The sequence below is a fragment of the Apteryx mantelli genome, chromosome 1 (assembly GCF_036417845.1).
Source record: "Apteryx mantelli isolate bAptMan1 chromosome 1, bAptMan1.hap1, whole genome shotgun sequence".
NCBI classification, from domain to species: Eukaryota; Metazoa; Chordata; class Aves; order Apterygiformes; family Apterygidae; genus Apteryx; species Apteryx mantelli.
Window position 1 is genome coordinate 31,490,342 of NC_089978.1, and position 114,167 is coordinate 31,604,508.

Here is a 114,167-nt window from a genome sequence, read left to right on the forward strand (position 1 = left end):
TGGTTAAAAAATGGTGTTGTGGGGGAAGATTATCATAGTTTTGTTCCTGTCAGCTTGAGAATAGCCTAAATGCCAACATTGTGTATTACACGTACTTGTGTGAAGGACTGAATTAACCCACGATGGTACACTTTGCAGCTTTCAACCACAACTAAAAGTGCAAGAAAAGAAAGCTAAACAAGCCCAGGATGGATTGCTACAAATGATATCTTACATCCAACAGATGGTTTGAGAGATAACTATTATCTCTGGCCCTACTCACAAGAAAAAAAAACATTTTTTTTCACTGGCATAAGCAAAGATCTCTGTTTTCATGGCTTGGGCTCAGTGGGGAGAAAGATGAGAAGTCTATAGCAGTATTTCCAGGGCACTGTGCTATTATCAGGAATCAAGTGGAATGCTGCTGCCTGCTGCTACCAACATCTCAAGGGACAGAAAATAACTTCAGAAGAAGCAAAAAAAAATGACAGGTGGAAAAAAAAAAACACCCTAGCTTTTATATGCTAGAGGGTGTTTTCTGTTCTCTTTGGGTCTCAACACTGCCAGCTGAGATACCCAAGAGACAGCATAAAATTGAAGGACTGGCATCAAGACAGGTTTTTGTTATTGACCAGGATCCTGCCTTGAGTGAAAGGAGCAATGTAACATGTCAAGGATACATAAGAACTGTAAATCAATTTAAACTCTCATAGGTACTACCTTAATACAACTGTAATTTTTAAGTGTTTGTTTTAAGCAGTTTTCTCCATGTTAAACTTAATATTTCCCCAGAGTACCAAACGGAAAAGGTCCTACTGTGTTAAACACTGTTAAATACATATGAAGACATCCCATTGCCTAGAAAAGCTTTCAGTCTAGGGCCAGTAATACTAAAGGAAAAGCATGTATCAAACATGCAGTTTAATTTGATTTTAATTACAAAAGCCTCCTCATCTTCCATTCAGGTGCCTTGCAACCTCTCCATCATTAATCGACTGACTTCCCTTAAGTGTCACAGCACAGATGGCCCTTGAAGAGGTTAGTTTTTCTTCTGAAAATAATTTTACCATGCAATTCTATCATAACTTCCTTGGGAAGATCTTACAGTATTTCACAAATATTCATGAACTTAGTCTCTCAGTACCCACATACAACCTAAATAGTTAGGAACCAAACTATATCAAAGCATCAAACTACTATAATCCCAGTTTCCTTGCAATTCCACATTAACTATATACTCCTGGATTTTTACATTGCTGTTCACTGTGGTTCCAACTATTGAGCCAGAACACAGCAAAGGATTTGGATGACTGAAGTGGTGGTGGGGAATACAAAAATCCTTAGGAAGCTTCAAAGGCTATCCTCTGGGTTTCCCAATCGAAGAATAATGAAAATGAGACTGGCTTTGAAGATGGGCCAAGAGAAGCCAGAATGCAACTTTTTTTTAGAGGTCATCGTTCTGCAAAGCAATGTTGTTTCACTGCGTTCTGGTGTTAGGAAAGTCAAAATACAGACTTCTAAAAGGTACTAGACAGTTTCAAAAGCAGGCAGCTGGCTCTGCAAGTTAAAAAAAAAAAAAACAGACATTTTCAAACAAGGTCCTAGAACATACATAAAAACTTGAGATCCAGTTATCTTAATGTCATCTCAGTTGTACCTCTGCTCAAAGCCTTCCTAATATTTTGAAACACTGAACGGGGGCGGGGGGGGGGGGGGGGAAGGGTTGTGTAACAATGTAGGAATTATGAAGAAAGAATTGCCATTGTTTTTGTTTTGTAGGTAGTAAGTTCCTATGATTTCCATTGACATTGAAAGAAAAAAAAAAACAACATTGTTTCCAACTCTGAAAATCAACCTGTGCTTTTCTAGAAAAATTTCTGGGTTTACATCTCAGCTTAATCCAGCCTTCTCAGTAATTACTCACTCTAGGCTGAATATTGTATGTTTTCCTAAGCTACCTTGAACTGTAAGGAGTCAGTTTCTCTTTGGTAATAATTTGGGGGGCAGGGGGAAGTAGGGTTAAAAACCACTGAACTGAAATCAGTGGAAAAACAAACAAAAACCCCAACAATATAAACTACCATGTATGCAATATAAATGGAAAATAACATTTTATTTATAAAGAAAGCAAATAAAGTGAATGCACAGAGCCTGGCTAAAGGAAGACTAAAAGGATTAGGATACATGTATTAAAAGAGTAAATTGAGACTCAGAGTGCTCTTCAAGGATATATACTTTGATGATGAGCAATAACAAAATTAAGCAATGGAAAATTTAAGACCTTTAAACGGGGAAAAAAAAGTCTTAGTAGCGACAATCTACTAGGCTATGGAATAGCTTTCTAAAGGAAGCTATGAGAAAATTTACTCTGTGTTGTTAAACTTGGGCTGACCAAGATCTTGAAATAAACTTCATGAAACAGTTCTGTATTGAGGAGTAGACAAGCCAAAAAAAAAAAAAAAATCAAAGTAATATTGCCAATTCTAGTTCCAAGATCCGCTTGAAGGTTTTTAACATAACATCTTCCATTCAAGCCTGTTATTTAGGACAAAATAATGCTGACAATATGTGATGATATAGAAAAAGATGATTAAACAAATATCATTTGGGAGAAGAAAAAGTTTAACTTTAAGAAAAAAAACAGTAATAGCAAATAATACCAAACTATTTTTGGTATCATTTTTTCAAATGATTGTTTTAATATACATTTTCAAATTCATATTTGAGTTTTGCTGTATGGACTTAGCATTCAAAGTTAAACCCAAATTTGCATTTTTAATACTGTCGTGGTCCTCAGTCGGACAATGGCCTCTCTGAAGATGAGAAAATGAGTATTCTTAGACATGCATGTGTTTCCGTAATCCCTCATGGATGTATGAAAAATAACAGAAACAAAATCCATGTATGAAACAAGCTGGAAAAGAAATATTTTCTACATCTTAAATCTAAACTGATAATCTTATGCATTATCACTACAGCAAAAGTATTCCTTCAGACAGAGCTGGCTGAGACCATTCATCTAGATTTAAGAGAAAACATAGAATTGTCTCATTTAGACTACACATGGGGTATAAATTTGCCCACCATGTAAAAAAGCTGAAACCACAGAAAGATGCATCTGTTTTGACAGGGATAGTCTCAAGCTCTTTCCCTGCTCAGCTGTGTCAGCTCTACCAGTAATGAGCATAAGCACTAATATCCCTGGGTTTTGTTCCTTCATAGCAAATTCCTTGTACAGATTTATAAATGCAACTCTGATGGCAGCACTAGCCATTAAGACTCTCACATCAAGAGGCCAATACACACTTTAAGACTTGGGTTGATTATCTTTTTTTAAAAGAATCTTTCTCAACATTAATCAAATTGGCCAGCTCCCAATAGAAAAGTACTAATGCCTACCACAGGCAATACAAAAGTAACCTTCATTCTGCCCTATAGGGGATCTAATACAGATCTAATATAACATGCACAGGAGCAGGAAGGACCGAATGTTCTAAATGGCTTCAAAGATAATAGCAAGAAAGTACGTATAGAATTCACAAAGTGTTCTTGCTTGTATAAATTCCATTGGAACCGCATATAAGTTTGGTGCATGAGATTATTTTATCAGTGGTAATCCCTGGGTCTGAGGGCACTAGGGACAGAGCAGACCCAGCTGCTTCAGTCCCACCTTCCTCTCATGTTGGTAAGAAAAAATTACAGCGTGCCTACAGCTTGCAATTTTCATGCTGATTCACAACTCATGCTGGGTTATGACTGATTCTACCACTAAGAGTTAATGTCTTTTCCCCTCTCTCTCTCTTAGTTTACTGGTAGTAAAAAGAAAAATCAAAAATTCCAAATGACCTACCAGGATTTATGCAAAGTCTGCATGTCTCAGGCTGCCTTTCACAATGATGTTTTCCTGGTGTGGCAGTGCTATAAAATGCCTTTGCCTTCCCCTCTCCCCCCCCCACTCCTTCGGAGAAGGCTACATTCCAGAAGTTTCCCATTTTTACAATGCTCCTCAAGAAGATGCATAATGCTTGGCACTGAAGAGTGACATTATTTTTATTTGGATGGTCAATGAAACATCAGTGACATACAAATAGAAGAAAAGGTAGCATGTCTGAAGAATGTGCCTATCTCAGAGATTTAAAGGGAAGCCAATTAGAGGCTGACAACACACACTTACTCAACATTACTCCCAAATGAAGCTACTAATCCCAAGGCACAATTCATTAAAGCAGCCTTTACTTAACAACTTGAATCCCACCACCTTTGGGAGATGATTACTGGTCTAGCAGCAGCCAGTCTTGTTGACCTTAAGAGCAGCATACCTGACTGAGAACCAGAAGATACATGCCACTTTCCGTGGAGGGCTGAGGGGAAGAAAGGTGCTCCAATAGAGATTTGCAGACAGAAAATGACCATGAACCACGTCTCTCTGATAGTCCAAATGTTTTCCTGCATAATGGGGCTTGACATGCAGCTGAATTCCAGGGCCACCCAGCAATCTGGCCTCAGCAGCACCTGCTGGTTTGCTTCTTCTGGCAGCGGGGATTCAGATTAACCAGTAGAACCTGGACCAGAACAGCCTTGCTGCCAGTCACAAGACACACCGCCACTGCTGGAACTCTAAAACTGCACTGCTGGAAAGATGCAAGCTGCTCAAGAGCCAGCAGGTACACAGAAGCTTGGTCACTCCTGTCACTGCCAGCAAGATCCACACTGAGAAATACTTGTAGCAAGAGATGTTACTTATTTGCCAATCCAGTTACCATATTTTGTCCGCACAGACTCCAAAGATCAAGACTCTCTTCCTGCTCCTGTGGAGCCCTTCGCACTGAAGGCTCCTTAGCAGCCTTGAATGGACAACTGAACTGAAAGGAAGCATCCCTCACTTCACCCCAATGCCTCAGGTCACAGATACAACCCCAACAGTAAAGCCAGAATAATCTGCTCATAAGCATAAGAATGCATACAAATCTATAATGGAAATATGATTCCTATCCCTCTCTCTTCAGCCTTCCTAGAAACTAAATGCTAATCTTTCATTAATCTTAAAAAAGCAAAACCAAAAAGTCAAAACCAGCTCTTGCCTAACAAGGCAGAAATCTTGTGGAAAAGCAAGCTGAATCAAACCAGAACACTGCTGATATTTTCATATTTTAAGGAGAAGGAAGGAGCACAGTGGTTTCATACCTGGTAGAGCAGTGGCTGGGAAAGCACATCAGCTCAAGCTGGGGAAAAATATCAAGTCAGATAGGAAGCAGAGCAATCTCCTGAACTGATTATGCTAAGAAATGGCTTCAGAGTTAGTGCTCCATGGCTAGGAGAGCATAAACAACAGACACAACTGCTGGGGAAAGAAAAACTCCAAAACAGCAACCAAGAACAGAGATCTTCATCGTTAATTGGTTGGAAATACTCCACAATTACATGATTGATAAGGAGGAAATTTGGAGTGCCCTACCATGGATCAAAGAAACATTAGTGTTAATCTCTGTCTGTATGCAGGGGAAAAGGTCACTGCTAGGGCTAGGCAACGTTTATTTATTTATTTTCTTACATCGAGTGAAAAGCCAGTCCAGGTCTCTGAGAATTTACCATTGAAATGGCCCTGAACAGTGTTTTCTGCACCCTAAACCCACTGGGTATGACGGCTTAGGGAAGCACTGCGTGCCAGAAGCCCAAGCACTAACTTCCCCGAGCAAGGAGCCCCCTCTCCCCCACCCCAGGCTCCAGGGCTGGCACGTTTCGGACCTCGGGTTTTCTGGCCTCCCCTAGGTAACAGCTGCGACACCTGAACAGTAGAGAGGACCCCGCCACAGACACAAACCCCCCTCAAACCTTGGAAGGAACCGTCCTTCACGCCTTACAGGGGTGACGGGGGAGCAAACAAACGCCCAAACGCAGGGCCAGGGGAAGCCGAGGCGGGGGCAGCGGCAGAAGGGTGCCGCGGTAAGAAACCCCCATGGCGCCGGGCCGGGGGGCTGCCCCCGCCCTCCGCCTCCCGGGGGAAAGGCCGGGGCAGGGGGCTGCCCGCGCCGCGCCGCCAGGCCCCCGCGAGACCTTCCCGCAGCCTCAAGGAGAGCCGCGGCGGCCGCCAGGAGCGCGGCGGTCGGCGCCGCCCCCTCCCCCGTGACTCACCCGCCCGCTCCCGGCCGAGACGAGCCGCCAGCGCAGGAGGCGCCGCCCCGCCCCGCCCGCCGCGGGGAGCCGCCGGCGACCCGCGCTCCCCCGGGCGCCCCCCCCGCCCCGCACCGCACCGCCCCGCCTCGGCGGCCGCCCCCAGCGCAGGGGCGGGCGACCGCCCGTTACTACCGCGGGCAACGGCCGCAGCGCCTCAGCGCCTCAGCGCCCGCCGAGTAGCCGAGCGGGGCGGCCTTCCCCCGTCCCTGCCGCCACCCCCCGGGTTCATTTCAGTCGCCCCCCTCGCCGCCCCGCCACGACCCTTTTCCGCGGAGCGGCGCCCCTCCCTGCACAGGGCTATGTCACCCTTCCGCCCCCCTCTCCTCCCGCCCCGCCGGGCATGGCAGCGCGCCTGCGCGGCGGCAGCGCCGAGGCGCGCGCTCCCCCGCCGCCTTCTCCCTCCGCGACTCCTCCCGCCCCCCGCCCCGCCTTCCCCCGGCGATTTGAATATTCTAATGAGGAGGCTGCCGGGAGCCCTATGGCGGGGCCGGGAGGCGGTCACGTGGCGCGGGGACGTGTCCTTCGGGGGCGGGCCCCGACCTGCCCAGGCTGCCTTAAAAGCGGGCGGCGAGCGAGGAAGCGCCTCAGTCAGAGAGAGAAAGTGCCGGGGTGGTGGGGTTGCTGCTGCTCCGCCTGAAACTTCTGAGTAACATCAACAGGGGGAGGGGAGGGCGGGCGGCGGTGGAGGAAGGTGGGAGCGGGGGGAAGGTTAGCAGCAGTGCAGCCCTATCCGCCTCTCCCTCATGAACCAGCCTGTGTTGGGCTGAGCAGGCCCCTCACACAAAGGAGGGCAGGGCAGGCAGGGTTGCCCCCCTTCCCCCCCTCCTCGGGCGAGGGGCAGCGGGGAGGCGCCCTTCCCCGTGCAGAGCACTCACAGCCACTTACTCCTCTCCTGTCCCCCCCGTCTTCTTCTTCTCTACCCCCCTTCCTCCCACCCCGCCCCGCGGTTCTCCCTTCAGCCCCCCGCCCTCCGTCCATGTAGCCGCCCGGCCGCCGGCCCCTCCGCACTATGCCCATCTTACTCTTCCTGATAGACACGTCCGCCTCCATGAACCAGCGCACCCATCTGGGCACCACCTATCTGGACATAGCCAAAGGCGCTGTAGAGACTTTCATGAAGGTACCGGCTCTGCCTTGCGAGAGGCGGCGAGAGAGAGCGAGAGTGACTGTGCGGGAGGGGAGGGCAGGGGAGGGGAGGGGGAGGACGGGCGCGGGGGGCCGCCGGGGCCGGGGGCGCGGGCGGCAGTGCGTGTGTGTGCGGGCACGGAGGGGAGGGCCGGGCAGGGAGGGCCGCGCCGGGCCGCGCCGGGGGCTCCAGCGCGGGGGCCGCCCGGCGCCGCCGCCCCCGTGCTCACCCTCTCGCTTTGTCCGCCACCCCCGCAGCTCCGCGCCCGCGACCCGGCCAGCAGGGGCGACAGGTACATGCTGGTCACTTTCGAGGAGCCTCCCTACGCTATCAAGGTAACCCCCGCTAACCGCGCCGCCCCCCGCGCCGCTCCGGGCCGCGCCGCGCCTCCCCGCCGCCCCCCGCGGGCGGCCGCCCGCCCGCCGCCCGCCGCGGCCCGCGCTGGGGCTGGGGCTCCGGCGGCGGCGGCGGCGGCGGCGCTGACATCAACATGGCCGACAGCCCCCCCCGCGCGGCGCGGCGCGGCGCGAGCAGCAATGAACTGTGGGGGATATTTATCCGAGTTGGGAGCAGTGACAGCGGCCCGCGGGGGCCGCCCGGGCGGGCGGGGGCCCGGCCTGCCGCCGAGCGCCGCCCGCCGGCGCGGAGCCCGGGGGCGCTGCCCGCAGGCGCCGGGCGCCGAGGACCGCGCCGCAGCGCGTCCCGTGCGGGGAGGGAGCGGCGGGGGGCGAAGGGTTTGGAGCCCGCGACGCCGAGTCCTGCTAACTCGCAGGGTGTTTCTGCAGCCTTTCGTGGCTCGCTGCGCGGAGAGGAGGGCGCCGCTCCGCACCCCGGGAGGAAGGCGTGCGTCACCCTGTGCGCAGCTCCCGTCCGAAGCATAAGTCTTCTCACGTTTCTCTTTTCAGGCCGGATGGAAGGAAAACCACGCAACGTTTATGAATGAACTCAAAAACCTTCAGGCTGAAGGACTGACGACTCTTGGCCAGTCCCTAAGGACAGCTTTTGATTTGTTAAATTTAAATAGATTAGTAACTGGCATAGACAACTATGGGCAGGTAGGTTGACTATTAATAGGGGGAAAAATCATAAAATACAAACTTCCCAGGGACGACAGCTAACTGGTTGTCCAAAATGGCATCTTCATGAAATGCTGAATATGGGGCTTCTTGAAAAGAAAAGCAGAGTTCAGGTAGTTTGAGGAAATGTGGTTGATTGTACAGCTGACTGTATTTTTTTAACCCAACTTTCCTTTTTTATTTCAGTTATTCTTCAATTTTTAAATGCTAACTTAGCCTTCAAGTTGACCTTTTCAGTTAAACTTTGTCATTTTTTTCATAACAAATCATATGCTTCAGAACCTTAGCTGATAAGCCTGGTGGGATTATGAAAAGTTTTCCCTGCATATACAGTGCTGCATAGTCAATTAAGTACACTCTGAGGAATGAGCTGCTTTTCTAAAGGTGCTGCATGTTTCAGAAATATTGAATAGAGCATGTCTTTTTCAAAATCTTTTCTTTCCAGTGAGTTACTTTCTCTGAACACCTGTGTTTTTATAAACCTGCCTGTTGTATCAGAGCCTTGAAGCTGTGCTTTTCTAGTGCCTGTGATGCAGCTGCCACTTTAAAGCAGGACATCTTTTGGAGTATTCCAACATTCTCTTGCTCAGTAGTATGAGTTGCGATAAGCCAGTAACTTTACATTAAACATATGCTTTAGGAAGCACACCCAGTTCTTTCTGGCACTGGATCAAACCTGGATTTATTCTGCATAATAATGGACATTATTAGTATCAGGCAAGTATATTGTGCATTTTTTGCAGAAGGCATACTAACTTGAATCTCTCCATTTCATTTGTTGCTCTCATGGAAAATATTGCTCTCCTGTCTGGCGATTAGTTATTCCTCTTGGTATTTAACATGGGTATGTGGTTGTGAAAATAAGTCGTCCCCCCCAGTCTGAGCACAGTCTCTGTGATAACATGCACTGTTTGTTTGGGAAGGAAATTCATCTCTCTCACGTTGCATTGTATGACTTTGCCACTAGGTGATCAAGCGAGCCTAAACATTTTTAAAATGCCAGTTTAGTGATGAAACTTTAAAAAAAAAAAAAAAGTGCTAGTTCCACACATGGCTTTTTTCTCTCTCTGTTCCCATCTGCTGTCCTCTTATATATCTGTGTGCTAATCTCTTCTGCTTTCCATTATTTTTGGTTCAGTTACATGAACTATACAAAACTTTTTTAACTTTACCATTCTAGGCACGCACATTAAATACTTGCCCTTTACCATTGCTATTGACGATGTTAAAATTCTAATTAAGCCCATGTCAAATAATTTGCTCTGAGAGAACCAGTTGTGCTCAACTACTCAGTCAAGTGGGCAGCTGAGTTCATGTCATGATTGTTTTGACTGGTTAGCGTTCATTACTGCAAATAGCTGCTCTTTTGTCTGTATAATAGTGTTTTTTTTCTTTGTCTGGTTTGTTTTGATTACCAGTCTCTCTCAGGGCTTGAACCCACCCCTGCTTATGTATTTTAGTTGCTCTGTTCCACATGTGGAACAGACTGTTGAAGAGATGCTCGAATGTGCAGTCAGGTGACTAGATGCTAACCTTTTTTAGTGCCTGCAATAATAGATGGATTTTATAGCAAGTGCCAGATCATCTGAAGTCTCTTGTTCCCATTCTGGCCCTACTAATCAAACTAGCAGGTTTTCATAAATCAGATTAAATTTAGGAGCACTTAACTGGTCCTTCAGCACTCATGGAATGAGTTTCAGTGCGGTTAACTTTCCTCAAGTTCACATTGGCCTTTGAGCAATATGCTTTGTTAACTCACCATTGTTGATGTTACTTACTTTTGCTTAAGATAAATGTGTATTTAAACATATATGCCATGAGAAACTTAAGAATTCAGGATAATAAAAGTGGTCAGAATACTCGGTTATATTTGAAATAGTTTCCACCCTGAACATAAAGTGCTCATTCACTTGTTTTGTTTCTGAAGAGTTGAAAAAAATAAACATCACAGAACATTTGAGTTGTTCACTTAACTAAAATACAGCAGTCAGAAGTGTTTGAAGAGTGATTATCTTAGAATGGGAGGAAAAGAATTCTACAAAAACACAATATTTAGATGATCTTAGGTGTGGTATTGTGTGAAGTAATAAATATACACATTTAATAAGCTTTTCTTTAAAAAAAAATTCTCTGGCTTAACATCTTTTCGCTAATGTTCTTATTTTTGATGGATTGACAGGCTTCTAAAATATTTGCTGAGATCCACTTTTGTTTCTCATATATGAATTGTAAATCAGATTTTTAGTATACGTACATATGACAAGATATGACACAAACTTGGTGAGATTGTCTGGTTATGCCATCCAACAGCGTGATGTCTTATCCCCTTGCTAACATTGAACTGTTTGTTTAAATGGCAGTGTGACTCACTACACTTGATTTCTTTTGAAGTAGACCAGAGTTCTCCATCAGCTGACTTCCTGAACAAGAGTGATGGCTGAATGGTCATTCTGAAATTGAGGAAAAGCTCCTGCTTCATATTTTCTTGCAACATTAATGTGCACATCTTTAATATGAGTATTTCTATTTATCATATTACTTTTTCAGTAAATAAGTACTGACTCAGTTGCTCATGATGATTGAGTTACCAAGTGTACAGCTGTATTAGCTGACCACAGTTTCTCACATTCAGATCTTAAAGGGACACTGTCAACACATTTAGGTTATCAAGAACCTGGAAGATTTTTTCATAAACTGCTTCTCGTTTTAATGCTATAGTCTTTATAAACCCTTTGTCTTATCAAGGGTTGTTTAGATCCACATTTTTGTGAAGATTTTTGTCAATAAGCAAGTACACAGGGAAGCAGTAAAACTAACTAGAGGAAAATATTTTGACATACTTAAGGTGAACTTGTTATGTTTTTAGAAAGGATATATATTTTTAAGGTGACTATCCCATTAATTTCTACAACACTTCCAGTCTGATAAATTCTGTATTATATTGCTTGAGTCCAATAATAGTTACAAATCTTTTCCATGTACTGTGCTTTGCGCTGATTACGATAGCAGAAGAATGAACCTTCAGCTAAGATGTCAGCTTTTTGTGTTAGCTAGAAATAGTGGTCCTCTTCACCTTCTGTATTTTTATAAAAAGCTTAACAGAAAAGCACACAGGAGTTAGATGTGTTTAGTAAGAGAGCAATTTAAGCACATTAATTTCACTAAGCTCAGTATTGTATCACACAAAACATTGCACTTCATTAGCCCAGTTTGCACTTAGTTAATTGTCTTTCTTGTTATGTTTTGCCCGAGTCAGCTTCTCCATTGCTTTGGGTACTCTGAAAAACCAAGCCTTTTACTAGCCCTTTACTTATCTTCCTGTAATACACTGGTGAATCTTGCAGCTATGGCTTGTTCGGCACATTTGTAGTCACAATTTGACTGAATATTTTTATGAATGAGGCAAACAAATGCAGCTTGTTATAACTGACTGAAGGGTTAATACCAATAAATGTGTTCCTGAAACTATTATTTCCACTGAAATAAAAAGCATGAAAAACATAGCTTTTATCTAATACAGCAAAAATGTAAATAAGTGGTTGAGTTGGGCCACCTATATACTGAACTTTTTGTAGTTTGTAGTAAAGTTTCTAAGGCTGAGCTATGAAGCTAAGGTAGGTTAAAATATGTATCACTGGTGTTTCAATACTCGTATGCAAAGGACCAGTACAGCTGTATCAAAACTTTAATCTGGTGGATGTTTGAAATAGCTAAAACTCTGATTCTCTTACTGTCAGTATGACATGAAATGAGGAGAAAATATACTTATTTGAATGGATTTTCAAAATAGTTGAGATATCAAGCTTTTTTATATTAACTAATAACTGTACCTTCAAATTTTATTCAGGATGAAATTTCCTTTTAGTATTGCGGGTAGAAACTGCTCTTGCCAAAAGCATAGGCTCTTTATCTCAGTGGAGTATCTTACACTTCTTCTTGACAATCGTGATTGTTGATATGGTAAAACTGGCTGAGAGATGAGTTTAATTTGATAAACAGATTTCATGTAACAAAAGCACATGCTAACTGAGTTGCTGTGAAACAAAAAAGAAAACTACAACACTGCCGTAATCCAAGTGTGTTTGGGATAGATGTTTTTCCTTCACAGTGATGAATAAGCTACTCTGAATTTAAGCTAATACAAGAAATACTGTTATGAGGACTTACAAGCCTGTGCTCAGTCTGGTGGAAGTTTTTTCCTACAATGCATGTCACATACATACAAAACCATGACTAAGACATTTTGAAACAAACTAAAGTCTAAATGGAATTCAGTAGAGTAAGGATATTTTGAGACATTTAAAAATATGCTAAGGGCTGGAAGGTTGTTTTCCTGACCTGGAAGTTGAAAGGCATCCTGCATATAATGGAATTTTTTTAAATGATGTACTTTATCCAGGGCTTTTATTGATATCATGTGTGGCTATCAAACAGTCTAATCTTAGGTTATCTGCTACATTATAGTTTTCTCTGAATGTATGATTAAACCCATTTGTAGCTACAGTAACAATATTGCTGATGTGTTCACACAATAAAACTTCACATTGGTCTGTAGAGATCAGTATGTTTTGATGTAATGGCAAAAATACTACCATATTTCAAGTACATATAAACAACATGCTTAGGAGATCAATTATAACTGTATTTGTAGGCACGCTTAAGCTTTGATTAAGAAAGAAAAAAGCACATATTTTAGACTGTAGATTTTAGACTCCTTCCTTATGTGCTCATTTATGCCAAAGGTCTGCTGAAGTTAAAAAATATATATATATATCTTTCCCTAACATTGTACACATTGTACTTCAGTAGTGACAAATTCTGTTTTCTTTAAGTAGTTGAGTAGTTTTGTTTTCTGGTTGATGTTTGAGGATTGTTACTGGAATTCCTTGCTTTCAAAAGTCAAAATTCCTCAAGTATGACTTTTGTCTTGGCATTTTAGGGTCATAAACACTGCGCTGGAATGGCCTGTGTGGAGTGTACATCCAAATTTGGAACCAAAGTTTAGATTAGCATTTCCTGCTTTGTCATGCTGGCACTGTTGCACAGGCAGTTTGCTTTTCGTGTTGGTAGATGCAGTTCTGCACTTTGTAGAGCAGCTGTTCTCCCGTTCTCTTCTTTCCCCTTCCCCACCAAAACCAAGTGGGAGAATTTCAGATGATAGAAAACAGTATAGCAAGCTTAAGCATGATAATGGTAATGATCACTTTAAAAAGCTTTAAATTCTGATACATATACAAAAGGACTTTTCATAGTCTCCTATTTTCTATGGAGTAGAAATGGTCTTAGTGTAAACCTATAAAGTTCCTGTTATGTCAAAGACCTGTATGTGAAGTGCTGGTGGAAGTCTGAATCTTTCTCACCTCTTTCATGATGAGATGAAATATTTTGCTTCTTGCTTCTTTTTTTTCTTTTTTTTCTTTTTTTTCTTTTTTTTCTTTTTTTTCTTTTTTTTCTTTTTTTTCTTTTTTTTCTTTTTTTTCTTTTTTTTCTTTTTTTTCTTTTTTCTTTTTTCTTTTTTCTTTTTTCTTTTTTCTTTTTTCTTTTTTCTTTTTTCTTTTTTCTTTTTTCTTTTTTCTTTTTTTCTTTTTTTCTTTTTTCTTTTTTCTTTTTTCTTTTTTCTTTTTTCTTTTTTCTTTTTTCTTTTTTCTTTTTTCTTTTTTTTTCTTTTTTCTTTTTTCTTTTTTCTTTTTTCTTTTTTTTCTTTTTTTCTTTTTTTCTTTTTTTCTTTTTTTCTTTTTTTCTTTTTTTCTTTTTTTCTTTTTTTCTTTTTTTCTTTTTTTCTTTTTTTCTTTTTTTCTTTTTTTCTTTTTTTTTGTGGCTGTAACCTTTAGGCATGCCATCTGGTCCATTCCTTCCTTGAAACATTTAATTTTTATGTAATTTTGTTTCATGGTATCCTTTAATGTGAGCCATTGCAAGCATTGTTGCCAGTGTCTTTTTCACATCGGGAGGTGGAACTGCATGCTTTTTGGTGAACCTTGTTGCTCTGGGAAAGCTGAAAGTCTTAAAAATAGCAATCACTTCAAACTTGCGTGTTCTTAAACTCATCTGGTTCTAATTCAGCATATTTTTAAAGAAGAATTAAAAAGTTAAAACAAGCTTGCACAAAATATTTTTTTCCTGGTCAACATGATCTCATCAGTCTGTTTCATTAACAGAAACAAGGGAGGAACTTCCTCATGTTTTGAAAATCAAAGGTGCTTTGGCCATTTTGGTTCTTTAAGTGCTTAGTATAAGCAATAAAAGTTGATTTGGAAGGGGTATTACCTTAATATGTTAGTTGTGACTTTGATTTTAAAGATGAGGTGAGGGCAGTCATGCTGCCAAAGCTTAAGCAGCTGATCTAGGTGTCTGTCTTTGGCTGGTATTCTTGGCCTTACTGAAGAGTGAGCAGAGAAGTCTGAGGGCAATTTGGAGTACCAAAATTATATCTCTTGCCCTGACTTTTTTGTCTGGAGAAGCTTATCTGCCTCGGTTCATTGACGACTCCTTAGATATACTAGCTTTCTTAGGTGCTTAAAGGTAGGTGGCCTGTAGTTGAAGTAGTCTTGACTTTGGACATCCATTTGCACTTCATCACAGCCAAATGTCAGGGAAGCAAAGCAAAAGCTTGTATTTATGTTATGATCATGGCAGGGAAGATTAAACCCTGTAGATACAGAGCCCAGAGATCGCTTATGTTGTGAAGCATGAGTTTTTATTTTTTTTCCCCTGGTGTCTGCATCATTATGTTTATTCTCTTTAAGCCTGTTTTCACTTACTGAATAGCTACAATTTCTAAGCCTTGGATTTCTGTTGTAAATGGTCCATATGGCTTGAAGGGAGAAGGGAAGAAATGTTATTCATGTATACCTCTGATTTTCCTTATTCAACTGAGGCTCAATTGAAACTGTAATTGTGTTGCATGAGTCCTGCTTGCTGTTACTTTTTTCTTCTTGTAATATATTGTGTACCTTTAACAACAAAATGAGTCTTTTAGTTCACAGAATATTCCCATATCTGCATCTCCCACTTAAAGAACATATTAATGTTTCTGTTTCATGCTGTGATTTTTAGCATTGTATCATGTGACCCTTTTTTCAAGTTGTTTTCAACTGCTCTTTATGCAACAGAGCAGAACTTCATATAATTTGTGATCCTGTTTTAGTATCTGGCTAATCCAGAACTCTATCAAGATGTGTGGTTTGCATTGCATGATTAGGGTGTTAGTTTTAATTGTTCGAAGTGTAGACCAGTCTTACTTCAGAAAAAGGTAGTACTTCAAATAGGAGATAATGGTCATTTGAGTATTTAGGATAAATCTTTGTTGTGTATCAAAAGAAGGTGGACTAGCCAGTGACCCAGCAGATATTTCTGATGACCCTGTAGTATATATCTGTGGTGTCTATAAAAGATACCAGATGATCATGAAGTGTTTCCTACTCATCAACATATTTTTACTGTCATAATTCTAAATGTTGATAGCAAATAGGATTTTAAGTTCTTTATTGTTCTCCGTATATCTTATTTTAAGTTAAGATGGAAAGGTGGTATTTAAGGGATCTAGTACTGTGAAACTGACCCCAATGGACGAGATGTTTCAAAAATGTAGTGTACAGGCAATTTCAGTTTTATAGTAATGAGAAATCAAGTATTTGTTATCTGGGCACCTGTTGTTCTCATTCTAGAGACAGTATCTCTGCCAAGTTAATTGACTTGCCCTAGCTTACATAAATCTCCAGTCCACTATAGATTTAAGCCTAAATTTTTCCAGTGGGAAATTGGGTTAGTGCCTACAGCTATATAAAGCAGGCAGGTAGGAAGTCACTAGCTGCAAGACATGATATTAACTTTAATTGGGAAACTTGAATGAGTATGTTTGGGAAACTGAATAGATAAGATTTCTGGTTGCATGAGAGGACAACAGATTTGTCAAAATCTGATCTGCTGTTTTGCTAAAAATGGGCAGTAAGTGTGGGTCTTGCAGCACTGCAGTGGTAGATAACTAGAGTAGTAGATAAATAAAGCGTTGATTATGTCTAATGTAGATCCATGGCTTTAACATTGAGGTCTTTTAAAAAAAGACTGATCTGGCAGGAACTGTGATACAGATTGTATGGTTTCTGACTATAACTGAAGGATATACATATTGAAAATTGTGCTTCATATGCCATTGTTGACTTGGCCAGGAAGCTTTTACCTGAGTAATCACATTTGGTGTCTACTCAGTGGAGCCACTCTCACTTTCCTTATCTTATGGGTTTTTCTATCTACATGTTACTGCTGCTGCTTGTGGAGAAAAGAGTGTTAATCTGATTTCATCCAATGTGGTAATGTTTGAGGATAAATGATCCGAATATGCTATGCATTTTGTCAATGTCTCCTTGAGTCAAAAAGCTACGTTTAACAAATCCAGCATATTTGTCACAGGAATTAATTTAAGACTGACATTTTTGCTTTTGTGTACAGTGTACAGAACATGAGCAAAAAGTGGCTATCTCTTTCCACCCAACACCCAGACCCCAGGGTCTTTGAATCCCACAATGTTGACTTGATTTTATCATTGCTATTTGTAAGACAGGTGAAGTGGTATCCATCTCCTAGCTGTCTGCTCTGCTCCACTCCTGAGCTTATGGCCCCCTCAAGAGGTCAAAGTTGTGCTAAACTTGAAGCAAGTTGTGACTGTGACGTGAAATTAAAGTGCTGATTGATTCAGATAGTTCAATATGCTGGACTGTGAAATGTGGTGGTTCAGAATCTGTTTTGTAGTAGTTAAGTCGCTCCGGCTGTAGTGGTGATGAACTCCAAGAGAGAATCATGGTGGAGTGTTGGGGCAGCTCTCCGATGTTCATGCATCAATATGCCACCTTCAGGCTGCCTATCAGTACTCTGGGTTAATACCCCCCTCCAAAAAAAGGGGAGAATTTTGTATGCAGCCCTCTCTTCAGCTTTTTCACCTTGGGTTTTTTTGGTGTTTCACTACTTTGTATGCTGGCAATAGTGAAACTTGCCTTTCTCCAGTATATGGAGAACACAGGCCTGGCTTAGCGTTATGAATTCCGCTGCCTGAGCCAGGACCAGCTATGTAAAGTCATGGCTGTGAAGCAGAAAGGCTGAGATAATTAGGGACTTGATCCAAAGCCTGACAAGGTCAATTATTTTTGGAAGAAAACATTTAGAAATATTTGTAGGAAATATGATCAAAATAATCTTGAAAGCCAGGTTCTTTGGGGCTGACTTTAAAGTTGTTATGTTTGGGTCTGGATTGGTTATTTTGGCATTTGTTTTTCTGAAGTTTATATAATCTGTTTTTTAGCAGCTTGCATTTGCTTAATTCAGCCACTTAGATTTCTAATAAGTTTGGAAACCTCCATGATTAGTCTGCTGATTTATCCAAATTCAGAGTGATTCTACCAGTGATTCATTACTAATCTAACTTGCTGATAACATGTATCCCTTTAAGTGACAACTTCCATTGCTTTAAAAATAAGTTCCAGATATGGTTACAGTTGTTTTGCTGTTTATATATTTCAATTAATTTTGTGCAAAAAAGTTAAACTTCTTTCATTTTCAGGATTATCATAAATCTGTCACTTCAGTGCTTACACATTTAAAATATTAGTAGGGTTTTTTTTGTTGTTCTTCAGTTCGTTGCTGTTCTTCACTGTTCAGTTATGTGCTGGAGTTCACTATATATGAAGTCCATTCTACATTTTTCTGAGGATGGCAAGTAGTGAACTATTGTCATAAATTGCAAAAGACTCAAGGACTGAATTGTTTTTGAAACTTATCAAGGATCTAGTCTAAACTGGAGCACTTAGAAGTTAATCAAGAAGTTATCACTTACATAATATGTTATTTAGAACTCAATTAAATTTGTTCTTAGATGAAAGAAACAGGACAAACTTTTATACTAAAGTGGCATTTTTGAAACTATATGATTTAGGAACATTAGTTTCATTGTTTTTCATTGAGTCTTGGGGTTTGAAGTCTGATATCTTAAATTTTACTGTGTGTTCATCATTCCTGTATTGTTCAGTATTAGCCTAGTCTATAAAAATGCTTCTTTGACATACATCCCTTCTGTTTTCACACATGCACAATTCAGTATGGAGATTTTGTATTCCAAAATGATTCTCTCTGCTTTTGGCTGCTTTGAGTTACTTTTACAGTGGTGTTTCTTGCTGTTAGTTTCATTTTTGTTCTTAGCACAAATGTTTGGAGTACAACTCTGAAATGACTGAAGTTGCACAACAGGTAGTTAAATAGTCTTTAAGCAATATATCCAGTGCCAGATTTGGGAACCTAGAACGTGTAAAGTTATGAGCTTCTAAAAAAATGATACTAAGCACAGATAACTCTTTGTGTTGCACATTTCAAGATGGATATGCACATTTCAAGATGGATATGCAATGAAGTAATTATAGAACTTAATTTGTAAGCTCAGGCAAAGCAAGAAGATTATATGCTTAAATATATTTCTATGATTTTTTTTGACCTAGGATTTGGGATTTATTTTCTTAGGCAATTCAGATGTTCTGTCTTCATAACCCTTTTACCTATAGTAGGTGATATTTGATTTGATCCTTGCTTTTGCTGTAGGGCTTCCAGAATAAGAAAAAACTGTAAGATGACGTGTTTGGAGCTTTAGTAGTTGACTGAAGCCATAAATCATTACATGTTGTAGGTCTAAGCATTGATATTAAATTATAAAATAGCTGCTGAAAAATGTATCCCTTTTAATTTTCAGTTTCATAACTTTATTTAGTTCTTCACCTCTCTGATCAGGAGGATGCAGTCTTTTTTGGGTCTTGCAAACCTTAGTATGTCATTCTGGCTCTCATTCTCTTAATAAAATGATTTGTGCTGAATGGAAGAATAGCAGTATAGACCTTTAAGGTGTTTGTTACAGTCATGAGATGTGGTCTGGTTGCTTTATCGTCTTTTGATGTTCTGAGTATGAGGAGCAAGTGACTTTTTCATCCCATTTCATCCATCCTAACAACCTGAAATCTCCTTTTCTTAAATGGAACTTACGTAGCCTGTGTTATGAACATAGCTACTGTTTCAAGGATGCTCCCTTTATTCATATTCTGTAACTGGTGTGCTGATGAGTTTAATATCTGATCTGGGTTTAAGAATAGTCTGCTGCTGCACTTGTGTTGTTTTGAAGAACCCTTTGCTAACTCTTGTTTCATATTACCACTTTTGTTTAAGCCTGCAACTCATTTATTCTGTCACCTGAAATACAAAAAACTTTAATCATACTACAGAGCAAAGATCGCTTAATCTGCTGTTAATCTGTAGTGTCACTAGGGGATGAAGTGACAACCATGTAACTATCTTCCATAATCTTCCATAGACATGCCAAATAAGAAACTGTGATTACTGCATGTCTTGGATGTTGGAGCAACTCTTAAGTATTTGTAATTTAGTTAACTAAAGAAGAATTGTCTAGGACATGAAAAATTACTTTGCCTGTAGTAATCTTGCTATAGCCTGTAGTGAAGGATAGTTGTACTCAAATGAATACAGGTTTTGGGATCTCTTTACCTCATGGAGGGAAGATCCTTTGTGGTAGTCACTGTTGCTGCAAAATCCTTTGGATCGATACCCCGACTTTCGGTGTGTGAATGAGTGGAGGAGAAATCAAGGCTGCTTAAACTGCATTCTCCATTTCTTTTGGAGAAAAGAAGATGAGTTAGTGGAAGTATTAGTTTAGACCTTGCTAAATTCTAAGAGAGTGTTTCTTAAAACTCCATTCTTTAAGAAGATAAAATAGTTCTTCCTATCTCTTAGCTTCAAAAACAAAAAAGGAAAGGGGGGGATACAGTTGAATGTTTGTGGCCAAGGCTTCCAAGTGATAGGGAAATAGAATAAGGGCAAAGGATCAAAAAAGGCAAAACTGGAATAACAGTATGTTCTTTTCTTCTTTTCAGAAACAGTGAACTATTGGATTAAACATAGAGGTAGATCAAGAGTGTAGAGTGCCATGACTGATTACTTTTAATTTGTGCTATTACAATCATTTCTTACAAACCTTTCTTTAGGTATGCACACTCATAGAAAAAAGTACTTATCTGTTTCTGTGTATTTTGAGACAGTATTGATACAGAACATGCCTCAGGTTTTTTAATCTCATTGTTATGTGATTAGCACATAAAAAGATATGTTTTATTAACTTGTGCCCCCTCTGCTGGCTAGTTTCACAATTACAAAGTAAAAATACAAATTTATGTTGATGAGAAACTCTGATACACAATTTTAGCCAAACATCAATTGTAAAAGTTTCTTTTATGGGATTAAAGCTATGATGAAAACCTTGTTAGCTCAATTTATGGGAATCGGTAGTGATGTTTGGAATTGGTGCTCTCACAAATCATCATGTTGCTCATAGTGTGCTGTTATCATTGTGGGCTATTCATTCAAGCTCAGTCAAGACTCATTCAGCATTCATCAAACCATTTTCTTTCCCTCATCCCTCAGTGGTAGAGGGATTTGTTTTTGCTACCCTGTGTTCAAATTCCTTATGGACTTGGTTAAATTGTTGCATATATAGAGGAGCCAGATCTTTATGGATCTTGGGACTATTGAGGGCTGCACTTCGAGCTCCTAGCAACCTGCTGCTATCATTTGTATTCCAGATAACAGTTGCTTTCACAAGAAGTGGTGAAACTCTCTTCTTTTGCTTAAAGTAAGTCTTTGTGGAGCTCTCTCAAGTTCTCCTTAGTAGGAGATTAATTTAACTGTGTTCTTCCTGAAACATGTCTTTAAGGGTGAGACAGTATTCCCACCTGCTGAGCTTGAAAGGATGGCAGGGCATGAGTCCTCCCATCTTGGATACTGCAAGGATAACAAAAAGGTTTCAGTGCTGTGATAATGTGGGTCTGTACCCCAGATGTTTATGGCCTGCAGACCTTGAAGAACTAGCGTTAATTGTAAATAGCCTCCCTCTGTTTTTTATAACTTTCAGAAAAATACTGGCCTTTTTCATGGTGGTACTGGAATTCCTGAATAGTATTTTGCTAGGTTATTTCATAAGGTTCCAGTCTCTCTTCTTTGCTATTGAAAAAGCCATCAAGAGAGATTTCTGTTTTATATTAAAATTTCTTCTATTACTTGGAGACTAACAGACTTCAAAACACTTGTATCCTGGGTAAGACTCAAAATGGTTAGTTTAGCTTTCATAAAACTTTCTTGTGAGGCTACTGAAAACGATCTTGAAATACATCCACAGTACAAATATTTGATATTCTAGTAGTAACTCAAAACTACTATCACTGCAAAGTTTTATTATCTTTTGAATTACCAACAGGGAATGTAACAAAATCTTAGAGGTAGCAAGACAAAGATGGTGGTTAGTAGCCTTCTTCATGCATGAAGCCTGACTTGTCAGAGAGATCTTCATCATGTGCAGAATTCCAGTATATTCTTCAGCTTTTAGTCACTCGGGCTTAAATCATTGGGGTCTGTCTGACACTTACACAGTGGTTCCCATTCATGGAATCAGTTTCAATTCCAAGACAGCCATAATGAAGAAAGTTAAATGCAGTTTCAAAGCTGTTTTTATCATGCAGCATCAGTCCCTTGGATAATACCGTGATGTAATTCCTAGGTACTTTGCTTTAGCAGGCTTGGCTTTCCTAGGCGGTCTGGCCACAGGATCACGGAGCTCCTGTGGCGTATCCGGTGAGAAGTTAGGGTCAGTAATGTTCTGGTAGACCCTGCTTGCTCTTCTTGCTCTTTTTCCCCCCAGCATATTCTTCATTGCGTTTTGGAAAGTCAGTGAGTATCGTAGTGTGTTTGTGCTAAATATTAGTTAGATGGTATGCAGCATAGCTTCCTCTGGGAAAGCTATTTAGAGCCGTTTTGCTTCTTATCAGGTAGTAGGAAAGAATTTACTACTCCACTGAACTAGAAAGCTTGTTCATCTCTGAGTACTTTATACTGTGTACGTATATATGCATAGTTATGGTGCATGTCTACATGCATTAAAAAAATCTTAAAGGCAAAGTAGTTTGTAGTAACGGTTGTATAGCCAATTATATATTCACTAAAATACTAATAAGATCCCAATGTATTCAGCTATGTTTGGAACTTGGGAAACCGTTACGTGAATGCCTAAAATAGAATTGAATCTACAGCTCTTCATGACTATATTGATTGGCTTTGCAGGGATAATGGGCAATAGTGAAAGCTGCTGAAAATGTAAGTGGAACAGATCAGTTGAACAAGGTGCTGCAGCTCTTATGTAGCTGACTATCAGAGCATGGAGCAGTTCTTACACACCTCTGTGTACTTGATTGACAATACTCTGCCTCGAGCAATTAAGGGAGAAGTCTCTAACAAATGAAATGTTAAATTAGCATTTTAAACATTTCATAATTTTGCTAAAGCATGACTGAAATTGCTGAGATATAAAAGGGAGTATCAGCATATTACTGTGGTAGACTTTGACCATTTGTTTTAGACTACTGAAATTCAAATTCGGTCTAATGGTATTTTTTAAACTGTTACCAGTTTAGAGTCCTAGTTATGGGTATAAATCCTCCAGCATCAACAATTCTGTTGTAATTCTGATATTTTTAGATTTCTTTTAAAACTATTATTTTTGAACAGTTGTTGCTCACAGATTCTCATGATCAATTATGAGAATCCTTACCTGTTAAATTTGGAAGAAAATGAATTGAAAAATCTAATAGTACACTTCTGTACTTCCTAGTCAGATAACTAAATTCACCTTACTGGCTATTAGGGCTGATACTTCCGAAAGTAAAAAGAGGCTATTGAGATAATTTGATGTATGATGGATGTGCAAGAGAACTTTTATTCTTCTTTTAAACGCCATGATGTAGTAAATGAAAGCATTCCTTTTAGACACCTCATCATGATCTTAAAATAAGTGCAAGGAAGCTTTTTGTGTAAACTTTTTCCCGGTGACTAGCAGTATGTTCAGTTAACAATGTGCACTTTTTTTCAGTTTACATTTAATTTCAACTTCGAGTCTTTGGATTTTCCTTATGTGTGAAACTTTTGCACTACTAAATACTTTTTTTCTATCATAAGTGCTTGTTGAATAGGTAATTTTTAGTCTCTTTGACTTGTTCTTTTTGTAAGTCATGTTTTTACCTCTGCTGTTTCTTAAGTTTTTGAACATGTCTGACTTTGAAAATAATATTTAACTGTGTGCATGAGATAACAGTAGTCTAAAATCAAATTTCTCTTATTGCATATTCCATGTTTGCACATCCAGAGACCACAATTGCTTTTTAATTGCTTTATCTGTACACCTTGAGGAAGGAAAAAAATATGTGGATGCATTCATCAATCATGCTGAAACTAGTTACTAAGCTTATTTGCCTATGAAAGCGAATGTGTAGTTTTGACAATTGTAACCAGACAATAATGTCACTCGATAATTTCATACCGTTCTGGCTCAATCTAAGGCTCCTTCTCAGGATGTCACGCAAACCTGAGTGGGCTAGGTGTGCCCCTTACTGTGACTAGAGAGCGCTATCTGTTGGCCAGGAGCTTTGTAATGTCCTTGGCTCTTGCTTCGTTTTGTATTATGTGACCACAGAGCTACTTCATCTGGAGACCGAAGAAATGGTGACTAATGAAACTGAATTGCTTTGTGACTTGGAACAAATAGTTAGGAAGCTATCAAATTGTTCTGAAGAACTCATGTTACTGAACAGTTGTGTTAGTTTTAGCGCTTTGGATCTCTTGCCCTGTTATTTACAATAATTTTAAATAGCTTTCTCCCAAAATGAAATGTATGGGGGTTTTGTCTCTTTGCGCATCTGTTCTTGAAAAGGCAGATTGTAGGTGAATGAAAAAACCCTCTCATACCACTTTCTAACACCTGGTGATTGAATAGAATGATCAAATATTATAATCTCAGGTGCTTCTTCCTTGGTATGTTTTTTCACCACTGCAAGAAGCCTTCAGAAGGAAGAACATATTATTCAAAGGAATTTGCAGTCGGATGACTGTAGCAGCTGTGTGGACTAAAATGAATACCAAATGAGCCAATTTGCCTGTATGACAGGTTTAACTGAAGTCCCTTTAGGAACTAGTTGCCACTGAATTTTCTGAAAGAAAAATAATGTTTAGCTTTTCCAAGATATTGTTTATAAGCAAATACAGCTTAAATAAGCAAATAAAGTCTAAAAGAATACTGGAAAATACCCTTCCTTTTATTGTAGCTTGAGCAGTAAATTGAGACTCAAACTGCCACAGTTTAAATGCAGCAGTTGAGTTTCTAGACTCTAAAATGTTTATTCACTGTCAATGATAGATAACATAGAAACAGAAGTATCTTTGCTTATGTGCTTGTTAGAATAAGCCTTTATAATGCTAGCATAAATTGCAAGCAAGGATCTTGTGTTTCCCAGGCATTGATACTGAGGCTGAGCTGATGTTTACCCTACTTAAAGAACTCAGCTTTTCATGTGCTTCACACTTTGAATCTTTCATTTTCCTCTTTAGGAATGTTAACTACTGTTAAAAATTTGGTGCTGGATTAATTTTGCTTTTGACATGAACTAAAGCTCATGGTGATTAGTTAGTTGTAAGAGTAAGTTGTAAGCAAACCTATTAATATTTATACCTCATCTCAAATTGTATACTGGACTGATTTCCAATACATTTCAGCATATCTGTAACTTGCCAAAGAATTGATAATTGTGCTCTGTCACTGTTTCACTGATTATAAGTAAAATAATTGAGCCATGTTGAATTGATTTCATATATATTCACAGTCAATGGTGTAGTTGTGTATTTTAAAGACTGTTATTTCTAAGATGTGTAAATTCAGTGTTTTATTATAATAGTATATTTCAAAAGAAAGGAAAATAGAAAATAACATGATTAGCTTGAAATGTGAAATAAAGGTCTAAAACAGTAATTGACAAAAGTGCTGCAGCTTATAAAAAGGTGATGTGCCTAAGTCTTTTGAAATTTCCTTTTGCCAAATCCTAAAACATTTCTAAATTCTGATAATTTATGTGAAAAAATATATATATATATTTTTTTAAACAAACACCTGACTTAATGCTGATTTTTATACTTTTCTATGGGTAAGGTGAGGAGAAGAGTCAAAAGAATCAGTGGTCTCCTTTAAAAATTAATGACTGAAATTTTTGGTGAAAAATAGGAAACTTCAATAATAGGCCTTTTAGCTTAAATTCTTCCTTCTTGATATATATTTTGATTGCTTCTGCTCCTTTAGGTGGAACACAGATATTCATTTCATGTTTCTGAATTGCATGCAGTTGTGAATTGAGTCCAGCTGATAAGTGAACTCAGCTCTGTTCGCTTGTCTTTAAATACTACTTTGACTTGATTTCATCGCTTCTTTTTAGAGAAGACAATGTTCACAGCTATACTGATGAACTGATGAACTAAAAATTACTGTATTTTCACATGTAATTAGTAAAGAAGAGATTTCCAAGGGAAACTTTCCCTTTTTACTTACTGTGGTATATAGTATTCAGTCACAGTGCATTGCTGGTATTTTTACAGTTAACCTGTCGATTATATATGTGAAAATATGACAGATCTTTTTGATCAGAGATTCTCAAATCAGTTGTTACTCTGGCTACAAATGAACATTGTTCTTGTTCTAGTGAGAATAGATTCTTGCTTTTGTAAATATGTTTTTATATTATTTGCATTCTTAACAGTATCTTGGACATCATCTCTTTTACAGTTAAAATGCTTGAGAAATTAGTCATAAGATAGTCTGAGACTGAAGCTGGTATTCAGCAAATCTCCCTCAGACTTTTTCTTGGAGCTGAAGCTTAGAATCTCTATTTCATTTGTTATAATTTCATAATCATTTTGAGCCCAAAGTGTTTAAATTTAAAGCTTAAATTTTAGATAAATAAAATGGTAAAGATTATAATTAGGGTACACAAAAACATTTAAGATAATAAGACTGAACTATAGGGGTTGTCAGAGTTGTAGTTGTCATTGAATTTTTAATATTCATACTTCAAATTATAAATTGCACCAGAATAAATTGCATTAGAAGAACATCTTCTATAATAGTCTAAATCTAAAATCACAAGTTTATTATCTTTTTGCTATCATTTAGTAGTGATAGAATCAACGTGTTTCTTTTATGTTCAGTGTTGAAGAGAACAATATCCTTTTCCTCAGGTTAGAAACCCCATTTTAAATATTATTCCAGTGCAACAGAATTAGCTTCCAGCTGATAATTTGCAGTTGGAATGAACTACTAGTTGGCAGAATAATGTACCATAACTGTTCTTGAGAGTTAAATAAGACTAAATATTCTTGAGAAACTATTTTAATTAAAATTAAGTTTGAGTGTCTTCAAATTATTCTGAGTAATTGTTTAAATTGGATTATAAACTAGCTTACTTTTTGTGGAAGAGATTGATCTTTACTGTTTAATTTCTATTTTTGTGTAGTTTTTTTCTTTAGTAATGATGTGCTATATTAAAAGAAATCTTATGATTTTCACAAAGTTTTGAGAAAACATTGAGCAAATAATCTTTTATGCTTCAATTTTTCTGTTGGCCTGTAGTAAATTATAAAGATGTTGCCACTTAAAACTAGACACCTCTTACCAAATGTATTTGAAATTCAGTACGGTGATACTTCCATTCTAAACACACAATGAGTAGGTGATCCTTCATATTAAATGGGTTTTAAAGAATGGATCTGAAAGGTCTTTTTATTAATACCTATTAATTCTATCTCCATGTTTTTGGAATGAATTAAAAGTATTCATGAAATAGTTTTTGTTTATGTCAATATATAGTTGTTTTTGATTATATGATTTTGTTTATATACTGATTATGGCAGCAAAGGTTAATGAAATAGGAACTTCAAGCATGTAGTAAGGGGTAGCCAGATTAATGGTGCAGTGCCTTTCCAGACATTAATATTAGACAAAACTGGCAAAAAAGAACATGCATTTTGGTAGGCTTTTGGTCTAGTTGTATTTTTACTCATTGTTTTCTGAAGAAGAAAAACAGGCCTCAAGCTTGGGGATGAAAAGAGACTAGAAGCCATTAAACAAAAGTTTGTGGTGGCCTTTATGCCTTTTCTGTCTTCAATCCTAGCTAGAGTGAAATGTGCTTACTCAGCTTGGATTTGATATGTCCATGGATTACTTTGAAATCCTTTTCTTTCAGGAGGCACTGAAGGCTCTTAGTGTACTGGTGGCAGAAATAGGAAGTGCCAAAAGCAAACCAGGTCTTTTTGTTACTGTTAAACAGGTTGAACAGCTTCGTCAGTGGTATCACAGAACGTCTTACCTTGTATATGCTTGTATCTTAAATGATTCATGTAGAAAGTTAATTTTTTAAATTATTTAAGTTGTTTCTGAAGTAAGTGTTGCATGCATGGTTGAACTGCTTGGGTCAGAACATAATGGGGGCTATTCAATTCAAAATTTTCCTTCATACACAAAGTGTTAGTTCTTAACCATAGGATCGTGATCTCAGGGTACTACAAAAATGCATTATATGCATTTATTGAATGCAAGTACCTAGCTTTATATGACCAAACTGTAATAAGGCTGAGAAACCCATAGCACTGTACTGTTGTACATGGGAATAAACGCTTTCCTAGGGCCTCATCCTTTTGTCAGTGGGTATCAATGACAGTTTAAGGACTGAACAGAAGCTTACAAATTTGTTACAGCATTTTTAATGAAATTACTTTTTTTTTCCTTTAGGGAAGAAACCCCTTTTTTCTGGAGCCAGCAATAATTATAACCGTTACTGATGGGAATAAATTAACTACTACCAGTGGGATACAGGAAGAGGTAAGATCTGACCTCTGTTTACAATGAACTATACCAAACACTGCATTAGAATGCTGTTACAGTAGGATCATGAATGACTCTTCAAAAGTATGCTTGTTAATTGCTTAAACTTGCATGATTTTTCCTTTAACTTGAGATAATTTTATGCAATAGTACTGCAAAAATCTGAATAGCTCTTTTTTCTTATCACATGAACTTCTGGCAGAAACATGTAGTACAACTTTTGTTCTGTTTAGCTGACTCATTGTCTCACTGTTTCTGTCAAATGAGGTCATGGCTTTTCAAATATGTTAGCAAAAAAAATTGATTTCTGCGAAGCGTGTATATCTTTAACTGATATAGATCTAAATTCTTTGCATATAGACCCAAATTAATGCAGTGATTTCCCAAAGGATGTGGCCACTAGGGAATAGTTGAAGCACATACCTCTTTCACAGGGGTCGCTTCAGTGACTGCTGATTGCAATGTCCTTATGATCTAAAAAGCTGAAGAATGTATCTCAAATTAAATTTATAGAACAGTTTAAAACACCAGATCTTAGTAAACTGAAGTACATGTTCAGACATCTAGCAAATGGAGCTGAGACACTGAACAATTTCAACAGCTGTGAAAGGTCTATGAAGTATAAGCTGTTGGCTGTACTGACTGTTGGACTCTTTCCTTGAAAAGATGGAGGTGTTCTCTCGGAATAGGGCTGGTCTGAGTGCCTCACACTGCCACTCCAGGCAGCGGGAAAAAAAATGAGGCTCTTTCCCTTTTCAGGGAAAAGGCTAATGTCCAAAGGACTGTTCTGAGACTTAAAGAAAAGGTTCAGGCTTTTCTATGTAGTAGACCACATTTGAATAAACAGATTAGCTTGCTGGGCATCACCATTCATTAGTTATTCAAACTTCTCCTGTTGTATTGCATTTTTATGGCGTTTACAGAAGTTCTTTGTATGGAAAGGTGGTATGTGAGTATTTTTGTAATGTGTCTGACTTGCAGGAAAAAGTTGAGTGACTGACTTTATTCAAAGCCAAGTTGAGTATATATTCTATAAGGAGTACTAACAAATAGCTGTAGTCAGTAACTGAAAGGGCATGCCTGGATCCAAGATATCAGATAGTTAGCTGTATAAAACCTCATTTTCACTGCTTTTTTTTTTTAATCCAAAAAGCTATTTTCAGCTAAGTCCAGTGATTGATTGGGTGTGGTCCAAAATACTGAGTAGAATAGCAGCATCATATCTGTCCTGATTCTCAGTGAGTTACTGTTGATTAAACAGAGGGCAGGTTGTCACTTTACACTCCTACACCATGTAGCACTGTTAGCAGCAGAATCCTGGTGATTTTTTTTGAACAGCCAGTTGGGTAAGCAGTGAGCTTCAAATGCTTAATGCTTTTTCAGCTTAGACTTTGCAAGAAGACTTTTTCTTCTGGTCAGGCAACCACTTGGTTACACATTCATGTTTTTAAATTGCTGTGAGTTATATTGAGACACGCATTTGATGTCTGCTTTTTAAATCTGCATTAGGCTTGGCTCTTCAGCAATGCTGACCGTTAGGTGTGTATATGCTAGTGTTTTACAGCCTCATGAGTAAGGTGCTTCATGACAAAATAATAAAAAGGCACTTCCAAGATCTGATGATTGCTAAACTACGTTCTACAGAGGCCGCATCTGCCCGACCAGTGATAGTGGATTAATGATTTCTTGGTAAATGAGCAGATTCAAAGGCATGTTGCCTTCTGGAGAAGCTGAAAGTGACCACTGTTCTTACTTTCTGCAAAACAAAATGCAAGATTCTTTGAGTGCTTTTCTATATGTGTTGACAGGATATGTATTTCATACCCAATGCTGGATGTGATTTTTTTTTTTTTTTTTTTTTGCTGCACCTGTTACCAGTAGGGACATCCCTAACACTATCAAAGAGCAGAGGAACAAAGCATCCAAGGGGGCTTGTCTTTCAGGGATGGTCTTTTTCTTCTGTCAACATATGTCCTATTGATCAGAATTTTTCTTAGTGTTGCTTGAGTGTCCTTTACAATCACCTCTCAGGTTGAACATGCAGACATGAAGCAGAATTTATACAGTGCCATTTTAGTTATTTTCAATCACCCAGTTGATACAGAAGTCTGTTGTTGCTATTCTGTTCAATAACAAAGGTTTTCAATCATTTCCAGATGTCTGTTCTATTTCTATGGGTTTGACTTTGGAGAGGCTGTTTAGAGGTGGTTTTAGAAGTGATCATATCCTGCTGAGTGACTATGGCAACAGGTGTTTTTACTTCCTGTGTAAAGTTTTTATGAACTAAGGCAGTATGATTTTAGTTCTTTTAAATCCTATGTACATGGTAACTGGCAGAACTTCGGTTTTTGAAAGTCTGTGAAGACAGTATGGGAACAGGAGGCAAGTTTTCTCAAAACTGTCATTCAGATGAACATTTGCATTCTTACCAATGAAATCAGCTTTATCACTGTGGGAACCTGAAAATTTTGTCATTTGCCCCAGTGTGAAGCAGTCAAGCACAAACTCTGTTTCAGAACTCCAGTCTAATTCTTAAGATTTCCTGTCCCTTTGTAGGATTTAGTATGGTTCTTGCAGATAATGAGCGTATCTACTTAGCACTACCTTGTTTCGGATGGATATGGTCCTCAGACTGAAGACAAAGAAATGATATGATCTATCCAGTTGTCATCTCCACCAGCACAAGTTAATAGGGTTTTCAGTCGTGTCCCTTCTGGCACTGACTTCTAATGCACCAGTACTGATGTACTGAGAGTGCCAGCATCAGTTGTATGGTCAGCATCGTGTGTTGACCTGGTTCTTTCCCGGATTTGCTTGTTCCCATTATAACTTGAGCAGATGGGCTCATACTGTTGGAATACCATCATTAATTATTGATCTCATGCTATAGATTCCTCTTGGTGGGGGGCTTTTCTTTCTGGTATGGTCCCTCAAATTTGTTCTTAGCCCTTCCCAGACTGAAACTGGGTTCTTGACCCATTGATATTTTCCGATGCATGATTATGCAAACGAAAGACATGAGCAATCCTTCTTGGCTTCTATATATTGCCATTCTTTTGATATTCCCATTAAAAGAGTCTTGGGAGAGACTCTGGATCCCTCATCCCGGAACTGGTTGCACTGTCACATTGATCTTTTCAAGGACTAATCATCTTGCTTCCCTACTGTAATAACTGTAACAAGTGGCAAGATCCTGCTTACTTTCAAGAGTGACCAGGAACTGTTTTTCCTAATGTTTTTAATAGTAATTCCTCTTCAGCTGAAACGCTGGTTTCTAATCATCTCAGCAAAAAAATGTGGCAGAGCCCTTTCACGGTATGTTCTTCCTCATCTGTGTTGAGGAATATGCAGATGGTAGTCCAACAAAGGACATTAAGATCCTCTTTCATCTGGTCCATTTGTTATGATGTGCTGTTTTTTCAAAGCTCCTGAAATTTAGTAGAGACAGGAATTGATAAACAAAGTCATACTCCTTAGTAGTTCTTTTTCACTTTGTATGACCCATTATTAACTAGATGTAAGCATTAATTATTGAATAAGCATTCAGAATATTTTTTGCTATTGACTCTAGGTAACTCTTGCTAGTCTTGGTTATATTCTGCTAGCATTGTGCAACTCTGATTCATTCTCCTCCTGAATGATACCCAGCAGTTCAATCTAAAATGAGTAATTTTGCTCCTTATCTTCCATCCCAGCTTCTACTGAATTTGTGGGCACCTTGTCACAGCATGTGACACTGAGCCCCAGTGTTCTTGATGTGTGAATACAGCATGACTGTCAATCCTGTGTACACTTGCTCATAGTTAATTCTAGTATCAGGATGGCAAAGTGCATCATGCCGTTGACATGGTGTGGCAGTTGGCCTGGTGTCTCTGTGATCTTGAGTTATCTCCTGTGGAAGAGCAAACTGTGGCATTCTATCTCTGTTTTACAACTGCAAGTGACTGGATGGAAAAAGACAGGAAAACCTAATTCTGTCATTTCCTAAGGATCTAAGTAGGGTTTCTTAGCCTGTTAGGGGCTTGTTTTCTCAGCTGGACTTGAACCTTATTCTCCATCCTTAGTCCTTCTGTCCTCTAAGGATGAAATGCTATATTTGTTTGGAATGTCAGGTATGCCTTGTCTTTTTATGGGTACAAGAAAAGCTTCTTCAGGAAGTCTACTTGCAGATAGATTTTTTTAGATACAAAAAGACAAAGAAGTTCACTATCTCAGTATGGATATTTTTATGGGGTACCTAATTGTGCAACAACCTTTTGTGAGACTTCCCAAGACATAACTGCCTGTAACTGCCAGGGTACGCTTCACTAAAGCTTTAGGCCTGCTGGTGCTGTCCCTTGGACTGTATGAGCCTCTCTTTGCAGTCATTACCAGAAGTGCCTTGCACTCTTTCACCAAATACTGTGCCACTGCAAAGTTCTCTAATGTAATGCTGATTTAGCTTTTATTCAACCTAGAGACTCTAGGATCCTCTGATGTTTTTTGAGGACTTCAGATTGTGCTTCTACTTAGGATAGCTTGAATGAAAGTATAGACAAGCGCTTAAAGACCTGCTCACCAGTAACAGGATTCTTTAAGATGTCTTCATGCAACAGGTTGTCCTCCAACCCCTCTCATTCATTTCTTGAATGTTTTAGTGAATTTAAAGGCTGAGAAAAAGAAGGGCATAAGGTACACACTGTTATCTTAAAATAGCGTTATGGCATTCTGGAGTGGTAGGGCTTATGTATGCTCTTACAAACAAGTGTTAAAACAAAACAAATCTGGTTTTCAGTACTAAACTGTGAGGATGCTTATGTGTGATTATAGATAGACTGAACAAGTGAAAGGGAGCAATGGTCTTCAACATGTTGTCTACGTTTTTCACAACAACCAATACGAAAGTCAAAGCAGAGTAAGAGGCATGCATGCTTTCATGTTGATATATGAATGGGCAAAGTGAAATAAGATGTAGGATGGACCTTTTTTATCCCATCTTATTTTCCGTCAGGTATTCAGTTGCTGTGGTAATACCAGTTAAAATAATAAAATGGAGATGAAAAGGCTAAGTTACTAAGCTCTGTGAAGAATGAGGCCTGGATTGTATGTATATCTTCTCTGATAACATGGATGTTAAATTTAATTTAAATTAAACTGTGGGGAAGGAAGCGAGGACATTCGACTTGATGCTGATAGTTTTTCATGTCTTCTTGCAGATTGAAGACATTTCTGATAATAATATGTATGTAATGCAGTGGCCTGCTCCTGAGAACTGTTTTTTGGATTCACTCAGTATCACTGGCTGAGCCAAGGTTTTATAGTTTGAGATAAACTGAACGGAGAATAGCATTTGTGCAGGATCCATGGGATCTTTGTATACAATTCTCCATATACCTCAACAGTCTGAACTATGTTGCCTGAAGAGGTAAAGAGGTTAGAGATCATTTAAGCAAACTTGACACCCACAAATCCATGGGCCCTGATGGGATGCACCCACGAGTGCTGAGGGAGCTGGCGGACATTATTGCTAAGCCACTCTCCATCATCTTTGAAAGGTCATGGAGAACAGGAGAGGTGCCCGAGGACTGGAAGAAAGCCAATGTCACCCCAGTCTTCAAAAAGGGCAAGAAGGAGGACCCAGGGAACTACAGGCCAGTCAGCCTCACCTGCATCCCTGGAAAGGTGATGGAGCAGCTCATCCTGGAAGCCATCTCCACGCATGTGGAGGAAAAGAAGGTGATCAGGAGTAGTCAGCATGGCTTCACCAAGGGGAAATCATGCCTAACCAATCTGATAGCCTTCTATGATGGAATGACTGGCTGGGTAGATGAGGGGAGAGCAGTGGATGTTGTCTACCTAGACTTCAGCAAGGCTTTTGACACTGTCTCCCATAGCATCCTCATAGACAAGCTCAGGAAGTGTGGGTTAGATGAGTGGACAGTGAGGTGGATTGAGAACTGGCTGAATGGCAGAGCTCAGAGAGTTGTGATCAGTGGCACAGAGTCTAGTTGGAGGCCTGTAGCTAGCGGTGTCCCCCAGGGGTCAGTCCTGGCTCCAGTCTTGTTCAACTTCTTCATCAATGACCTGGATGAAGGGACAGAGTGCACCCTCAGCAAGTTTGCTGACGATACAAAACTGGGAGGAGTGGCCGATACGCCAGAGGGCTGTGCTGCCATTCAAAGAGACTTGGACAGGCTGGAGAGGTGGGCAGAGAGGAACCTCATGAAATTCAACAAAGGGAAGTGCAGGGTCCTGCACCTGGGGAGGAATAACCCCATGCAGCAGTACAGGTTGGGGGTTGACCTGCTGGAAAGCAGCTCTGCTGAGAAGGACCTGGGAGTGCTGGTGGACACCAAGTTAAGTATGAGGCAGCAATGTGCCCTTGTGGCCAAGAAGGCCAATGGTATCCTGGGCTGCATCAGAAAGAGTGTTGCCAGCAGGTCGAGGGAGGTGATTCTCCCCCTCTACTCAGCCCTGGTGAGGCCACATCTAGAGTACTGCGTCCAGTTCTGGGCTCCCCAGTACAAGAGGGATGTGGCACTACTGGAGCAAGTCCAGCGAAGGGCCACAAAGATGATTAGGGGACTGGAGCATCTCTCTTATGAGGAAAGGCTGAGAGAGCTGGGCCTGTTTAGCTTGGAGAAGAGAAGGCTGAGAGGAGATCTTATCAATGTGTACAAGTATCTGAAGGGAGGGTGTCGAGAGGATGGGGCCAGACTCTTTTCAGTGGTGACGAGCGACAGGACGCGAGGCAATGGGCACAAACTGAAACACCGACACTTCCATCTTAACATGAGGAAAAACTTTTTCACTGTGAGGGTGACAGAGCACTGGAACAGGTTGCCCAGAGAGGTGGTGGAGTCTCCTTCTCTGGAGATATTCAAAAGCCTCCTGGACGCGATCCTGTGCAAGGTGCTCTAGGTGACCCTGCTTGAGCAGGGGGGTTGGACTAGATGATCTCCAGAGGTCCCTTCCAACCTCAGTGATTCTGTGATTCTGTGATTCTGTGAAAATGCTGTGTCTCCCAGAGGAAGTGTACTCTCTAGGGCTTGTAAATGCTACTCTTCTGTTGCTCAGAGCTTTGTAGAAAAGTTTGGTGAATGTCATTCCTTGATAAGAGTCTCAAGTGAGGACAGTGTAGTGCTTGCAACTGAACCCTCTTACAGTCAGGATTCTGGGCTGATTACTAGGAACGTGGCTATTTTTTAACTGAGTTTCCTTTGTCAGGCAGGCATTTCTGGCTGTTTGTATGAGAGGGAAAAAACATGCATATGAATCAGTAATAAGCCAGGTGCATAGCTGTGTGCTCTTTGACCAATTTCATGTGAAACATTTGGGGAAAATACTGCTCTTCTCGTGTTATCTGCTTGCATCAGCAAAAGCAGAAATTCAGGAGAGAAAGTATCAGGTAGGCTGAAAAGTCCAAATTGTTCTGATGCTCCCTCACATGTTACAAGAGTGGATTTGTCATGTTTGTTCCAGGCTTTGACATTGCATCAATAAATTGATTATTCTTCAAAAGGCATGTATTTTTTTCCAATGCAGGATGCTTACAGTTATGCAAATAAAAATAACAGCTTTCCAGTTTGGTAATTAGGTTTAATGCTTTCATGTTAATCTATTTAAAAAAGTAAATTTCTTCTTTTTCAGCAGTTTGTTGCAAACTCCTCAGCTAATCAGTATGAACTAAATGAAGGCAATTTGTCATGTTAGCTTGTGCAGATTTAAAAATTGGACACAATAAAATATTTTTTTATGGACATGCATCAAGATTTGAAACAGACTGATAGTCTCCTTTGCTAACATACAGATGAGATTTAGTATTGGATTTTTTTTTTTAAATGCTGTGCGAAAAGGAAAGTGTGAGATTCTATTTTGGCAGCTGTACCTGGGATTCTGGTTTTTTTGAGCTTAACCCTTGAATTTGGCATCAGTGTTGTTGGCCAAGTAATGGGACTGTTTGTACCACTCGAGTCTTTGTTCGGGGTTTCTTTTCCCCCGTGCTTATGGCTGCAGTGTTTTAGATGAAGCCAGGGTTCCACTTTTACTGAGAGTGAGATCAACAGCCAGGGATCTATCAGATTTTTCTGAAACTTGGAATTATTTGTTAAAAGCCTAGCTTAGCTATTCAGGGATGCTTTAGTTGAAGATTTTGGTCCGTTGTCTTGTTCCTGCTAAACTCTCTGTGTGAGGTATAAGGATACAAATAAGAGACTACAGTCTTCTGAATGCCTTGTGCTATCGCTTAGAAGCTGGAGCGCTTTTTTTTTCCCCTCTTGTTTCAGTTAACTAGTTATGAAACTACTGCTAACACTAGGAATTTTAGATGTTCTATCAGTCTTTCAATGGTAGTTATTGTTGCTGTTAGTGGTTAATAAATAATGTCCTGACCATTGCTGTACCTTTAGCTCAGTATGTTTGAAGTCAGAAACTTTTGAATCTTTTTACCAGTTCTGGGAATTAAAGCAAAAATGAAATATTCTCTTGTATTGTGCATTCCTGGATGGTATCTTCCATCTTTTAAATTAAACATTTTGTCTAGTTTGTCCCAAATAGAGGCAACACAACAGCCCATGGCAAGCAATTCTTTCTTACATAGATAGCTACAGCTATTGCATCTATTGCCTAAATGTGAGAACTCATTTTGCATTTCAATGTTGATTTTAATCACCCCTTTTCACTTAGAGCAGGGCATGAGTAGCCTTCTTGTTCCTGTAACGTAACCACACATTAGTCCGCTTATTGAAGCTGTTATTTGGCGTAGATGACCATGGCAGCTAGTTTTTTTGAGTAGCTATTGCAAAGATGTATTTCTTCTGCAGAGTTCTTAGATTAACATTACCTTTTCATTTAGTTGTACCTTTTATCTTGAAGAATCAAAAAAAGACTTTGAGCTGAGAATGGGTCTATTCTGCAAAAAATCATTTGAAAATTGAACAATGAGCACTGCAGTTGAGCTTTTCTTACTGCTGAAATCATAAAGAAAATATTCTATTGACTCTGAGGCTTTCTTTTTTTTTAGTTTAAAAGGTAGTGTTCCCTGTTGGCTTGTAGCTCTCAAGTTTGCACATCATGTTGCCATGAAATGTGCTTAAAGTGTTGATAAATGATGAGTGTCTAGCTTGGCATATACGGTACCTGCATTGAATTATAAATATCTGTGAAGCGATTATAAGTATGTTGGTATACTGTGAATTGCCATCAGTGTAACCTGAATCCTTTAATCTTTTTTTTTTTTTTTTTTTTGAAGTGATATATTCACAGATTTAAATTCCTTTTCAGCTCCATTTACCTCTCAATTCCCCTTTACCTGGAAGTGAGTTAACTAAGGAGCCCTTCCGATGGGATCAGAGGTTATTTGCTTTGGTTCTCCGTCTGCCTGGTATCACAGCGCCAGAGTCGGAGCAGATAGCAGGAGTGCCGGTGGATGATTCGGCAATCACACCGATGTGCGAAGTCACAGGAGGTGAGCGCCTTGCCTTTGCCTGACGAGTCCGTTCTTTGAAAAATGAAAATGAATCGACCTTAGCTTCATTAATCATCTGCCTGTAGCAGAAGAAGTGTTTTTGAATTCTTGTATTACTTGTAAAAACTCAGAACTCAGATATAATAAAACCAGAGGTGCTTTTGTGGAAAAGTTGCAGATAATTTAATCTAACCTGTCATGGAAGAATGTGGATCAGCTTTCTTTAGCAGCTTTTCAGAAGAGAAAATTTATTTTTTTTCCAGTGCATTTTGCTACAACAACTAGAAATTATAGGAATTGAGTCTGTTCCTGGTATACTCCCATCTAAGCAAGCCAAAAGTGAAGGAAATATGTTTTAGGATTTTCTTTTTTTTTCCTGAGAAGCTAAGTGCAGAATATTTCTGCAAAAGCAATATTTTTCTCTCCATCATTACCCGTGTTCTTAACCTATTAAAAATTAAATTTAAGCTCATAAACCCAGGCATTAATTTCATAATTTGTTTGTAAAAAGCTTTGATAACATCACATACTGAAAGTATTATGATTCCTTCGACACATTGACAGGGATGTGGTAAAAAGCAAGAGAAGGGATTTAAAAAGCATTCCAAAATTATTTGGTTCCTCTGTGTTCTGACTGTAATGCAGACTACACTATGGCTGCTTTGACTGAAATTCATGGGCAATTTAAGTGTTGATCTCTGTCACAAGGGGGAGCCCATTTTCCATGAATGAACAGAGATTTTGAGGTAAAGTCATTAAGTGGTGAAAAACAAGTATTTCTGATGAGATGCATGTAACACGGTCTCACCTTTGCTGTGCTACCTTGCTGCTTAAACAAAGGAAAATAACTTTTTCTGGGGTTTTTTTGCTTCTAGCAAATAGATCAGCAAAAATAATCAGGAAGTTGGAATAGGGTGACATACGAGGAAAGGTTAGAGGTGAAAATGAATAGCATGGCTACTGGATGACCGAGAGGACGTAATTCTAAAATTATATGATAAGCATTAAACCAAATTGGAATTAGCAATAATTGAATAATGTAAGTGATATAACAAAGAATAAAAAAGTGCAGTTATGAAGGAAAAACTTTGTCAGTTCCCTTAATCAATGAAAGATTCCCAAGACAGGTGGCTGAAACTTCATCCTAAAAATAGGTGAACCTAAAGACTTCACTGTAAGAAAAAGCTTGCACTCGTTGTGGAGAGAATTACCTAATGGGTTTGCTTACACAGCTTTGTGTAAAGCTAATTTCAAATGTGAATTGTGTCTGTGAGTATATCGTATTCTTTATATCAGATTTTCTAGAAGCCACTGAGATTTGTGAAAATAGTACTTGGTTATAACAGTGATACTATTAGAATATTGTGATACCATTAGAATATAACTGCATTTTATGACATACCACATTGCAGTAAATAACATTACTGTAATTGTCACGGCTGTATGCATTAGGATATGTTTGCATTTGTATTCCAGATTTGAGAATACAATGTAAGAACAGCATACATTCTTGTTTAAAAAAGGTAAAGTGTTTGGTAGGTGCTTTAAGTCAGTGATCCATAAATAATCAGTGTGTGTGTCAGGAGAACAACTTTGAATGATCCAAGTTAAAATAAGGACATGAACACAAAGCAACCTGAACCTTGACTCTTTCCTTCTAGGTCGATCGTACTGTGTATGCTCTCCAAGAATGCTGAATCAGTGTCTTGAGTCATTGGTGCAAAAAGTGCAGAGTGGAGTAGTAATAAATTTTGAAAAAGCTGGACCAGATCCCTCACCAATTGAAGGTACTTGAAAATTTTTGCGCGTATATTGGTATCGAACCAGTGTGGTGACTGTCAGTATAATTTAGCTTAATGTAATAGTTGCCAAAAAAGTTGTTAGGATTTGAAAGACATTGCTACAAAAAGGACCTGCCTTGTCTAAAATTCTGTTATACTTTCTTTCAGAATACTGACTTATAACTGTTATACACTGTATAAAATCTCTACATTTGGTCATATTACTCAGGTAGTCTTACCTGCGGTTATTCTCTTCTAGCATTGTAAAATGGGTTCAAGGTTTTTAAGCAGTAGTTTTCAACCAGCTAGAAATGTAAATAGTTTGATACAGAAACGCTATGGATTTAGACACTTACTCTTTTTGCTTAATGTGGTAAAGTGGCTGTGTTAAGAATTAAAATAACAAATGTGACTGTGTAGCCTTAACTTTTCATTCTAAATGGCTTAGCCAGGTCTTTCTCAAGATGTTACTGGAAAGCGTTTGTGGGATTTGATAATCCTGCTTTGCTGCAGTAAAAAGTTAGTTATTAGTGTGTCTTAGTTGTCTGTATCACATATTTTCTTCATGCATGGAAATCTGAAGTTTTTCTGGTAGTTAGGATGGGAGGAGAAAGAACCCTCGTTGTTTTGAAGGGCTCCAGATAATTGGCTTTCTCAACTCTGATACGGTAAACGTTCAGTGCTCATTCAGTTTCTCAAATTTTCTGGCTTTTTGCAGAAATGCTTATTGACAGCTATCTGCTATTCTTAGAAGTATAATATTAGCTGGTGAATGGTTCTTGAACTCTTCACAAAAATTGTTTAATACAGTTTTTGGTTAGTGCAATACTATTTTGACAGATAGTTATAATGCCTTTTTCTTCCATAGATGGACAGGTGGATATATCTAGACCCTTTGGACCCCAACCTTGGCACAGCTGTCACAAACTTATTTATGTCAGACCAAACCCTAAAACTGGGGTGCCCATAGGTCATTGGCCTGTACCTGAATCCTTTTGGCCAGATCAAAATTCTCCAACACTGGTAAGTACTGAAGTTAGATAAAAGCAAAGGGGGGTGGGGGGAATGTTCCAGGGTTTCCTGTTTACTGATTTTTAAGTCTCGAGGTATGTGCTTCATTGTAACCACCATAAAGGCTTTGTGAGCCAAGGAGAAATGCCACATGTAAACTTGTGTTCCAGTTGTCCTGGATAAATTACCAATGAAAAAATAATACTGTGGTGTTCATTTTTTAGTAACTTTGAGGCATTAAGAAACTACCCCTTACAGTTTTACTTGTTGAGCTAGGACATGAGCATAAAATTGATACTGAAATGTTTGCTTGAACTCTGTTCAAAAGTCAAGCCAGGGTCTTGCCACCTATGACTCAATTTAGAAGTGTGAAGGTTCTAAAAATAAGATGGCACTTTGTCTGATTATATACTACTAAATATAGACTACCTAAGAGATGCTATTATTGGAAGATAGTGTGATCTTCCCAACTTTGAATCGTAATGATAGTTCTGTCTTCACTCTAGCAGGTGAATGTAGATTTGTCTGCTGTTGTGCAGTATAGCTGTAGTTTTAATTTATCCCAAATAGAGGAACTCGCCTTATTTTCTTAATATTTATTACCTACAGAATTATTTTTATTTGTTCTTTGTTCATAAAGAATGCATGCCACTGCATTTTGTTTTGCATGAGAACTAATTGTTAGTATGGTATAGTGCATTTTTGTATTTCTGCTTTATCTTTGAAAATCATTAAAGTGGAACTGATAGTCCTACTTTTAGTGATGATTTTTATTAATTTTTGTGCCTTTTTGACCTGAGACTAGTGTACTGACTAGCAAACTCATTACATTTTCATGAAGCTTATCTCCTTGGTTAGAAAAACACAAAGTCCTTTGAAGTACAGTTTGTTGAGGAGTAATACACATGTGAAATTTTATTCGCAAGTAGAAGCTTGGAGTATTGGAGTCCATTGCTGGCCTCTGTGGCCACATTCAGTGAAAGACATGGATGTCCTCCTGAACTACAAAGCAGGTTAACATTTGGGAATAAATTGTCTGTAATAGTCATTTAAAAAGCAAAAAAGCCATTGCTCACTGGATACTGAAAAGCTGCTCTGTAGGAAAACTCCTATATATTCCCTGTAATCACTGTCAATGGTGTGTCTGCCTCCTTTCATTCACCCTAGAGAGCCTTTAGTTTGTCTGCTATTGCAGATCTTGATTGAAATTACTAAATTAGATCTTGCCAAGTGAAGAGTTGTAGTTCTAAATCCTCTAAAAGCGCATAAGGTCGGCTTACCCAATTTGCTGGAAGATAAGAAAAAATTCTTATCTCATTTGTAGCATATATAGCCCTCATAACTGCATAAAGCACTGGATTATTGGATATGCAGCTAAATTCCTGTTGACTTCAATTGGAATTCCACAGGTGAATTGAGTCCAAATTGAACCTTCCTTATGCAATGTGGGTGAGTTAAGTTTGCTGATAGTATTTTCAAGACTTGTATTTCCTGACTGTTCTGAGAATATAGTGTTAAAACTTAGCATATGTTGTAACTCTTGTCTTTTTAAGAGTCTATAGTTGGATATTTTTCTTTTTCTCCCTGTCACCTGATTCCCAGTGGAGTAGTCTCAAACTGTCCTACCCAGCCAGCATTTCATATAGTGTAAATAACACTGTCAAGGCTTTCTTAAATGTTTGTGAAAGTCTGCTAATGTTCCTATTGGTAGATAAACATGTGAATGGCTGCTCCCACTGCTCTGGGGTAAAAATAGCTTCTGCTGTCCACCCAAAAGTTTTTAGACTTCTCAAGTCTTAGCATTCAACTTCTTTTGCAGCCTTTTTATTCCTAGTATAACTGCTTCATGGCTTGGTCAGAAACTCCATCACAAGTATTTATTGGAGGCATCTTCTTTGAAGAGACTTGCAGTTCCTTCAGTTGGTTGGGGCTCCTGTTTTGTGTGCACTTGGACAGTACACCTTCCTCAGAGTGGAGACACTCAAGGCAAGACTAGCTCTGCGGGCAGATAACATTTGGGTGGCTCATCCTGAAAGGAAGGGACTAGAGTTAACAGACTTTTAGAAAAAATAATTTCAAAGTGAAGTGATAGGAAGGTCCAAGAAACTCTGTGTTTCCCAGCTCATCTCATGTGTTTATTAGTTACCTTCTTGTAAAGAAACTAATTGGAGGGAGACTTCCCAGTTGAGCTCTTCCCCAGATGCTAGTGGTCTTGGAGGTCAAGGGTAAGTAGAAGAGCTTAAGTTCCCCTCCTGAAAACCGTTCATTGGAAGGCTTAGGGCTCCAATTTTCATCATTAAAAAAAAAAAAAAAATCAGCTCTTTCTGTTTCAGCAAAAGAAGTTTCAATATATTATCAACTTATACTTGAAAGTTGAGGCAAAAAGGCCTTTTCTTCATGTTAATAAAAAGATGAAAATTCAAACACTTAAATTGCCTGAAATGGAAGAGTTTTTCATGAGCTTATTTAAAATGTGAGTTCTTGTAAAGCTGATGTTTTCTGGAATCATGCTGTTCTTGATCATTGTAATTCAGTTTGAATTTTGTAACTGATGTTAAATTTGTCAAGAGGGAAATCTGTTGTTAAATAGAGGAGGTCAGCAAATATGAAAATAGGATGTCTGCTTCTGTGGGGAATAGAAATGTGCATGTCCCAAAGTAGCACTGAAGTTTTTGGGGTTTTTTTACTCCACATTAAATTTACTTCTATTTACAGAATTTTTGTGTATGTGCACGTAACTTTATTTGCATAATGTGTTACCTATAGTAGGGAAAATAAACAGTGTTCATTTTGAAAATAAACTTTCTTTAGATTTTAAGACTGTGCTTCTTCATAAATTAATTGTTTAGGACTTATTAACAATAAATATGAATCCTGCATTGAATAGGCTCCCTAAATAAGGCTGTTTCCAAAGAACCTGTATTACTTCAGTTGTCGTAGCCCGCTTAAATTTTAATCATTGTGCAAACTCCTTAACTCTGGAATGTTTGTGTTTAGCCACCCCGCACATCTCATCCTGTGGTGAAGTTCTCCTGCACTGACTGTGAACCGATGGTCATTGACAAACTGCCTTTTGACAAATACGAGTTAGAACCTTCACCACTGACCCAGTTTATCCTGGAAAGAAAATCCCCACAGACCTGCTGGCAGGCAAGTAGCGTGCGTACCGACTTGAAGTTATTTAGAGACTGCTGTTTTTCAGATATTTCACTCTGTAATCAAGAATAGGATGTGAAATTCTAAGATACAATATTTTGTATTTGCGTACAATGTGATGTGTTCTGTTGCAGGTATATGTGAGCAATAGTGCAAAATACAGTGAACTTGGCCATCCTTTTGGTTACTTGAAAGCTAGTACAGCGCTGAATTGTGTGAACTTATTTGTGATGCCTTACAATTATCCAGTCCTCCTTCCGCTGCTAGGTAAATACCACTTTCTAAAAATTTTACTAAGTGGTAGGCAGTTGAAAAATCAATCTGATCTAAATAGATTACTATGAAATTAGTGCTGTTGGTGTTAATCACATACCTGTAGAACGCTAGAATGTTGAGAATGTATTTATCATATCAGTATTCCTGTTTCATTTGTCACCAATTGACTGGCCTTTTTGAATCTGACCCAACCTGTAAGAATGATCTGCTTAATCATCATTCTTTCAGATATATTGTGGTCCCACTTCTTTTGCTATTTCATGAGCCATTTTTTCTGATCTGTTGTCTCAGATTATCAATTCAATTTTGTAAATAATTTATTCAGTTCCACCATTCGGGTGCAGCATTAATCTCGTGTGTATTTATGATTATTTGTATGTGTGTTAAACTGTATAATTTAAGCCCTGATGAATTATCATTTTCTTGGAAGATTCCCCTGTTGGGGGGGGGGGGGAAGGATACACTTGTCTGGAGCTATAGCTTTCATTTTCTCTCTTTTTTTTATAACTGTCAGATGACTTGTTTAAAGTACACAAGGCAAAGCCAACGTTAAAATGGCGGCAGTCATTTGAAAGCTATTTGAAGACAATGCCTCCTTATTATCTTGGGGTAAGATGACTTACTGTGTTTAAATTCTTTTTTATTATGTAACTATAATTATCTTTCCACTATGGATATATTCTTCCTTATTTCAAGTGGAATGTGTGTTAATCTAGGAGTGAACTGCTAAACTTTCATATGTAATGATACTTCTTGTTTATACTGGGATCCTGTGGAAAGCTTGAGACCTGAATGTTATGAAAATTTAATCAGCTGTAAATAGTATATAAATGGTATCTCTGTTACTAGTTATCTCAGTATGAATAAAATAATGCTTAAAAACAACAAAAACAAGAACTTAGCCCCAAAGCCTTTTTTCTTCTTCTTTCCTATATTTAAGGACTTCAGATTCTGTTTGAAACAGATACCTTAGTTAAAGTATGTATATAATACTTGTAAAGTTAAATATGACTATGACTATACAATATATTCCATGTTTCAGCCTTTGAAGAAAGCTGTGAGAATGATGGGAGCACCAAACCTTATAGCTGACAATGTGGAATATGGACTTAGTTACAGTGTCATTTCATATCTCAAAAAGTTGAGTCAGCAGGTAATGTTGAAGCAAAAGAGCAGTAAAAACTTATTCTAATATCAGGATAATCTTAAAATACCCAAGCCCAATGGTTTTGAAGGAAAAGGAGCAGAAAGATCAAGTTAGTACATTCCTATAAGTGATTAGCAAGAAAGCATTTTTGTTTTCTGAACTGAAGAAAAACTTGGCATTTAAATATAGACTTTTGTAGCCTGGTCTATAAAGATATGTATGGAGGTACAAATTAAGATTTCTTGTATTTAAGGGGCGTTTTTACATGTATGGTCAGTAACATACTTTTGTCCAAAAGAAAACATGTTGTCTTATTGTAGATCCTAAAGATGTTGTAGCATTTCTCAGAAGAGAGGGATTTGTACTTTTGTGCATCTGAACCAGAAAGTGTTCTTTCTTTGGCTTGTGAAATTAAATGGAAAGTGTTTGGTAAATATAAAGCAAATTTACATAAATCAGAGTCTTAAATGAAGATACAGACATAGAAATAGCAAGTAACTTTTTGAAAGTTATGCAAATTGTTGACCATGTTCAGAATAATGCCCGTATCTCTGACTAGTCTCCTGCACCAGCTAAGACATTTCTGCCCTGCTACCTCCACTCTAGTTTTATTTTGTTGAACTGTGCATGTTAAGCTTGTTCAAGATATTAAAAGAATGCAGTAGGCTTGAAACTTCAGGAGATAGCAAAGCAAATACTTATATCTTAGCTAACAAGTTCTTATGGACTAGCTTTTTCTTAAAACTTTAATATAAATTGTTATTTGAGGGAAGGAACAAACCTTTTAAAGTCTACAGTACATTATGTCAAATCATGAGGTCACATTGTTCAGTATATTGCTAAATGAACTAATCTCTCGAATTAAACTTTTTAGACTCTTAAAACATAATGACATATACTGCAACAGCATCTAAAATGGTTATACTTAAAGCTTTTCAATTTTTGGAAGACTCTACCAATTGACTCTCAGTATACTTAAAATAAGGATATATTCAAATTTTGAGTAGTCTGTGAACTTATGTGAAACTACAAAACAAACATTGGCAGGTGTGTTACCAAATTACTTTTGGCTCTTTTTTCAGCTGTATTCTGCCAAAAAGTTGGCATTATGAACATGTTTAATTTTGGTACAAATCTGACAGATAAAAAGTTGGGAGTTAGCACTGTCTTATCAGACAGAATCACGTATTATCATGTATTTCCAATTTCTTTAATCTCGTAGCTATCTGTATTGAGCTTTTAAAAAGTTGATATCATTATGTTAACTGATCACAGCTATAGTTGTGGGAGAATCAGTCCTTTGAGAATTCTCATAGTATGTAGCTGTTACCACAGAAAACAGTTTATGTGAGTACAGATAGATTTGCAGAGAATTGCTAGTCAAATTATGGCATTTTTATGAAAATAAAAGCATTGCATGCATATTGGTGCTTAGATACCATAATGGGCAGCAGAGGAGAAATATGCAGAAGACCTAGGCACAAACTGTTCACTTTATTTAAAATTGTAGTAAACATTAAGCAGTTATGTATTAAGCACTCCTTAAGCGCTCATCCAGGTTATAGTCTTCATAGTGTATTAGCACATTGTTGAATCTTCTAGGTAGGAATTTAAAATGAATAAGTCTGACTAATCCTTTTAAGAGCATATTGTCAATTTTATTTATTTATTTATTTCAAATTAAGGCCAAAATAGAGTCCGATAGAGTCATTGGCTCTGTAGGCAAAAAGGTAGCGCAAGAGACTGGAATTAAGGTCAGAAGCAGATCACACAACCTGTCTATGGCACATAGGAACGATTTTCAACATCTGCTACAGGGGATTACTGGGGAAATTCCTCATAGACCTCTAGACCTCAATATGAAGGAGTATGCTGGGTTCCAAATAGCTTTGCTGAATAAGGTAAGCACCACTGTGTGTAATGTTGTTATTTTCAATATACTTCCATTGAAATGCTAGATATTACTTAATATATGATATTAATTGAAGCTTTATTTACTGAAACCATAGGATTTGAAACCTCAGACTTTTAGAAATGCTTATGACATACCCAGAAGAAATCTTTTGGATCAGTTAACACGAATGAGATCTAATTTACTGAAGAGTACTCGCAAATTCCTCAAAGGACAAGACGAAGGTTAGATAACCATTTATTTTTTGCCTGCGGTGATGTGGATAGTACTACCGCTTGGTTGCTGCACTGAAGGAAAAGATGAAGACTTTAACAAATGGCTTAGTTCTTAAAAATTTAGTGGATGTCTGATAGTGTGGTTCAACTTCATGGTTTTTTAGATTTTTTTTCTCTACATAATTTTATTGCAAGAAAAACAGGTGAGGGTAGAGAAGATGCAGACTCACTGCTTTGTCCTTTAGTCCGTCTGAGAAGTCTTGGGCTTTTAATTAGGGTTCTTTGTTCCACTGCTTTTTCCCAACTTTCGTGATATACCTAAGCAGAAAAATCACAGGGCAGTTCTGAACATTAAGACCTCTGTCCACGTAATAAGTTTATTGGGGCAGTGGCAAAGTAACCTTGGTCTCTGTGTGCTGCCAATGTGATTATTTTGGCCTTCAGGCCAAGAGTGAATAGTTCAGTTGCCATGCTAATTTATTCCTTTCCCTTTCTGCTGTGGCTCTGGCACTACATTATGGCATCTAACAAGTAGAAGATGATGAAGTAAGTGAAGAAAATGGGGAAGGGCAATACAGGAGAAAGTGTATTTTTACATTATTGATTGATCACAGATGTTAATCTGACTTAAGTAGTGGCAGAACTATTGTCATTTGAAATGTACAGAAGTGGATATTTGGGGAGGGGGTTATATTACACCAAAAAATATATATTATTTTTTCTTATACTCAGCGTATGTTCAGCTTGATCAAAGCACCGGCGACTTTAACATCTTAAGTCCATAAAATGTTCAGTATCAGGTCCTATGGATTTTAAGAATTTGTCAATTCTAGCAGTCCAAAATCACTATTGCTTTAGGAAAGTGCTAATCTTTTAAATACTAGAAGTTTTGGGTAGCTAAGAGTAGGTAGCCTTGTATCGAAGCTGCATGCAACACGGATTTACTACTTTGCATTAATGTTGCAGCTTTTGCATTTAGTAAAGGTTTTAGATATAATTCATTCCCTGTCTCAGGTTTTTTTTACCCATATGTCCTGTAGAAAAGCTGTGGGACATATTGGAAAACTAAAATCCATGCATAAAAGAACTATTGCGTATTTCCATGTCAGGATGATACACAAGATGTACTGATTCATTTAAGCAAGTTTTCTGTACTACAGATGTATTATAAATACCAGTTAGTCAAGAAAAAGTGGGTTTTGCACATCTGTTTTATTAATGCATTTGATGAAAGTCAAGACTGAAAACTGGAGCTGTGAGGTGGATGTAAACTAAATTCCCATAAGCTGAGCAGTATCATAAATTAATAAACCCTTTTTGTTATGATAGATCAAGTTCACAGTGTACCTATAGCACAAATGGGAAACTACCAGGAATATCTAAAACAAATACCATCTCCCCTCCGAGAACTTGATCCTGATCAACCCCGAAGGCTCCATACATTTGGCAATCCATTCAAATTGGACAAAAAGGTGACTTTTCTATAAAGTTTTTTTTTTTTAAATGCTGTTGTGTGTTTTTGCTGAGAATTAGGCCATGCAAAGGACAATATGTAGGAGAAACATTTCCAAGTATTTGGAAAGTTACTGTTCACAAGAAAATTCCTCAGATGTTTTTAAATCAGTATTATCACAGGGAGGCAGGCTTTATTGGAAACCTCTCTGAATTATGCCTCTCTGAATTGTTTTATAAGTGAAATACATTTGTCACTTGGTAGAGTTAATATCTAATAATTTTCTCTTTACCAAACTTTCCTTGTAAAAAGCTTGTCTTAACTTTGAGTGTATGATGTAACTAATATATGGACTCCCCCTTTCTTCCAAATCTTTGTCTTGAACTTGACTGAATTATCAATATCATTTAAAGCTGTTGTTTAAAATGTTTGAGTCATGCTGCAATTTATTTAAAAGGAAGTTTGACAGTCACACTCAGCTGTCTTACTTGAAAGACTGTTGGAGAATGGCCTTAAGCGCATTACTTCAGGAAGGATTAGATAGTTTTCCAATGTTACTTTGAAATTTGAGAGGTCAGTACATGATGGTGTGCTGTACCTAATTGCCTTATATATGGTAAACATCATAACCTCAAAACATTGACTGTATTTTATATGGCATGTTTTTGGTATAAAACTCAAGTATTGTCCCCATGAAATTTGTTACAGGGAATGATGATAGATGAAGCAGATGAATTTGTATCAGGACCTCAAAATAAACATAAAAGACCTGGAGAACCAAATATGCAAGGGATTCCGAAAAGACGTCGGTGTATGTCCCCGCTGCTCAGAGGCCGACCACAAACTCCTCCAGTTGTGAATAATCATATTGGAGGAAAAGGGCCACCCACACCAATCACACAAGCACAGCCAGACCTTGTTAAACCTATTCCAATTCACAAAAGTAAGTGAATCTTCTTTAGAGACATCAGTTTTTATTTTGTACAAACAAAAAATGTTTATGTACAAATACTTGTGAAGAAACCTAGGCATAGGCTAACTTCCCAAATATGGCAATTTTATCCCTTCCTTCTGAAAATGAGTATTTAATTGTGCATCTTGGGCAAACTGCAGGATAGTCAAAGTGACTGATATATACGTAGCCTTTCAAACAGAAATCTCTCTCGTGTGAGAGGATATCAATTGTTCATCAAGGATAAACAATTATTTCCTGTATTAAATGAGGAGACAGTGTAAACAGTCAACTAGTGTTCTTCCTTTGCATGTGAATCCAGATACTCAAGAAGTAACATAACACAAATTTAATTTGAATTTCACTGTACTGCAGTGAATTAAATTCCATTTTTTGTGGAGTTGTGGGTGTGGGGTAACAGTCTTTTTGGCTGTTTGGTACTAAAATGTACTTTTGTTAGTCCACTTTAATGGGGAAAGACAAATGTCATAAAAACATTTTACAGGTGTTTTCTTTTGTTCATAGTCTGTGTAGCCATTTCCCTTTTCATATAAAGAGCGTACTTGTGATTTTTTAAAGCCATTAATTACCAGCAGATGTATCAGTAAGATCTGTGTTACAGCCCACAAACATGCTTTCCTTCGCCTGGCATGTATAGTAGACTATCCAAGCTGGATCATAGTTTTGCAAGAATTTAATCAATACTGAACTGGCTTAATGACCTCTATCAGCTGTCAAAATGTGAAACTTGCATGTGTAATCTTTGTTTTTCAGCATCAGAAACTAATAATGAGATTGCAATGGATGATGTGATTGAGAATCATGTTACAGACCCACTTTCATCAGATGTTTTCCCAAATACTGTGGATTCAGAGTTTTCAATGTCCTCTTCTCCATTCAATTCATTGGATCAACCAGCAGCTCATATGGAGGATGTAGGTCACGAACATTTAGGGAATAACTTGAATGTTGATGGGTTTTTGGAAAATCATGAGGAATCAGGTAGTAAAGAACAAAGTACCGAAGAGAACTTGCAGATGTCTTCACTCAGCAAAGGGAAAAAAGCAGTGCATTGCAGAAGTTCCAGAGAGATTAATGTAGAGCTAAAAGCACAAATTATGAAAGAGATCCGAAAACCAGGAAGGAGTAAGTATACCAAATCACTTTTTTCAGATGACTGGCATGGGAGCTAGGCAAAGAATTCAGAATAGGTTGCTATTTTAGAAAAATACTAAACGATGAGACTGAAGTAAAATAAATAAATCTAAAGCTGAAAAGCGATGTTATAAAACCTCTTTTAAAAACTTCTTGGATGAGCAATTATAACATTACTGCCTCTATCAATGTTGATGAAAGTCATGTTTTTATATTGTGGGTATTAGAATTAATAGATTAGGTGTTCCAGTAATATCCTAAACTCCAGTATCGTGGGTTTGGGTTTTTTTTTTTGTTATTGTTGTTTTTAACATTAATATTGATAAAACATTATGTGGTTGTTACAGGCCTGGTTGATAAGTGATATGTCAAAAGCTTACGAAAGCTCAATGAAAGCTGTTGTATTTCACTCGGATAAAAAAGTGTTACAACAGGTATCTGCATAGGCACCTCTTAAATAACCGTGTTTTTGCTCTTATCTGTTTAAGAGTATGAAAGAATTTTCTTTTTACTGAAGCACGTGCAAGGAAGTTTACAAACCCGACTGATATTTTTACAAAATGTTATTAAAGAAGCTACAAGGTGAGTGGCTGAATTGTGTTGATCTTAAAAAAACAGCACCATGTACTTCTATACGTAACTGCTAGACAGCCATGCAACTCTTTGTTTGAATTTTCTCACACTATGCTTTGCATTGCAAATAAATAATTTGCTAGAAAAAAAAGAGAAGTACGTAAACTTCCTGATGTATATTGTTTGCACAAGCTCACCCTTTTGCCTCTTGTTTTGAATATATTGTCTTTAAAATGTTAGCAGCTGTGACTGCCAAATCAACATAAATGTAGGTAGACAGTGGTATATAAAGAGAAGGTCAACTCATTAGAAAGTCACTCAACTTCTGAAATTCAAATCTGAGTGTACTGCTAATTTGAAAAACTAAAGACACTGGATGTTACTAAGAATTAGGTCTTCAGAAACTGTTGAAATTCATTGTTTTGTATCAACTCAAAATCTCATCCTAAATAGTTTTGAGATCCAGCTATGCTTCATGAGGACATGTCTCTGCTTTTCAGATTTATTTCCTTCAGAAATATTGTAGTCCTATTTCCATAGCCTCAGGCAGGAGGTGGTTTAGATCGCTGAAGAAGAGAGGCTTGCTGGGGATTTAAAAGTAGTGGTGTTAATCTAGATAGAAACTTGTCCTTACAGCATCCTTGTAGACTGACCATACTTGCTTAATCTACTGCATGTTCACTCAGAAGAAAGGAAGGAAAAACATGTCATTATGCTTGGAACCAAGAGTGTTTAAGGTACAATGAAAAATTAATAATTTTAACGTCTTGACAGTAAGTATAACTTTAACTATGGTCGAGGGTTGTTTCAGTGAATAGTTGATTTTTTGCTCCCATCCATTTTTTGTAGTAGTTAACTTCTTTTTTCTATGGTATTATTAATCAAATTGAAAGATCAAATAAAAATCAAAATAACTTTTGGACAAAATCATGCTGAGAGTTTGTAAGGTATATTGAACATGGGATGTTCGTACAGCTCCTCTAGCCTTCATGTTCCACTGTGCTGGCAGTAGTACATATATGTGGATCATGCTCTTCCTGTAGCTACAGTTTCTTACTGTGCTTTTCCTTGATCTGTCTTTATTGTCATGTCACTGTCAGAGCTGTGCTGTAACCTGGAGAATATACATGCTTCCTCACCATCTCAGTGCACCAAAACCACACTTAATTATGTTGCTCTTGGAGTTTGTGGCAGCTCTTAGTGGGGTTGGGAATATTGTGCCTCTAAAATCAGGCTGTTTAGATCTTTTGTAATTCTCATTTCTGTTGCACAGCCTCTCTGTTCATTCACTCAAGCTGATGACTCTTCCCCTACAAAACTTGGCAGCAGTTGAGTGTTGCTATTGGATGCATCAGAATTAAATCCTGCCTCAAGCACCAGCCAACAGTTTTCTGCATCTATTGGTAGAAAAAGTTGGCAATTCTGTTTCTCGTGACTGTTGTTTAACTTCAATTTTTATTGGTTTGCATGCAGGAACATCTTAATCTCTTTCTTCCTCCTCTGCTCTCCTGAATAAGATTTTTGTAGTGCGATCATTTTATCCACCTGGATAATATTGCCTACAATCCTCATGTGCTTTTCTGCTTCTGTCCTTGCCCAGGCAAACTATGAGATTTAACTGAAGTCTTGGCAGAAAGCATCCACGGGCTCTTCAGAGGTCAAGATAGTTTTTTTATGTTAACTGGTAGCTGACCCTTACAGTGCCATGGAATGTGATCCAAATTGGGGGTGCTTGGCCTCTTCACTGCTCCAGGGAGCTGTGACTGCCAATATAGACTTAAAGCTCTTGAGCGTTTCAGCAGGAAAGCCTGTGTATAAAAACACTCTTCACTCAATTCTGGAGGTTAATTCTCAAAAGAGTTGTGGAGGGAGAGGAAGATTTCTGAAAGAATCCGAAATGTTCAGCTTTCTCTAGGAACTGACTGCCCTATAGCTCCCCTTTCTTCTGCTATACAGTGAAAGACTCTTAGGGTTACATCTTTTAAAAGAGACTGCAGAGACTTGTGGCAAAAGAAAGGAATCACCTTTGAAAGGCAGAAACCAGGATGGGATAAATAATGAAATTTGTTTACAATTGATGCTGAAAATATTAAGAATGAGGAGATACCATGTCACAATTTCAAATCCTCAGCTATTTCTATTCTGACAAAGATTTTTCTTACGCTTAGTGATACAGCCTAAGTGAGTCTTATTAGCGATTATAATGAGTCCTTGTTGCACACAGAAGCCATGAATTCCCAGTAGATGGCTATAAGTTTGGATACACAAGATGAAGAGTTATTTAAGAAAGGGTGAAAAGGAATTACACTATGCAGTGGAGAGGTCTTCAGTTTTTCTGTCATCAGTGTAGTAATCCATTCGTGGCCCTAGCCCTAAGAATAAGTGTTTTTATACTCTGTAAAATAGTCTAGAGCAAAAGCTAACAAGAAAAAACTGATCAAAATTCTCAGGATGAGAAATTCAATTCCCTTTTATCTAAAAGGGAATTTTATCCATTTTATCTAAAAGTTATCAAACTAAGAGCTTTAAGCTATTAATATACATAGCAAAGCCTAAACTGTATACCTAGACAACATCCTAGGCAGTGTCTATTTGTGATAAAAGTACTGGAAAAAAATACTGCAGACAATTTCAAAATAAAAATGTTGTGCTCAATACCTAGAAGTTTTACAAAAAGGAGTAGTAGTTTTCCTAGTGGAGTGAACAGTTCAATTACTAGGAGTCAGTGCTTAATTCTGTTAATTACCTATTAATGCTAATTAATTAGTTGCTAGAGTAAATTGTCTCTACAGGCTAGGAGTCTTACTACTACATATTTGGTTTCTTAAGCTTCTCAAACTGTAGCTACAAAAATTTCAGAGGTGAATCCATTACCTGGTACTGTGTTAACTTTAACATAATTTACAGATTGATTCTGAATATTTCTGTGGGAAATAGGTACAAAATTGTTGAATAGATTCAAATTTGTTAAAAGTGAGACCAGTATTCACTAAGTTTCTTGCATGCATCAGATAAGTTTTGTAGTGCTGGGAAAATTTGCAAGACAGAGTCTCGGTGCATGTCCTTTTAGTTTGCTTTGATACTTCTATTTTTGTTTGAACATATGACCAGAGTCCATCAAGTTCAGCAAGCTTTCTTTACCAATGCCAGTTTCTTTAAAAAGAACATAAGTAGCTGTGTTGCTCATTGAGGTGGTGAGATAGTATCTGCCTCCAAGCAGCTGATATAAAACTGGAGATTAAGTGGCTCTATAACTACAAAATCTAACTGAATTGCAGGTAAACCTTCTTTGTGATAGAAATTAAGAGTAACTGCTACATTTCAGTAATCTTAAGTGAAAGAGGATTGTGAGAATTAGTCTTCCTTCTAGTTCTTTGCTAGTCCAGATGAGACTTGCTAGCTAAGGAATTGTTACTGATAGCCTGTGACAAAGGCTTCGTTTCCTGAAGCTAAATGAAGACCTCACTTGAAAAACAATGTTCAGTTACCTATCTTGGGTGACATTTGGCTTCTGATGTTTTGATATTGAGAAGAATGTTGATGAGGAGACATGATTTACTGATCTGGTCGTCCTTGTTTTCTGTTACAAAAAAAAAATTTGCTTGTGGAAAATATTATAAGAAGCAAGGTCTCAAAGTTCTGTGTATCGCCTAGTACAGTGGTCCCTGATCTTTATATACTACTGTCATCTTTCAAGTCTTGTTTATTATGACTGTATTATTTTTTCTAGAATGGTTGAATGGATGTGAGCTAACATCAACAATAGATATGAACTATAATGTTGTTTAATAAAATAAACATTTGGTGTTACTGTAGATTTTCCCCCAAATCCTAGGAGTAATTAGAATAACAGGTCACACACTCTGGGCTGCCCTATTCACGGTCATCTTCAAAAGTCAAGCTGGGAGATGAAAGAATGAGATTCCTAGTCGGGAGAAAAATGGTTCCTGTGGCTTTGAGGTCGAGAACATAAACAGAACTTTTAACAGAAAGAAAAATTGTTTCTGTGTCATAATGTTCTGCTAAATGATGCTTCTTTGAAAGATAATGGCAATAAATGACCATTCCTAAATATTGAAAGATACTTTCCAAGAATACTGAGCATGCCTGTACCTTGTTGGTCTCATCTGGAGCACTGTGTCTGGTTCTGGACTCCCCAGTATGAGGAGGACATGGACACACTGGAATGAGTCCAGTGAAGGCCTTGAAGATGATTAAGGGATTGGAGCATCTGGCTTACAAGGAGAAGCTAAGAGAGCTGGGACTGTTCAGACTGGAGAAGAGAAGGCTCCAGGGGGATCTTACCAACATGTACAAATACCTGATGGGGGAGGGACTAAAGCAGATGGAGCCAGACTCTTCTCTTCTCTTAGTGATATCCAGTGACAGGGTGAGAGGCAGTGGGCACAAATTGAAATATATGAAATTCTGTTTGAACATAAGACAAAACTTGCTTGCTGTGAAGGGAGGTTGTGGAGTCTCCATCCTTGGAGCTACTCAGAACCCAACTGGGCATCACCCTGAGCAACTTCCTTAATTGACCCCGCTTTGAGCAGGAGGTTGGGCTAAGTGACCTCCAGAGGTCCCTTCCAACCTCAACTCTTTTGTGTTTCTGTGATTTCCCTCCCCCGAGAGTTAGATCTCAAAGTGAAGATACTAAAATTCACATAGATTAGTATGTTCACATGTAGAAAAATTGCAGAAATTTCCTAGGACATCTGTACAGAAAAGTGATTTTCATTGGAAAATGCATGCAGTAAGTGATCTGTGCTCTGGGAAGGCCATCTTTGTAAGTGTGCTGCTGGGCTGCTTGTTACATAGTTGCTTTTATTGTAAAAGGACACTAGGTATAAATTTTTGAAACTGTGCTTACTCTTCACAGTATTTGCATGATTCATGCAGTCTCTGTTAGTAACAACTAAGGGGAGAAACTATGCAACAGAATGAGAAATACTTAATTGGTAACATTTTTTGTTTCTTTCAGCCTATTCTGGAATATGATTTAAGGTCTTTGTCGGGGAAAGCTTACATGTGTGACTCCCAAAGATAGTTTTAGTAACCTGTTGCCTGGGAAAAATTGGTTGCTGCAGGGCTCAGCATTTGGAAGAGAATTTTCAGTGGTACGTGCAGAAGGGCAGGATGATGTCCTCAATCTGTGCGCTGTAAATCTGAATCCTCGTGGCAGCAGTACCGTGAGAATAATTAGGGGTGTGTCATTCCCACCTTTCGGCAGGATTTAAGTTTCTAGGAAATGTGTCCTGTTAAGTTGTACAGCTGATTCAAAGGGTCTCGACAGTATTCTGAAAGGTAACATTGCCCAGTCACTTGCATAGGCTATGAACGTGTTAAATTTCCAGTAGAATAAATTGTAATAAAGCACTTCACTATTAAGTCATTTGGCTTTTACTAGAGGGAATGAGAAGGAATAACTATCTATTTCACAGGTTATCCTGCTTTGTGACAAGCAGGAAGTAGTTATGAAAACAAGAAGGAATGGGAGGGCAGCAGCACTGGGCGTGTGGGTTTCTTTGGGATTATTGAGAAGAGGAGAACTGTGATGAGAAGGATGGATGAGAGCCCAGAGTGTGGGTATTTAATAAGATAGTAAGTGGTTGGGTATGGGAGCCTGTTTCCCCATAGTCAAGCTGGGATTTGGGGGAAATCTGCAGTCTGGGAATTAGGGCAAATGTTTATGTGAGCCAGGAGGCCTGGCTGAGACTTGAGGCTTTTGTCAGGGTTTAATAAGGTCACAAGCCTGGACTCGCTGTACAGTTCAGAATAGTACTGAATTGAGAAAGTGTGTGATCTTGTCGTTGCTTCTTGTCTTTGAGTATGCATACAGCAGCCAAAGCACCGGTCGGAAGTTGTTTCCCAGATGCAGCAACGTTGCAAGGTGAGGGAGGGTTAGCTGGAAACAGCAAGGAACTGTATGCTGCAAGGCAGGGATGTAAGCAAAGGAAACAGACTGGTCTAATGTTCAAATTTCTGTAATCAGTATGGAATAGAACTGCAGAGACTCCAGGTGTGAATTACATTTATATTTTCTTTGATTTGTCTCTCAAATTTTCTTTGGTCAGGAAACCTACTCTCCCTATGTAATGGCTATCCCTCCACCAGCACCAGCTTCGCCTAACTTCTGTGACTGCACCATGAAGGCATGCAAATAATCCCTAAAAGCTGTTGCCACCTTTAGGGATACAGTTCTTTCAGCATATACCTTAATTCTCTGCTTCAGAGCTTTACTTCTGAAAACCACAAACAGCTAATTCTATTTTCCCTGGCTTTCCAAGGGTTAGGTGATGTTCAGCACTGTGCTAGAAGAGACCCTAGTTTTGTATTCTCTCACTGAATGGAAAAGCAAGTTAGTAGCTTACCAGAACTTTAGGAGACAACAGTGTATATTCATTATGCACTGGATCTGGAATAATAACTGAAGTTTCCAGGGTTCAGTAAAAGCTTTTTAAGTAATGTTTCTTGTATTATAGTGTGCATTCATTATTATACTTTCTTTTAAATACAGGTTTAAAAAACGAATGCTGATAGAACAGCTTGAGAGTTTTCTGGAAGAAATCCATCGCAGATCCAATCAGGTCAACCATATCAACAGCAGCTAAGAGACTGCACATAAGAAAAAGCCACAGCAGGGCACTGCTGTCCTTACTTGCATTCATTTTTGACATGCACTCTTATCTCAAATCCCATATCTGAAAGAATGAAAAGCTGCTCTATAATATGACGAGAAAAGTATCCATCATCTTTTTTTCTTCACTTCTGTTATTTTTGTAATGTGAAAAATATCACTAAAACATTTTTATTTAACTAAATGGAGAATTTCTTGCTTGTCATTGACTTAAGTGTCACTTTCCCTCAGGTTCTATTTTCTTAATCCAACCTTCAAAACTATCACCTCTAAGGTTGAACTTTGCCAAAAAAAGTTGCTTTGTAATTTTCAAAAAAAAAAAAAAAAAGCACATACATTAAACAAGGTAATGTTTTGTATATACAGTTATTTTGGATATATTATTGCAAGTTGTATAAATGTATTTTGAAAAATATTTAAGAAAAGCACTTTTGTTATTCCATCAATAAAAGCTCTATTTTAATCTTTGTGTAGGATTGAGTATGTTTTTTATTGAAATGGTTTGTTCTGCCTTCCCTTTCCAGAACTGTAGGGTTTTAGTGTTGGTGTTAAGGAAAGAGGGAGCAGTTTTGTATCACTGCAAATTCTGCTCTTAATCTGAGAACTAGTGAAAAGAAGCTAATGCTGAATCGTGACTAAGATAGGATGATAATTGATAGCCTTATGTACTTTGTGCTTCGCTGTTTGGTGAACAGCATGGCAAATTAATGGACTCTATGCACATCCAAAGCAATGACAAACATCAGTTTTATGAAAATACAATGTAGTAAAATGGGGCAGTAGCCTTTCAGGAATGGTGCGTGGAATTTCTTTTCTGTGTTAAAGTTTTTACCCATTTACAAGTGCAGCAACAGCCAGAAGATGCTGTCTCTGGGACACAAAATATCATTGAATCCTTTATTGGCCATGTCTTTCATCAGTGTTAGATGCTCCTAACATCTGGAAGCTTTGATTCAGTGGGAGCAGCTCCCCTCTGATGCTTTTTTTAAGATTCAGTGGTTTGCAGTCTTCACCCAGAATCGTTATGGGCAAGGGTTTCTGACACTTGTGCTGTGAGTTGCTGAATCTTGTCCTAAAACGTTCCCTCTATCCCAAATTTTATTGGGATGCTAAAAAAAACAACCCACAAAACATTTTCTAGAGGCTTTTAGCCTCATTCTCTGTTTCTCAGGAATGTCCATTCTGCATGTTTGTTAGTTTAAAAAAACATCCCTTACGTAAAATCTTTCTTGATTGTTACTGATTCAGTGGTACATCTGCTTCTTACCTGTTCTGCTGTCAGTTTTTAAACAGCCTCTCAAGTTGATCTCCTTTTCACAGCGTTCTAGGTTGCTCGCTGGCTACCTTGCTATCTCAGCTTGATAATACATAAAGCTAAGTCTGCAACGAGACTGTAGATTTCTTACGTCTTTGACTTCAGGAGGGGGGAATAAAGTTATGCTTGAAAAATAACATATATTGCAAAGCTTTTCTGTGGGACACGTTCTCACAGATGCCCTGTGTATTCAACAACAGTCAGGCTGGCTTAGCCGGTCACCTGCAGGCACAAGGAAGAAGCTCAGCAGAAGCTGTGACCCACATTCTTAAACATTTAAGTGGCAAAATCTGCTGAGGTTTTCCTTGGATGTTTATATACTTACAATCGTTAGTTGTGACTCTAATGCTTCATATACAGCTATAAAATAAATTTCCTGTAGCATATGCAAAGTAATAAGGTAATGGAGGACTTGCTCATTCTTCTTTTCTTCCAAAACTGGTGTTGTTTTAAACATTGTTTTAATAAATATACAGTGCAGACTTTAATTTCATTGAAGGAAAGCTCACCACAAGAGGAACAGAAGACAGTGTATTAGTCTGGCATTTATTATGAAGGATTTGTAATTCTTCCTATAAAGAGTACTGAACCTGTAAATGAAAACAAATTATTAAAATTATTTAAGTGTTTAGGACCAAGTTTTCCACGTGTGTAATGCAGTTTAGATACTTAAGCATGGAGCTAGCAAATTTGTGATCACTCACTGCATGGATGGAAAAATTCTGTTATGAACAGTGCAATTGTATGCTTGCCTGGGACAATTTGAACATTTCTATATTAAAAGAAAAAGTCCTTTGCCAAAAAGTTGGTCGCCCACACCAGAAACTTTCCCAAACAGGTGGCAGAAGAACCCCTTTTGAACAGAACAAAATAGGGCCTATATTCATTTCTTTGTTTTGATATTGGAGTTACAGCAGAGATTTTTACAACCCATTGAATGACACCACTGCCTCAGATTTATTGAGTTTGTGGTTATTTAAGTTGGTTTTGTTACTGTTATTAGCTTGCCTGTCCTTCAGAGGGGATGTGTTCAAAACCAAAGATCTGCAGGCAGAGGGAAAAAAAAGCAAAAAGCTTTTTCCAGTTATTTCAGACAGCTATGTTGTTCTAAGTCTTGGAAAGTGCCTAGTACATTTCTGCTATTACTAGAAAACTAATGCAGTGAAGACTTGGATTTCGTTCTATACTGAAATTCATTGTGAACTTTTGGGGGTTAACAACTTTTAAGTACCTCTAATTAGGTTAATAAAATTCATTAAAATCAGAACATGTTTACCCTTCCTGCTTTTCATACATGAAGAACTTCATTCACTAGGTCTGAATAAACATAACAACCTTGAATGTTTTCATATTTTGCATTAAAAAGCTTAAATTATAAAAATATAGTTGTACTTATTTCTTCTGAGTTGATTGCAAAGTATGTATTTTGTCTCATATAAATACTGATTTCCTTCCTATTTATCCATCATATACTGTAAGCTGAGCAAATTTATTCACCAAAATCACTTTTCCTTCTTAATCCTGAAGGGTCTGTGGCTCAGCTTCCATAGATCACGTTTCCTTTTTAATGCCTTTTTAAAAATTCTGCACTCACTAAGTAAAGATGTTTTCTGTTCACTGAATGGTAATGATTACCCAAGTTTGTTTAAAACAAAACCTCCACCACGATAGTGCTTTTTTCTTTAAAAAGACATCTCTGTATTTTGGTCAAAACAGGATATTCCTTCTAAAGCAGAATGTTACATAGGCAGCTATTCACCAACTAAGAGAACAAAATTGTGTAACTTGAAAGTAGATAAGGAAAATGGTTCCTTCGGTCTTCTTGCCAGGCCCTAAAGAGTGTTTTACTGAACCCTGTAAGTGCTTATTTGTCTCCTTAAAATCTAAACAGAAATGATGCCAGCTTTGAGAGAAACCTGGTGATTTGAGGGATTTTTAGAAAAATACATAAGGTGCAAATGTAGTGCATTTGTAAGAACAGTAGTTGTTGGAGGGGGCCTGGCATTTCAAAGGAGGGAATACCTGCTGAACGATGCATAATGTAATTTTTGGTTATTAGTGTGAACAAGCTATATACTGCTTTCCTTTGCCAGAGATTCTGGGGTAGTTTATGTGATTACAGAGCTGAAATGAGATATTAGCATAATACTGAGGCCAGGAGCACGGTGATCCTTCAAATTTTCAGGTCTGTTCTGTGTGCTTTTGGTTTTGGGGCCAGGAGAGTTTGCTAGCAAGAAAGAGAGTATCGCTTGCAAAAGAAACACACATTTCCAGGCAATTCTTGCAAAAGTGAAGATACAAGTTAGGCTCTTTCCAAAGCTGTGGTCTCAGGTAAGGAGTTTCTTAGTTACATACAGTGCATACCCATTGCTTTTGATGGCCTGCATGTCTCATGAAGATACTAAGCAGTGAAGAGTCCTGGAACATAAAACTATTCCCTCAAAGGTGTTGGTATTTAAGATACAGGGGGAAGAGAAACTTGTTTCTATATATTCTGAGCTGCAGCTAAGGTTGTTAATCTCCAGAATTTCTGAGATATCTCCCTAAATACTGCTAAGGTAGGCATCAATACAGTGAATTTTAGACCCAGGAATCCTGGTGCCTACAATCAGAAGCCTGGTTGCTATATGCCATCTCTGTAAAAGAGTAAGTTTCATGTATAGGGGAAGATTGAGATTTTAACTTCTTCAGATGTTAATCCAGGTGATACCAGTTTGTGTATCAAATTGCCTGTGGAGGCCTGTCTCAAATCTTAGGGCATTTAAGTTTTATCAGTAAGATATTTATGGTGCCTACAATTATGATGGAAATCTTTTTAAGCACATACTACATATACATAGAAAACTGCTAATTTAACTTCCCTGAATTAAGAGTTTATCATGCCTTCTTTTTTAAAAAATTAAACTTTATTACATGAATTATGCTCTAAAAACAAAGCCCCCAGATGATGCTGACATTTCCTGGACTAAAAAATGGCACGTTATTTAGGAAGAACTTTTTACTGATTTCGGTGCTACTTGTGAATGATTCTGCTACCGAATTCAGAAGTATGCTTACCTGTATTAGCTTGTCTCAGGAAAAAAGTAAAAGGTCTGTCTGCTTTGAAAATAGGTGTTCGCGATCTTTTCAGTAATACCATTGCTGCAATGCAATGAAGAAAACATTAGTAAAATGTATCCATTTTCATTCCATTTTCTGTACCATGCTCTCAGGCTCCCATGTTTTGTACCTTGAGTTTTGAGTTACTACTGTATGTTAAGAATAAAAAAAAGGGATTTTATCCAACAGTGAAGTCACACTAGGTGTCTTCAGCAGGTCAAGTGTTAGGAGACTACATGTAGACAATACACCCATACTTAGCTGCTGAAGTGATTCTATCTGTCTTTGGATTTCAAAGGTAATACAGTGTCATCATTGTTTTTACGAATGAAAACTACCGAAGTATTACCATACTATTACCTGACTGATCAGCCAATTCCTAGCTGTGCTGTTCTGGTGAAAAAATAAATAAGGCACAAATGTAGTCCCCTTTTGTAAATGGGAAACAAACAGCCAAGAAAACCTAAATCATCCTGGAATTTCTCTGTCAGAGCTCTCAACAAAACCTAAGTATCCTCAATCTCGAACTGCTTTATGGTTATCCTTCCCCTCTCTGGTTATGGATTAATTACTGTATCAAAACTATGTTCCTTCAGAGTTATGATGGCCCAAAAAGCAATTATTGAAATGAAAGCCTTGTTTAAATAAAACTTCACAAATGGGACAATTATTCCACTTAAATTCCTTGTAGCTATGAAGTATTAATAATATATTCTCCAAAAAGCCAAAAAGATTTGGATTATTTTAATGAGCAGTTAGAGCAATGGAATTCCATTGAAAATTCTGGTAAGGCTCAATAAAACTAGTCCGAGTGGCACCGTTTCAGTGCTCCAGAAAGAAGTGCCTGCTTTAGCATTTTCTCCGCACCAAGCTAGTGTGTGACTAGATGCATAGCTTTTACAGTAAAAAATAAATATAGTTATACCTTGTTAAACCAGCTTCTTAGCTTGGTCTGACTGGAATTAATGGAAGTTCTGGCATTGGCTTCAGTGGGATAGAGATCTGATGTTGTCTACTGATTGCTGTTAGCCTTAGCCAGAGTATGTAATCAAAGCCACCTAAAAGCTTTTCTTTTGTATGGGAATTATCAGAAATATTACTAAAAATACTAATGCTCAATAAAAATGAGAATTAACATAAAAAGTTTATAGCTTTACAGCAAAGTTAACTTAATTATGTCAAGTATTCACTCTATGTGTGGGGGTGTGTGCATATATGTGTGTGTATTTATATATATATTTGTATGTAGCATGTGTCTTATCCAAAGATGTCACTACTGGAACATTACACCAGATCAAGTGTGCTCAAGTCCTTTTTGGCATTGTGGATTGTCTACAGCGAGCTGTGTGTGCAGTCCCTGCCTTTTAATGCAAGCCCTGGACATGCATCCTTTGACCCAACCATGGGGCAGATGCACTTCACAGAGCAGCCCAGCGTCCGCAGCAGCACAGTGCAATGCAGTGGGGCTCTCTCCCCACACACATGCCCTTGGATTTCTTTATGAAGGAAAAGAGGGCAAGCGAGGGAAATGAGAGAGACCCGGACCTTGCCGTGATTTGCCGTCAAGGAGCAGCATTTGCAACATGTGCGTGGAGCACGTCTGCCTTGTGCCTGAGGCACAGCCTGGGCAAGCAGAAAGGCAAAAGGTGCTTGATGATCACATTTCTGCCATCCTGATCTTTAAGCAGCTTGAGAGCACGCTCAGCCTCTGAGGCGAAGCAAGCAGCAAGGCACCTATTTAATCAGCACGGGGGTCTAGGCCTGCAGTCGCCCTTCCTGGCAGCTGTTCCCGCACGGGGCTGCAGCGTCTCCGTAGCGTCCCAGACTCCCAAAAGGGAAACACAAGTGCAAGGGCCTTTGGTAAAGCTCATGTGATAAAAAACTGGCTAACCAGCTCAACAATTTTAGGTCCTCTGTTCTAAAGCTTTCACTTTAGGTAAGTTGTAATGGAGGATTTTTGTTGACATGTCATTCAACTAGAGAAAGAAGGTTATTTGTTGAAACTACAGTCAATACCTGGGATTTTACTCAGAATTTTTCCTCCCCCTCTAGTTTCTCATGTGGAAATGCATCTGTTACCAGAAATTACTGTACAGAAACATCACTGTTCAAAGTATTTAAAAAACATAAACCTGTAGCACCTCCATGAAGACAGAACTTTTACATCCTGAATGTCAATACTACCAAAGATTCATCCTCAAAAAACCCCCAACTCCTTAGTGGTTAAGGAGCTGTGGATAAAATGTTAGTAGCCTTTTTTAATTGCTTGTTTCTGTGATCTGAGCAAACAGATTTGACCAACAGAAAAAGTGGTCGTTTATTTTGTTTAACTGGATTTCTCCTGGGCTGGTAAAACTGGTTTTCACTCAAGCCTTTTCATGTTGGTTTAAGATCAAACATAAAAAAGGGGAAGAGTTTTAAGAGTTCTTATGAGCAATTAACAAGGTGAAGTGGAAGCATACTAAATACAGATGTTAAAAGGTAGATGTGATATGGTAAAGAAGGCAGGTATATATTTAAATTTCAAAATAACTGGAGTGATCTACATGCTAGCATGCTTTGTTAAATAAAAGATTTTAGTACTGGTTCAGTAGTGATATGCTTCAGAAGTGAAAAGTAAAGTCTGTATATTTGATTTACCTGTAGTTCCTGATGCCTTCGTACCATCTTCTGTTACTTCAATCTTTGCTTTGTGAATAGCTTCTGAAACATAAAGACTGCCTTGCTCTGACAAAAAAAAAAAGTGAATACTGACAATTATCTGAATTCTATTGCTAACACCTATTTTATCAAAATACTTTACCCATTTTTTGTGCAGAAGCTGAGGTTCATATAACTGTCAGATATTTCATCTGAGCAATTGATTTAATGACTGAAACAAAATTGCCCTGAAGATTAACCAGACCAAAGGATTCCAACCCCTTTGCCTTCAGCTGGAGCAATATCAACTACAGGCATCATCATCTAATGCTGTTTGACCAATAGAGGCATATTCCTGGCTCCTGCTATTTTCCATTAAAAAAAAATGAAACAAAACTACGGTTACCAGTTATTAAAATTTTGCAGCCCTTCTTACAATTTCTAAAATACTATTCTCAAGGTACAACTGTTTATAAAATCCTTAATGCTTTGTAAAAGGAATACAGTTTTAGACAATGTTTAGCTTTCAAGGAATTTGTTTCAGTAACAAGAAGTACATGCTGTCCACCTTAAGACATGTGAACTGATGCTGCATACAGTATATGTCACACATATTAGCTTTTCTTCTACCACAAAGTCCTTTCCTGGGTTCCTTCAGCATTCAATGTTCAGAAAGACAGATGACACAGTATAAATCTGTCTTTCAGCTGCTTTTTTGCATCTGTCTTCCATGTCAGCAGATCCTGAGTTATAATTCTGGCTCTGTTCCTGCTTTTTCACAGGTGTGTCTGGTAGGGATGAGTGCAGACACCCTTAAGCCCTGAGCTACCTTGATGTTAAGGGTTTTTTTCATCTTGGCATAGCTGAGATAACGTGACTACCTGGCTTTTGGACCCATGTGACCTCATATGCTGGCAACTTGGAGAATAAGCTAAAAAGCTCATGTGTATCTTGAATCTATCTACCCAAACATATCCTGTGTCACAGAATGCAGCTTGCTTGATAGCCCAAGTGCCTTTGACTTCCCTGTAAAATATGGATGAGCACAGAAGTTCTTGGGAAAGTATCATTACTATGAATGCAAAGTTGGGATTTTTTTCTTCTGCTTACAGGCATTTCTACTGTTCTCTATTCATCCTTCTGCCTGGCTTTCTGATTTGGGGAGGGGGGGATGATGGATGCTGGCTATATTTGCATTGGTGTAAGCCTGGAGGAGCTGCAACATTTGCTCAGCTTTGTGTCCTCGCATTTCTGCTGAGAGAGCCAGCTGCCGCCTGGCCCATGTCCACAGATGCCTAGTGGTGGGAACTGGGTTCAGGCTGCAGAAGAGCAGCATGTAGGAACATCTTCAGATGTTAACATGTGAGGAAGGCAACACTTGCAATAGTTGCTTTAGCTGAGGGAGCCTGGCACATCTCAGATCTCTGTATTGCTAAAGGATGCAGACAGGTACCCTGAGAGAGCAGGAAGGCATAAATTTGCCTGCCTCTCTGATTACAGACAGTTTCTTTGGGGGAATTGTGTAATGTAGTGAACTAAGTTACTTCTCCATCTCTACCTCTGTTTACCTGCTTTTTTTCATCTATTTACCCACCACATGGACAATGCTGGATCAAATGCTGAACCCTAACAGTGATCAGCAGTTTGAGAGGTCTCCCAGAGGTGCTGTGTTCAGCAGGAGTAGAAACTAATTAACCCGGGGGGACAATGAATGAATATTGGATCAAGTAACCACTGTAAGGGAAATGGCAAAAACGCTGCTGCCCAGGAAGAAGGGCTGGGACTGTGACATAAAATGGAGCTGTGAGAAAAAGAAATTTCAGGTACCAAGTGTCACAAGTCTGTTTCTCCCCAGCTAACTTCAGAGGGTAGAAAGTGGGGAAGGTCGTGAGGCTTTTCTTTTTTGTCTGAATATATGGACCAAGTCCGAATTATGTAGGTAAAAAGGAAATAAAAGAACACTATCTGTTTCTGTCTGAATATTGTTTAGCCAAAAATCAGGGATGGAAGCAAGAAAGACCAAACCGTGGGGAGAAGCAGCAATTTTTTAATTAGATAAACTGACATGTTTTGGAAAAAAGTAGAAGCTTTCAGGCATAAAGAAGTTTTTCCAGGTCTGGAATAAAGCAACAAATTTCTGTACTGAACGTGAGCTGAGAGTAAATATTCTGAAAATTACAGTTTCTGCTTCATCCTGAAGGCGAAACTGAAAACTTACCTGTTTTTTTCCAGCTGTATCTATTGGTGAAACAAAAACACAACCCTTTCTTATAAACTCTGCTTCATGTAATTCTTAGACCATGGTGGCTAAAACCCTACCACTACAGAACAGAACTGTGTCACATAAGGACAGAATTGAAAAGGAGCTCAGGATATCCTTACTCCATAACCCTGCCATGGGTTGGCCAGGATCAAATACTTCTACAAGCCTCACCCTGCATGACATAAAGCAAAATGCCACCAAGTTGCATACATAGGAAAGAAGCTGCTGAAGCTGCTTTAAGGTTGCTAAAGTACAATGAAGTTCATCTCCTCAAAGTATTCATCTTAACAAGCATCTCCTTACAGTCTGAGACGTATACTGCAATAAAACAACCCTATGTTCAATTTTAGAAGGGGTATCAAAAAAAAAGTGCCCTTCTGAGGTTTGTCCCAGGAAAGCAACTTTTTGGTAAAAGCAGGGTCCTCTGAACTGGAGAAATCTCTTGTTGTTTTGCCTCCATTAGTTCACTCACACACACAGGTATCACAGGATCTCTCTGTATCTCACCAGGCAACTACCACTTTGAGTCTCTGCTATGAGCAGGGATGTCTAGGTTGAAATAATTTACTTTGCTGGAGTAGTTGAAAATAAAAAAACAAAGAAAATAGATAATTTGGTGTCTTTTAGTATTTATTGGTATTTTAACAAAGGGAAAGTGAAATTTAACCCATTAGTTGTTGGATTAGCAAGATAAAGTATCATGAGCACTGGCCAATATTGTCTGTGATGTCAGGAGCTGGAATACAGACTTGTTGGACTGGCATCCCTAACTGTTAAATGACCACTTAAAAATAATATTAGGAATACAAATCGTACTAAGGCATCATCAAGCTCTGAATAAATAACTGCTTTCCAGGTCTATGCTATTTTGCCAGCTTTAATCTTAAAAAAAAAAAAACAAAAAAAACCCAAGAAAACTAAAAGCAGCCCTGTCCCTGTCAGATTCTGCTTTCCCACAGAACAATAGCTTGACATACAAATATCAATAATAAAGGCAAATAGTTGAATATGAATTGTGTGTTGGAGTTTCATAGAGACAGAAGTATGATCAATTCAGGAGGCCCAGGTCTGCTGAATCACTCAAATATGATCTGAGAGTCTACAACTATTCAATGATCACTTATTCAGTAGAGTCTCTTACCTGAAATACCTCTAAAATCAGCGTTGATGGGATCAAATATGTCTGTAATTCCCAAGGCAGAAAAAGCTGTCTTTAGGTCAAAATGGCTTTGGATACTGAATCTGAAATGAACATGATAGATTTTATTTAAATGCAGGATTCATAGTTTTATAGAGCTAAAAGGTGGAAAGGACACAATTTATTTCAAGATGTCACATTTCATTCATCTATTGCTTTAGGAGCTGAATGCTTTCCATCTGATTAAAACGTACTTTCCAGAAAAGCATCTCATCTTGATCTGAGGACATTAACAGACAGAAACCTCCACCTCCATCTACCGCAATCAGGTCGCCTCTTGGTCTTCTTGACACATGAACTTTGCATTTACCTGAAAGTGCTCTTTTTAACAATCTGTTTGGCTGTAGCAAAGGGCCCTTTGAAACATTTGCAAAAGATTAGCTTGGAGAAAAAGGAATATTAATGTACAAATTGCTTTTCCGTGCTTCATTAGCATGGGGAATGTATTGTAAGAGCTGTGTACTAAAGCCCTTCCATGCTGATCCACACAATAGGTACTGCCACAGAGGCCCTCCTGTTCATGTAAGAGATGCACCTGATTCCCCCCGCTACCCAATTTCTTTTGAATAGTTGACAAAAAAGCACTGTCAGGATATGTGCATTTCCTAGCAACAGTGAACGACTAACATGCAAAATGGGCAGCTGAAACTTGTGCACTGAGAGATGGGTGTGATTGGTGGGGGCTTCTGAATTCTTTTTTTCATGTATTTTTTAGTGTACAAGCAAGCTGTAAAAATAAGGTGTTTTTTTTTTAAGCAAAGAAGAATGGGGTGTAGGAAAGGGCCAACAACATTTCTCTCTTTTCAGATCATTAAAGGATTGTTATACACCAAACAGATTTTAAATAAGAGCTGCAGAATCAACTCGGATTCCTTTTTTTCAGACAGCACATAACATACCAGAAAGTATTAACATTCCCAGCTCACCTCTTTGTGGCTTAAGTGAGGGTTAGAGCAGCTTTTTTGATGATGTGATCAGAAGAACAAAACCAAAAGTGTCTCATTTGGTTTTGCTCATGTCATTGCTATCATACATAATTCTATCATAATTCAGCAGAAGTAGCAAAGCCCTCTTGAAGTAATAAAATCACTTACCGAGGTAGAAAAATGTCCATCTTCATTCTCTTCAAGCTGTTGGCCCAGAGGGTTATGGCTTTAGCAGAAAGGTGTGACTCAATCTGGGACAACGATGTGCTTTTGTGGCTGGGAAGCACCACGAACATGCTGATTTTGTCCCCGACGTATGGTAACTCCACCACACTGAACGGCTCCAGAGACACAGTCTGGAAGTGGCCTGGAGGTAGGCAAATATCATCCTTATTTCATCAGGCAAGTGAATAAAACCCGTTTTGGGGGAGGCAGGTGATTCAGAGCGCCAGCAGCGGGATGCAAGGGGCTCTCCTGCATGCTGGCCCCAGGGCCACCTCTGGCCACGATAAACTGAACCGCAGTGGCTCATCTAAACACACCCGATCCTTTCAAAATATATATTTATATATCTCAGCAGAAAGGTGTCCATGACCGTAATAGCAATATCTGAAATGCCGTCTCAATGGCACATGGGTACTTTGCTGCTTTCTCACATACAGGTTGCCCTCCTTGCTCAGAGTTTAGAAACATTGCTGAGGCAGTGCCAGCAGCTTCCCTGGGACTGGTCCTGCCATGCTTGTTCTCTGCATAAATTGACAATTTTCCCAGTGATTTCCATCTAGCACCTTTCACTAACAATTCACTACCGAAAGAAATTACAAAAAGAAAATGAGAAAAAGGGTACTATTTAATTAGCTGAAAACTACTTTGCCCCATGTTTCCATCTTTGCTACCCATTAAAAATCAATTTTAACCTTATTTCAAGAAACACACAGCTACATTAAACTATAAATTAGACTCATTTAAGCAGCAAATTTCTTGGTTTTGAAAATCCAGGCCTAAAACCTATCAAAATCAGATGAAGGTCATAAAAACTAGAGTCAAAAATAAAAGCTGGTGGGCTTCCAAACTTGTAAATAGTTATGGAGTAGTGGTTGCAACAACCACTTAAAAATGGTGTTTTTTTAAAAGAGATTCCTTATTTCAAAGAAGAATTAAGCAAGGCATTTCAAATGAACTCTGTTACACAGGAAAACAGATTCAATTATCACAATTCTCCTTTCCTATTTTATCTTGCGTTAATTCAATAAATGGCATTTCAAGAATGCTCAGCAATAGTTAGCAGGCAAAGAGCTAGAACAGAATCACAGAATCACAGAGGTTGGAAGGGACCTCTGGAGATCATCTAGTCCAAACCCCCTGCTCAAGCAGGGTCACCTAGAGCACCTTGCACAGGATCGCGTCCAGGAGGCTTTTGAATATCTCCAGAGAAGGAGACTCCACCACCTCTCTGGGCAACCTGTTCCAGTGCTCTGTCACCCTCACAGTGAAAAAGTTTTTCCTCATGTTCAGATGGAAGTGTCTGTGTTTCAGTTTGTGCCCGTTGCCTCGCGTCCTGTCCCTGGGCACCACTGAAAAGAGTCTGGTCCCATCCTCTCGACACCCTCCCTTCAGATACTTGTACACATTGATAAGATCCCCTCTCAGCCTTCTCTTCTCCAGGCTAAACAGGCCCAGCTCTCTCAGTCTTTCCTCATAAGAGAGATGCTCCAGTCCCCTAATCATCTTTGTAGCCCTTTGCTGGACTTGTTCCAGTAGTGCCACATCCCTCTTGTACTGGGGAGCCCAGAACTGGACGCAGTACTCCAGATGTGGCCTCACCAGGGCTGAGGAGAGGGGGAGAATCACCTCCCTCCACCTGCTGGCAACACTCTTCCTGATGCACCCCAGGATACCATTGGCCTTCTTGGCCACAAGGGCACATTGCTGCCTCATGCTTAACTTGGTGTCCACCAGCACTCCCAGGTCCTTCTCAGCAGAGCTGCTTTCCAGCAGGTCAACCCCCAACCTGTACTGCTGCATGGGGTTATTCCTCCCCAGGTGCAGGACTCTGCACTTGCCTTTGTTGAACTTCATGAGGTTCCTCTCCACCCACCTCTCCAGCCTGTCCAGGTCTCTCTGAATGGCAGCACAGCCCTCTGGCGTATCAGCCACTCCTCCCAGTTTTGTATTGTCAGCAAACTTGCTGAGGGTGCACCCTGTCCCTTCATCCAGGTCATTGATGAACAAGCTGCACAAGACTGGAGCCAGTACTGACCCCTGGGGGACACCGCTAGCTACAGGCCTCCAACTAGACTCTGCGCCGCTGATCACAACCCTCTGAGCTCTGCCATTCAGCCAGTTCTCAATCCACCTCACTGTCTACTCATCTAGCCCACACTTCCTGAGCTTGTCTATGGGAGACAGTGTTGAAAGCCTTGCTGAAGTCAAGGTAGGCACCATCCACTGCTCTCCCCTCATCTACCCAGCCAGTCATTCCATCATAGAAGGCTATCAGATTGATTAAGCATGATTTCCCCTTGGTGAAGCCATGCTGACTACTCCTGATCACCTTCTTGTCCTCCACATGCTTGGAGATGGCCTCCAGGATGAGCTGCTCCATCACCTTTCCAGGGATGCAGGTGAGGCTGACTGGCCTGTAGTTCCCTGGCTCCTCCTTCTTGCCCTTTTTGAAGACCGGGGTGACGCTGGCTTTCTTCCAGTCTTCAGGCACCTCTCCTGTTCTCCATGACCTTTCAAAGATGATGGAGAGTGGCTTAGCAATAATGTCCGCCAGCTCCCTCAGCACTCGTGGGTGCATCCCATCAGGGCCCATGGATTTGTGGGTGTCAAGTTTGCTTAAATGATCTCTAACCTGATCCTCCTCGACCAAGGGAAAGCCTTCCTTTCTCCAGACTTTCTCTCTTGCCTCCAGGGTCTGGGGTTCCTGAGGGCTGGCCTGAGCAGTAAAGACTGAAGCAAAGGCAGCATTCAGTAACTCTGCCTTCTCTGCATCCTTCGTCACCAGGGCACCCCCCCCCCCCATTCAGCAATGGGCCCACATTTTCCCTAGTCTTCCTTTTGCTACTGATGCATTTGAAGAAGCCCTTCTTGTTGTCCTTGACATCTCTTGCCAGATTTAATTCCAAATGGGCCTTAGCCTTCCTTGTCACATCCCTGCATACTCTGACAATGTTCCTATATTCCTCCCAAGTGGCCTGTCCCCCTTTCCACTTTCTGTATACTTCCTTCTTCTGGCTGAGTTTTGCCAGGAGCTCCTTGCTCATCCATGCAGGTCTCCTGCCTCCTTTGCTTGACTTCCTACTCATAGGGATGCTCCGCTCTTGAGCCTGGAGGAAGTGATGTTTGAACATTAACCAGCTCTCTTGAACGCCCCTTCCTTCTAGGGCCCGAACCCATGGGATTCCTCCAAGTAGGTCCCTGAAGAGGCCAAAGTTTGCTCTCCTGAAGTCCAGGATTGCGATCCTACTTAGTGCCCTGCCTCCTCCTCGCAGGATCCTGAACTCCACCATCTCATGGTCACTGCAGCCAAGGCTGCCCCCGACCTTCACGTCTTCAACCAGTCCTTCTTTGTTTGTTAGTACAAGGTCCGGCAGAACACCTCTCCTTGTTGACTTCTCCACCACCTGTGTCAAGAAGTTGCCACCAATGCTCTGCAGGAACCTCCGGGACTGTTTGAGCCTAGCTGTGTTGTCTTTCCAGCAGATATCAGGGTGGTTGAAGTCCCCCATGAGAACCAGGGCCTGGGATCGTGAGGCTACTTCCAGCTGTCTGTAGAAGGCCTCATCGACTTCCTCTTCCTGATCAGGTGGCCTGTAGTAAACACCCACAACAGTGTCACCCATGCTAGCCTGCCCTTTAATCCTTACCCATAAGCTCTTGACTCGCTCTTCATCCACCCCTAGGCACAGCTCAATACATTCCAGTTGCTCTCTCACATAAAGAGCAACTCCACCACCTCGCTTTCCTGGCCGGTCTTTCCTAAAAAGCACGTAGCCATCCATGACAGCACTCCAGTCATGCGAGCTATCCCACCATGTCTCTGTAATGGCAATGAGATCATGGCCCTGCGACCGCACACACATCTCTAGTTCTTCCTGTTTGTTCCCCATGCTGCGTGCATTGGTGTACAGGCATTTCAGGGAGGTGATCGAGCATGCAGGTTTCCCAGGAGGGGTAAAAGAGGGTCCTCCATAGCCACATCCCATGCGCACTTCCCTGGCTGCATTCACCTGCTGGAGGCGTCCCAACTTGAGCTGTCTTTTGCCAACTACCCTGGCACTATAACTCTCCCCTTCCCCCATCCTTCCTAGTTTGAAGCCCTCCTTACCAGGTTGGCCAACCTGTTGGCAAAGACACACGTGCCCCACCTCGTGAGGTGGATCCCATCTCTCCCCATCGGTTGTCGATCTTCAAACAGGGTCCCATGGTCGTAGAAACCAAAACCCTGTTGCCAACACCAGCGGCGCAGCCAGTCGTTAACTTGGAAAGTCCATCTCCTCCTCCTCCTCTCATCCATCCCCCTCACTGGCAGGATTGAGGAGAAGATGACCTGGGCTCCCAGATCCTTGACCACCATCCCCAGAGCTCTGAAATCCTGCTTGATGGTCTCCAGTTTGCCCTTGGTGTCATTAGCATCCACATGGAAGAGCAGCAGTGGGTAATAGTCTGAGGCGTGGACAAGCCTTGGCAGTCTTTCCATGATGTCTCTCACACGAGCCCCTGGCAGGCCACAAACCTCTCTAGACATGAGGTCAGGTCGGCAGATAGGTGCCTCTGTCCCCTGCAGCAGGGAGTCCCCCACAACAATCACCCGCCGCTTCTTCCAGGTGTTGCCACAAGGCACAGGGTCTGTTGTCCCAGTTCTAGTCAGAGCCCAAACACTGCTGCCTCTGTTTGCTGCGCTCTGGGCCTGGCTCTTATATAGGCCTCTCCCTAGCACTGGCTAAGAGGGTGCTTAACCTGCCCTAATCAAGGGCCACCTGGATCAAAGGCCCCAACTCCCTCTGGTCAGGGGCAACCAAGAGAGCTCATTAGCAGCAGCCACTCCTAGCTGGAGCTTTTCCCACGAGCTTTTCCCAGGAGAAGTCAAGGCCTCCTGCAGTTGTCCTTGCCTAGCTTCCCCTTTCCTGTTCACAGCAATCACCTTCTAGTTCCTCGGGGGTCCTCAGAAAGCCCACAACTTCCAACAAGGTCCTCAAGTTCTAGTCAGAGCCCAAACACTGCTGCGCAAACTGCTGCGTCTGTTCGCTGCCTCTGTTAGCTGCGCTCGAAGTTGTAAGCAAGTGACTCATCATTGCCATTGTCGTAGGCCATCCAAAATACTGTATCTAATCCCTCTCCACCCAGCTATTGTAGCTCTGTCTTTAAGGTAGATACTCATGCTTTTTAAGTAAGTCAGGTGTTGTGAACAGCAGAATATAGCTAGCTAACATCCATAACATCTAAATATTTGCCCATAAATACATAATTACAAAATATCTTGAATGTTCAATGGACAACATTTGTTAGTTCTGTAAATCCAGATTAGCTAGGATTAATTAAACGTTTGTTATTCTGCTAGATTAAAATTTTAGAGCCTTAGATTTGACCTCCCACCATGCAACACTTACTTAGAGGGAAGCACGCTATTGAAAACGCCTTCCAACACATGAAATCATTTTGCTGAGAAAATGCCTTCTGGTTCGTAAAGCGCAAGCAGAGAAGATTTAGGTTTGTACTGCACTGGACATGAGTGGTTTAATTTATGGATACGCTAAACATTTGAAGTCTGCATGTTGTCCACTGAGGTTATAAAGACCTTATTTGTTAATTGGAAAGAGAAACAAAGACCTGAGATTATTGAGTTAGGACATTTAGTGTTTCTTACTCAAACTGATTTTGAGCCTCCCATAAGGATTATATATACTAAACTAGTATCTAAATATAGAACAAACTGCTTGGAAAAAATGATTATGTAAAACAGATGCAGTGTTTAAAAGGCACATGTAAATAGTAATTTTGGCACTTTCTTAAATCAACATTGATTGACCCTGGGCTGTTCTTTTCTACATGGCCAGGCTAAAAGGATAAACAAAGCTGTAAATACTGAGATTGATAATAGGCCACAGCTAATCTTTCTTTCTCTGTATTTTGTATCCTGATGGTAAACAGCTGCTTTCATTTAATAATGAAGGAAAGTTATCTCATGCCTCTGTTTTGTTGTAATAAACCTGCCTCTTGTATTAATTTTAAACTGATTTGTCAGAAATGTTTCTAGCATTTCTAATGACAAAGACTGAATTGGCCCTGTCAAATCTGACAATCAACAAATTAAAGGAAAAACCTCTCCTTTCTACAGTTCTCAAAAGTCTCTCCAGCTGCAGAGAGCTCACACATTTCAGACTGAATGAAAAGAAACTCCCAGTATTTTGGCTAACTTTCCTTTTCTTTGCTATTTACTTCAGGAAGGGAAGGATGGAGTTCTTGTAGTTATGGAAATGGCCAGACAATTACAGCTAATAATTTTACACCATGTTTACAAAGGCCTGGGAGGAGATATCTGGTCAGTTATTGCAGCTCAGCTAACTAATTTCTGTTTTTTATCCATGATCTCCACTTGTGCTGTTCGTAAGCACTGGGGACCCCCTGCCTTCAGTCATTTTAGGCGCCTTATTTTTTTTATCTCTCTCTAATAAAAGGCTAGGTTCAGAGGCAAGGCTTGTTTCTGAGCTAATTAGTGTGTGCTCATTCAAAAAAAACCCTGTTTGCTTGTTTGTTTAACCAAATAGCTAGAGAAGCAATGAAGGGCAATGCTATTCCAGATTTCACGAGGAGTGAAGACCTTGCAAGGAGCTGGTAACACAAAGTCACCTGGGGCTGAATGACTGTGAGCTGCTGCAGTAGTGTATATTACCTGAAAACGAAGATGATTAGGTTTAGGATCTGGGAAAGGCAAGATGTACTCCTCAGTAAAGTCAATTAACTTCCAAAAGATTCGAATGCACAAGAGGAATGGAAATTAGACTCTAAGTTGGAGGTGCTAATGTGCTCGGGAGCTTGCACCTAAGCAGAGGGCAGAAGCTGCAGGACACATGACAGCCTTCCAGGAGGAATCAGCACCACAAACAAAGGTGTGACCACAAGGACAAACTTGCAAAGAGAGGACAAAGCGGTTCCTTAGATTAATTAGGGTTCAGAGATTAAGAAGTGTAGAAATAAAGAGTGGCCAACTGTCTGCTTGATTGGACTATTGCACAGAAATGAAAATGTTTTAGCCGTATAAACAAGAGAAAAAAGCAAGAAAGAATGATGCTGCTGAGCACTGAGAATTTCAGAATTTTTTAGATTCATCCCAATTATTGTACTGGAACTGATGGGAAGGTATTAATTTGATGATACATCATAGGATAATGGTGAGATACCTAATGGAAATGAACAAAGGGTAAGAGAAATTAGAATGTCAGAGACAAAAAAACCCCCTTAAACTACTTTGCTACTTTTTTACTCGCAAATAATAATCTGGGACCTGGATAACCACCATCCCAGAACACTAAAAGAACTCAGATGTGAATTTGTGAGTGTGCTAGCAAAGATTTTTAACAACTGTGTAGATTCAGAGGGTGTGTCCCATGACTGGGAAACAGGACCATATTTATAAAGAGAAAGAAAGTGATCTGGGAAATTTTAAGTCTTTGTTTGAAAAGTTTTAGAACGTGCACTGGAGGAAAGAATAATTAAGTCACAGAGGGAGATAGAAAGTGAGATAAATTGGAACATTAGATAGGCCAAAGCAAACAAATCTATGATCTTTTTTGACTGGATAACTGTTAGATAGGGGTAAATCCATCCAGCTAGTCTTAAGTAAAGCATTAGACACAGTTTTGCCAGGACACTATTTACAGGTAGGATTGATGGTGACTACTGGAGGGAATGAAAGGTAGTGAGCAACCGCTTAAAGAGGAAACAACTATGAGCTATGTTAAAAGTGGGGTTCCCAGGTTGAAAAGAGGTTACCAACAGTTTTCCAGAGTATTTCCAATATTCAAGAAGACTTTCATCAAAGAACAATGAAGTTGACTTGATGACAGTGATGTTTCAAAAACACAAAAGAAGGCATACATCTGTGGAGATTTCCCTCCCCTTGGTCTACCTAGCACTCATCAGTGTGAAAAAAATGGAGAGGAAAAAAAGAGTGAAGTTGTAGAGCAAAAAAGACCGTGGTGGGGTCCACCCTGGGTACCCATACTGATGTGGTTTGGTGATGCTCTAAGCAAGATATTTTTAGCAAGGTCATGGAAGTACTAAAAGCATTGTAGCACATGTGTTTGACCTCATTAAAAGTATTATGTTTGCTTTTGGTCACTTATCTTCAAGAAAGATTAATTTAAATTGGATAAAGTGCAGAAAAGGACTAGTAGAGGACTGGAATATCTCTTTTGTGAAAAGAAAGTAAGAGAGTCTGACATCTTCAGCTTAGCCAATAGAAAATTGAGAGGTAGCTTGGTGACTCATAACTACATTTGGGAGTAAATATTGAAGCTGAAAAGAAACTATTTAAGTTAAAGGATAAAGTTGGCACAATATCAACAGCTATAAATTGATCTTGAAAAAAATTAGACTTGAAATTAGACAGATTTCTACCCAAGTAAAGTTCTGAAATAAGGTAGAAAGTGAAGGAAATTGGTAGAATTTAAAGGGGATTGTAGAAGTAAGTGGAAGAATTTCTGATGGTAGGAAATTAAGCCTTCAGTAAATAAACTCATCTTTGGGTGAACAACTCATGTGCTCCAGGTTTCTGAAAGGAGCATACATGATAACTTATTTGCCCCACATTTATACTACTTTAATCCCATACTGAGGACTTCCACTGGTTGGATATAAGGGCCAGCAAAACTCCTCTTGTCTTTGTTGCAGACTTTGGCCTTGAAGGTTTGCTACCGTGCCTTGGAGATGGGTTGTGACCAGAGACAGGAGGGACGGGTATGCAGTGCTGGTGCTCGCAGTGGTGTTAACCTCCCTCTGGTGCTCACATGCTCAGAGGGCAAACAGTGATCAGGTCTGGGGCCACAGGAAATGTCTTATCCACCCCACAAGTCAAATTGGTAGGGGCTTGATATTGTTTTAGTTTCTAACGGCCCCTTTGTTATGGGGCCAGATGTGCTCCTTAGGGTCCTTTGGGAGTTTTATTTAACAACGTCCCTGCTATTGCAAGGGACTTTGTGTACGATGGCACCCTCAGGCTTGCCTGCTCCCTTCTCGTGACACACAACACTGGTGTCTTTTGGATGTTTGCTACAGCTGACAGTTTTGTTAGGGGGTGCTGGGAGGTGCTGGGCTGGGAGGGAAGGGACATGGACGGTAGATGTTTTAGGAACCGTTTTGAACCTAACATCTGTTTCATGATTGCCTCTTGTTATAGGGAATCAATTCAGTCGCCCAGATGGTCTCTTCATTTTGGGGATTTCTTCATTCCAAGCCAGGAAAAGACCACATCTTAGTACAGTGGTTGTGGGAAGTCAATACATAAAGCTCTTGCATGTTGTATAATATACCAGATCTGGAGCAAGGATAGTTACCGTAGTTAACTTCAGCTGTGTTATGCATTGTAGGCACTTTCAGGGTTGAACCCTCTGCTGTAGTAAAAGGCAAGATCTGGGTGTCCATGAAGGAAAATTTCTTTTGCCACGTGCTTTTGAAGTACATGGTGCTCACCACAGCGACCTGATTGAGTGGTGATGGAGCCGTCTCCAAGGACATGCTGTGGATGTCTCCATCTGCACAGAAAAAAAGAGATGGAGGAGATGCGCTTAGTACTGTGTACACAAACATAAAGCCCAGGTATGTAATAGTAAATAAAGCAGCAGGTCAGGACCTCTCTCTGGCCCTAAGGGCAAGAGGCACAGTACAATTTGCACACAGCTAAGCCCCCCTCACCCCACCTGAACGTGGCCCTAGTGCCTGTTGGCCCATCTTCTCCCCAGAACTGAGGTCAGGTTAGGAGATGCCACAGGCCAAAGTCGTGCCGGGACTGTGCTAATAACTGAGCAGCACAGATGGCAGCAGATTGTTGCTTCACACCATGCCCTGGTCCCAAACCAGTTTATTAGTATTGACTTAGCTTAAAATTGCCGATATGCATTTTGCAGTGTTTGATCTTTAACTGCAGAAGTCCCTCATGAAATATATTCATGATTAAAGACCACTTTATGGAGTAACTAAATCAGGCAAAGCTCAGATCCTAATTATTCCTTATTTAATTGGCAGTTTAACTGATCCTTCCTTGGGTTTCTCAGAGATTTTTGAAAGTGTGATCCACTCTTAATTCATCAATATTCATGTGACTACCAGATTATGAACTCCCATTTCCATACTTGCTTCTAGAGCAATACTTTTCCATCATAAAGCTGGATCACTTATTACAGTTCATTTGAGGATAGAAATTTTTTTTCAACAGCAGCTTTAATGTGTGTATGTTTAACATCACATTACTTTTAAACACGTTGATGGCCAATTAACACTCGTGTAACTTCAGTCAGTGGGGCAAATCAAGGACTAATTTGGTCTACTGGTTCTAAGGACTTTCTTTTTCAATTATTTTTTCATTAACATTCAATTTAGTTTCATTACTTTTCTTGTTTGAGTGGAAAGTAAATTCTTTTTATTTTCCATTTTGATTTCAGAGTCTGGTACTGAGCTTACTGCCCTGCGTATTCCCCACAGCATCATGGAAACATCCAGTGCAGCAGACTCAGTCTCTGGGGATCTTGGCTGCTCCTCATTAAAACTCAGAACACTGCAAAGGATTGCCATTTAAAAAATTAGAGAAATAAGGCAAGTGGGTAATGGCTTGATACTGCAAACTTATACTGGCAGGTTCAGACTTAGTCCATGTTCTTTCCTCACATTACAAATGAGCATTGGCACAGGGATTAGATTTTGAGTCTCCTAGTCTTAGTTTATGCAACGTGGAGGATGGCAAAAAACTATACTGGTTAAATGCAGGATCTTTAGTTCCTCTTATTTCACATTTTCATCCCGTACAATCATTCTTATGTTACCTCCAGTGTTGCTGGTAATCCATTCCTGTATTTGGGCTGCAGTGGTGTTAGGGTCTCTGAAGTTGGCTTGCTGCAGGCTGCTGTTCGCCCAGCATGCGGTACGTGCAATGAAGCGGGGCCAGAGCTGAACTCCTGCTTGCACAAAGAGGGAACAAGCCTGCTGGACCACGGTGCCTTGGCTGGAGCTGCCGGTCGCCCCTTCGTACATCATGTGCAAGAAACCCTGCACGCTCTGATCTGCCAGGCAAGACAGAAGGAAATACTGTGATTATCATGTTGCGGCTAAGAATAGCAGAGATTGTGTCAGGGCTTGGCAGCTCTCAACTCCAGTGCTGACACCAGGGGCCTCTGAAAATTAAAGCAATATAATAACTAAAGCACCCTTCACTTTATGAAGTGCTACTGTCAAGCACTACTGTCGCGCACATTGATGCACTGGACATGTCAAAGCAGTCTTCATGTTGCTGTAGAAATCACTGTAGTGCAATTTGCCGAGTGGCTGATTTCACATACCAGTCTGTCTCACTCCTCTATGTGAATGAAGGTCTTGTTTCATAAGGAATATTATTTTCTTTTGGGCCCTCTCTGAATTCCCATGATTGAGATTTGGCACCTCTGGCCGTGGTGGGCCGAGCGTCCAGGGGCGCAGTCCTGCTGTCTCCCTTTCTTGCCATAATTGATTCCACCCATTCCAAGGCAGGCGTTTGTCTGACCACCCCAGGGCTGTCTCTGCTACTCTGCACTCCCACTTTTGTTTTTTCTTTCTTGAAGGATGGTGCCCCAAGCTGGCGCAGTATTCCAGATGAGGCCTGGCAATGCTAACTAGAGCTGATAGGTTGCTTCATGCAAGTTGCAAATGACTCTTCTTTTTATACAAACCACAACAGTGTCTGCTATTTCTGAGGCCCAATTGTATTTTCCATTCAATGTCAATTTTTTTTAATTCCAAAGACCCCCCCCTCAGGTTCTTTTCTGAAAAACTGCTCTTTAGCCCATTTTCCCCCAACCTGAGTAGGCGATTAGTCCTACCAAATGTAGAACTTTTCACTTGTCATTATTGAATCACATCCTATTTATTTCACACATTCTTCCAATTTGCCGGGATCATTATAAATTCTATTTCTATGTTCCAAAATGCTTGTAGCAACTCCTGTCTCAGTGACATTCAGAAATTCAATAACTTATTCCCTAGTGCATTGTCTGAACTGCTAATGAAAATAGTTGAATAGTGCCCCAGTCTCCTGTTCCTGTGGAGTTCAAGGTAGTTCAATGGTAGTGGCTTATGTGACTGACACAAGGTTGAGGTGTGGGCCAAGCAGGGGCAGGAGTCTTGTCATCTTGGCAAATCTTGTGTATTTGAAATCAAAAAGTTTCTAATAGGATTCCCTGAAGGGTGATTTAGCAGCCATTTCTGCCTGTAGCTATTTTGCTCACACTAGTGATTTGTGATGGGATGGCTAATACTGAGGTGACCTCCCGAGGCCTGGGACTTGCACCCAGTCCAAGCGATGCTGGTGGGCTCTGTGTCAAATCTCCTCGTGTTCGTGGTTCAGCCCCTTTCCCATGTCCCTTGTTGTGCTTCAGAGGTGGCCTGCTTGCACTCACCAGATAAAAGTCCTGTCTAGACTGTCAGTTGCCTCTAAGAAGTTATTAACAGGTTCCTCCTTTCATAAATAAGCTTTCCCTGAGGACTGGGAAAAGTTTGGAGGACTGTTGTTCTTCAGTGAAGAAACCAGTGCCTCTTGGCTCTGCGGGACCACCAGGGCCTCTCTGATTTCCCAGGCGGACAAGGTGCCAGCATCCAGGTGTCCTAATTCCTGTGTGAAATCTCAGCAACTTACTGCTGAAAGCAACTGTTGGCCACCATGTCTGAGGAGGCCAATATTGCACCTCTCATTTCTCCAGGGTGCCACGCTCAGCTCAGGTTTTTCTCTGCCTCAGCCTGAAACTTTGGGGCATCCTGGGCAGCTCATGGGTATCCAGCTCCCCCAAAGCAGGCAATTTGGGGCTTGCAGCTATGGCCCCAGCTGGAAATCTTGTTTGTGACTCCAGAGAGACCTTAGCTTGATGGGGTAGAGGAGGAGTTTAATGTATACCGTTTGGTACCACCTGAGAATCCAGTGCATGTTTTCTAACCCAACAGAGTCCCTTTAATAACCTGGAACCTGGTTAATAACCTAACCTTTAAGACCTGTCTGAAGTTTGGTATTAAAATTTAGACCTATTACTTGTTAAGGGATAAAACACTGGACTCCTTGAACAGATGTCAAGAAAACTCACACGGTTTGAGGTGTAAAGTGCTTTTCTTGTGTGTTTTGCATTAGTGTGCTAGCATTTGGCAAGCTCTTTTGAGGATGTAAGAAATCAAAGACGGTAAATTGGAAGCAGATGTTACTGAGAGGTGCAGTATCCTGAGCTTTTAACTTCAACAATATCAAAGTGCTTAGCTAACCAAAGTCCTGAATTCTTACTCAGAGAACAGTTCAGATTTGCTTAAAAATATTCTACCATGGATAAAATAAAACAGCAAGGAGAAAACATTTCAAAGTATTTCATTTTGTCTGTGCTGTCTAGAGAGACATCTCTTCATAGATTGTTTTCCTCAGTACTAGAGTGGAGGTGAACAAATCTTCCAAACATTAAAATAAGATTACAAGTATGTGAAAGAGCTGATTCTCTCTGAATGGTGACTGAACCATCAATGTTTCCATTGTTTTCAGTCTGCTAAGTTTTTTTACCATGTCCTTCATTATTGTTGAAGACAGATCAACAAAAACATTAATGCAAACATCTAATAGAAGAATAGAATTTTATCAGATATACATATGTATATACGATATGATTTTACTCATCTGATAAGAAATGTGATCTAATTTGATTTGTTTATTTGATTTTAAATGTGCCATTTGAAGAAGTGGTTTCCTCCTGGATGGAGGCATCACTGGAAACGTGCTGTTATAACCAGTAGCAGAAGATTCCATCCTACTTTATTTTCCCATTCACACATTAATATATCTGAAAGTCAAAAACTGGTGGCTTGTGACATACACAACTAAAATGGTGAGAAAATGTCTCTTTGATATTATGTGCCATAGGAAAAGAAGTAGGACACCCAGCAAAAGAGTTAGCAGGCTGTTAAGAACCTCCACACTTTGTGTTATATTTTGTGTGGAGGTTCCTGCCTAAATTTCACTGTGCAATATTCTTGTTAAGGTTCTTTCTTAATAACTGAGCCCCTACAAGACAAGAAGTGTGGCAGTTAGTAATGTATAATCCTTGTATGAATGAATGTTGTTTAAAATGACCTTGCTGAATTTACAGAAACAGGAGTCTTATAAGCAAGACTTCATTATATCGGCTGCTCATAATATAGATGCACTGTCCTTGTGTCAGTACACGCAGCAGTATCTGTGTATATTAGCCAGTGCTAATACTGTGTTGGTTTTGACTATGAACGATATACAGAATGGCAATAAGGACTAAGGAGGGTTACTGCACAGGACAGTGAAATTACTGTGGATTTTCTCTTTAGTCTTTATATGATGAAAGTAAATTTTATGTTGAGAAATAGTGGTGTCACCTCTATATGTGTCTTGTATGCAAGCTGCAAATTTTGAAGATGAGGCAGTCATTTGGTTTTCAAAAACTTTGGGCCCATAATATAAAATTGTTTTTGATATGTAGTGTGGGATGGCAGGATAATCCAGAGCTAAAATGAAGACAGCATCCTTCAATTCAGCTGACTTAATGCTGGATTCCAAGACATCTGCCTTTTCCATATTCCTTCCAGATTTTCAGTGAGCTTTTTATTTTAGTCTGCTTTCAGGAAAAGATGCATTTGCACCATCTGTCTGTCCATGTATCTCTCCGTCTGCCAGTCTCCTCCTAATAACTTTTTGCCTTGCTGGCCAATTCTAATAAAATTAGAAAAAGGGGTAGAGTCTTCAAGATTATTCGGTTCCTCCAGATTTCATACTATTTGTCAGGGGCACAGGAGAGGAAACAACTGCTCCAGTGGTGGGAAGCTTGGCAGCATCGCGGGGTGGCTGAGGAAGGCTGGGACGAGACTGGGGCACACTGCACACCAGAAACCCCCAGGAAACCAGGAGCAATTCTGCTGGCTTGGAAGGAAATGCTCTAGATGGAGTTGCATTTTGGTGCAGTAAGAGTAAGCACTGAAAGAGGAATATGTGCATACAAACTACTGAAAGAGTTTCCACTGTCCAGCTGATACCTAGCTAGCAAATATGGAGAAAATAGTCCTGAATTACCTCTTGCAGTGCCTGTTAACAGGACAGAAGTTCAGTATAGTGTGTGCAATTGCTGCCTCCTTAGTAAAGCTGTGAATTGACTGCAAAATGTAAGGCAATCACTATCGAGAAGTATTTTTTTCAAATGGTACATTACCGTGAATGCTGTATCCTAGGGCATCCCGTAGTTCCTTAAAGGTATTTCCTTGCGCTCCAAACTGCAGCAGCTCCAGGGAAACCACCACGCTGGCTGGTGACACCACCAGGCTGGTTCTGTTCTCTCCTTCGGCCATGTGCTGGTAGAGGTTGATGGCAAATTCAGTCTTCAGCTCTTTCATCTCATCGTGGGAGATGCAGTCGCCCTTGGTTAAGCAGCAAGTGGCCAGGATGAATGCAGCAAAGAAAATGGGGAACATGAAGGCAAGCCAAAGAGCTGTCTCCTCCAGATAATCATACCTACAATTAATAATAGAGGTATTTAGAAAAGCAGCATGCCAGGGTGACAGAGGAATTTTCTCTTTACATCAGCATTAAACTATCATTTGCAATTGTAATGATTACCAGTACAATACCTGTCCAGACCTCACCAGTAGCTACTGTCATAAAAAAAAAAGTGTAGGGACTTATTGATGACTTTGTTGGCTAGCAAGGACCAGGCTTTTCCAGGATGCTGTACCAATATAGGATGGTTGACCATCAGAGTACATTGAAGCACAGTGCCCATCCGTTTAAAAGCTAGTTACCTGCATGTATGATGGGAAACCTTAGTGAAAGCCGTGTGTCCTCTGAGGTGCCGAGCACCTGCAGCTCCCTTCTGCCCCACCAGAAAAGGTGCCATCCCCAGCCCCCCAAGAGGAGGGCCAACCCTTGGGAGGTGCAGGTGCTCAACCGGGAGCTCCAGACTGGGGTTTAGCTCTAAGTTTACAAAAGTTGGCTGAAAAATACACCCCCTGATTCTCCTAAAACAAAATATATCCCTGTGAAAAAAAGGTGGTATTCGCACCAATGCCTGCTGCACAAGATCACTGCTTTGTATTTTTATGGGAAATTAAGCATTTGTCAATGTTATATTAAGAGAGTCATAGATTTGTATGTAGAGGCAAAATGCTGAAATGACAGAACAGCTTTCTTTACAGAATTTTGCAGTATGCAAATATATTTTAAAAAATACGGCACCTTCTTTCCCTTCAGGATTTCCTACAAATCTTCTCTATGCCCTTTGCTCTAGAGAGCACCTCTAATGCCTCGTATTTACTCACAGTTAGCTCTGTTAAATTGTCTTGCCTTTCTGGGTCCTTCTGGGTGTCTGAATTGAAGCTCTCTATGCACGTCTTGTCTCCTTTTTTAATAGGTAATGGAGGAAAGACTAAGTCATGAGCCTGCATTTAAAGGGATAGTCAGTGATCAGAGTCTCTGTTGGCGATGTCTGTACCACTCTGTCCAAATTCCTGTAGGCTACAGGCTCTATGGAGAGCCAGGCAAAGCAGCATGCCATCGACCAGCAAATCCAAGCCAAGGAACAAAAAGGTACACATGGAGATACGGTCAGCAGCTTCCTCTCAAACACTGCTCAAGCCTTATTAGGCTTGTGACCTGCTGGTACGAAGCAAGGCATCTCCTATCTCTCTTCCCACCCCCTCCTTCTTTTATACGAATTCCATTGATTCCTCTGCCACAAAGGGGAAGAGAAAGGGCTCTCTGTGTACCAGGCACATAGGGTTTTTTTTTTCCACTTTGGAACCTTATTCAGAAATTCCATGCAATTAAAATGTCTTTATTTGCCCTCTTTTTTTTTTTTTTTTTAATACCATCCCAAATTGTAAGATTTTCATTTACTCTTTAGTTTCTGGATGGAAAGAAACAACAAAGCAGTGCACTTGAAGGAGATCAAATGAGGAAAGGGGTCACTTGGAATGAGGCAGAAGCAGAATACCTGGGGTTGTAACCACTTTAAACACAATTTCAGTTGTTCTTGGCTTTCCACATGTGACAGGATGAAATCCTGCTCATCATATTCACAGAGTCAGCCTCACAATGGCACTGAAGGCAAGCAGGAATGTAGCCTAAAAAATATGTAAAATGCAGCCTACCAATGGGAAAAAATACATATATATATTCTGAGTTATTTTGGAGTGTACATTCCTGTTGCAACTGGGAAAGAAAACACAAAGAAAAAATCATTATAATAAAGTAATCATGCTTAGGTGCCATTGTTACATTATATTGATTAGAATAGGTTATACTTGGTAGATTAGATGAAGGTATAATTGCAGGTGTTAGGTACAGTACAATCTGATGAACTAGGTACAGTACAATCTGATGAACTAGGTACAGTACGGTCTGATGAAATAGGTAAATGATAAGCAAATCTTGGCAACAGTAACTGAAGAAATATAAATGGGAAACAATCACGTAGCCTAGCAATTCTGTTGATTATGTTACGTAACCGAACACTATAAATATTAACCAAGTTAAATGGGGATTTGGGATTCTCAGCTTTGGACATGAGTCCCTGAGACCCCGGGCCCTGAATAAAGCACCGCATATAACTGCTTTCGTAGTTATGTGTTTCTTTACGGGCAACAGTTTTCTGGCGACCCAGATGGGACTTCGGGAGTAGTGTTGACGGTTCGCTTTCCGATTTTGCTCCGTGCTGGCACCGAGGAATTCTCGGGGAGCCATCGGCTGCGCCCGCTCTGCGCTGCTCCTGACGTCCCAAAGTGGTAAGCCCGAAGGTGCTTTATTGTAATATTTGGTTGGGTGCCTGCCTAATAAGACGTGACGGCGATTCACGCAAGGTTGGGCTAACGAGCTCGAGGTCTGGTCTGTGGAAGCCTAGGCGCTGGCCGTCAGACGGAGCGAAAGCCCCGCAGGTCCAGCACTCACGGACATACGTGGCTGTCTCGTGAGTTTGGTTTGGTCTTTTGTTTCCCATCAGAGGCTATCTTTCCGTTTTCTACCCCGTAGATTTAGTGTGTGTGTGTGGAGTGAGTGTGTAAGACCATGGTAATACCGGATAATTCTCCGTTAGGATGTTTATTAAAGCATTGGAAAAGTGCGGGATATTTTCAGAGTATGAGTAAAAGTCGATTTATAGATTATTGTACGAATTGGTGGCCACAATATGAGTATGATGGACCCCGGTGGCCTGAACATGGAAGTTTAGATCCGGGTGTTATAGGTCCATTAATGAGATATTGTTAAGAACTTGAAAAATGGAATGAAGTACCATATGTTGATCTATTTTATGATATACGTAATCATCCAGATATGCAGAGAGAATGTGGAATGTTGTTGGTACATCCCGAAAAAGATAAAACAAAATGTGAAGGATGTGTAGGTAATAAGAAGTGTATGACTTGTTTGGCAATACAAAATTCAATAAGAGAGCCAGAGGATGTATCACTTTTAGTATCACCGACGGCCCCCGCGATGTCCGATATAGATGCAGGGGACGATAGTGATACTGATGGTATTAAGGCGGTAAAACCATCAGAATCAATTAATACTGGAGCGATCCAGATTAAGTTAACACCGAAGGGTTCGCCAGGGCATTCATCATGCCCAAGACAAGCGCAATGAACCCCAATTGCACAGAGAACAAGACAAGGGAGGAAGGAACAAGAGCAAAACAGTAAAGTATTATTAGCCCCTTTACGAGAGGCAATTTCGGGGACTGATAAAGTATATGTGAAAGTTCCTTTTTCCCCAGGAGATTTAGTAATTTGGAAGCAATCAGCTGGAAAGTGTACAATAATAGGAAAAAAAAAAGAAACCACAAAGAGAAATCAGGCAGGATTATTAGCAATGTTACAACGAGTAAATCAAGGAATAAGAGGCAGAAGTAGAGGACGAGGTCGAGGAGGATACAGGGTAGGAGGCATGCGGGGAATACCTCAAAATCAGCTAGGGATAAATCAGTGTGCGTTTTGCAGACAACAGGGACATTGGAAAAATGAGTGCCCAGTGAAAATGAATTTGGCCCAGCAGACTTCAGTAGGAGGAACACCAATGGCAGAAACAATGATGTTAGGACATTTGGGGCAACATAGTAGCTGACTAAGTGATGGATTAAAAGTGACAATAGAAATTGATGGGGAAGAGAAACAATTATTGGTAGATACTGGGGCAACTTATTCTGTTTTAAATACTTGTTTAGGAAAGATAGGAGATACGATGATAACTGTGGTAGGAGCTACAGGAAAAACAGAGCAACGGCCCTTTCTGCGGCCATTGCATCTAAATTTTAGGGGTAAAGAATTAGATCATGAATTTCTCTATGTACCGGATTGTCCTACATCTTTGTTAGGACGAGATTTATTGTCAAGATTTAATGCTAAAATAATATTTGAAAATGGAAAAGCTAAGTTGCAGATACCTGAGGAAGAAATAGCTAGAATATTTATAGTAAAAGAAATAGCTAATACAACAATACCAATAGAGGTAGAAAACGCTGTAGTACCATGGGTATGGGAGACACAAATACCGGGATTAGCAAAAGCAGCAAAACCTGTCATAGTAGAATTGAAAGAAGGTGTCCAACCGGTAAGAGTTAGACAATATCCTATACAGTTAAAAGCTAGGAAAGGGGTAGCACCATTAATTGCAAAATTTTTGATGCACAATGTGTTAGAAGAATGTGAATCTGAATATAATACACCAATATTTCCTGTAAGAAAACCTAACGGAGATTATAGGTTAGTTCAAGATTTAAGAGCTGTAAATGAAATAGTTAAAGATATACATCCAGTAGCAGCAAATCCTTATACATTGTTAACATCTGTGGCAGAACAATTTAGATACTTTTCTGTAATTGATTTAAAAGATGCTTTCTTCTGCATCCCATTGGCATTACAAAGTAGGAAATTATTTGCGTTTGAATGGGAAAATCCGGATACAGGAAGAAAACGACAGCTGACCTGGACCAGGTTACCACAAGGCTTCAAAAATAGTCCTACAATATTTGGGAATCAACTGGCACGAGAACTGGAGGATTGGAAGGAGCAAGGATATTTTCAATTACCATCAAAAGCATACTTATTGTTGCAATATGTGGATGACATTTTCGTGGCGACAGAAAGGTATGAAAACTGCATTACTGTTACAGTTGCGTTATTAAATTTACTGGGACAGAGCGGTTATCGAGTTTCTAAGGAAAAAGCCCAAATTGCCCAGGAAAAAGTGATAGATCTGGGATGTGAAATTTCCCAAGGACAAAGACGGTTGGGGGTGAATAGAATACAAGCGATTTGTGCCATCCCTGAACCTAGAAATTTGCACGAGTTATGAACTTTTCTAGGAATGACAGGGTGGTGCAGACTCTGGATTTTGAATTATGGACTGTTAGCCAAACCACTGTATGAAGCTTTGAAAGAGCCACAATTAGTTTGGAGTTTAAAGTGTAAAAGGGCTTTTCAAGACTTAAAACAGGCTCTGCAAGAAGCCCCAGCATTAGGATTGCCTGATTTGACAAAAACATTTCAACTCTTTGTACATGAGCGGCAACGACTAGCGCTTGGAGTTTTAACTCAACGAATTGGATCATGGAAGAGACTGGTGGGCTATTTTTCCAAGCAGTTGGATATGGTAAGTGCCGGATGGCCTTCTTGCCTCCGAGCAGTGGCTGCTACTGTAATGTTAGTCCAAGAAGCTAGAAAATTGACATTGGGAACAAAAATGGAAGTATTTGTGCCCCACATGGTGATTGCAGTTTTGGAACAAAAGGGGGGTCATTGGTTGTCATCCAGTAGAATGTTGAAATATCAAGCAATATTGAGAGAACAGGATGATATATTTTTAAAGATAACAACATGTTTGAATCCCGCTGAATTTTTAGGTAGCAAAATAGAGGAAGGCGAGCTGGAACATGATTGTATTGAGGTGATCGAACAAACTTACGCCAGTAGGGTAGATCTGAAAGATATTCCCCTTGTAAATCCTGATTGGACATTATTTACAGACAGTAGCAGCTTTGTTGAGAATGGAACACGATATTCTGGATATGCTGTGGTTACTAAGCTTGAAGTAATTGAAGCAAAGGCATTAATGCCAGGAACGTCAGCGCAAAAGGCAGAACTGGTCGCTCTAACTCGGGCTTTAATACTGAGTACGGATGAGAGAGTGAATATTTGGACAGATTCTAAATACGCTTTTGGAATAATACATATACATGGAGCTTTATGGAAGGAAAGAGGATTGTTGACGGCTAAATATCGAACCAGATCTTACAGTTATTAGAGGCTGTGTTACTACCTCAACAAGTGGCTGTAATACATTGTCGAGGACATCAGAGGGATGACAGCGATGTGGCACAAGGAAACATGAAGGCAGACCAGGCAGCCAAAATTGCTGCACGGCAAGTATGGACTGAATTAGCTCTAATACCTACTAAGATTACTCACAGCCTTACGTGCCGCGATCATCTGGAATCGCCCTTTGTCATTGGAGAATCCGGTGCATGATATTCAACCAGGAGACCAAGTGTATGTTCGAAATTGGCAAACGGAGCCTTTAAAGGAACAGTGGCATGGACCTTATTTGGTACTATTGATAACATTTACCGCTGTGAAAGTAGCAGGAATTGATAATTGGATTCATTATACCAGAGTGAAGAAGGTACCATCACAATGGGGGGTAAAAATGATCACTCCTACAAAACTGAGATTTACATCTTGGTAATACTATGCTGGGTAGGATTAAGTAATGGTTTCGCTCAAATAATACATACATATGCTACTGTACATACAGAAGAACGAATGGATGTAAATTTGACTTGTGATTTTGTTGGAGATATGGGAAGTTCAATCCAAGACATTAGTTGCTATTGGCAGAAGAATGAGTCCAAATTGTCAACTGGGTTTACAATCCGATGGGATAGTGATACACGAAGGGGTACTATGATTTTATCATTGCGAAATGTAAGTAAGACAGATGTAGGAAACTACACCTGTATTGTTTGGATTAAAGAGAGTTTTGATTATGGAAAAAGGGCATTAGAGGTTACTGCAAAATCAGAACCTATGCAGAAAAGAAACAGAGCCAGGAGAGAGTTAAAAGATTTGGAAAAAGATGAAATGCAACCAATACAAATAATCCAGGCGCCACAACAGGAAACACAAGAAAATCTAATGCAAAAGAAAGTTAGCTGAAAAACACCCAGTCTAGAACTGTACAAAAGTATACACTTGTGACACCCCGAAAGTGAAGTTACCTTTCCACCTGTGGTCCTTGCATTAAGGACAGGTTGTGCCTGTAGAGGAATTAAATACTCAATGAGTGAACCTGTAATACAATTCGGAGTGAGAATAGATTGTAGAACTACGATCAGGAGCATAGGAAATTTAGTTTGGGTTACAAGTGATGGACAATGGACGACTCACCTCCCCTTGGATGGGTTGGTGACTGAAATAACTTTAGGATTGCCAACTCTCTGCCCAATTTGGAAGAAAGCGCCATTTAAGGGTAGATTAGAAAATTTACGGATAATGAAGAGAGAAATAAAGGATGATGATGATTGGCAAGAACCATCATCCGGTGTGAAGTTAGGTTGGGCTTTAGAATCATTGTTTGCTCCAATTAGTACTTATCGGAATAGAGAAATGTTGTACCGGTTGTTAGGACAAACGGAAAGGCTAGCAAGAGTGACTAAAGAAGGATTTAAGGAAATAAACTTACAATTACAGGCAACCACAAAAATGACCCTGCAAAATAGAATGGCATTAGATATGCTGTTGCTAAAAGAACATGGAGTATGTGGTTATTTACGAGATAAGATTGATCATTGTTGTGTACATATTCCGAATGTTACAGCCGTGGTAGAACGTGATTTGTCTCAGCTAACACAAATTGAACATGCAACTGAGGAAGAAAGAGAAGAAAGTACCCATAATTGGGTTGCTGCTTTAGCAAAGTCATTTGGATTGAACATCTCTGGTTGGGTAGCATCTTTAATTCAATGGTGTATAATAATTATAATTATTATGTTAGCTATTATGGGAGTGTTGCGTTTGATTCAAAATATTGTTAATAAGGAACGGCAACACTTGGGGAAAATTTTAAAAGCTGTTACCAGGAAGAATCATGAACTTCCCCCGAGATATGAAGACATTGGAAATAATTCATTGCAGCTACAATCACCAGTTTGAGACGGTCCAAAGAATATGGAAATCTGCGGAACTGATGATGAAAATCCTTGCAGTCTGGAAGACTTGAAGTATTTTCAAAGGGGGGAATTGTTACATTATATTGATTAGAATAGGTTATACTTGGTAGATTAGATGAAGGTATAATTGCAGGTGTTAGGTACAGTACAATCTGATGAACTAGGTACAGTACAATCTGATGAACTAGGTACAGTACGGTCTGATGAAATAGGTAAATGATAAGCAAATCTTGGCAACAGTAACTGAAGAAATATAAATGGGAAACAATCACGTAGCCTAGCAATTCTGTTGATTATGTTACGTAACCGAACACTATAAATATTAACCAAGTTAAATGGGGATTTGGGATTCTCAGCTTTGGACATGAGTCCCTGAGACCCCGGGCCCTGAATAAAGCACCGCATATAACTGCTTTCGTAGTTATGTGTTTCTTTACGGGCAACACCATTGTTTTCTCTTTACCAGGGAAGGACCATCCATTCACTTGAATCAGGGCCCAAAGGAGCACCAGAGCAATGGGCAGCTCTTGCTGGACTTGTGCTATTCCTCTCTTCCTGCTGTTTTTAGAAGATGACAAAATAAGTGCTGATACAGGGTGCTGTCTCAGCATCTTGGGATTTAGAACACGTTTATGGTAGGACAGACGAAGGAGGGCAAGATTAGGACAAGTGAGCATGCAGGTTTTGCCATTGATTTCAATGGCAGTATTCTCATGCTGAAAATTACGGGTTGGCTTAAGAGTGGTTTTGAATGAGGACCTCTCTGCTGAAGCTATCATTAGCGGTGTCCACTCACATGCAGACAATTATTCACAGGAGATTAAACTGAGGCCACCAAATGATTTCTCAAAGGGAGTTGTCATTAGATAAATTGCTTCTGGTCACTAGTGAGGACTGGTCACCTGGATTTGACATGATATTGCCAGAGGCTCCAGGACCTATGAGGCATTTACTCTGGGCCCTAGCTGACTCTCTCCTATGGAGTTATTAAGATTTAGAAAATGGATAGGGAGCCCCTGAAGGTTTTAGACATTATTGTCAAAAATTAACCTTTTTTCATAGCCTTTCACGTCCAAGGGAAATAAAACCACTAAGAATGCTGTGCATTCAGTTCCCACCTGGCAAAAATGAAACCAATGTTGCTATTCAGATTTGGGCTAAGTATCTGTGGAAGATGCAATTGAGAATTGGATCCAGTATAATTATGGTGCAAGAGAGCAGTTTCCATCAGAAAGGAAAAAAAAAATCTGGCCCATATGTCCTCACAGAGAGGACTTAGAAATTAGACTGTTTGTTTTAACATCCCCTCCAACCTGCACACACCTGCTTTAGGAAAGGAAAGGTGGGGAGGCCCCTCAGCAGCATAAACAGAGCTTACAGACAAGGAGAAAGACCTTAAGGAAACTGAAAAGAACCCTTGCTGCTTAAATAAGCCCTAGGGAATAAGGATGAATAATGAATAGAAAAGAAAACTCATTAGCGAATGATTAGAGGGGTAAAAGGCAGCAGAACAAGAAGGAAGGGAGAGTCTGGGAAACCAGCTGTAAATAAAGAAAAAGCAATGAGATACTGGGAAGATACAAACATGGGGGATATGAATGTGGTGAAGGCCCTGGGGCAACCCGTGCCCCTTCTGGTTAGTAGTGTCCAAGTTTTATGTTCCTCATCCCCAAAGTGGGTCCAAACCCCAGAGCTGGTGTCTGAAGAGCAGCTGGCGCCATGTGAGGGTGAGGCAGAAGCTGATGCTACCAAGCAGGCCAGGAGCTGGGTGTCTGGCTGTGGACCACGGGCAGGAGCTGCCTCCCCACAAATCCCAAGCGTGGAGCTTGCTGGGCAGCAGTAGGATGAAGGCATGAACAGACATTTCGCTTTAGACAAAGGTGATGGGGCTGGTTCAGCTGCAGTAAGGCAGCTCAAACACTAACCACCACTGTGTGGCAGTTCCCATACCGAAGATACTAAATTTATCCAGCTGCCAGGAGAGACGATAGCTTGGCCAGGGGCCCCGCAGGCCAATGCAGTCGAGCTTCACTCGCTTCATTTGTCAGATATGTTCATGGCAGCTGTGTTTTGTGCTGAGCTTGACACTGTTGACATGTTTTTGGGTGTGCTTTGAGCACATCTGTCAGATTAGACCTCTCCGGGGACCTGTGAGCCCCCTCTGCCATGTGTCCAAATCCTGCAGGATGAGCCGCAAGTGAGGAGCTGAGCTGTGCCACTGAGGGTAGTTTGGGGGATACCCCACGGGCTGCAGACCATTTGGGCCAATTACAGAAATTTCAGGTCAGAAAGAAAGGTGTCCTGGAAACTGTAGAGGCTTTAGGATCGAGCCACAGTTGAACAACAGGATTCTGGCTCTACTTTTGGTTTCTTTTTAGGGTCTTAAAACTTGTTCTAGTTTAGGCATCACATCCTTTTTTGAGTCTTAATCTGGATATGCACCATGAGGTACCGAGGAAAATATTGATAAATTTTCTGAAAAACATTTTATTTTGAAATGGAAAAGCTTTTCTAAAAAAATGCAGTTAGTGCTCAAGATAGCTTTTCCAAGACAGAAAGGGGCAGAGGAAAAAGCCATATTTTGAGAAATGCTTCTTGACATTGAAATGACTTAAACTGCCTCTGAGGGAAGTGATGAAAGGCACAAGCCTAGCACATCTGGAGAAAGTATGGCCTCATGGTGTGCTGATCGGAGGCTGGAACATGTGGCGCTATGGGCTCTGTGGAGCTCAGAGGGCTCTGTAGGGAGCACAGCCTCTCTCCTCACTGACCTGACCAAATCACTGCATTTGGAAAGGAAAATAGCATAGAGCCTCCTGATCTGTGAGCAAACCCCCAACTAGGGAACAAAACAGGGGGAATGTGTATCCTAATAAAACATCTCACAAAAATCAGTGGAGCCAGACACCAGAGGCTGACGGAAAGTGCTGGGGAGAAGCTATGGGTGACAGCTCCTTTCGCCAACGGGTTCAATATTGTCAGCCTCTGCTGTGTGCAAAAGCTGTTGCTGTAAGAGCCCTGCATGTCCTCCTGTGTGAACATCATTGTGGACAAGGGGACAAACTGCTGAGCACTAATAAATGCTGCCATATGTGTCTCCGCAACATCTGCTGTGAAAAATGGGCAAGAGCAGAAAGAATGGACAAGGCAGAGAAGTGAGAGCAGAGCTGGGCTGGGAGAGACATGGTTGGAGAGCAGCTCTTCTCCAGGTCTGCCTCCTCAAGGTCTTCGTGGGCATCAAGTTCAATCTTGTGCTACCTGTGGTGGCAGGTATCGTAGTTCGGCCACAGCTGGGTGCCTGCATGCTGTACATCCCTTATAAAGGGGACAGCTGTGCAGGTTGGCTCCTTGTGCGCCTCAACGCTTGCATGCTGGGTTGGGGAGCCCTGAGGAAGGAGGGATGGGAACTGGCTGCAGCAACCAACTAAGCCCCTGGAAGCAACTAAAAGTTGCTGGACTAAAATGTTGCCCTGGAGAGAAGGCAGCCTACACGAAAACTGTGTGCAGAGGGTGATTTCTTTGCAAGCCTTTTTTTTCCTCTCCCAGGGGACTGGACTTTGTATTGATTTGTATTAATTGTTTAAATTGTATTACTTGTTCCTAATAAAATGAAGCCTTGGGTTTGGAGTGCCCACTTAAAAGAAAGGGGGAAAGGAGACATTCTGCTTTTAGGCTCTGGCCAAGCTGGGCTCCTGCTGCACTAACTTTACACAGAGATTTGGAGCAGAACTGAGCCCAAAGAAAGGCTGCAAAAGAAAAAGCAGAGAGAGCAAGCTGTGAAGCAGGTTTTTCTCTTTAGAAGCACCTCATTTGCTTTCCTGTATCAGGTTCAGTCTCCAACAACCTTTCTTTTACTCTAGGAAGACAACTCTGGTATCAGCAGAATTACTGTAGATTTACCCCATCATAAATGAGAAAGGAATTTAGCCTTCTGTCTGTGTCTTTTTTTGTGCTTGCTCTCTCTAAAATATATAACCCCTGGGAAATTAAATTGAATCCAGACCAGCTTCCTTCCTGCTTACATCTCTGGTCCACAAGAGAGCTCTCACTGCAAGATACCAACAAATTTGTTCAATTAGGAAATAGGTTCTGCTGAATTTCAGGATAAGAAAAATTTGCACCATGATTACATATGGAGATTATTCCGTGGGGAGGCAGTCAGCTGTGGAGCTGTGAAACATCCAGCCAAGCAAGTACAAGCGAATTTACTTACAGCTATCCATGTGTCATACAAAAACTACTGCTGCCTCTGCCTCTTGCATTGCCCTTCTACTGGGGCATGAAGACAAAATCTTGCCCTTCAAAGGACAGCTGCTGGGGAAGAATGTAACAACTCGGTGCCACTGTAACAAGAAATGTTATAGTGTGAAAAACCATATAATAGGCTGCAAAGTGAATCGTTTCCGTGGGGTTTTACTAAAGGAAAAAACAGCCAATGAACCCTGTGAAAGAGATGGTTGCTCAGACCAAACTCCACTCCTTCCTGCAGGAGCTCCACAGCGCTGGTGTGATGAGGAGCTTTGTGGCCACCTGGGACTCAGACCATCTCCTTTGGGCATCAAATGAAGCAGGTCCCTGGCCTTGCTGTGTGGTGGCCTTGCTCATCCCCACATCATGTGGCATGGGGAGGGGAGGACAGAGGACATCACCGTGAAGACCACTTTCCATGTACCTGGAGGGTGAGCTCCAGCTGGGAAGAAGAGCTTTTAGCAGGCGGGTCTATGGGGCAGCAATAAGGGCTCTTTGGCCACTCTCAGAAATGGGAGGTAGCCTCACTGGCTGAGTCTATAGGCTATAGGCTAGATGGGCAGCGACACAGGCTGGCGGTGTCCAACCTGCACAGCACTTGGCTCTTGGTCCCCTTCAGCCCCCAGGGCTCTGAAACATGAATATCATGGTTTTGTGCTTTCATTTTCCAGTATCTGAAATAAAGTGATTGGCGTATGCCAACAGAGGGGCATTTTTCTAGCACACCTTAGAGGATCTGTGATTTCTGCCCTGGGAGAAGCCTGGGTGCAAGGGCAGCTGGGCAGGCCTTGGAGGACCCAAGCTCAGCGCAGTCTCATCCATGGGGGCTTTTGGAAACAGTCCTCGAATGAACCAGCCCCTGAAATGTACCCAGGGCAGTTTTGGAGACAGGTGGTGGGAGCAGCCCAAAACTGAGCCAGGCAGCAGTGTGGGCTATCAGGGAGCCAGTAATGGAGTCTGCTCCATTTTTTTATGCCGCAGGGTAGGATGGGTTGTGTGTTTTCTTCTGCAGTGTGCAGAACAGCACCTTTCGCTGGCAGAAAGCAAAATAAAGCAAACAGGAGTTCCTCTTTCGCTGAAGTGGGGTCAATATTTTAATGCTGATGAAATGACACATTTCCTCAGGCATAAGTGTCCACTGAACAAGAGCCCAAATCAGGTCAGTCTTCTGATGGTGACTGTTCATGTTATATGATTTTCAATAGGCAGAATTCAAAAGGGCTGATAAACAACAAGGACACAATCACTTTTTTTTAAGGTTGATGAAACTTATTTGAATTTAAAAAAATGAAAAGCTGTTGGAAGAGAGAGTAAAGATTTGGTACATCCTCATTTTAATCCAAGTAGTTCTCCTGTGCATGTCTCATAGGGAAAGACTGCTTAAGAAGCTCTGTTTGGCAAAATCAATGTGTGAGCTCCAAAGAGATAATCTTGGCTCTTCATCATGCCATACATTTCCTGTGGTGTAATATGAAGATCTTGGTAGTAAAGCCTGGTCCCTGTGGGCTCTGAACGTTCGATAAGCCCCTTCCTCGGTGGGTGGCTGCCATGGAGGAGCTCTCCTGCTGCCCACAGCAGCCTGGAGGTGCTGCATCAGTGTGCTGAGAACCGACTTACCAGTCTGAGAAATGCCACCTCTGCCCCGAAGTGTCACCTTTTGGGAATCTGCTTATTCAGAATGCATCTGTGAGAGAGTCAGCACCCTGCACTGTGGGCCTGGTGCAGATTCACACTCAGAGGAGACACACTTGCAAGCCAAAAATCAGGGGTGGGGAGTAACACTGTGGCAGCACATTTTTCTCACAGATGCTGACAATTTAAATACATTTACTGCTGACAGGAAATATAAAGTATGTTAAAGGCTTGTTTTAATGTAGCAACCCCCCCCCCCCCAAACGCTTCTAACTGACTATCACAATCTCCTACAGTGCCAAATAAATGATGCCAAATAAATGACACTGGAAGAGGTCCTCATGTGAGCATGTTGCCAACTGCAGTTTCTGCTACTGATCTGGCTGGGAAGACAGGGAACCAAACAGAAAAAGAAATCCCTGATGATGTTTATGAAGCTTCAGAGCTGACTTCCTGTAAGAAACTGATTTTCAGAAAGAGGGATTTGACTGAGGAGAAAAGAGAGAAATGAAATCTAATATGAACTTCCAGAGTGAATAAAGTGGAAAAATGCTGTTTACAGGGCAGTTCTGCATAGGCTGATTCATCAGTTGTGCTTTTGCTTCCCCTGTGGCCTGCTGCAACTAGGCATATCCAGTTTGAAAGTTGCATTGCCAAACTGGTTAAGTGCAGAGCCAGAGCTAATGTATGCTACCCGGCATCCCACAGGTACCATTTCTTCACCTTGGAGATCAGGTCAGAAACTGAGCAGGACCACTGATCTCCTCCTTAGAGATCATGTCTGAAACTGTGCTTTTGGCTTTCCTCCAGGCTGTTGTTGCACAGCTGTCCTGCCTGCTGCTGATGTCCTGCCCTATGATGCCAGCTTGTGATGTGCTCCTGAGGGAGCTCCCTAGGTGTGGGATAATGGTCTGTGATTATCTGTGATCCTGTGGGGTAAACAGTGGATACAAAGGGTGATTTGCGGCCTGATGCCCATGCTGGTGAGGGGTGAGGCAGCGCCCAGGGCGAGGCGGAGGTCTCACCACTTGACATTGCTCTACCCAAAACAATACCTGGGGCGAGGCGGGAGTCTTGCAGCCTGGTGTTGTTGATAGGGGCAAAAGAAAAAAAGGCCAGCAGCCATTGACACCCTCTGCTGAGTTCGACAAGGACCAAACATCCCACAGTGTTTGACTCGGCCCCACCTCGCCAAGAGTATAAATTCAGTGCATAAATGATCCTCCATTTTGAGGACGAGAACACCAACCTACGAACGGGGGGGTCGACGGGCCTGGACCTTTCTCCTCCCCAAAACAGGGACGCCTTTTTGGTAAGGTTTGCGCCTCCGACAACGTCGGACATTACCCTGGGAAAAATACCACTGTTGAAAGCGCTTAATTATCAGTTTGAGCTCAGAAAAAGTAGAATTTGTTGCAGTAAGTGCATTTATCACCAGCAATCCTGAACCTGTTGATCTGTCGCTTAATAAATTATTTTGATCAAGTTTGTGAACCTGACTCAGTGAAAGCCCTTTTGAGGAGGGCTCTGGCAGGCAAGGTTGATTACCCCTTTCTCTCCCTTCACGCGACAGTAACACTAGGGAGGGAAGCAAGACTGTCCAAATTTCCTTGTGGTACAATGGAAAAACTTTGAATAATGGTCCTGCTTAACCATGACAGGCTGTGGGAGAAAGGGCGGGTAGGGTTCTTCCTTTTCCCTCTGTTAGTCGGGCAAAACAAACCCTTTATTATTTAGGAGCTGATCTGTTCTTGCAGCTTACAGCCGACCTCAAGTCATAATCCTGTGTTGGTGACATCACAGGTATTGCTGCAGCGGCCAAGGTGATGTCACAATGAGAAGCTTATGACTGTAAATGGGGAATAAGCCACAAGAACAGATTGTTATGGGTAAACGTGACAAATTGACAACCACTCTGGCCGGGTTGCATAAATTCCAATTTAATAGAATAATTGAGCAAGTCACAAGTAAGCAAAACAGCGCTGGGCGGCCGGGGAGTCTCCTGCTCCACCAACGGCGCGCGCAATCCCCCGCTCACAGTCCCCTTATATGCCTGTAACTCCTGTGGTTGCGCCGGCTGTTGCTGGGGGGGGTCGGGATGAAAGCTGGGGTCTTCCTCTGCGTTGTGCGTGGTGCCCTTCAGGTCACGCGCATACATTTCACAACACAATATCGTTCTGCTGACTCAGTACAATCATTGTGGTGATAGCCGGTACTTAGCGCCTAGTTTCATGATAAAATCACTTTGTGACAGGTGATAATTTGTTACATCAACTCGCGAAGTGATTTTACCATGAAACTAGGCGTTAAGTACCGGCTATCACCACAATGATTGTACTGAGCCAGCAGAGCGATATTGTATTGTGAAATGTATGCGCGCGACCTGAAGGGCACCACGTACAACGCAGAGGAAGACGCCAGCTTTCATCCCGACCCCCCCAGCAACAGCCGGCACAACCACAGAAGTTACAGGCATATAAGGGGACTGTGAGCGGGGGATTGCGCGCGCCGTTGGTGGAGCAGGAGACTCCCCGGCCGCCCAGCGCTGTTTTGCTTACTTGTGACTTGCTCAATTACTCTATTAAATTGGAAGTTATGCAACCCGGCCCGAGTGGTTGTCAATTTGTCGCGTTTACCTATAACAATTTGGTGCCGTGACTCGGATACAGGCTTCCCTGGTTTCGGGACTCTGACTCAGGGGAGGCGCCCCATCCCGTCTTCGGATGGCCCCTGAGTGGGTAGTTCCCCTACCAGAACCTGTATTTCCGAACCCTAAATCAGGACAAGTAAGCAAAAGAACTGCAGTATCCCGTAAACTTTGTGCACGAAGATCCGAACGAAGACTCAGGATTGAGTAAAGTATTGGTAAGTGGTTCCGTTCGGTTGGGGTGGGATCCCCGGAGCACGTCTAAGTGAGACGTCCCCAAGGGACGAAGCGAGTGCGGACCCTACAGTAGTGCGGTTCCCATTGTCCGCGAGGGCGTGGGCCACGACCTAGGGGAGCGATTGAGCGTGTGTGTATGTGTGCTCCGGAAGATGGGACAGAAAAAGAGCAAGTCTTCTGATCCCATAGAGGGCTTTACAGTCGATAGCCCTTTAGGATTAATGATTAAGTATTGGAACGATTGGCCCTCCCGAAAAGGCAAAAGTCGAGAGAAAATGGTACATTACTGCATGCAAGTATGGGGTGGGAAGCAGATTAGAAGAGACCCCCTTTATTGGCCAATATACGGGTCTTTTGAAAATTGGATATGTCAGGCCCCAAATATATATGTGAATTCAAAGGAGCCCTTTAGTTTAGAAGAAAGTGAGTATGCTAGTTTATGAATAAGACCAGATACTCGGACCATGATATTTACCCTGAAAGAGAAGGGTTCGAGGAAGAAAAGCAAAATATTGGAGGAACTTCCCGTTTCTCCTCCCCCCTATATTCCCTCAGCTCCAGCTCAAAACCCAATACCAGCCCCTCCTCATAGCCCCCCCAACAACCCCGGACTGGGATCTAGACCCTCCTAGTTCCCCAGAAGAAACCCGAAGGGTCACGAGGAGTCAAACGAGGGGAGGTGGGCGACCTGATCAGCTGTACCCCTTGCGAGAACTCCCCATGGGAGGACCGCAACCAGGGATGGGTTTTGTGTCCGTACCCCTGAGTTCAGGGGATGTACGGGATTTTAAGAAGGAAGTGGGGAATTTATTAGAAGACCCTTTAGGGGTGGCTGAAAAACTAGATCAGTTTTTGGGTCCTAGCCTTTATACATGGGAGGAATTACAATCCATCTTAAGCATATTATTTACAGTGGAAGAAAGGGAAATGATCCGTAGGGCTGGGATGCGGATTTGGGATCAACAGCACCAACAAGGTCCCACAGCAGATATCAAATGGCCCACCCAACGGCCGGACTGGGACAATCAGAATGCTGAGCATCGGACACATATGTCCGATCTAGGAACCATAATAGTTCAGGGAATCAGGGAATCTGTTCCCAGGGGGCAAAATATTAATAAGGCCTTCATGGAACAACAAAAAAGGGATGAGACACCAACAGAATGGCTTGAGAGACTTAGGAAAAACCTGCAACTTTATTCCAGGGTAGACCCCAGTACCCCTGTGGGACAGGCTCTATTGAAAACACAGTTTGTAGCAAAGGCCTTTCCAGATATCAGAAGGAAGTTAGAGAAGTTAGATGATTGGCAAGATAGAGGACTGGATGAACTGCTGAGGGAAGCTCAGAAAGTGCATGTGCGAAGGGAAGAGGAAACTCATCGGCGGCAGGCAAAGATTCTGGTGGCAGCAGTCCGAGAAGGACAGAGAGGGATCCAGGCGCAACCCCCTAGGTCGTATAACGGACCTAAAAGAAAGCCACCTCACCAAGAAGGACAACCCAGAGAAGTCGTGACGAGGGACTTGAGGCAGGTTGAGTGTTTTTATTGCCAGAAGAAAGGGCATCTGAAGAGGAATTGCAGGAAGTGAATGCAGGATGAGCAGATGTTCCAAGAAGATTAGGGGGGTCAGGGGCTCTATCTGCTGGGGACTCATAAAGGAACCGAGCCCTTGATAAAATTGAAATTGGGTCCCCAGCGACAAGAAGTAGAATTCCTTGTGGATTCTGGGGCAGAAAGATCTACTGTCCAAACGGTACCGTGGGGGTGTAAACCATCCCCAGAGAAACTACAAGTGATAGGAGCTAAAGGAGAACCCTTTAAGGTCCCAGTAATTAAAAATGTGAAAATAGAATCAGACTCTCGATTAAGTGTGGGATCCTTTTTATTAGTTCCCAAAGCTGAATATAATTTACTGGGCCAAGATATGATGGTTAGTTAATAGAATCAGGGCCCCTAGACAAAACTTGGTCGGCCCAGGCTTGTGAATTGTATGCAGTTTTTTAGAGCCTTAGAAATTTTAAAAGGCAAAATAGGGACTATATACACCGACTCTAAATACGCTTATGGAGTAGTACATACATTTGGGAAAATATGGGAAGAAAGAGGACTGATTAATTCGCAAGGGAAGAATTTAGTGCACGAAAAATTAATTAGAAAAACTTTAGAAGCTCTGAGGGGACCTCGGAGAATCGCGGTAGTACACGTTAGGGGCCATCAAAAGGGCACATCTTACCACATAAGGGGAAATAATCTAGCAGATGAAGAGGCAAGAAAGGCAGCTTTACACCTATTGTCTGAAGGAAAAGAGGGCCAAGATAAGCTAGATACCAGGATGAGTTTTACTAAACAGGAAACAGATAAATTACGACAGATAGGAGCCCTAGAAAAAGAAGGTAAATGGGTGTTGCCCAATGATAGAGAAATTGTATCCAAAGGTGTGGCTTGGAGAATCATGAAAGAATTCCACCGACAGACTCATTGGGGAGTGCAAGCATTAGTAGACCAGTTTGGAACCAAGTATATGTGCAATACATGACATAGCAAAAAGACTAGTGGGAGAATGTTTGACCTGTCAGAAGGTTAACAAGCAGCACCTCAGAGAAAAAGTCCCAGGGGGACGGTCAATAGCCAAGAGGCCATTTGAGAAAATACAGGTTGACTTTACAGAACTCCTGAAAGTGGGCAGGTATAAATACCTATTAGTTATAGTAGATCATTTAACTTACTTTATAGAAGCCTTTCCCGTAGCCCGAGCTACTGCGAAATCGGTAGCCAAGATATTGCTAGAAAACATCATACCCCGGTATGGGAATGTATCGGTCATAGACTCAGACAGGGAGCCACATTTTACATCCAAAGTCATTAAAGAAACATTAGATCCTTTAGGGATCAAGTGGGAACATCACACTCCTTGGCATCCTCAAAGTTCGGGAAAGGTAGAAAGGATGAATGGGGAAATAAAAAAACAGTTAACGAAGCTAATGATGGAAACCCAGATGAATTGGATCAAGTGTTTACCCTTAGCCTTGTTGAATATACGAACTCAGCCCAGAACTGACACAGGAGTCTCCCCTTTTGAAATGTTATATGGGATGCCATATGATTTAGAAATACCAAAAGAACATCCTAAAGCAGAAGAGAGATTATTACAGAAATATATTACAGAGCTTATGAAGAGAAGACAAGAATTGATAAAGAAAGGACTAATAGTACAGAGACCTCCACTAGATGCAGCCATTCACCGAGTTAACCCTGGAGACAAGGTTTTAATTAAAACCTGGAAAGACTCATCCTTGACTCCCCACTGGGAGGGACCTTTCCTTGTCTTGCTTACCACAGACACTGCTATTCGCACCGCAGAGCGAGGATGGACACATGCCAGCAGAATTAAAGGGCCGATCTCAGAATCATCCTGGGAAGCCTTTGGAAACCCGGACAATTTAAAAGTAACCTTTAAGAAGAAACCTAGAAACCTCGATAAGTAAGACCACATTTTGTAAAACCTCACATTGTATTTGTTATCCCTTTGTGTGTTATGAATGTAGGATTTGTAAGGAGAAGTAGTGGACTCATTGGTAGCACGGGTACCTCCCTAGCGGCAGTTGTCGCCTTTGTTATGGCAAATTGACCTATTTGACATTAAAAAGGGATCTCAAGAAAAGATCGGTGGAATGGTGGGAAGCTTTTGCTAAAGGGGTACAACCAGAGAAAGGTTGTACCTACGCCAACCACCCCGATCACATAAGGCCAAAATTGAAAACACCAATTGTAGGTGGACCGTGCCGTATGTTGAGTGTCACTCTGGAGAACTGGGAAGCCTTTAAAAATCCAAAAAGCTTATACAGGAGGTTCCCCTGAAGAATACGGCTGCTGTCGAGAAGACGGTACACCCTGCTGCTCTGAGCAAAAGAGTAGGCAGAGGAGACAGAGACGTATGGAAACTGTGGGGATTGAGGCCGATAAGCCACTTCCTAAACTGGGATACCCAAAATTGTAAGGCCCAGACTCTTTAAAGTCCCAGAGACACTTGGCATCACGGATCGCCCCTCCAAGGCATTAAGGGTTCGTAAAATATCCGTTAGCCCAGCCATGGGTCCACTACTCCTCTGGAAGATGATTGTGCTAGGCTTATTAGGAAGACGAATCAAAGGGGGAACATAATATACACCAACCCCTTAAGTGGTCATTAATAAGGTGGGAGGATCAAACAGTGATCCAAGTACGAAGTGTACCCGGGAGTCCTACATTCACAGCTACTTTATGTGAGTTGGTGCCTATTGAACCATGTCTAGATCATATGGGGTTTTACTTTTGTCCTAGTTCTAATCCTGGGCAAGGATACTGTAAACTCTTATTATTGTGCTTATTGGGGATGTGAAACTATAGCCTCTGATTGGACTCCAGAAGCAGGGTTAGATAAGTTTTTATCAGTAAAATGGGGACCTTCTGGGTGTACCCCTCCCTAAAGAGGATCTCCAGCTGGGGTATCGGGGAAATCCCCACTATACCCCCCCGGGAACTTGTAAACATTTAGTGATAAATATCACCCATCCGGAGGATCCGGGATGGTTTTTGGGAAAGACCTGGGGAGTCCGTTACTGGGAGTCCGGGACCAATAGAGGTGGATTAATTTTCATAAAGAAAGATGCTCCCCCTGGCACAGGAGGCTGTTGTTCGATTTGATGAACAAATTAAAAAGGACCAAAACAAAAAGGGGGGATTGTGACAGGTGATAATTTGTTACATCAACTCGCGAAGTGATTTTACCATGAAACTAGGCGTTAAGTACCGGCTATCACCACAATGATTGTACTGAGCCAGCAGAGCGATATTGTATTGTGAAATGTATGCGCGCGACCTGAAGGGCACCACGTACAACGCAGAGGAAGACGCCAGCTTTCATCCCGACCCCCCCAGCAACAGCCGGCACAACCACAGAAGTTACAGGCATATAAGGGGACTGTGAGCGGGGGATTGCGCGCGCCGTTGGTGGAGCAGGAGACTCCCCGGCCGCCCAGCGCTGTTTTGCTTACTTGTGACTTGCTCAATTACTCTATTAAATTGGAAGTTATGCAACCCGGCCCGAGTGGTTGTCAATTTGTCGCGTTTACCTATAACAACTTCACGAGTTGATGTAACAAATTATTACCTATCACAGATGACCTCAAAAGGAACTAATATCCTGTCATTATATAAATGTCCCTAATACTTATGTACCAATAATAAAAAATAAGAAAGGAAAAAGGACCCACTGTCTATCAGCACATGTAAAGATGTGTCTAAATTTTCCATTTTCCCATGGACCTGGTTTGTCTTGCCTCTAAAAATCATTCTAACATTATCTGCATTTATCTGGCTACTCAACTGCTTTAATCAACCTCAAGATCTCTTCTCATTTAAAAAGCACAAATGATCTCCAACTTTATCTTGACATGTCCAATGAAGAATTATGTGCTTAAAGACAGTTAAGTAAATTATGAATCTGTTCAGTAATTTGAACATATAAAAATAAGGAAAGGTGTCTTTTCTGTGAACCTGGGCTCCACAGAGTGTGCCATCGACAGGGTGTAAATATAAAGCTATCTAATTATTACCTGTTTTATTTTATGATAAATAAGAACTAATAAAATGGAAAAATAGGTACAATAATAGCCCAGAAAAGCTTTATTGCAACTATAAAAAAATTATACTTCAGATGCTGAACTAAACTTTAAAGGCTCAGAATGTTTTTTTTTTCCTTTTCTTGGTAGATATCTCCACTATGCTGCTGGTTTATTACTTTCTGTGGTCAAATATTTATTATATTTCCTCCTGGGAATTTTTAAATGGATTTTCTTGTCTTGATAGGATAAGGTGAATATTTAAATGCTTCTAGGGGCAAATAATTTCACATCAACACTTTCAAACACAAAGTCCGGATCTTCAGCAGGTTTTACATTATGCAAGTAGACGTTTAAGGTACTTAACACTTTCTAACCTCTAGTGCCCTTTTTACACAGAGACAGGCAGTCAGCTGGGATTAATCTGATCCTAATTAGCCACAAACTCTTCTGATATTTGGTCACTGCACAGTAGCGTGCTGCCAGGTACACAGAGGTAAACTGATCTGGATTATCTGCCGGTGCATGTGCTTCGTGGAGGGAGGTCTAGTACTTGGTATTGTGACTGAGTTACAGGCAGACACGGCTTTACAGGCAGAGCATGGAAACTGCTGTATAAAGCTGAAGTTTTAAGGAATCTGTTAACCACTAATTGGAAGGCCTCTTCCTAACAGCTCTCTGTCTACGTTTCCCAATTATTTCCTTTTTATAGGCAGCATCTGTCACTGCGGCACTTGAACAGGGCAGAAACTTAAAAGCATAAAAATCCAAAGAAAGGAAGAGTTTCTTGTTCTTTTTCAGCAGTAAAAGAACACGATTTCATTTGTATAAGTCTCCTCCTTCTCTCCTCTTCATTGCTGTGTACAAGCACTGTTTCCGATGAAGCCTCAAGAGAGCGCGAGTGAGCATGTTCATCTTTAATTGCACTCTGCCCACCGCGGCTTTTGTCTTGCCTTACAAAACCTTGGGTTGAGCTGCCGAACTCTTTGCCCTCCCTGCATGACAGGGAAAGCAGAGGGCTGAAGGTCTTTGTGGTAGCACATAAAGCAAAAGCAACATGCAGCAAAGTGAGGAAGGCAGCTAGGGGAACACGTCTTACCCAGAGGTGGGAAGAAGTCAGCTGTCAAAAAGTCTTGTGTTGTGGCAGCCTCTCAGGCAGCAAGAGCAGTGGGGAAGTGAAGGATAGGTCTGCTCAAGGTGAATGAGGAGGTGCAAAGTGAACCTGCAGGAAGCACAGAGATGACAGTGAAGCACTCAGGTTGTCACAGTCCAAGTGTCCTGGTGTAACCCTAAAGCCCCAAACAACCTTCTCAAGACCTGGATCCTGCTCTCCCCTTCAGCCTGACTTGGGATCAATGAATAACCCATGGTTTCTTGTACCACTGTGAGCTAATAGCAGGTGAAAGCCTGTGGCTTACTGGTCTCTGCAGAGAAACTGCAATGTGCAGTCCTTCTACTTACTGGCCAGGGCAACAGGTTAAGTCAGTCCTTGTGACCACTATGAGCAGGAGCTGAGCATAACTCAAGGGTCAGCCACGCAGAAGAATGAAGAATCCTGCTAGAGAAAAGGCAAGCTTAGTTTAGACTGGTAGGGATAAGAGCAGGGCAAAAGCAGAAGATCCGGAACTGGATCAAAAAAGAAGTTCAATGGGACTCTCTTTCAAATAAAAATATCTCTCTGGTGGTTGAAGCTAGCCAAATTCAGTACAAAAGATAGCAATAAATCGTTGATTTACATCATGGTTGCACCTCCTCATGGTGTCCAATTTAATGTGGCCTGGCACATTTGGCTGAGAAAGGGACCATTACATCAAAGTGTCCCAGCAATGTGTGAGCGAAGTTCCTCGGCCAGGTAGCATTGTTGTCTTGCTCACAGTTTTCTGCAGACTTTCAGAGTAGTTCCTTTCTCTTCCAGCAAGGAAACTACCCTTGCACACATCCTTTACAGATGTGAGCAGGTCTCAACCAACTCCAACCCTGACCTGGCATTTGGTCCCTGAACAAGGAGGTCCAGTATCCAGTTCTTGAGACCAGTGTTTATCCTATCTCCAGACAGACTATCTGAGGGCATCATTGCTTGTCTGGAAGAAGGGTCCTTGTCTCTTGTTGCTGTGTTCGAGAGAGAGTTAGCTGTTAAGAAGCAGCTAGGGAAATAGGGCCTTTTCTCACTAGCAGGCAAAGCAGATCTCTCTACTCTTCAGAGAAGAGCTCAGTAAATCATCCACCTGGTTCTCCTGCCAGTGGCTAGTCCTGCAACCTCAGTGTCTTCTCCAGGAGGCTGTAATGGCCTGCTGTTGCCTGTTGGCCATTCTCCGGTCCTGGCTTCCTCCCTTGCTCTGCCATCGCAGGCTGTGGCCTCCAGCAGCTGTCTGAGGCTCTGGCACCCACATCTTACTCATGGAAGCTGTGTTTCTCCACTGCAAGATGGGGATGGTAATTGCATGGAGGAAAATGCAGTGCAGGATTAGAGCTGAAGCCGACAAGTCAGGCTTCATGGATTTCAGTCCTACAGGAGAAACACTGATCTTCAGTTTTACCCTCCTATCACACCACTGTCGAGATGTGATGGTGCTCAGCGCCTATCAGGGTTGGGCCTGCTATCTGCTAAGGTGACAGAGAGAAAACTGCATACATGAGGTAGCAAGAAAAGCTTGTTATGAAGCCAAAAAAGCCCTACCCAGTGTTCACGCTGAATGTTAGCCGCTCTGGTTACTTGATCTTCACAACAGTGGCACATCCAGATCAGCACTTGAGCAGGGAGCCAAGATCTTAAAATAAAACTGGTTTATCAGAAGGGTGGGTCCTGGGCACTGCAGGGATAGTTGCCTGGAGGCTCTGAAAAGGCCCTCAGTCCTGCTGGACTGTAATTTCGCCTCATGTGTCATGGTAGTTCAGGACCTCCATGGGATATAAAGGCAGGCTGATATGATCATCTTTACAGCTCAGGAAAACAACTTTGAAATTGATTTTTTTTTCTCTGTATTGCTGCAGATGTTTGTACAGATGGGGAGAGGGTAGAAGCAGTACAACAAAGATCAGGGAAGAAGAATCTTCCAGAAAAGGCATCTGGAGAAGCAATTCTCTGATTTGGAAGCAGCTAACAATGAGGCAAATTCCCCAAGGAGCTGGATGAACTTTCTTCAGGTCTCACAGACACAACAGTGACCAGGGCACCTCAGAAGCTCTGAGTGCAGAATAATTCTTTGTTTGAGGTTTACCTTTGCTAAGCTGGTTCCAGACAGGAAAACCAACTGACTCACATCACAGAAGCAGGTGAGCATGCACTCAGGCAAACAAATGCTGGTGTCCAACATGAAGTTCATCAGCTTGCTAAGCTCTTTCTTCTTTTTCTCAACTCTGAAACATTCTTCCATAAGCCACAGCAGTTCTTGTAGATGGAGAGAGCCAAAATAATATGCAGAGTGGCAGTAATTTTGGGAAGCTGCCCTCTCTCATATCAGTGTGCAGTTTGCTTAATTCCCAGCCATGAGTTCTCTCTGAGACAGCTGGAGTCTCACAGGAGTAGAGAGCTGGCTCCACGCTGAGCTTTTAGGGCTCTGTAATGGTCTTAAAGAAAACATACAATGTCTTCTCTGTTAAACCAAAGGCTGCTGGAATATGCATGCTGCTAGGATAATGTTATGTGTAGGCTTCTCTGTACGTAAGCCTCTCTACATTACTGTAAACCTAGGCTTTGTAACAAAATATTGCTAACCTCGATTTTCCTGTGGGGAAACCAAGGCATCCATGGTTGAGGGGCTTGTGTGAAGCTATGCAGAAGGCATGTACTGTATACCCCCAGTATTTCAGGTTAAACTGCACATCTAGAGTTGTTCTCAATGCACTTTTGTCCTGAGATCCCTTCCAAACTAGGATCTTGAGCAGTTATAGTCCCAGCCCCCTGGTGTTGTGTGTTTAAAAATGTAAACATGGAAAATCTGCATTCAGGAAGAAAATAAAATCCAACTGTTAAGCTATCTGTGTTTCAGGAGAAACATTACTGGTAATAGAAAAGAAAGTGTTAAAAAGCTAATTGTTCTTTTTGAGGGTCACATCTCCAAGGATACAATGATGCTCTGAATCTGCTTTTGAGATGTGGCATAGCACATATGCTCACTGCATGATTGCTATAATTAAATATAAAACATTTATTCCTCAACTGATTTTTTCTCTTTGCTTAATGCCTCTCTCTCTTTTTCTGCTTTGTCTCTTAACAACTCTGTTAATTAAGAAGAAGTGTCAAAGGACCAGCATACAAATGAATCATGAAATTAAGAGTGCTGTTTTTCAATGTTTTCTTTGCTTTAGAGATCGAACCTGTACATCTGTCTGTAAGTGCGCCTTTCAAATACCAGGACATTTAATATTGCAGTTCCTTAGCAAATAAGACTGTTCTTTTACTTCAGTGTTTCAAGAAGAGAAAAAATTTCCACTGTTTGTTTAGGAAAAAAATACAGCAAACAGTTGTCACGGTGTCAAAATTAATTATTTTGGATTGTTCCATTTGCCTTGATCTTTATGACCCTCAAGAATTCTAAATACTTATCAGTTAATCATTTAAATTCCTTGGCTAAATCCAGTGCCTCATTAAATAAAGAAATAAGGAAATCTTGATGTACTTTTTTTTAGGCCTGTCACTCCACAATCTGAAATACATATTACTACTTCTTAAACTATTCTCACGAGTTTTCTTTTTAAATTGCAAAAGAGCCTAATGTTCCTCTGTAAATCTGCCTTCTCATCAGTGTCACTTTCTTGATAATCCCTCTTAGAACTATCTTCAGCTACCAGCTTTAGTTTCAGTGGTGGAGGTGGCCCAATGCAGCATGGGACATTAAATTTACTGATGACTGTGCTAATGTCACCAAACAACAAAAGATTTTTGGCTGTTGCAATGGCATAACGAAAGGGAAGGGAAAAGTCAGAAAGGGTGTATTTAGAAGGCACATGTGGAAAAATTTGAGATACGTGAACCCTTTGTGCGAGTACTGCCTTCTTAAAGACACAGTGATCTAATAGGAGTATTACAGAATGGAAGGAGGGTCTCAAAATGCTAAATTATAGGTTTGCATATGTCCTGGATTCTGTATATTCTTTACTGTGGGTGCAAAGCAAAATCTAGTGATGGACTTCTGCAACACATACATACCCTGCTGAGCTCCAGACCACTCTTAAAAAAAATGCAGAAAATGCCTTCAGGCATTATGGCTGAGGGGGCAAAGGACTGAAGGCAAAAAAAACCTGAAGATGTTTCCCCAGAAACCTAGTGCCTCTCACAAACTTGGGAAGAAAGTATAGGACTGAAGTCTTTCATTACTGGCGCTCAGTGTGGAAAAAACCTGTCCAGTCCCACCATGTCCCAACTGCTCTCTCAGTGCTCCACATCACCTCCACGCTCTCAGTACTAGCCCCATGCAATGACAAACATGTCCCAGAGGTTGGGATTCATTTCATCTCATTTTAGCTATTTCCAAAGTAGGTATCCTGTGATGCTTCAGTGATGGGAGACCATACCTGGGATAAGAGGGACCAATTCCCACCCTCTGCTGCTTGATCTGCAGCAAAGTCTTAATGCCTGGATCTTTCTGGAGGTCTTCCTTCCCTTGCCTCCTGCCACTTTCCCTGGGCAGTTGTGGTAGGCTCCTATGAAGTTCTCCTGCTGAACCTTTCCACCTTGTATAAAACCAATGAGTTTGTAGGGAGACACAGTATCTTTTACTGGATGTAGCTGTGGGACACTTCTGGGCACACAAGCCCTTTTCAGACTGCTATGGTTATAGTAATAAATCAAGCACTTAAGAAATTTTGAACTGTTCTTTAGAGATCTGGATCCTGGAGCTTCCATATGAGTGCCTGGTTATACACCACATAGCAGAGAGGCCCTTTGCTTTCTCTGAGGCTCAGGGAATATCTGTTATCGACAGCGAGGGAACAGACACTGCCACCTGCTGCTCCTTCCTGGGAGGATGTTAAATGTGCCAAGAAGGAGCTCGAATAGTAGCACTTCCATTTAGGCTATTAACAAATGACTGTCGGTCTGAAGGGGGAAGCGACAACTGTTACTTGCTTTCACACACCTCCGCTAAGCTAAACAAACACATGTTTGAGAGGGCTTTTGAAATACCACAAGTGCTCCCTTGAGAGAAAAGCCAGGATCTTCCAAATGATTCTGGGTTCCCCTGTATTGCTTATCCAAATGCATTTCATTGGGCTGAGACCACAGTACTTTGGTGAGCCGCAGTAATGTGCATTACAAGAAGCACAGACAGCATCATCTTTCTCTTTCCAAACCATAGTAACTTCACAGCTGAAGTTCTGCTGACATGTCAGATCCAATGGTGATAACCCAAACTGCCTAACTAGATACATTTCATTGCTTGAAAGCCAGTTCTTGCTCTGATCTGTCTTTCCTCATGATAGATCAATTTTCCTCTGAGCATTCAGCCTACTTTTGTTCCTGCTCCTTTAACATAGCTCAACCACTTTGTTTTCCACTTTCAGTATTTCACCTTTCATCTGCTTTTCCCATTCCATCATGATGAGTATTAGAAACCAATATTTGGATCTTGACTGCTGCCACACGGGAAGACTAAAGAGGCAAAGCAGAGCCATTTATAAATAAAACCTCAATAGATTTTGCTGCAATTTACTGCTTACAGAATTGTGTGCTGCAATAACTCACAAGGGAGAAAGCATCCAGAGGATAAAGAGAATCAGAGTGCTAGCATTTAAACTTAAAGTCCCATGGCTAGAGACCAGACTTCTCAAGTTTCTCTTCTTCAAGCAGATAGGATTTATGCATCATGATGGCACTTGTCTACCACTGAGGCTGACAGCTCTCTTCTCCCCCAAGCAAGCAGAGCAAGAGCTCAGCTCCTTTCCCAACCTCAGGTTCTCCCCAAGTCCAGGGTAGATGTGGTTGGTAAGCAGATCACAGATCAGCCCAACCAGCTGCAATTCATGCATGTGGCCATAGAGGAGGCAGGAGGCCAGGGGTGGCATCCTAAATGAGTTATGGGCTTAGAGGAGGAGTGGGACAGGAACCAGTTAGAA

The 114,167-nt window shown here is 40.7% G+C and overlaps 2 protein-coding genes across 8 annotated transcripts; one reads left to right on the plus strand and one right to left on the minus strand.

Moving 5' to 3' along the window:
* Window positions 1-6,862: 6,862 nt before the first annotated feature.
* INTS6 (integrator complex subunit 6) lies at window positions 6,863-58,041 on the plus strand. 7 transcript variants are annotated; one of them, XM_067291698.1, is made up of 19 exons: window positions 6,863-7,273; window positions 7,537-7,614; window positions 8,185-8,334; window positions 28,049-28,138; window positions 37,403-37,586; window positions 39,248-39,373; window positions 40,236-40,390; window positions 43,376-43,528; window positions 43,669-43,801; window positions 44,325-44,419; window positions 44,853-44,963; window positions 46,643-46,858; window positions 46,967-47,093; window positions 48,414-48,556; window positions 49,246-49,480; window positions 50,264-50,635; window positions 51,133-51,226; window positions 51,904-51,954; window positions 57,738-58,041. In XM_067291698.1, exons 1-19 carry the CDS (start codon window positions 7,163-7,165, stop codon window positions 57,829-57,831), a joined length of 2,718 nt encoding a protein of 905 aa, XP_067147799.1. In that variant the 5' UTR covers window positions 6,863-7,162; the 3' UTR covers window positions 57,832-58,041. The 7 variants fall into 7 exon arrangements, with proteins under 7 accessions (XP_067147799.1, XP_067147811.1, XP_067147804.1 ...); XM_067291710.1 differs by having other exon boundaries at window positions 46,775-46,858; XM_067291703.1 differs by lacking the exon at window positions 51,904-51,954.
* A 1,680-nt stretch (window positions 58,042-59,721) lies between these two features.
* SERPINE3 (serpin family E member 3) lies at window positions 59,722-85,975 on the minus strand. Its single transcript, XM_067289671.1, has 10 exons — window positions 85,846-85,975; window positions 85,536-85,546; window positions 84,748-85,027; window positions 80,341-80,577; window positions 78,859-79,056; window positions 69,467-69,665; window positions 68,316-68,416; window positions 64,912-64,998; window positions 62,230-62,313; window positions 59,722-59,762 (listed from the first exon to the last, which is right to left on the minus strand). The coding sequence occupies exons 1-10, from the start codon at window positions 85,973-85,975 to the stop codon at window positions 59,722-59,724; spliced, it is 1,368 nt and encodes a 455-aa protein (XP_067145772.1).
* Between the last annotated feature and the right edge of the window lie 28,192 nt (window positions 85,976-114,167).

Coding starts and splice junctions, on each gene's coding strand:
- INTS6 (XM_067291698.1), top strand. CDS start 7,163: ATGCCCATCTTACTCTTCCTGATAGACACGTCCGCCTCCATGAACCAG. Junction 8,335..28,048: donor GCATAGACAACTATGGGCAG/GTAGGTTGACTA, acceptor TTTTTCCTTTAG/GGAAGAAACCCCTTTTTTCT. Junction 43,802..44,324: donor AGTCCTCCTTCCGCTGCTAG/GTAAATACCACT, acceptor TATAACTGTCAG/ATGACTTGTTTAAAGTACAC.
- SERPINE3 (XM_067289671.1), bottom strand. CDS start 85,975: ATGCAGGCTCATGACTTAGTCTTTCCTCCATTACCTATTAAAAAAGGA. Junction 80,578..84,747: donor CCTAGGATACAGCATTCACG/GTAATGTACCAT, acceptor CTTGCCTGGCAG/ATCAGAGCGTGCAGGGTTTC. Junction 62,314..64,911: donor GAAGGCATCAGGAACTACAG/GTAAATCAAATA, acceptor ATTGCATTGCAG/CAATGGTATTACTGAAAAGA.